The 113588-nt window shown below is 43.6% G+C and overlaps 1 protein-coding gene across 1 annotated transcript; it reads right to left on the bottom strand.

Annotated features, from left to right (window-relative positions):
- Positions 1-50590: 50590 nt before the first annotated feature.
- CHST13 (carbohydrate sulfotransferase 13) lies at positions 50591-109509 on the bottom strand. The gene is made up of 3 exons (XM_027863674.1): positions 109349-109509; positions 59251-59333; positions 50591-52033 (listed from the first exon to the last, which is right to left on the bottom strand). The coding sequence occupies exons 1-3, from the start codon at positions 109440-109442 to the stop codon at positions 51185-51187; spliced, it is 1026 nt and encodes a 341-aa protein (XP_027719475.1). The 5' UTR covers positions 109443-109509; the 3' UTR covers positions 50591-51184.
- Positions 109510-113588: the final 4079 nt, after the last annotated feature.

Here is a 113588-nt window from a genome sequence, read left to right as displayed (position 1 = left end):
AGGTGCTAGGTGGCGCCATAGTGCACAGAGTGCCAGCGCTGAAATCAAGAAGACCTGAGTTAAAATCTACTTCCTAGCTGTGTGACCCTGGGCAAGTCACTTACCTCCATTTGCCTCCCTTTCCTCACCTGTAAAATGAGCTGGAAAAGGAAATGGCAAATCGCTGCAGTATCTTTGCCAAGAAAACCCCAAATGGGGGTCATGAAGAGTTGGACATGACAACAACTGAACGACAACAAAGAGATTCTTGGTCAGGCATAGGTTGAACTGGACAGCTTCTGGGGCATTTTCTTGCTCTCAGATCCTATAAGTCTGTGCCCAAGGTGGGGAATTTGGGACTATAGGTAATAGTCAACTGTAATACCTGCAGTTATATTTGACTGGGAATATGAAATCAAAAACAAAATAGCCCTTCCTTCAAGGACACACATACCAGGCAGTGTGACCTTGGGGTAAGACAGAATGTGGCCAAGCTGTCCTCCAGTTCTTAACAATTTTATCTTAACTACGAGCTAAGCCCACACCCTGTTGGTTTTTCTGATTCCTACGATGACATCTACTGGTGGAACATGGGTTGTGAACAACATTCTGGAACAGAAGGTACAAACAAAAGAGTCTTAGATTTTCCTCTCTAAGCCATTCGACTCATGGGGATTGTAGCTGAAAATGTTTCTGTTAAATTCATGTCAAGGCAGTCCAAATCAAGGTAGAGGTCCCCAAACTGATAACTTTACAAAGACCACCCAGGGGTTGCCTTTCCTTCAAGGCATTAAGATAATCGATGCTAAATAGTCCATAAAAAATAAATAAGGAGAGTTCCCTAATGACCTACACAAGTCAGGGAAGCAGCAGAGAGGGCAAGGTGGTGAAAGAAGTGGTGGTCTGCTTTGACCATAGTGGGGGTTTGAAAGAGGAAGGTGTATAATAGTGGAAAGGAAGGAGGCTAGGGATCCAGCATCATTATCTGCTGGCCCCAGGCTGATGGACCCTGCTGCATTGAAGCTTTTTGCTTGATTCACAGTGGATCAATTCATTTTGATGTTTAGAAGCACCTATTACGAAGCAAAGGTTATCTATTGATTAAAAAGTCTTGGTGTGATCATTTTCGAGCATACTATTATTTTTTTAGTTCCTAAAATCAAAAGAAATTTTTTTAGAAGCAGCTAGGTGTTACAGTGGATAGAGCTCCAGGCCTGGAGTTAGGAAGTCTGATCTTTGTGAGTTCAAATCCAGCCTCAGACACTCATTAGCTGTGTGACTCTGGGCAAATCACTTAACCCTGATTGCCTCAGTTTCCTTATCCGTAAAATGAGCAGGAAAAAGAAATGTAAACCATTCCAGTATCTTTGCCAAGAAAACTTCAATGGGGTCATGGAGAGGCAGACACAACTGAAAGGACTGAACAACAATAACAACAAATTATTATTATTATCATCATTATTGTTCAGGACTTTTCTGGGCATTGTAGGGGTTAGAAAAAAGCTCATCATGATGATCTTTGAGGAGCTTATGTTGCTATTGCAGAGATAAAAAAGAAAGATACATAAAAAAACCGTTGGTGAACCACACAAAAGAGAATTTAATTGAGTAATGAAATGGGTTGTGAAAAAACTATTGTATAACTACTCTACCCGAAGGCAAACACCTGATTCCTTCAACAACCATTAAGTGCCTACTAAGCAGGAAGCCCCCTTCTAGGTGCTGTGGGAGCTAAATTGATAAATAAGCTTGCCCTCCTATCATAACTTCATAGTTTGGTGGGAGAATAATGCGTGCTAAATATGCAACGAACATGAAGTAGCTGCATAAAAGCTACAATAATTATTCAGAATGGAAGATAAGATGAAATGCAGAGATACAAATTATGTATTTGTGTATATGTATATATACACATATATATTTTGTATTATGTATAGAGGACTGGAAGTCCTCTATTTCTCTCCTGGGGTAACTAAGTGGTGCAGTGGATAGAGTGCCAGGCCTGAAGTCCAGAAGGACTCATCTACTTGAGTTCAAATCTGGCTTCAGACGCTTACTAGCTTTCGTGACCCTGGGCAAGTCAGCTAACCCTGTTTGCCTCAGTTTCCTCATCTGCAAAATGAACTGGAGAAGGAAATGGCAAACCACTCCAGTATCTCCGCCAAGAAAACCCCAAATGGGGTCACGAAGAGTCAGCCTCAACCAAACAACAACAAATTATTATTGAGTTAGAACTAGAACCCAGACCTCCAGACAACTTCATTTTCTTCCTCTCCCAAGATCTCCAGTGCTTAATAAATACTTGCTAATTTGAGATGGACCAGATTGAATTGAATTATCCCTGGTATGCTACCTTCCACATGGAATTTTCCAGTTAGTGTTGTTCATCCTTAGGTTAAGTTGAGAGCTTTCAGTAGACCCAGGCAAGGGATCTTCTTTCTGAGAGCAGTGTTCCGAGGTGAGGCTTCCTCAGAGAGTGTCTTTCGAAAGGACAAGAGCTAACCATTCATAATAGTTCCTGCCTCAGTTTGAATTCTGTACTATAACAAATACTAATGACATCCAGTGATATCTAGTGATATCCAAGTATGCTACGTTTTATTAAAACAGAAAATGGACATTTGCCGCATCCTAGAACTCTCCTCCTTTCCAACTTGCCTTCCTGTGCTGGAAGAACCTGGGTGAATCTGGACCCATCTCGAGCCGTCAGTCAGGACTCGGGACAGATATACTCATTTCCATCACCAGGGGGAGTGTCAAGTTCACAGGCAGCTCAAAATCAAGCTTAAGTCGACTTTTTCAATGGGTCTGATCCACAGAAGCGTCTCTTCTACAGGGTAATCTAACAAATTTAAGGGATTTGTGGTTTAGGTGGGGGAAGGATGCATCAGTCCCTCTTTATCCTAAGGTCTGCTTTCATTGTGTCTCCTAAGATTTGCCCCTCTAGTTTTCTGCCCACCAGAATCACAAGCTGGGCTTCTGCTCAGGGATAAGTGTTGTTCTACTTTTGAATAGTACCTGTGGTTTCATTGATATCTGGGCAACTCCCTCTATTAGGGCAGGTTGGCGCCTACTAGGTAACATACAGCCTCAGAGGCACTTAAGAGTGTTAAATGACTTGCCTAGGGTCATACAGCTTGTAAGCATCTGAGTATCTGAATTCAGATTTACTGGTCAAAGTGTAGCACTCTATCCACTATTCTGCCTACCTAGGCCTTTATCTCGGGCCCTTTGTGTTTGGCAGTCCCTGGACAGTCACACACACACACACACACACACCCCTATGCTCCTGGCTTTTATGATGACTGTTAAAAAATTTTTTTTAAAGTGGGTTCCTCAGCGTCTTGTGTGAGCTAAAAAGTAATGCAAGACATTGAGCCCTCATAAGCTCTTCTCTGCAGAGACATTTTCCAGACTGAGCTCTGCGGTTCCACAAACAGAACCAAGATAAAACACTGGCCAAGTCTCTCCTAATACTATATTCCTAGAACTGTGCTAGGTACCATGAGTCAAGTCAATAAGCATTTATTAAACACTTACTGTGTGCCAGGGCCTAAGCTAAGTGCTGGGAATATAAATATAATTAGAAAGAACAGTCCCTGCCCTCAGGAATAATAATGATAATAATAAAGTAGTAATAATATAATATAATAAAAATAATAACATTAGCATTTATACAGCACTTTAAGATTTGCAAAGCACTTCACAAATATTATCTCATTTTCTCCTTATAACAACTATAAGAGGTAGGGACTATTATTATCCTCATTTTACTGATGAGGAAACTAAGTCAGACAGAAGAAAAGTGACATCTTCAGGGTCATACTGCTCTACATGTTTAGGGCAGGATTTGAGCTCAGATTGTCCTGATTCCAGGGCCAGCTTTCTGTTTACTTTGCCTCCCATCGACCCCCTTCCCTTCTAATGGGAGCAGACATCACAAAAAAGGGAGATGAAAAGGTGGGGGACCCAGGCAGAGGCAATGTTGAGAATGTCTAGAGAGTCAGAGGGTGAGGACATGACTGGCCTGGGCATTTTCCTTAAAATCAAGATTCTGGAAACAACCAGCTAGGAGTGGAGGGATGGGGGTCCATACTCACCAAGAATAGACCAAAAAAGCAAGGTGGTCAGAGTAGGAGAGGAGAGAGAAAGTGAAAAGAGTAACTCAATGTTTGACACTAGTTATAAGGTGCTTTATGGGCAATTAGGTGGCCCAGAAGATAGAGTGCCAGGCCTGGAGTCAGGAAGACCTGAGTTCAAATCTGACTTCAGACATTTACTAGCTATGAGACCCTGGGCAAGTCACTTAACCCTCTTTGCCTCAGTTTCCTCATCTGTAAAATGAACTGGAGAAGAAAATGGCAAACTACTCCAGTATCTCTGCCAAGAAAACCTAGGAGAAGGGGCAGAGTCTGATGGCAAGAGCTGGCCAAGTGTTAAAAGGGTATCACAAAAATTTAGACACAACTGAAAAAGACTGAACAACAACAAAAATAAAGTGCTTTCCTTAACTATACATTATGTCATGCTGCTGTTCTCAATGTCCACAGCAGCACATGAAACATTTCCTTCACCGTCAGAGATAGCTGCCTGAACCAAAGCCCAACTAACCTATAAGTGAAAAATTCAGCCAGATGAATGATTCCAAAAGCATGCAAATGCCTAATTTCTACCCCATGAAGTTGGTCTTTAAAAATTGAATTAAACTTATTATTTATATAGTCAAACTGGTATGTGCAGGTAGATAAGTCACACAGAGAAACTCCCATCTGGCTAAAAGTGAATGAAAATGGAGAGTGGTGAGGGAAGATGGATTTTAATTGATGGAAAAAATAAAATTTAATTTAAAAACTTTTTAAAAGAAGATGAATGGAAGGAGGAAGGAAAGAGAAAAGGCATTCAAATGCTGATCCATTCAGTTGGCTTCTTTCTTCCTTTCCTTTTCTTTGTGGTATTAGTTTGAAATTGAGTCTTTGGGGTATGAACTAGAGGAGGGGGCAGAGTTTGATGGCTGGAATTGGCCAAATGATGAAAGGAATGTCTGATGAATTTTAAAGCATGTGGGTGGAAAGTATGGAGTGGGTTGGGATCCAGATATAGAGTAAGACCTCATTTGAATCAGATGCTGAGATCATGTTGACCCTTTGGGGAAAGGAGAGTTAAGGTGAGACATGTGAGCTGTGCTTCTAGGAGATAGGAAATCTGGTTTCTAGCCCCAGCCCTTCAAAGGTTTCTGTGACACTGGGCAAGTCACTTCTTCTTTTAATCTGTCTTTCCCTAACTCTATCTTTGCTTTCTGCAGCATCCAGGTAGCCCACACTATTGTTACAGGGCTTTATTTTAGAGCACTTGGTCAAGGAGATGTTACATTTGTAGACCAGGAGATTATAGATTTATAACCAGAAGCAAGGATGTGCTGATAAATATTTAACAAGTGGCTTTGCTGCCCACCTCTATCCCACAAATGTATGTAGGACACACTTTTAACTTTAATCTGTGATACCAGCATTGTCTCCATCACTTTCTGAACTTTAACCGATCAATAAAGCAACAATCAAAACTTATTTGTAGATTTCTGAGGTGCAAATGCTTCCACTGAAAATTTAATGCGGTAACTTCCAGCCCTTGGAAGTTCTTTTGCAGAATCCTCAAAATGTTCTTTTTAGCTAGACCATAGCTTTTCCAGTGAACTCATTTAGAGATACTTGAGTCTTCGTTCAGTCTGTCCTTAGATCTTTTGATGCAGACATTGCCATCAAATGATCTGGGGAGGCTGCTACAAAGGCAAAGAGAAGATGGGAAGTCCTCCAGATCTCCCCTCCTTCAGTTGAGGGGAGGAAATTGATAATTGATTATTTTTTTAAAATGCATTTTAATGGATACTTTTGTTTTGATCTTACCTACATTTTCCCAATGTATCTTTCCCCTCTCCTCATTCCAGAGAACCACCCCTTATAATGAAGAATAAAAAAGGGGGAAACAGTTCAGCACAATTAGCCAACACATTGAAAAAGTTTCACATTTTATGCACTGTTCCACAGCACCCACAGATCTCTCGCTTCTGTAAGAAAGTAGTTGTTCAGTCATTTCAGTCGCGTCTGACTTTTTATGGACCCATTTGGGGTTTTCTTGGCAAAGATACCAAAGTAGTTTGCCATTTCTTTCTCCAGCTCATTTGACTGATGAGGAAACTGAGGCCAACAGGGTTAAGTGATTTGCACAGGGTCACGCAGCTAGTGTCTGAGGTTGGATTTGAACTCAGGTTTTCCTGACTTCAGCCTCAGTGCTCCATCCACTGTATCACCTAGTTGCCCTTTGCTTTCTCATATCTCCTTTGTGGGGCCTGCCCTGGTCATTATAATTTCACCTCATTCACTTTTGATTATTTGGTTGTTGCTATATTTTTCCCATTTATCTTGTTGTAGTCATTATGTGTATTATTTTCCAGGCTCTTCTTACTTCACCTTTCATCAGCTCACATAAGTCTTCCAATGCCTCTCCAAATTCACCATATTTTTATGGTATATTCCATTATATTCATGAACCATCATTTGTTTACCTGTCCCTCAGTAGATGGGTATCTGTTTTTGTTTCCATTTCTTTGCTACCATAAAAATAAACACAATATTTTAAACAAAACCAAAATACCTTCCTTTCTTTGTTGTCTTTTTTGTTTGTTTTTGTTTTTTTGTTGTTGAAGCAATTGGGGTTAAGTGACTTGCCTAGGGTCAAGTCTAATCTGAGGCTGAATTTGAACTCAGGTGACCTTGCTTTCTTTGCAAGTGGCCAGCAAGGATGAGAGAATCCCAAGAGTATGAATGTGGCAGAAGAGAGGGGGACACAGGAGAGTTAAAACATTGAGTGTTTTATTCTTGGATCTAATTTCTTTTTCTTTTCTCACAGAGAAATATAGATACTGGAAGTCTCATAAAAAGGTATGTAGTTAGCCAACAACAAAAGTCATATACTCTCAGGAAGCACATCCTAGTGATTTTCAAAGTGAAATAGTATTGTTTAAAGATGGCTCACCTTTCCTGAGAGCAAGAACTGTTTGTTTTCACCTTTCTTTGCATCCTCAGCCCTTAGCTTACTCTCTGACACATAGTAGGTACTAAATAAAAAATGCTAATTGACTGATTAGCTGACCTTTGTATTTAATGTATGTCTATTTTTAGATTTTTCATTGATGCATTCATTGTGTCCCTCAGTGTTCAAGACCCTTTTGCTTTTTTTTTTTTAATATATGAAGCAATTGGGGTTAAGTGACCTGCCCAGAGTCACACAGCTAGTGAGTGTTATATTTCTGAGGCTAGACTTGAACTCAGGTCCTCCTGACTCTAGGGCTGACACTCTATCCACTGCACCACCTAGTTGCCCCCAACCCCTTTGCTTTTGACCCGAAAATGCTTTTTTATTTTAAAAATCTACTGATATATTTTGTTTGAACACAACAATCACCTCCCAACAAACGTTGAAACAACAGACTTTTACAAAGCACACAGCTTATGGATTGTTAATAGCATAAAAGATTGGTCCTTTAACATTGATCTTGTGATACTAACATTGGTCATTGCATTTAGCCAGAGTTCTACCACATCTCCAAATCAACTTTGTTTATATCACTGTAGTATTTCTTCTAAGATTTTTTTTAAAAGTAAATTAAGTAAATGACAAAGACATATCTGGCCTTCCAAATTGTTGACCAGCTACTGCATAAGCGATATGGGGGTAGTGGAGCGAACACTGAATAAAGAAGCAGAGAATCTATATTGTAGGTCTAGCTCTGCCACTAATCAGACGACCCTGGGCAAGATCCTTAAACTGAGCTGAGCCTCCGTTCTCTGTAAAATGATCACAGGATGTCTGCCCAGACTGTTTAATGGGATAGTGGTGAGAATCAACCTTAGTAAAGAGGGATGCAAGCATCTTGCAAACTCTGAAGCTGGTGTAAGATATAAAGTATTTTTACTCTCGAATTCAATTTAATAAGGATTTATTGAGTCCCAACTATATGCGACTTATTTCCTTCTTATTGAGGGAGAATTAGCATTTATTAATCACTTGCTATGTACCAGGCACTGTGCTAAGCACTTTGCAAAAATTACCTCTTTTCAATCCTAACAATAGTCCTGGGAAGTAGGAGCTATTATGATCCCCATTTTACGGTTGAGGAAACTGAGGCAGACAGAGGTTAAGTGACTTGTCCAGGATCACACAGCTAGTAAGTGTTTGAAGTTGGATTTTAACTCAGGTCTTCCTGACTCCAGGCTTGGCATTCTATCTGCTGCACCTTGTCAATAAGTAAAACCAACATGCATTTATTAAGCACCTTCTGTGTGCCAGGCACTGTGCTGGGCACTGGGGATACAAAGAAAAGGAAAAAAAGTTATAATGCTACTTTATAAAATTTCTTTAGTTATGTGGCTATAGCCTCTGTGTATCAATTGTCTTTTTGTTTTCAAATTTTGGATTGGATCTGCAATTTTATCAGCATGGGGAGCTTTTGGTGAGGAAATGTATTCAACCAATGCAGATTGGTACAACCTCTGCAAATTTTAGTCTTAGAGAGTTGTCTGGGTACGTTGAGAAGTGAAGTGACTTGCCCAGCAATATATCAAAAGTAGAATTTGAATTCAAGGCCAGAATGCCAGGCTGTTTCTCTGTAGATTATCTTTTAAATTAAGTTTTGCATTCTTATGGGTGACAGTCTGTAGCTAGAAATTCATTTTCCCCTCCTATGGCTCAAGATCAGAGTGTATGGTTTCTCTTGTAATCAGTGGGTTTTGTATTTTTTTTCTTCCCTGGCCCTTCATTTGTTCTCCTGAATTCTTTAGTTCACTGGGCTTGTGAGTCACCCCTAAAAGCATACTGGCCTGTACTTTCAGCTGCTCCCTACTCAGTGGTGGTTGGGGAAAGAGTGTCTTCCCAGTAAAGACTGGTCATGACACTGGTATAGACAACGAACTTTAGAAAGCCAACCCTCAAACCTGGGGGAAACCAGGACAATTTGAGACGTTCTTGGACTGATTCAGGGCAGCCCCAGGGGATTTAATTTAGATATTCTGCATGTGCTTGAAAATAACAGCAGGGGCAGCTAGGTGGCACAGCGGATAGAGCACCAGCCCTGGATTCAGGAGGACTTGAGTTCAAATCTGACCTCAGACACATAACACTAGCTGTGTGACCCTAGGCAAGTCATTTAACCCCATTGCCTGGTCAAAAAAAAGAAGGAAAAAAGAGTAATAGCAACAAACTCCATTACCCAGTCTCCTAAGAGTCAGGCTGAGTTGACAGGGCCCATCTTTAAACTGGATCTTCATCATACAGTGGATAGAATGCTGGACTTGGCATCAGTCTGTATTAAAATCCCACCTCTGATACAGACTAGGTGTGTGACCACTGACAAATCATGTGACATTCCTGAGCCTTAGTATTCTCTGTAAAATTAGGGGTTTGGATTAGATAGCCTCTAAAGTTTCTCCGAGCTCTCAATTTATAATCCTATATTCCCATTACGTCCAGTGATGGCCACATAGCTACTACAGTGTCCAGTCAACTGTTGGGGATGTTTGCTTCCAGATTCTCTTTCCCACGGCCAGCCTTACGCGAAGACAACTTAGGCAGCTATCTACATTCTCTGTTTTGTTCCTGTAGTGAGATTCAATTTTCCATATAGTAGAGAACATAATAAATTATTGTTAAATTAAATTTTCTAAAGCCTGAAATCCCCATCCCAGAGAAGAGACCCTTTCCTACCACAGTGACAGACAGAAGAAGCTGACAATGTGCCAAACCCACCCTCACCCCAAAGAAGGAACCCCCAAATATTTGATATTTGCCCTGAGGGATAAATTATGGACAGCAGAACCTTTCCTGAGAGCAGATTTGAATGGGGTAAGGATGCTGAACATCATGGCATAAGGCACAGAAAGAGGAGGTGGAGCTCTCAGACCTACTTATGCTTAGACCTTGACCTAGCTCCATGAGAGATGACTTCAGGGGGGCTATTAGGAAATGTTATGGGCTCGATCTATACCTATTGATGTTTATGCAGCCAAAATTCACTCCAATTAGTTTGTGGCCCCACCTAGTTTTATTGAAGGCTAAATGTATATGGTATTTATTGCCATGGAAAGATGGGGGGTCAAGTGTTCAAACTTCTTAGGGATAATTGTGGTTTCTTAGAAAAAACTCAACAAACTCATCCCAGGGACACTAGCAAAGATATGGATGGTGTTCTAGAAGCCTGTGATGTTTTGCACACAGATTAGACCAGGCTTACTCAATGCCTAGAGAGGCTTTTAGGAGTTTATCCTTTGACACTCTGGGGGCTTCAGGATGTTCCTGAATGGGTCACTTGGATTTCTGCCCAAATTCTTCCCTGCCTTGCCTCTTTAAATGGAAATGGGGGCTCAGCATCCTTAGTGACTCGGAAGGCAGGGGTCTGAGTGTCTAAGCACCCCACCCTACCCCTAGTATGCTGGATTGGAACAGCTCTATGCTCATTGTCTTTAGAGAGGCTGCGTGATGCAATGAATAGGACTTACTAGCTATTTAATTCTAGGGAATGAATTTACCTTCTCAGTGCCTCAGTTATCTCAGATGTAAAATGAGGGGGTGGGCTCAGTGACTTCTAAGGGGCCCCTTCAAGCTTTACATCATTGATCGTATGAACCCCTCCAAAAGCCCATGCCAAACTAGGGGCAGAGAAGAGAGCCAAGAAAGCCCTTACATGGCTCGGATCTAGTCCTCTCAGGGCAATCAGAGAGGGCTCATAGCCCTGTCTGTCACCCCAAAAATTAAGCTTGGCAGCTTCCAGAGAGGGAGTTGAGTCTTCTCAACAGTTCCATGCAAAGAGAGATTTGGGTTTGAAATGCCTGAAAGTCTTCATGCTTAGCCATTTAGCCAGGGGCTGCCGAAGGCCATGTTTGGACAGCACCACCCCTCCCCTTTTCCAGGTTGGAATTGTCTCTCCTTCGCCTTGGGGCTAGTCTCTCACCAAGGAGTCCGCTGTAAAACACTACAGTGTTATCTCATGCTCCAAAACTTCCCTCCCTGCTCATCCAAACTTACCTATCCCAGGTGTTATACTTTCAAGACCCTACTTCACTGGAGCCAATCTGATAAAAAGTCCTGCTAATGGATTGCTGAGTTAATATGTTATCCTAAATCCTAAGCTGCTGTTAGCATTTTTAACATAGATCTTGTGGAGAGTCAATGCCTCAAAGCATACTTTTACTTATGAGAATTTAATTGGTTGGGGGAAAGATTATTGGGCAGGCATGCTTTCCACTATCCTACAAGTCCCATGGAATGAGTAGCCACCTACTCTGTCTCTGCATTGAGACACCCTGCCTAGAATACCTGGTCTTGACACTCTTAGCTTAATGCAAAGCAACAAGGTACCACTACACATTAAGTGCCCACTATGTGCCAGGTACTGTCCTCAGCACTAGAGATACAAGACAGTTCCTGCCCTCAAGTAGCTTACATTCTAATGGGGGAAGACAATACAAAAGGGACCTTAGAAAGGGGAGAGGATATGAGAAGGTACCTTCCCAAGGGGGCATGGTATTGATGGATACCAACAGTGTCCCTTCCTCCTTTCTTTTTTCTTTACTGGGATAGGGAGGGGGGCAGGGAGGCTTGTTTTCAGTGGGTGAAAAGATTGGGTGAAGGGGATAACTTACAGCACCCCACCCCACCCCAATTCCCATAACCTTGGACATGTCCAAGGGAAGACTTCCCTCTTGTATTCAGAAGCAGCATTGAACCAGACTTCCAATCACTCACATGTTGGGGAATGGCACCTGTGTATTGTGCATATTTATGAAATGTGTGCGCATGGTGGATTATATGATTATATATGGTTCTGGATTATCTGTGCCAAGTCTTTCCTCACTGACCTACATAAATAAGAGATGGCTATGATATGAAGCAGGTGATCTTGGATCTCTGCAGATGACCGAAGCTTATGATAATCTGAAAGCATCAACAGAGAAGGGAAAATACTTCCCCATCCTTAGCCCCCTTCCCCAGCAAGTAGCATTTATCTGGGCTCTGGAGTAATGATGAGTGTAGTTCCCTAAGCAAAAAGACAGAGTTGGAAAGGTTATTTATTTATTCTTAGATCCCAAATAATTTCTTTTCTAGAATAAATGAAAAAAAAAAACTAACTGCTTCCTCATCTTTTGTTTCTATTTTAGAAGATGGAAGCTGAACACCAGAGGTATGAAAATCTTCACAAGGCTTTTGGATAGCAGATTTAATGTCTGGTTTTCCCTTTCAAAAAAGGCAAGGGGGGGGGAACCACCTTTCCCATAATCCCTTGTATTAGCTAACTCCATGCTGAAATCCATCTATTATAGAATATGCATTTTTATCGCACTGAAGCCTTGTATAATTGGGTCCCTGGGGACTGGACTTTTTAGGTAACACTTAATGAGCAAACTTTTTCAGAAGGCTTGCTCTATTCAAGACCCTTTCCTTACAGTGATGTTCCTTTGGTACTCATAGTACCAAATAGTAGGAAAATCCTGAACTCCAAGCCAGAAGAATTGTGCTTTTGAACCCTAGTTCAACCTACTGGTTCCATGACATCGGCTGTCATTATTTCTGAAACTCAGTTTTCCTCACCTGTAAAATTGAAATGACAACATCTACCTCTTGAGATTGAGGCAAGGATCAGGTGAGGAAATATATATTGAAAGCATTTCATAACTGTGAAGAGAGAGCTATGATATTGTTACTGCCACAACTAACCCCGCTAGAATCAATCACGGGATAAAAATGTGCCTCACTTAGACTGATTTTTGCCCTCTGGTGATGTGTTATTATGAGTTTCTGGAGCACAGTGCCAATGATGGCTGGTTGGCCAGTTGTCACTGGGGCAGGCCACTCACTCTGCTGGTTGTCACTCATATAGGCTAATAGCCACCGGCCATTGGAAATTGACATGCTCTCCTGCTGCTTGTCAGCATGAGGAGTCAGCTCATGGTAGACACCCTCCCTGCTCAGCAGCACTGCAGAAGAAGAAGGGACCAATATGTACTATTTTAGAATGATTTCTGACACTGTTTTTATTATATGTCTGTTTCTCTTATCTATATTTGCTCTATCTTCCCCTTCAGCAAAGCTTTCAGCTCATGGCTTTGGTTTTGCCAATTTAGCTATCTAGGCATTTACTCATTTCTAAAAGCTGCCCCTAAAATTGAGGTTAAGCTGCAGCCGTTTGCTCTGGGCACACAAAGCACTGCGTGAGATTCATGGCAGTGGATGCCTATTTGAGCCCCCACTGACTGATAACCATGAATTTTCAATACCATTTTATAGTCAAAGTAGATGTCTTTAAAAAAGCAGCTACATTTTAGTGATATTGTGTGTACATCCAAGCAGATCCCATTTTCAAAGCTAACAGACTCTTTAGATACAATTAGCTTCCTTTCTTCACTGTCTTGTAATAGCTGCCATCCTAACTTTTTTTTTTCTTTTATCCCAGTTCTCAGTTTTAAATAAAGACAGCCTTGGTGATTTTCATTTACTCAAACTTCACTTTGGTCAAAACCTTCCCAAGGCTTTTATTGGAATCTCTAGGTTTCTAGCTTAGCACTCCCTTTTTCTGTTTCTCTGTTCTCAGATTTTCTTTTTGCTGTTAAGAGAGTTTACCAGAAAAAAAGTGTGTTAGTGCCAAGTTGTGGATGGCAGAATGGGCACTATCATAGGGTGACTTGAGGCACCAAATTTAGAAGGTCCTGACAGTAGTATAGGAACAAAGAACTTAACACCTACTTAACAGGAATAATTAGTTATCATAGAGGGCCAAGGTGAGCCCTCCTTCCTAAATCCCTCCATAGAGACCTTGCCACAAATGACCTTATGCCAGTGTCTCAGGGCCTCTGTTTCCTCTCCTCCGCCTCCTCCAAACTAGATGTTTGTAACACTTGCCCCAGGTACAAAAATTTCCATTAATGGTTCTGGTGGGAAGCAATAGGACGCACACACAACAGTGGAAAAGAGGCCAGGGCTGGGGTAGGTAAAAATGTTTGACAGATGTGAATGGCTAAGTAAGGGACCATAGTTAAGGGACCCGTCAGTATAGGAAAGAACGTATGAGAATGACCCTGTAGTAACCAGAGGGTAAAACTGAAGTTGTAAGGAGACAGATAAAGTGATAAATTTTGGGAGGCAGCCTAGTACAGTGGATTGAGTGCTGGATTCAGAGTCAGGAAGCCCTGGGTGCAAATCCTGTCTTACCAGCCTTACCTCCCTTAGCCTCAGTCTTCTCATTTGTAAAATGAAGACATTGAACTTGATGATATCTAAGGTCCCTTTAGGCTCTTGATTCTGTCATCCTAGGATCCTACCAAAAGGCAGCTTGGAAGAGTGGGCCTAGGGAGAGGGAAGGGAGGCAGCATCAGTGTATGGAGATTCCAGGAAAGACACAAGGAAAGTAAAATTCAGTCCAGGAGACTGTAGACAAAGTCTTGAGAATGAGGCATGCATTTTTGTACATTTCCAATGTGTTATTTGTTCTGCTGAACTCTACTTATTTGCTAAAAGAGAGGATTTTTTAAAGTTATCCTACATATTTCATTTTATGCACTTGAAATATTAATTCAGAGGAGGGGTCCCTAGGTTTCACCAGATGGCCAAAGGGGTCCATGTCACAAACAAGGTAAAGAATCCCTAATGCATACCATCTAATTTATCACTTCATTATATATATAGGTCTTTCTGTTGTTCTTAGATGTTTAATGCGTATAAATCTTGTTTTTCAATTTAATTGTAATTCCCTTGATTTCAGCACTCTTTAATCTCTTATTTTAGTTTGTTAATTAAATACTATTGCCTTGATTAACACCACCACCACCCCTCCTGTCCAGGATAAACTGATCTCAATATTTCTTTGTCTTTCTCCCTACTAGGTCAGAGTTGAGTGTGAGAAGCATTTTTGAACAGATAAATGTCCTCAAGGAGAGAGCGATGGGCTCTGAATTGAGGGGAGACCAGATCAAAGAGGTCGTGAACCAACATGAAAGCTGTGGCCGGCATATTACTGTGCCCCTTTGTAAGACCTTTGAAGATAGTAACTTAGTGAATTTATGTAGATGAGAAGGACCATAGAATTCCTTAAGCTCTAGGCAACCTAGCCTCCAAAGAGATGCACTTGTTACCATCAAAGTGAAGGTGGCAGAAAGGTGAATGAAATGTCCTTGTTATATAGCATATGTGGGAATGAGGACTCAAACTGAGGGTTTTTAAAAATCAGAATCCCCAAATCCTAGAATTTCAGAGCTAGGAGAGAACTCAGAGGCTATTCCAACACATTCCTGAACAAGCATCTCATCTACAAACCATCTGATAAGTGACATCACAGCCTTTGCTTAAAGACTTCCAATGAGAAGGAACTCACTCCTTTCCATTCTACTCTTGGCCAGCTTTAGGGGCTAGAAAATCTTTCATTTCATCAAGCCTTCAATACACACATTTTTCCTGTTTTAGACTTGCTTTTTTATTCTACTATCCAAGAAGATGCCAGCACTCTCTCTCTCTGCCTACCTCCCCCCTCTCCTTTTCTTCTTTCCTCCTCTTTCTTCTTTTTCTTTCTCTTCCTCTGCTCTCTCTCTCATTTGGCATAGACATATAATGTCATCTTTGTAGGAAACTCATGGTTTCTAGTTTGAAGGGTTACTCCACCTGTGAAAATCAGCAGCTCCTCTGTAATTATGGTCTCAGGTAGTTGTATGGGGGAATGAAAAGTGAATTGCCGAAAGTACCACCTAGCCACACAATCACTCTGGGTCTGCCAGGTCTTCCTGACTCTAAGGCTAGCCTTCTACCTCTATGCCAGTTGCTACTACATCATCTTTATTTAGTACCCAAGAAAATCAAAATAAGCAGTTCTCCACATTTACATCTTCTACTCAGGGGTGATAGGTCTCCACACTCATCTTGCTTGTAGGGTTAGAAAATTAAAAACTCAAGCTTTTAAAAGCTTAAAAAGTCACCTAGTTTATCCCTTTGCCTGTGGGAAGTGGCAAACTTAACAATTTGCCTTAAAAAATTTCTAGGTAAAGAGATTCTAAACACATCTGAATAACTATTTCTCACTCTCTTTTTCTAGCTTCTATTTGTCTTAATATCATCAGTCAATATTATGTGTCAATATGTAGAATGGAATAGAATGTTGAATGTTGGAGCTGGAAGGGACCTTAGGGGTTATCTAGTTACCCAGTACAGGAATCCCCTGGCAGTACCCCTGCCAATTGGACTTCCACCTTGGGCATTTATAACAACTACCATCACTACCACCACCTTTATGGCAGCCAGATGGTGCGGTGTATAGATTCCTGGCCTTGGAATCAGGAAGAACTGAGTTGCACACTTAGTAGCTGTGTGACGATCCTGAACAAGTCACTTGATCTCTCTCAGCCTCAGTTTCCTCATCTGTAAAAGGGGGTGATAATAGTAGCACCCACTTCATAGGATTGTTGTGAAGATTAAATGAAATAACATATGTAGGGGGCTGTATAAAATGCTAGCTATGTGACTTGCCCAGGATCACACAGCTGCTAAGTTTCTGAGCCTAGATTCAAATGCAGGGCTTACTGACTCCAGGTCCAGTGCTCCATCCACTAGATACAGAAAATTCCTCTACTCCCTGAGATATCCTATTCAACTGTTGGATGGATCTGGTAGGAAGTCCTTCACATTACATTCATATTGATATTAAGAAATGAACTAAAAAAGGTATCAGTTTTTTTAAAAAGGAAAATTCTTTATATTGAACCAGAATATGACTCTCTAAAATGTCCCTGTAATCCTGCCTAGAGGCAGCTATGTGGTGCAGTCTATTGAGCACTGGACCTGCAGTAAGGAAGACATGACTTCAAATCCTGCCACAGACACTGGCTAGCTGGGTGACCCTAGGTAGGTTAACCTCTCTTAGCCTCAACTTCCTCATCTTTAAAATGGGGAGAATAACAGCACCTACCACAGGGTTGTTGTGAGGATCAAATGAGATAACATGAAAAGTGCTTTGCAGACCTTAAAATATATAAATGCTAGCTATTATGAAATTAACTTCCCCTCATTGATTCTAATTTTGCCCTCTAGACTCATGAAGAATGAATCTATTTCCTCTTCCCCAAGAGAGGTTTTCAGATGTTTGAATGTGATCTTGTCATACCACACCTGAGACATCTTCACCCCCCCCATCCCTAGCACTTTCAACCTTTCCTATCATGATAATAAGGATGTTCCAGAGGGAGGGTGATAGAGTGTGGAAAGGGCCACTGGATTTGGGGTCAGAGGACCTGGATTCAGAGCCCACCTCTCTCACTTATTACCTGCGTGACCTTAGGCAAGTCACTTAAACTGTGTGCCTCAGTTTTCTCATCTGCAAAATGAAGGCCTCCAAGGTCCCTCCTAGCTCTAAATTTATGATCATTCCATTTCATATCTTCTGATTAGTCGCAATGGCAAAATTTCAGGAATGGAGGGCAATATTTATACCACCAATACATTTTGTCCACCAGTAGCCTGGTAATGACTTCAGGAAAAATAACAAACAGCATCAATTGTGATTTCAGCTGCTCCTCCCTTGATGTCATCATGGGCACCTGGATTGAGGCCCAGGGCTAAATCTTTAGCATATGGCCAAAGTTGTCCTTAACATGGTTACTAGAAACTTCTCTATCATGGTATAAGTCATCATGTAAGTTGGTTTGTATTTCTTATTAGATCTGATTTACAATTAGATTGATTTTTTTTCTGCTTTGTTGTCTTGTGGGCATCCAATAAGTTGGCCCATGATGATGAGTTTATTAAAGTTGGTTATTTATCAGGCAATTCCCATGACTTGCACTCAGCGCGATTCTCGAAACAGCAGCTTCAGCCCGAGACTCATCTTTGAATCAAAGAATCCTGAGGTGGTAAGCTTTTTGGAAGGCATTTGGGTCAATTCCCACCAGGCAGAGTGACTCGTCTGAAGTGTTTTTGACAGCAGATGGCTGGTGGTGGCCAGGGGACAGGAGTAGACTGGGAAAGTTGGAGTCAAGGAAACTTCCTTAGCCTCAAATGTTTGCAAATGCAAAGCAGTCTGGAGACCAGGTTGCCTGTTCCCAAGTTAGCTCCATATTACAAGAAAGGAGGCCGGACAGTAGACCAACTGTCAGAAGAAACTGAATGATCTTGTGAACTAACTACCAGATCACTTGCTTGGGAATTGAAAAGAGCAAGATGAAGCACTTTACAGTTTGTCTGTCCACACCTGAAGGGATTCAAAACCAAGGTCAGCAAAGAAGAGTTTCAGGGATATTTGTTCACTTAAAGAGCAGATCATGAAAAATTGAGGATGTTCTATCAAAATTATAAAAGTTTAGTCACTTTATGTATAGAGAGCTGCCTCCTCGCACATTAAATGTTGCTTCTCAGTACTATTGATGGTGCCACAAAGTGATTTCTGGGGGAAATCAAGGCATGTAAAAACTAGAGTTATATCTGTGGATGACAAGAGGTTGGATTGAGTGCCTGGAAAAGAAGGGATATTCTCCTATAATGATGGGAATGGGTGAGAAGAGAGTGGTAAGAAACAAGGTGGTGAGGTGACCAAGGTAATGGAGTTGAGATTGTGAGCTATAGATGGTAAATTGAAATGGAGAATGAAACTGAGCAATGGTTGGGATGCAAAGAAGAGGTGTGTGAAAATCCTGTAATGACAGTCTCCTATTGCTAACATGGCTAACATTAATGTAATTAGCCTTACTATGTACCAGGCATTGTGCTAAGCACTCTGCAATTATAATCTCATCTGGTCCTTACAACTTTAGTAGGTAGGGGCCATTATCCCCATTTTATAGATGAGGAAACTGAGGTGAACAGAGGTAAAATGACTTGATCAGGGTCACACAGCTAGTAAGGGCCTGAGGCTGGATCTGGAGTCTTCCTGACTTCAAGCTTAGGGCTCTCTCGCCTGGTGCTACCTAACTACATTCCCTTACTCTTCATATACCTTGGGGTATAGATTGAATGATATTATCATCTACAAATGGGCAAAGCAACCGTGAGATATAGCAGTGTGCCTTGGTCTAGCATCCAGGTCTCCTGCCTTCTTCCTCCCTTGGTACAATCAATGCCTTTTCTCCCTCTAGTCTTTGGGCCCCTAACCTTTGAATCTTATTTTCCAGATCCTGGTGTTCAAGGACAAGAAAATGATAGCTCTTGTCCTCAGGGACCTTGCAGTGAGAGTCTTGCACACGACAAAAGTAGGAAGAAGGGGATTGTAGAGGAATTGCCCATCATTTTTCATCCAGGTAAAGCAAAACTCAAAAGTCCAAACTCCCCTTCCTCATCTGTGTCTTTTCCTGGGTAATCCTTGGTCTGATGATCTGCCAGCAGACCTAGTGGTGCTCACTGATCCTCACACTTGGACAAATTAGCTTACAAAGGGAAGCTTAGAGGTGTGGCCAGGCACACTTGCTGTAGTAAGTGGTGGTCACCAGCCCCTGAACTGGAGTTGATCTGGGAATTTATTTGTGGGAAGTCATAGAGAGCTGAGGTTTCATTTTAGAGCCCTAACACACTTCTATACCAGGAGATAATACATGGAGAGAGCTAGGGAAGCATTCCAATGACTTGCCACGATTGTGTTATATCTATCTTACTGTCAGAGGCAATCACAGGATGTCTCTGAAACGCAAACTTCGTCTCCTTTGCTTGAGGAGGATGGTTTGACTTAGTAAGGAGGATGAAAGGCTCCTAGGTGGGATGGAAGAAGTCAAGTCAACGAGCACTTATTAAATGCCCACTGTGTATCAGGCCCTGTGTTTGCTTTCTGCTGGGAATTGCATACAAAGAAAGATCCCAAACCTGAGAATTCCTATTCTCAAGTAGCTCACAGTATAATAAGGAGAAAATGTTGGAACAACTATTTACAAACAAGATACAGGATTAATTAACTTAATTAAGAAATAATCCGGGGGCAGCTAGGTGGCGCAGTGGATAGAGCTCTGGCCTTGGAGTCAGGAGGACCTGAGTTCAAATCCGGCCTCAGACACTTGACACTTACTAGCTGTGTGACTCTGGGTAAGTCACTTAACCCCAATTGCCTAAAAAAAAAAAAAAAGAAAAAGAAATAATCCAAGAAGGATGTCAGTCAGGAAGTAAAAAAAAAACATAGAAAGGAAAAGTAATCAAGAAGTTGATGAGTGAGAGAATGTGACACTTACTTAGTAAAAGGGAAGGGAAAGGGAATTCTTAATTTCTGGGGCCGTACAACAGGTATAGAGGTCTCGCCATACATTTAAAATCTCAACAAGGTACCTCGAGAGTATTCATAGGTTTCAGCAGATACAAGGAAGCTATGTTTTGTTTCAGAGGGGAAAGAGGTATCATGGCAGCTGATAGCTCCATTCTGAGTGGTATGGAAGTGGTTGCCTGTAGGCATAATATGACCCATTGGGAGTTGCACTGACTTCCTGGGGTATGTATCCAGGCCTTCACGGAGAGCCAGATGAGACTTATCAAACCCAGAGGCTGCAACTCACTAATAGTGTCATGATAACCATCAGAAGAAACTTGAAAAGTATCTATGGGGACTAGGAAGTCCTGGTCAGATATCTGAAGCCCTTAGGGGAGTCGGTGGTTCCCTCTCCTTCCATTGATAGCTTGGGAACTTAATGGAGAAAAGAAAATGTGAGCAGTGCTTAGATGGCTACATAGATGACGTCAAAGAACAAGATTTGGTTTTCCCAACCATGGTTAAGGATATCAGAATGAGAGGCTGTTGGGTAAGGTTGAAGAGAGGACTGGGAAGAAAGTGTTTGTCTAACCAAGAGGTCCATGAGCTAGAAATGGAAGAAAATGGGAATTGCTCAGCTAAAAGTATAAATTGAGTTACTCTTTAAGATATCAGGTACGATAATGGAATAAAAGTAGAAAAGGCATTGAGAAATTTGTGGGAGAAAATAGGGAATGTCAGAAGACCAAAGATGTAGACATCTGTATAACAATGTACAGAATATAAGAAGGGGGTAATCAATAAAGCTTGATAATTTAATATGAAGAAATAAATGTGACCTCCTAGGCATCACTAGGATAAAATAACTTTCCTGCCTGGAATATAGCTATGGTAGGATATTATTTGTTCAAAAGTTGTTGTAGAGATTCTTAACCTACAGGTCTATGGATATTTAAAAAATTTATTTTAATAATTGTATTCCAGTATAATTGGTTTCCTTCATAATCTGATAGATGGTATATGATGCATTTAGAAACATGATTTTGAAAAAGGGGTCCATGGCACAAAAAAATTCATGGATTTGAGGGAAGGGATGACAGAGAAGCACTCTACCAAGAAAATACCCTTGAGTGGAAAGCCATGAACCTGAGAGAGGAGGCCCAGTAGAAAGTATTTGGGTAAATATAAAAGGAAAGAAAGTAATATAATCGTAGGACTATGCCATTGACCATGGGAGCAAATGGGAAACAAAAACAATGATGTGTTTCTAATTCAGATACCCAAACTTACCCAGTTATAGAAGTTAAGGCCTAGAGGCATTTACTAGTTTAATTCTCAAAATCTGGGTAGGGCTTGATTTAGGGTCTAGAATCTCTGTCAATGAAGGCGAAGGTAATTCATAGAGAAGAGTGAAGTTTTCAAACCAGCATGTGAACAAATTAAAAAAGGAAAGCTTGGATCCAAAGCCAACATGAATTGGGATTGTCAAGTCAAAGTCTCAACAGACTCGTCTCACAATAGGTAGGCATAGCTGAGGGAAATGGAGTAAGGGAGAATACAATGAGGGTATGCTATGGGCTTGCCACACTTGGTTGATGGGTTGACTTGTGAGGCTGAAAGTAAGGTGTTGTTTTTTTTTATCAACTCTCTGCCTCTTGAATGGAATCTATACTTGCATTGGACAAGGTACTAACATTATCCCTTACCTTATGTGGTCTGTTGGACTATAAGGGTAAGATTTGTGGGGGATTGCATATAGAAACCTCAATCTAGGTTACCAGGTTTGTTCTTCTAGCTCGCATCCCTTCCAGTCCACAAGCTAATCCATGGTTTCACATCTCCAGTAAGAATGCAGGCTCTCACAGATCACAGACTCTCCTTGGTCACCTATTGTATTAAAGAGAACCAAAGTTATGGTGTTTATTGCTTAGAGTTTTCCTAAGCCTTTTGGAGAAAGGACGGGTGGACCTTCACTGATGTTCCAGTTGAAAGACGAAAGACCCTACTACTTGTGTAAGGCCTCAGTGGAGCTCTTCTCTGGTTTGGTGAGTTGGTTGGATGGGCACAGCAATGCCTTTGGATAATGGACACAGATTGTCTAAGGGTTTGAGGGTAATTTCCTCTCTATTTATAGGCAGCTTTGAGCGCATCAAGGTTGAGTTCTAAGATAGCCCATATGGATTCCAATTCTTATAGGTTAACCTTGGATATGGTAGTGTGAATCCACAATTCAGAAAAAAAGGGACCTGTATCACATTGAAGAAAATGGAGTACGGGGAGATAGTGGTAACCAGCTGTTCTGCTGGTAGAAATTATAACCCTTGTGCTACTGCTTCAAAGTTCAATTAGTTCATTCCATCTGCTCATTGGCTAGGGAATGGTGTGGTGACCCCAAGTATATTTTAATGTTAGTAAAAAAAAAGTGGTTAAAAAATGGGAGACAAAAATGTGGTCTAAAATTATGTAGTCAGCTAACTTGTGGAGGTAAAAACTTGCCTGCACCAACAGGTGGGTGTGCTTTGTGACTGTGGTGGGGGTGGGAACAGGAAGGTGAAGAACAAGGAAGAAAATGTACCATGTCTATGGGCATGTCCATAACTATCAGAATGTCATCTTGATACTGGATCAAGTATCCAATCCCATGGTCCTACTGGCAAAGCTAAGTGAGGAAGAGGTCTCTGGCTGATCCAATTGATTACCATATTAGCAAATCAATCACCAATACATTGCTGAGAAAGAACATCACCCCCAGAGGCTTGGGGAGGTATTGTGCCAGAGGACTAGAACACGGTTATTTCTTGCAGATTGCCTACTGATTCTTACTGAAGGGCTTGAGATCTTTGTTCCTGAAATCAGTTTTCTACCTTTGTTTCAACACTCCAGAGACACCTCAGTTTCTGCCTCAGCCTGGCGTTTAATTTATGCCCAATTAGAGCCTAATTTGGACCCTGCCTTTCTTTCCCCAGTAGAGGAGTACTCTTCACCTTCCCTGCCCTGGGGATTATCCTTATCACCAGCACATGGTGGGCCCACTCCCCTCCCACCAAGGGATATGACAGTATTGTCTTACTGCCCACTAAACAGACAACCTGGGACTGGAAAACAGTAACTACCTGCTGTATTACAAGCAGGAGCTTTCCTCCTCTTCAATCTTAGATCTGGAGCAATCTGTTGAAGCAGACCCCTGAGGAATCATCACTACAAAGGTGTGAATGGAAAGCTGGGACAAGAGACTGAGCTATTTAAGCCCCTTGGGCCAATTTTTCAGTAACAGCCTCCATGCCTTTTAGGGGAAAAAATCCTAGCCTACATGGTAGGCACCCTGGTAGATACTGCTTGGCTATATGCATATGTTATTGAAAAAGCAGTTGCTAAAATTTCCTACTCTCAGGACAACTCTGTAATCCTACTGTGCACTGGAGTATTTTACTGGACTAAGACTCATAAAGCCTCCATGAACTGTGGCTTCTACCCTCATCTCATGGCCTACAGTTCTTGTAATCTACGTTCAGAGGAGATAGGGCCACCCAGGAAGACTTCTGGCATACTCTATGAACAGCCTAAGTGACAAATAAATAAGGACTCCTACTTCTGGGAAGCCCTTGAGCATAGAGGACCAGGTCTAGCCTCCTTCTTGTAAGCTCTGCACTCATCAAATCTTTAAAAAATTCACAGTAAAGTTGATAGGCCTCTTCTCTTATTAGCAGGAGATGATTTCCTCACTGTCCACTCCATGCTTGGTCTGCCAGTCTTTGTTATTTGGATTTACCTGAAGCTCAGATTAATCTACTTGAATTCTTGCCCACCATGGTTGATTGTGGAAGAGTAAGAAGACTGATGTGTCTGTCTCCAGTGTTTCTTCAACAGAGTTGTCCACAATACATGATGGAGTGGTAGGGATATATGAGCTCACTAAGAGGATGTGGGAACCACCATGCAATATGTATGCTTTGGAATTAGTGGGAACTTTTCACCTCAACACACTCTGGTCTTGAGAATGGTAAGCCCATGGGCTTACTGATGTGGCTGAGTGAGGAGGGGATATGTTGGACCACCATGCTGATGGTGAAGGGTAGGAGTGGGGAACGCATACTATGCCCATAAAAGGACAAGGCCTTGAGGAGTCTTGCATCAGAGAAACAAATGCCTCTTAATCCTGACCTCTCTTGGCTTGGACTTTCTACTGCAGCTGGCTTCCTGATTCTATCTCAGTACGTTGGATTTTGTCCTTACAGAGACTCTCAGGTCAGTCAGGCAGCAAGCGTTTATTGAGGGGCTTACTATGTGCTAGCCAGCGTGCTAAATTCTAGAGATAAGAAGGGGGCAAATACAGTCCCTGCCTTTGAGGAGCTCACATCTAATAGAGAAGAAATTGTCCAAATAACTATTTACATACAAGATATAATACAATGAAAATGGAAAGTACTTTCAGAGAGAAAGACTCTTCTAGTTGGGAGGACCAGGAAAGTCATCCTTCAGAAAAAAAGTCAGATTTGAATTGAGTCTTATAGGAAGCCGGAGAATCCAACAAGCGGAGGTGAGGAGGGAGACCTTTCCAGGCAACATAGGACAACGAAAGCAAATGCATGGAGATGAGAGAAGGAGGGTTATGCATAAGGAACAGCACGCAGGACCTTATGACTGAAACTTATGAAGAGATAATTGACTAAAATGTAAAAAGACTGGAAAGGCAGGAAGGGTCCTAGCCTTGGGTTTACACTCGATTGGATCCTGGCGCAGACAATGTTCATCTTTTCCCAGGAAGAGATTTCATCCCCATACCTCTGCCTCAGCCCCAGGATTCGATGTAATCATTGGCATTTGGGATTATGGCAGAGGGCAGGTCAATGACATAATAAACGGTAACTGTCATTGGGGACGGGGATTTGGTGGCAGGTAATCTTCCGTCTTTCCCAACTGGTTCCTCAGTTCAGGAATATAGGTTTTATGGGTGGGCATTATGCTGGACTCATAGCCGCCACAACTCCAGAGTTACCAGCTGGAGGGGTATAGGATGATAGAATCAGATCTAGAACTTGAAAGGGTTACCACAGGACATCTAGTCCAACCCCTTCATTTTATAGATGGGAGACTGAGACCCAAGAAGGCTAAGTGACTTGTCTGAGGTCACAGAGGGGTTATCATCAAAGGGGAAATTGGAATCCAGGCCCTCTGGTTTGCTCTTCCCATTGTACTATTCTCTCTCTCTCTCTCTCTCTCTCTCTCTCTCTCTCTCTCTTTGTGAGGTGATCGGGGTTAAGTGACTTGCCCAGGGTCACACATCTAGTAAATGTTAAGTGTCTGAGATTGGATTTGAACTCAGGTCCTCTGTACTACTCTCTTATTGGGGTTGAGATCAGAGCACTTTAATTCACTCTTCTCTAGGGAGCCAAATACATAAAATTGTATATATGTAGTATCCCTGCAGCCCTAATTATGGCATTCACATGTAGGGTAGTCATGCAATCTTTGGTGAAGGGATCATTCTTCTACTTCCAATGAAGGCTTGCGGTACTTGCCAAGTATGGCAGGATGATCATAGAATTTTCAGGTCCCAGGATTGTTAAAGAGGGGTGACCCTTGCTTAGAGGCCCTCCAAACTGAAGCCTTTATGCATTCGCTTACATTCTCTGTCACTCTGGGAGGTAATGGATTGGGAAATTGGGTAGAGAAATGGGCCAACCCATCCTTACTGTGGATGCACACCAGATTAAATCTATCAGTGATAATTTTGCTTTGGTGCTCAGACCTTACACTGTGCAACAGACATGTAGTGGTGGTACCAGCTCTTAAAGGCTGTGCTTATCATTAGGTACTCCATCTTTCAGGCTATTCTGCCACTGAAAGCTTTTGGGAGAAGACAAGGGGTGAAACACATCAGATTGCTCTTCCATTGGAAATACAATTAACCCAGTGGCCACACTGAATGTATCCATCCCAGCCATGCAGACATGATATGATCAGGGAAGACAGAGTATATCAGAAGTCTTCCTAGGTGGCCCCACCTCCTCTAAACATTGATTACAAGAACTGTAGGCCATGAGATGAGGGTAGAAGCCACAATTCATAGACACTCTATGAGTCTGAGTTAGTGTAACTAAATTCTCCAGCGGGCGGTGGGGTTGCAAAGTTGTCCTGAGAGTGAGAAATTTTAGCACCGGCTTTTTCAATAATGCATGTTTATATGTAGCAAGAGCAGTATCTACCAGGGTGCCTACCATGTAACCTAGGATGGTTTTTTTTCCCTAAAAGGCATGGAAGTTGTTCCTGAGACCCAATTGGTCTAAGGGGCTCAGTAGTTCAATCCCTTGTCCTGCTTCCCATTCACATGAGAGACCAGTGGTCCTCAACAGGTCAGAGCTGGCAGATGTTCCCTTTCTTTGCTATACAGGCTATCTCACTCTGCAGCCTCCTACCTATAGTCTTAAGTAAACTGGACCTATGCTCTGAAGCCCTCCAGCTCACCCAAGTTAGCTTGGATAAATCTCTTAAGAGGGTTAAATGGGCTGGAGAGGCAGGGAGGAGGGAAAGGGAAGGGAGCTCTTGGCCTATCTTCTCCCATAGCTCCTATTTTCCCTCCCTCTCAAAATCACCACCTGGCCCCAGAGAATCTCATTTTCCAGCCAGATTGCTCCATCTGCCTCACTGAATTCCCACAGGGTGGCAGCTTCTACCTGCAAGTGAAAGTTTGGCAGTGAGAGCCTCCTTGGGGGAAGGGTTTTGAAATGTGCAAGATGCTACTGGCTTAGTTCTCAAAGACAGCAGAAGGTAATCCAGAATCAAGGTCAAGACAAGAGAAGGGCATTCTCAGAGAAATGCTAGAGAGACAGAACAAGGGGTGGGGAGGGGAGGGAAGAAGAAGCAGATTTTTTTATGTGAAAAGCTAGCAGAAGAACTAACGTCATCACTATTGAGTGGGGGTTCTTAACCTGGGGGCCAGATGCCTCCTAGCAGTCTGGGGATGGATTTCAGGGGGTCTGTGGACTTGGATGGAGAAACAATTCCATCTTAATTTTTTAACTGAAATTTAACATGTTATTTAAAAACATTATTCTGAGAAGGGTGTAGGTTTCAGGTGGTGAGAGAAGAATCTATGAAATAGAGTTGTCAGGTCAATATCAACAAACCTCTTGCCAGTATTCAAGAGAGATAAACAGAGGTTCCTGATAATGAGACACCACGAGTTTAGCCAATCTGCTGGCCACCATATATCAGTCTCAGTCAACAAGTATTTATTAAGTGTTTGCTGTGTTCCTGCACACACTGTGCTAAACATTAGGATACAAAGAAAGGTTTTTTGTTTATTGGGGGGTGGGGCAATCAGGGTTAAGTGATTTACCCAAGGTCATACAACTAGTGTCAAGTGTCTGAGGCCAGATTTGAACTCAGGTCCGTCTTACTCCAGGGCCAGTGACCTATCCACTGCTCCACCTAGCTGCCCTTGGGATACAAAGAACTGGAAAAACAGTCCCTGCCTTCAAGGAGTTTACATTCTAATGGAAGCAATAACATGCGCAATCACTAAGTCTATGCAAGATAAATAATATGAAAATGGAAGGAAATCTCAAAGGGAAAGACTGCAGCTGTGGGGACCTGGAAAGGCCCTTTTGCAGGAAGGGAAGACAGCCAATGCAAATGCATAGTGATCAACCATGCAGTGTGAGAGGGCATGGAGTTTTGTGGGGTGGAACAGTAAATAGCCCAATGTAACTGGGCTGTAGAGTTTGTGGAGAGAGGAGGGAAAAGGAGTTAGGGGCCAGGTGTTCAAGGGTTTTAAATACCAAACGGATCATTTCATATCTGATCCTGGAAGTAAGCAGGAGCCACTGGACTCTATGAGTAGGGAGGAACATCACTTTGTTCAGAAACTGGAAGTGGATCCCAAGGCTTAGAACTTTAAAAGGGAAGAAGATTGCTCAAAGGGAGATGGAGAGGCCCTCAAAATGAAATTCTGACAATGTAATAACGAATGATAGAGTAGCTAAGGGGTGCCATAGTGCACAGAGAGTCAGGCCTGGAGGCAGGAAGACTCATCTTCCTCAGTTCAGATCTGGCCTCAGACACTTCCTAGCTGTGTGACCCTGGGCAAGTCACTTATCCCTGTTTGCCTCAGTTTCCTCATCTGTAAAATGAGCCGGAGAAGGAGATGATAAACCACTCCAGTATCTTTGCCAAGAAAACCCCAAATGGGGGCACAAAGCGTTGGATATAACAGAGAAACAACTGAACTAAAAAATGAATGATTCTAAAGAAGAGGAAAAACTAGTAGGAGCATCTAAGGAAAACAATGTTGCTTCACAGGGAGCTCTTTGTGCTCAGATTTTAAAAGAATATATAAAAAGTATGGAAGAGTAGAATGAGTATGTAAAAAGAGTCAGGAAGGCTGCTGCCCATAACAAACCAAGGCTTACAAAAGTACTAGGATAGCAAAAAGGGCTTTTAAGGATATGGCTGATTCAAGGACAGCAACGTAGGAATAGGTATAATAGAGGCAGATAGGGTGGTGTTAACCACACAAAGCAGGACTATTCAGCAATTTTGTATACATCAATAAGAATGATCTTAAACCTGTGAGCATGATTAAAGGGGATCTGAACCCCAGAGACATGAGAAAAGATTATAAGAGACTACATACTGACTCTAAATGAATTAAATTAGTCTTCCAGCCTGGGCGAATTATACCCAAGGAACTAAAGTAGTTTGGCAGATAGAAGCCATAGACGGCTGTCAGTAATCTTTGAGGATTTCTGGAGAGCTAAAAAGGTGACAGAAGATGGGAAATGTTCCAATTTCAAAAAAGAGAGAGAGAGAGAAAAACTAGATACTAGAAACTATGGACTGGTAACCTTGATATTGATTCCTGGAAAAATTCCAGAATGGATTCACAGATTAGCAATTACAGAAGGGAAGTAATAATCACTTAGAAGCCAGTAAAGGTTCACTGAAAGCAAATTGTGATAGTCTGGTTTAGTCATCTTTTTTAAAAAATGGTGTTCAACACAGAGTTCAAGGGAATGTTATTGACATGGTATTCCTGGATTGTAAGATGTTGAATCAAGTCTTTTATGATATCTTTGTGGACAAGAAGAAAAGAATAGGAATTGTTGCTAATCCAGTTAGGTAGATTCATAATTTAATACAAGAGTGTTTTCTATGCAAAAATGAGTGTAGTGGTATAGTTTGGAGGAGGGATGTCACTCAACATGTGATAATGGACACTTGGTCCTATGCTAGTCAACGTTTTTGTCAATGACTTCAATTAAGACATAGATGGCATTTTTATAAAATCGAATATGACATGAAGTTGAGTGGGACAGCAAATACACTGGATGGTGGAATCAGAGTCCTAAAAAGTGTTGAAGTATCAGAATGATATGGTGAATCTACTATGGCAAAATTAAACTAAATGAGGATAAATGTAAAATCCTACCCTTGGGCTTAAAAAAAAATCATACGTGTAAGTATAGGATGGGGGGTGGTGGGGAGGAAGAACATGGCTAAACAGAATCTGTTTATGTAAAAAACGTGGAGAGTTTTGTTGACTACCAGTATGATATGAGTCAACATTTGTGATTTGGCTGCCGGAACTAGCTAGCTGTATGACCTTGAGTGGATCACTTCATCTTTCTAGACTTCAGCTTCCTCTTCTGTCAGACATTTAATACCATTTATAATGATATTTAATAATAATTTAATAAAAACAAATATTTAATAAAGACCTACTATGTGTCAGATCTTTATATTGCCTTGCTGGGGATACAAAGACCAAACCCTCCCCCTGATCCCTGAAAAGCCCAATTCCTACTCTCAAGCTTATATTCTATGGGAGAGAGACAAGAAGTGTATAAATACATACACACAGAATAAATGCAAGGTGATTAAGGAGAGTAGAAGGAAGGAAACAAACATTTATTAAGCACCTACTAATGTGCCAGGCACTATATGCTTAAGTGCTTTACAAATGTTACCTCACTAATATTGAGGGGCTCAGGAAAGACTTTGTGTAGAAGTTGATGTTTGAGTCTGCTCTTGAAAGAAGAGTGGAATTCTCTGAGGTTGATGTGAAGAGTGAGTTCATTCCAGGCATGGAGTATACAGCCAATGCAAAGGTACACAGACGGGAGATGGAGTGTGATGTTCAGAGACCAGAGAAGAAGCCAGTTCAACTGGACCATAGAATTCTGAGAGTAATCTATAATGACACTATAAAAATAGGTTGGAGGGGCAGCTAGGTGGTGAAGTGGATAGAGTGTGAGCCCTGAAGTCATGAGGACCTGAGTTCAAATCCGGCCTCAGGCCAAACATTTGACACTTACTAGCTGTGTGACCCTGGGCAAATCACTTAACTCCAATTGCCTAAAAAGAAAAAAAACAACTAAAAATAGGTTGGGGTAGGTTACCAAATGCTTTAAAAATCAATCTGAGGAATTTGTATTTTATCTGAAGCAATAGAAGCCACTAGGGTTTATTGAGTAAGAGAATAACATGATCAGTGCTTAAGTAATTTGGTAACTGTGGAGGATGGGTTGGATTGAGGAGAGACTTGAGGCAGGGATCTCAATTAGGGGGTGATGGTAATAGTTGGAGAGGGGATTAGAGTCTGAACTAAGGTGGTGATGATGACTGTGAAGAGAGAGAGGGGGTACATACGAGAGATATAGTAAAGGTAGAAATGTCAAGATTGAACCAAACTGATAGGATGTGTGGGGTGAGGAAGAGTGATGTCTTGAGGACAACATTGAGGCTGTGAACCTGGGACACTGAGAGAAACCTTGGACAGAAGGACAAGGGCAATGAGGGTCCAGCTTCATTGTCAGGGACTGGACTTCGGAATTCTCCAAATTTGACTGGTCTCCTCTATGCCTGGAACGCTTTCCATCCGCACTTGCATCTCTTGGAAACCTTACTCTCTTTAAGGCCCAGCTCAAGTACCACTTCTGATTCTTTCAGTTAGTGCCCTGGCTGCCAGCAATTACTCTGCCACATATACTTAGAATTTTCTTATCTGAGTATGGTGATATTCTCCTAGTAGAATGTAAGTCCCTGGAGTGTAGGGATTCTTTCATTTTTGTCTTCGGATCCACAGGCTTGACACAGCGCTTAACACAGAGCAGGTGCTTAATAAACAATTTATTTAAATTATTTTTAAATTATTTATTAAATTAAATCATTAAATGATTTATTAAGCACATTGTGTTATTATTATATTATGTTATTAATTATGTTATTAAGCACAAAGTAGTTGCTTAATAAATGTTTGTTGAATTAATTGAATTAAATGTAGCAACCTTTCCCTTCCTTTGTATCCGTACTGTGTCTCAGATGGAATTAATGATGGCCCCTCGGACGTTCTCTTGGCTGGACAGTCTCTGTGCTTAGATTTGGCTTTCATTAAACCAGTTCATGAACTCATAGGCTCACAGAATGCAGAGCTGGATTGGACCTTCAAGATCTTGTTGTTCAATCCTTTACTTTATGGAGTGGCAGACTGAGGGCCAACCAAGGCTTAGTGATGTGGCTCTTTAGTCATTGGGAGGGCTTGAATTGGAACCTAGGACTCCCAGCCCCCAACCCAGTGCTGCTTCTACTGCACCGAAGATTCTGCCATTGAGTCAGACCAGTGACTGGTGTCAGAGTCAGCAAGTCTGACTCACCATCCTTTCTGGGTTGACACGCGTTCTTGACTGTGGGCCAGCAGAGTCAGCATGGCGGCTGAGGAGGAAGTGGGGGGTGGAGGTGAGGCTGGCATTTAATCGTTCCATCTGCTGGCTACTGAAACTGAAAATTTTTTTCTCCAAATCCCTGGAGGACATGAATGCAACGAGCAATGGGCAACCTTCTTGGTTTCTAGACTTTGCTTATTGTATTTGGTTAAAATAGCCGTGCGTAGAAATAGGGGCAGCATTATGTAGTAGTGCAGGTGTGTCAAACATCTCCCTCCCCCACATACACGTGGCCTGCAACACTCCCATCTTGACCCAGATTAAAATATTGTTGGGAATTATTTAACAAAAATAAATAAAAATACAGAAAAAAAAACAGAACATTGGTAATACTAACATGTGGTTTTCTCAATCAACATGTGGCTTCAGGAATCCTTATGTAAATTTGAGTGACCCCATTTCTATCTGAATTTGATACCACAGCTGTTTAGGCAGTTTTCTGAGACTCTGGTTTCAGAGAAGGTAGCAATCTGGATTGGTAGAGGGGGTCCCAACAGCGATGAATCACAGAGCTAAGCCCTTTCCTACCCCTGCTGAGGCAGCCCGAGGCAAAGGGTGGAGGGCTGGGTATGGAGACAACCTTCCACCTCTCAACTTTGTGGGGCTGGGAAATCTTTCCTCTAGGTCTCTGGAAACTAAATGTACTGTATTCTAGATTAGCTTGGCTAACAAACTCTGAGATTTCTCAGAAGATACTGGGGCACCTTCGAGAGAAACTGCCGCTTCAGAAAGGCCTGCAGCCCACCTCGTCAATTCCAAGCAAAGGGTATGTGCACTTCAAATTCTTTTTGTTTTCCCGTGTCTTATTTCCCCCTGTGCCTCATTCATGCCAAACTTACTCCCATTGTCTTTTCCAGTCTCTGGGCCTTTATTCCTTCCCCCTGGGCTTAGAAGGCATCTCCTTGCCCCTTTACCCTCCATTTCTTTGGTCTGGTTTTTTTTTTTAGGCAATTGGAGTTAAGTGACTTGCCTCGGGTCACACAGCTAGTAAGTATCAAGTATTTGGTCTGAGGGTGGATTTGAACTCAGGTCCTCCTGACTTCAGGGCTGGCGCTCTATCCACTGCGCCACCCAGCTGCCCCTACCTTCCATTTCCTCAAGGCCCAACTCTGGCACCACCTTCTCCTAGAAGCCTTCCCTGATATCCTCTTCCTTCTCCTCTCCTCCATGCCTATTCCTTCTCCTTCTAATATCTCAGAGGACTTTGTTTAAGAACCTCTCCCCTCTACTTTAAACTCATCATATTCTAATTTGTGTTATAGGTCTTTGTGTCCACATCTTCTCTTAGAGTATATTAGATTTAGAGCTGGAAGAGGTCGTCTATCTTACAGGTGAGGAATTGGGGGTAAAGTGACTTCTTCAAAGTCACATAGCTAATAAGTAGCACAACCAGGATTTGAACCCAGCTCCTCTGACTCCAAAGCCAGAGCTCATTCTTGGCTATAAGCTGCTTTGGAAGCAAGGGTATGTTTTATCTTTTTGTCTCCATTACCTAGCATAGGGCCTTGCTGGTTAATGTTTGTTGAATTGTATTAGATGCGTTTATTATGCACCTGATGTGTGTCTAGACCTGTTCAGTGCTGGATCTCATGGGGGAATACAAGGAATATTGAGGACACAGTCTCAGCTGCTTTGCCTCAATTCAAGCTAACAAGCGTCAGCTCCGTACAGGCCATTGTGGGCGGCCAAGAAGTATCCTGCAGGGTCCCTGTCCTCATTAGAACTGATCATCTAGTTGGAAAGAAAGGGCTCACCTACATCAAAGAGCAAGAGCAAACTGATGGCAAGCTGTCTTTGATAGGGTTATTGTTGTTTGTCCTTTGTTCTCAAAAAGGACCGTAGGATTGGAGAATTTCAAAGTGGGAAATCAACATGACTTAGAATTGTTCTAGGATACCTCCTGAAGGAAAGGAGATCGGCTTCAGAATTCTGTTTGAAGAATGGGCTGATCGTGGATTTGGAGTAAAGGAAAATTGATGGTGGTGTGAGGTGTGTAGGGCCACTGAAGACATTAGTATGGTTGGAGCAGCAGGTGTGTGTTGGGGAAGAAAGGAAAGAGGTAAACGAATATGGAACTGGATGGTAGCGATTTTTACTACTAGGGTGAGAGATTTGTTGCAGAGCCTGTACTATTTTTATAGGCTGTGTTTCAGTTTAAAAATCCCCCTCAAAGCTCTGTTCAGTTTCTCATTAGTTAATTAGGCAAAATATAATGGCAGCCCAGTACATCTTCCCTCTAAAGCTCCCTTATAAATGGATTCAAACTAAACTGCTGAGGAGTTGAGAGTCTTTCTTCACTGCCAGACACTCCTCCTCCCCAAGTATTTGCTTTACAAGAAGTTTGTAAGGAGAGGGCAATACTTAACTAAATGAGATTAATCTATGGAAGAAGGTTGGTGGCAGCCAGTGGGGGAATGTTCACAGCTGGAGTGGAGTCCAGAGTCCCCCAGATCAGTCCCTTCGGGCGATGCTTACTCAACCTACATGAAACTATCTTTTGCTTCAAAAATTTGTAGAAGGTAAGACTCCACGGCCTGAAATTTTAAGAGAAGATTACTCAAAAGGGATGAAAATGACATTCTGACAGTGCGGTTATGAATGGACCTGAAGGTACAGGCATCTAAGGAGATACTAAGTACCTTCCCAGGGAGCTCTCTGATGAGCTCAGATTTTAAATCTGGCACATTCTTCTCTCTGGGAGGCTGAATTAGGAATCTGTCCTGGGGAAAGTTATGAGTGGAACAGCTCAGGAGCATTTCTTCTGCCCTTCTGTCCCTGGAGGAAGGCAGCTGCAGCTTCCTGAGGAAGCCTCAAGTAGCTGGAGAAAAGGGTTTCCTTCACTCTTCATACTTCATGGAGAGATGGTGCTGATAGGGTAGCGATGAGCAGTGTGGTTATGAAGGGAGGGTCCCTGTTTGCCTCAGTTTCTTCATCTGTAAAATGGGCTGGAGAACAAAACCACTCCAGTATTTTTGCCAAGAAAACCAAATGAAGTCACAAAGAGTCTGAGATGATTAAATAACAAAGAGTTTTATGATGGCCAAAAGTGCCAGAGGTTGCTTTGTATTAAAATGTATTAATTTTTTCAGGGGAAGTATATGTGAAGGTTATAAATCCAGAAAGTCCTTCAGAGGTCATCTAGTCCATGCCCCTCACTTTACAGATGAAGAAACTGAGTCTCAGAGGTGGTATTTCTACAGGGGATCAATAGACAAGGAAATAAATATTATGGAAGACACAGGACTGAATGAAAGTCAAGAGACTTGAAATTTACTCTGTTATGCTTTTAACTAACTCTCACCTCTCTGGGACTTAGTTTACTTATCTTGTAGATGGGAGGGTTTGACTAGACAATTGTGAGGCATTATTCCAGCTCTGACATTCTATGGTTTTATAATACCATTTGTATGTCTAGGACCAGTAGATCAGCACGAAATCAAAGGAGGCAAAGTTTGTTTTCCCTGTTTCAAACTTCATTTCTCCTGCAGCCTATATTCACCTGCTACCCTAGTCTCCAGTTGGGGATGAAAGCTGTCTCATAGAACCTATTCACACTAAGGCACTGGGGACTTAATGGGTTGCCTTCTCCAGAAGCACTGCTGGAAAAAGTCACGATAGACTTCCCCCCAAAACACTATCAAATGTCAGAGCTGGAAAGAACCATCTATTCTGGTGTTCTTTTTACAAAGGAGGAAACTGAGTCCAAGAGAGGGGGAAATAATTTGCCAATATGACTCAGCTATTTGGTAACAGTACTCAGAATAGAAACCAGGTCTTCTGACTCTTAGTCCAATGCTCTCTTTACTATGCCCCTCTACTTCTTTAACAAATGTCCTAAAGGAATTCTAGAACATTGGCAGGCTATTTAAGAGTAGGTGGGTATTTCTGGGACCCTAAGTTCACAGTTCCTCCTCTGCTTGTGCATAAAAAATAGATGAGCCCCCCCCACTCCATACATAGATGACAACCTCCCATTCAGAGGGACACTCAGGGACCAAAAGGAACCACAGGTCCTTTAGCAAGGGGCCAGATTACATCCCTCATGGTGTCGTAGGAAGTCCAACTCCCCTAACACTGTTGAAGTTGGCCTCACTTTTACAGATTGCCTCTAGAAATATGATACCCTACATCCCTACATAGGCTTTGGAGGCTCATTGGCTCCAGTCCCATTCTTTTTTTTTTCCGTTAGGCAATGGGGTTAAATGACTTGCCCAGGGTCACATAGCTAGTAAATGTTATGTGTCTGAGGTCAGATTTGAACTCATGTCCTCCTGAATCTAGGGCAGGTACTCTATTCACTGCACCACCTGGCTGCCTCTCCAGTCCCATTCTTCACCTTTGTCTGTCTTACCATTTATCAATGCCTGCTTTTTACTCTGCCCTTTCTCTAGACCTTACCTTCACTCTATATCATGGACTCCACCCCTCTTATGGCTGGCCTGTGTTTCACTCATTCTCGATTCCTCACATAGAGCTTTGTTGGTCAGGCCGTGGTAAAAAGGGTCTGTTCTCCTCCTTCCCCTCCCCCCCGCCATGGAACATGGGTCATGCCAAGTTTGGAACACAGAGGTTGGAGACTGGGCAAAGTAGGGGTTGGAGCAGTGTTATGTGGTGGGGACAGCACTCAGCTGGGCTCCAGGCTCTGGCAAATCATTTAACCTGTCTGGGCTTCAAGACTAGCTCCCTACCCCACCCCTTCCAGATCCAAATCTATAACGCTACCTGTCTAACAGAATTGCATTTTATGTCTCTCCTAAGGGAAGAGCTAGGGCTGAGGAGGTGGGCAGAGATTTTGGCTCAACGTAAGGAAGAACTTTCTGTCCTAGGCTGCCTCCCAAGATAGTAAGCTCCCCCTTCCCTTGGAGACTTCAAGCAGAGGGATCATAGTAACATAGCCTTGAGCTGGAAGGGACCTTAGAAATCATTTAGTCTCAGTCTAATCTCCTCATTTCACAGATGAGGAAACCAAGGCACAGAGAAATTAAGTGACTTGCCTAACTAACTACACAAGTGATGAAGTGGGAGAGCCAGGATTTGAACCTTTGATTCCAAATCCAGTACTCTTCCCGCGTCACCAGGATGCTGTAGCCCTGGTACCTACTGAATGGCCTTCTAATCAATTGGGCCTCTTGAGTCCAATTGCCATCCTCCCCACTCCCCTCCCCCACCCTTACTGGCTCCCCAGTTGGTAAGGAGGGTCAAGGTAAGTGAATTTCCCCTGCTTGCTGTCTTGTCCAGGAGTCACGTTCTGGTGACCTTGGTGATGCCTCCTCCAAGAACCACCGACATTCCTCCTCTGAGAAACCCCTTAGAGGACAGGTTACTTAGCAGGCATTTTCCAAAGCAAAAAGCCTGGCTGCAGGAAACACTGGGCTACCGCATGTATGGGTGGCTCACGGGGAGAACAGAGGCATCAAGCAATCAGGGGTCAACCTTGGTGGTGGAATTTAACAGCATCAACTTCCCAACCTCAAACGCTGTTCACTCCTCATGATGTCTGATTCTGCTAGCTCTTAATCACGGTCACTGGGCAGTCAACAGTGGAGCTCTCCAGCCAGGGAAGAGACCTCCCTTCTCTATTATAGATCCCTTCCAGTGGAGCTCAGTGGACTGATGGTCTGAGGCCCTCAGGGTGTATTAGTAGCAATCTGTTAGGTCAGTCTTTAGAAGAACTACCAACTCAACCCAGAAGTTGTTACAGTCGCTGGAAATTATGTGATTCCAATAAACGTTGGTGACTCAAAATAATTACTTATCTTACCCAGGATTAGTCTTCCACGGGGAAAAAAAATCAACCTCGTAGAAGAATGACCAGTTGTAAGTATCAGTTCATGCCTTCAGTTTAATTTATTATGCTGGTAAGGGAGAAAATTTGCCATGTGACATTGGACCAGTTATTTAGGCTCTCTGAGCCTCAGTTTACTCATCCTTAAAATGAGGGTTATAATACTCACATGACATATTCCTCCTAAAGTTTGTGTGAGCCAAGTGCTCTTGTAAATTGTGAGGCATTATGCAAATGTAACCTATGACCCTGGATTCAAATCAACGTCATCTCCAAAAGACAGCTACAGATTTCCTGGACTGGGGCTTTCTCCTCCATGTTCTACTTTATTAACATTCTTCTTCCATCCATTCAAGTATTTACTGAGCACCTACTATGTTTGAGGCCCTGTGATAGGCATTATGGGAGATATAGAAATGAATAAAATGGCATATCTGCCCTCCAAATTCTTATGGTATTGGGGACTTGGGGATAGGGGTAAGGAGGAATTAAGACAGTCACATAAATAATGAAAAACCAGGAGGAATCACCTCCTGGCTGAGGTTATCAGGAAAAGCTTAATGGGGGAAGTTGGAACTTGAGCTGGGCTTTGAAGTTGGGAGGGATCTCAACAGGTAGAGATAGCTCTAAGGGAGGGTATTCTTATTCAAAGACCACCAAAACTAGGAGCCAGGAGACCTTGGACAAGTCACTGCACTTCTTCAGGCCTCCTTACCTATCACAGGACATAAGAGTCAAATGAAAAAAAAAATGGATCTCAGAGCACTTCGGGAAGTATTTTTTTTTAACTGTACCAATCTAAAGGATTTCATCACCAATATGCCTGAGAACTAGACCAAAGAGGAGCATTTGATTGGAGAATGCTTACAGAAGTTTGAGAAGATGATGTACTAACTTGGCTTCACAAGCCACTTCCTTCTTCATCATTCATGAGAAGACCCAGATCTTGAGAAGTTGGTGGGACTTCCCTAATGCACCCCAAACCAACGAGGCAACCCCAAGTCCCAAACCAGCGTTTGTGCTAATTCAGTCACTGCAGTTTTGTAGGGAAGTGAAACAGCAAAAGGGGATGGCTGCAAGCCGGTGGGGAATTATCAAGTTCACTGACTGATTTGCTAATAAACACCATAAATTTTCAGTTTCCAAATGAGTGCACTCCCCTTTGAGAAGGTACATGCTTCCTTCTTCCAGCATGGGGACCCTTGCTAAAAGCATTGTGGGAAATACACTTTGCAAGTGCTTTTGGAATCCAGGGACGGCTCTCAGATGGTGCCTTTATAGTAGCTTCATTCTCTCTCTGGTTAGACCTTCGACATGCCTCTAATGATTAATAATGGTGTGCTGTGGTTTTTCTTGCCCAGGTAGTCATCATTCTTACTGCAATCTCCCAGTCCATTGGTCCTCCCAATTCTGTTCTGGCATCATTTTCCTGCCTTCCCAATCTTTACCTGTAATTAACCAGTCCCATACCTTCACCCTCAAAGCCCTTGCCCCACCACCATTCACTGCCAGTTTGCATTCTGGATCATCCGCCCATTTACCTTCTCTATGCCTATTCCCATGGAGCTGAACACAGCTGGAGGAAGCCATGCACACATGCCAATAGGGACCACAAGATTAGGCTATCTACTTTTTAACTGAGACCTCATTGTGGTATAGCTCACCCCATTTCCCCCTTATTTTCATACACCCCACCGCCAAATGGTTTTTCCAGACTTTTACTTCTCTCTCTAAGGCTCTACCCAAACATCACTCTCTCAGCTGCTACTTTGCTGAGAAAATCCTAGCCACGCTTTGAGCTCTCCCTCATCTCCACTGATCTACACTCTCCAAATCCTGCCTAATTTTCCCTTTCTCTTTTCTTTGAGGGAGAGGTGGCCATTTTTGCCTAGGCTAACCTTTCTTGTGTTCTTGATCCCTCCTCCCATCTCTTCCAGGAGCTTAGTCTACCCATCATTCCCTCTTTTTCCTCATCATCTTATCTACCAGCTCCTCCTCTACTGCCTATAAACATACTTAGGTCCCTTCCACCACCACTTAAACAAACAAACAAACCTCAAAACCTTTTGTTTGACCACACTATTTCCTCAAATTATCATTCTATCTCTTTCCTTTTCACTGTCAAAGATAGATCTGTATTTACTTCCTCCCCACTCAGTCACTTCCCAGCCTCATGCAGTCTGGTTACCAACTCTAGCTCCCCACTGAAATTGCACTCTTCAAGGTCACCAGCCCTTTCTTACTCGAGTCCAGAAGCTCTTCCTCAGCCATCTTTGCTGTATGAGGCTCTGTTGACAAACCCATTGCTTCTTCAATGACATTGTTCTTAGTTCTCCTCTCAGAATGACCCTTCAAAGTCATCCTTGCTAGCTCATCAATCAACTTTCACTACCATCCCAAACCTCTACCCTCTCCTTTTTTGTCTCTACGTTCTTTGGTCATCTCCTTCACTCTCATGGGTTCATGCAGATGACTTCATATCCATATATCTGGTCCTTATCTACCAACTACCTGCTGGATGCCTCTACCTGGATGTTGTAACAGCATCTCAAATGTGACATGTTCAAGACTGAACTCATCTTCCCCACCAAACCTTCTCCTCTTCCCAATTTCACTATTCCTGTGGAGGCTACCACCATCTTTTCTGTCAACCAGCTTTGTAACCTCAGTCATTCACAGACTCTTTCCTCTCCCTCCCTCTAAAGAGTTCCTAAATTCTGTTTCACTCCCAGTACAGCTCACACCCATCCCTTGATCTCTATGCATGGGGCCACCCCTCTGGTTCATGTCCCTACTTCCTCTTGACTGGACTATCATAAGAGCCTCTGAATTTGTTTTCCTGCTTCTAGTCTCTCCCCTCTTCAATCCATCCCCACAAGTCTGCCACTGTCATCCCCCTCCTTAAAAACCTTTAATGGCTCCTTACTGCCTTTAGAAAAAAACCCATAAACCCCGGAACCTGGCATTTACGTACCACAATATGATTCCAATCTACATTTCTGGCCTTATTTCACCTTGCCCACTTTTACGCACTCTGTGTTCTAACCAAACTGAAACGCAAGTCTCCCAGGACCTAACCATGCACCACCTTCGTTCATGCATTCCCTTTTCACCTCTGTTTCTCAGCATCCTTCCCTTCCTTCAGGGCTCAGCTCAGGGTGCCATCATTAGTGTTCTCTCCCTCCTTAGAGGGACAGATCCATCTCTTGGATCCTGCTAGGAGAATGCAAGCTCCTTGAGGACTCTTTGGTGTTGGTCTCTGTATCTCCCTGCATTGACCAAACCAGTTTGCACATAGTAGGTGTTTAGGAAATACACCTTGAGTTGAATCCCTTCTGCTCCCCATGATTGATTGCAGAACATTCTCATCTCTTTATGGAAAGCAAGTCCCGTAAGGATCTCTGCTAGGGGACACTTTGATAACCAGATTTGAATTACAGAGTGAAGGGAGTGACTAAAAGGACAATGTGACTGGCTTTGTTTTTTCCTTTTCTTTTTTGTTTAAACAGACGTCATACATCCAAATGATTTCTGACCCCTTCAGAGCAGTCCCTGAGGGAGGTAATGAACTTATTTCAGTGAGGCTGGAATTATTCTTTGGGAACTGCCTTCAGAGCCAATTTAGAAATGGCTCAAGACAATCAAATAGTGAATGCGGTGGTGGATTTGGAGTTGAAAACCTGGATTCAAATCTTGCCTAAAACACTTCCTACTCACGTAACCTTGGGCAACTCACTTAATCTCTCTGTCAGTTTCCTCATCTACAAAATGAGAAATTTGATTCAGTGAGGCCAATTCTGCTCCATATCCACAATGCTATGAAAGAATGATTCTATGAAAATCAAGCTCTTTCCTTTGTAATCATGCATTGTTTTTAACCAAAGCAGCTTTAATAAAGAAGGGAATAAATAAAGGGACACAGTTTGTCACTCCATCATGAGATGCAGAAGTTTAGGTTGTAGTGGTCCTTCCCTTCAGGACAAGGTATGTGCGTGGGGTGACTCAGAGTGAGTCCATGGAGATCCTCCTGCCCCTCTCAGGATGCTTCTTAGTCCTGTGACCCAGAGGACACACACACAACCCCAGCCCTGACCATGCTTTTTCCCTTCCCAATGACCATGTTGTTGGCTGGGAAAGTGACCTTCCCAGGGGGATGACCTCTTCTAAAACATCACCATTTCTGTCCCTGCCACCATCTTGGAACAGAATCCCCTGCGCCCCGCATCAGTTCTCAACTTGGCCAATTTCACTAGAAAACAATTTCATTTGTTCTTAGAGGACATACCAGTTGGAGTATAGTCCCTAGCTTGACAAGAGGCATCCAGGTAGAACGTTGGACTTAAAATCAGGCAGAACTACATTCAAATCTTGTTTGATTTGCTGTGGGACCATAGGCAAGCCACTAACCTTCTCTGAAACTTTGAGCCTCTGTTTCCTCATCAGTAAAGTTGAGATAATAACTCACGTTCCTTATAGCTTTGAGGTTTACGTTATTCCATTGGAGCCTCATGGCAGCCCTGTGGAGTGAGATGGAGTAACTTGCCTAGAGTCAAACAGTGAATATCTGGGGTAGCATCTGAATCCAGGTCTTCTGACTGCAAGGCTAGTGTTCTATCTATTATGCCATACTACCTGCAGCAGCTACCTCACTGGGTTATTCTGAAGCCCACATAGACAGAACATATCATCACATGGCTTAAGGTGATATGTTGGCTATTTACTAGAATTCGTAGGGTGGCATAGTGAATAGGGAGTTGGCCTCAGAGTCAGGAAGACCTGAGTTCAAGTCTAACTATGGCTGTGTGACCCTGGGCAAGTCAATTAACCTTTTTGTGCTCTAGGACTCTCTAGGTTCTAAATTGCAAAGAAAGTGCTAACCGGTACTGAGGGAAATTAGGAAATTTCCTCATCTGAAGTTCCCTTAATAAATGAAATCACAGACCCAGCACCTTTCACTGCTCTTAATAATGACATCCATCTTACTAGCCAGATTTGGCCCTGAATTACCTGGAATTATTCTGAAAATTAAATCCATCCTCAGAGGATGAAGATCAGTTACTGCTGAAGATATTCTCAAGAGCACGTGGCTGGGCATAAACGTTATCCCAGTAAGGAGCTCCCTCAGTCTCATTAGGATGGACATGAGTTAAGGTGCCTCTCCAGGTGACCAGAGCATCATGGAACCTCAGAATTGGAAGGGAACCTCAGAGCTTGAGTCCACCTTCCCAGCCCATGAAATCCTGTTGACAGCATTTCTGACAGGCGGTCCACAAATAAGTGAATTAAAATAAGATGACTTTGAAGGTAACATCTACCATTTGGATGTGTGAGTTATTGTATTTGTTTAAAAAAAAAACAGTATCCTCCTTTGTGGTCACATCTCCCACATTCTCAGGTCTGTCCAACATTCGCCTTGTGGTGGATGACCTAAAAATAATCCCAAAAGAGTCCAAGGATGTAATTGATTAACTGTCAGATGGTGAAGAAAGTTGGGTGTTCATGTGTCTCCTGCCCCCATTAGACATATAAGCAATTAAAGGCTTAAGTAAAATGACTGGGTTGGAAGACCAGGTTGGATGCCATGCCCAAGAACCATGTTGTTTGAGTGAGTGTTTCCTGTTTGCTTGCTTTTCTGTTGGTAGGATTTCCATGTGTCAGGGAGCGACAACCTCTCCAATCTTCAAGTACCAGGGGCCCCCAAGACTCCTCTCTTCGATCTCCATTTCCCATTCCTTCTCCCTCCCCTCGTTCACTCCTCTCCCATGACACACTTACCTTACTGGTTTTAGTTCTATTCACTACATTCCCCACCCCAGGCTTAGAGCTGGATGGTCTCCACCAAATAGACCAGATAAAGCCAATGATGTTTGAAACTTTTTGTTGGAAATGCAGACTTCCAGGAAGCCTAGAATTTTATGAACAATGTATGTAAATTAAAGAGGAAAGAAAACTTCCATTTTCTGGGAAAGTCTCAATTACCCAGAGCAGAACCTGTAAAGAGATCATGGGATGAAACAATGATCTAGATTAAACATCATCCTTTCTATGTAGGATCTGGAGCCAGCAAGACTCAGGTGGGGGAGGGTCTTTTCTTCCCTTAGAGCTCTGGTGAGACCCTCTTGTTAGCTCCTCCTTGGCATCTATTCCAATCTGGCTTGAATTAGCTCTGCCGAGTTCTAACTAAAGGAAGGAATCTGGAGGTATGACTCACTTCATTCATCAAATATTTATTGAATGCTCTTTTGTTGAATGCTGCATTAGGTATGTTGGGGTGATACAGAGATATAAGACAGTGGCTCTGACACTCTGGGAGCTTGCACTCTAGTAGGAGAGAAAAGACAAGTATACAGATAAATCCCATTTTCTATAAAGGGTGGGAAAGCACAATAAAAGAGATTTTTAAATGCTACAGGGAGTCAAAAGAGGGAGAAGTTAACATTTAACTGGAAGGAGGATAAGGGAGGTGAAATTTGAATAAGGTCTTGAGGAATGGGTAGGAATTAGATAGTTGGAGGGGTGGGGTGGGGAGGGAGTCAGGTAGAGGGAACAAGTCAGAAAAGGTGGAGAGTTGGGAAAAGCATGGTATATATTCATGGAACAGTGTGGTAGTCCAGTTTGGCTAGATTACAAGGTACATAGAAAGGAATAATAAGAGATAAGGATGGAAAGGTATCATGGAGAATGCTGTGACAGATTAAATAGCTGAGAATTTGATTTAGTCATCAGCAGTGGGGAACTATTGAAGGTAAATTGTTAATTACAGCTTGTTTCTTTTGCCTTCATTCAGATGGACCTCCTGTGGAACCTCTAGAAACTAGAATTCTTGATATTTTCCTCAACACTGATGCTCCTGGGTGGGGGGGTAGATTCACCTATGTCTAATCAATGTGCTGGGGGGCACAGGGAATATTTTTGTCTTTTTGAACTGGGTATCAGTAATTTCGTCTAATTCCCAATATGGAGACTTCTTCTATGAATCTGGTTAGAGAGAGGCTTGGGTCACTGAGAGATTCAGTGACTTGCCTAGGGTCCTGAACTCGATTTGTGTGACTTGAACTCAGAAACTCCCTATTCTCAGGCTGGCTTTCTGTCCATTACATCACACTGTCTTTCATCAGCAGGGAAAAACAGAAACCAAAAGTGAGCTATGGGGAGGGGTATAGATATAGTCGTTAGGGTCTATCTTGAGAAGATGGGGTCAGAGTTCAAATCCTGCTAGTCTCCTGAGTAGGTGCCTTCGTTTGTCAGAAGTTGGTAAAAAAATAAACTGCCATTGTGGTGGTTTGGAAAGCACATTAGTTCTGACTCTGTTGTATGACCCTGGGTGAGTCATTTCCGTTTCTCTAGGTCTCAGTTTCCCATTGTGAAATGGGATTGAATTGTGTAATCTCTAAAAATCCATCTGGTACTAATTATTCTAATTAATCATAAGACAATAAAGCAGACCTGTCCATGGTGGTGATGGGTGGGGTGAGTGCGCAGTGTAACACACACAGAGTTAGTAAGCTCTGTCAGGATCTGGGGATAGGGCAAGACTCCTGCTTGAGCTCAGAAAACACAAGGATGGGGCCAGGAAGATTTTAAAAGTTGAAAAGGAGGGCAGGCAACATGACCAAGTGGAATGAGCTCGAGCTTTACAATCAGACGGTTCAAATCTAGCTTCTGATCATAATAGCAGCTAGCATTTCATGGTTTGCTTAACTTATCTCAACTGATCCTCACAACAATCCTTTGGGGTAGGTGCTATTATTATCCCCATTTTACAGATGAGGTGACTGAGGCTAAAAGAGGTCAAGTGACTGACTCAGGGTCACACAGCTAGTGACAGAAGCAGAATTTGAATTCAAGTCTTCCTGAGTCCATGGTGACACCTAGCTGCCTTCTTACTATCTATATAATCTTGGTCGAGTCATTTTGCCTCCCCCTGACTCAGTTTCCTTCTCTGTAAATGGAGGGAAGTTGGTCTAGGTGGCCCCCAAGGTCCCTTCCAGCTGTACACTCATAATGCTAAGAGAGGATAATCCAGTAATACTGTAGGGTTATGACAGATGTCACCAGCTAGGGCTAGAGAGGAGTAAAAGCTCACCAGCTCTTAGGGCTAAGGACCATATCATTCCTTGGCATGCCAATGGCCGCTGCTGCTTCCAGGAAAGGCAGTGTCAGATTCCCCGTGTTTCAATAGTTTGCTAACAAGCCCAGTCCTATCCTTGAAAACCAAATTTGATCCATCAATATGGGGACCTTTACTTTGGACTCTGGACCCAGCTACAGCTAATTGCGAAATCCACTGACTTTCACCGATATTGCCTAGGAAATGAATGTAGGACTGGATCTCCATATTGCCTTATGTAACAGATGAGCCAGGGTCCCTGGCCAACCTGCCTTTTGTTTGATCCCCATAGCAAGCAGTAATCTCCTCTTTGCTATCCACTATGATTTATCAGCCTGCCATCTGCCTTAAATGTAAATGGACTGGAACCCTGCCCTGATCCTAGGATCCTTAATCAGTAGGCCTGTATGTCTTGATGTTCTGGAGCAGGCCCTGGTTAGAGTCATGAGATGGCAGAGTTGGGTCAGACCTGAGGGCTCTATCTTCCAGTCCAGCTTCCACCTGAACCTTGGATTTTTTCATTTTCTGACCTTCTATGATGGGGAGCTCATTACCATTAAAGGCCATCCCTCTTTGTACAATCCTAATTGTTAGGAAGTTCTTCCTTACAATAAATAAAAAATGGCCTTCCTATAGCTTCTAAAGCAGGCTCTCTATTCACCGTCACACTGCCTTTACGTGTAGTCGAACATTTAATCAACTGACCCTGACCACTAGTCAGAATCCTCAACTTATTGGTATTGGGAAGAGAAAGAATTATAGCTGATATCAGGAACTCAGCCATCTTCCACAAGACCATAGTTGGTGGGAAGAGACCTCAAAGGCCATTTACTCCAAACCTCTCATTTTACAGATGAGGAAACTGAGGGCAAGAAGGGTTAAGTCTTGTCCAAGGGCACACAGGTTAGCGCTAGTTTTGGGGATCTGGAGATGTAAGGGATCTCAGAGGTTATGTAGCCCACCCTCCACATTACAAATGAGGAAACTGAGGTTGAGGGAGACTAAGTGATTTGACTAAGGTCATGCAGGGCGTATGAATCAGAGATGGGATTCAGACACCAGGTCTTGACTCCAGAGCCAATTTTCTTTGCACCGTAGCTATATAACCAAGGAAAACTCGTCTGATTGCTCTTCCTTCATGATGGCCCTTCTTGGTCTTCTGTGATTCTCCCCTGCCTTTTAAACTAAGCTTCAGAATTTCCAAAGAAAGTTTCATTTCACTTTTTAATTTTGAATGTTGTAAAATGTCTAAAATAAAATAATTTTCACTAATTTGTTCAGAGTATTTTTAAATTGAGTTTTAAACAATTAAACTAATAAAAAATAAACTGAACAACATTTGGATATGCTTGTAGCATTTTGCTACAGAAAAACATTTTTCTTCAGTTAGCTGAGCTGGTAACTTTTGGCTGCCATCATGAAACACGAATGGAGATGGGGAGTTACTCCCTTTCATGATAAGAGAGAAGAGCAGAAAAGGTAGGTGATGGGGGTGACCCTGTGTTGAAAATGGATTCTAAATGGCAGTAGAACTAAGCATAGGGAATTCAAGGAAGGCAGTCTATGAACATACAATCCAGCTGGTCCATTGTATGATCAAGACTTATAAAGGAGGGGAAATGAGGCCAGAATATGGGTTATAGACTAGAAGAACAGGACTGGAGGGACTAGAAGTCAGTGGGGATTAACAATAATCATAAAAGCTAGCACTATATACATACATACATATATATGTGTATATATATGTGTGTGTGTATATATATATATATATATATGTAGTGTTTTAAGGTATCCAAAGTGCATTATAAATAGTTTATCCTCATTACAACACTTTGCCCTCATCATGAGTAGGAATAATACATGCTTAGAATGAGATCCTCAAGTCCATTCACAATCCTCTAGCCAAGTATTATTCCATTCTGCTCACTGAACTGTCAAATAAAGCATCTTCTCCACTTTCTTTTTTTAATCATACATTCTTCTTTTCTTCAATACTTACTTTATGTATTCTGTCCATCTCTCTTTCTCTCTCTTTCTCCTATTAGCAGTATGAGATCTCAAACTAAACTGTAAAGGAATAATCATTAAAACAACTTGGTGCTGGTTAAAAAGAGGTCAATCAGTGGATCACAACATACAGAAACAAAGCACAGTAGCATAGTCTTTGATAAACCCAAAGAACCTAGTCTTAGGAGGACTCACTATTTGGGAAAAAAAAACCAAAAACCTGGGAAAACTGGATGGCAATCTGGCAGAAAATCGGTTTAGACCAGGTCTGTACAACTTGTGGCCCATGCCGCTTATGGCCATTGGGCCGCTTGCCGCACACAGGCCAAAGGATTTCCTCTACAAACAAAGGATGTTTTCCTTTGGTGTGGACCAAGCCCAGGCCACGAGTTGTGTGGGCTTGGTTTAGACAAACATTTCACGCCATATATCAAGATAAGCTCCAGATGGATCTATGACTTAGATATAAAAGGTTACATCATAACTTAGAGGAACAAGGAAATGACCTGCCAGGTCTATAGATAGAAGAGGTCATGATTAAACAAGTGATAAAGATTTCTTTCATAAACACACACATATACACAAGTCTTAGTCACAGACCTACATTTGAGGGAAGGGCTCAAAGCTTCCAGGCCCAGGGCGGTGTTTCAGTCCCTAAGAAACTTCAGCTCCCCTAGAAGAACTGAACAGGAATCCTGATACCTCATTCACTACTTGGGTATCTGGAGGCATTAAGGGAGCACATCTGCTTTTCGTCATTTTTGCTCAGGGATCCCTAAAGGAGGAAAAAAAACCCATTCAGCTCTCAGATCAGAGGAGGATACTCCTCTCCGGCAGCTGATTAGGACAACAATAGGAGACTTGACTCTGCTGTGTGACACTGGACAAGTCATTTGGCAGACCTGCCAAGGATGCAGTTTCCTTATCTAATAGGGATGCTACTATGTGCCACATATACCTCAGAGCGCTTAGAGATAAATTGAGGTCATGGATGTAGGAACACATTGAACAAAGACTTTAAAAACATTAAACAAATGCAAGCGATTATTATGCATGGATGAACTCAGATGTGAGGTCACCGAGAAGGACATTTTGCCAGCTGGATCTTGCTGAGTCCAAGCAGAACTGAGTGATTTCCTCCATTTGTGCCCCTGAGAGCCCCCAGTCATTGCCATGAGTCTAGAAACTACATAAGCAAATAATCCATTACATTTGTGCTGCATTTACAATTTTTTTCCAAGGTCCTTTCACATTCTTTGTCTCATTGGAGTCTCCCCACCACCCTTGAAGTCAAATAGAGCTGGGATTATCACTGTTTCATAGAAGAGGAAACTGAGGTATAGAAAAAGGCCATTGACTAGTCACACCACTGGGCAACTCAGTGGAGCAGTGGAAAGGAGGAGAGAAGGACCGCCTTCCTTTTCACACCCAAAGGCTCATAGACTTAGCTCTAAAAGGGACCCCAGTGATCGTCTAATCCAGTGGGGCCAAACTCAAATAGAAAGGTATTCTTGGTGGGAGGCGGGCACATATTGACTTAGAAAACCACAAATTAACATTATGTTGTATTGCATTTTTACTTATTTTGTCAAACATTTCCCAATTAAATTTTAATCACACACGTGTGCACGGGTGTGTGTGTGTGTGGGGGGGGTGGCATTCATGGCCAGCAGGCAATGAGTTTGATACTTCTGGTCTAATCCAATGTCATTTTACAGATGAGGAGACTAAGGCATATAAAAGTAAAGTGACTTGTCTAAGGTCATACACAGTTAATGGCAGATTTGGGATTTAAACCTGGATCCACATCTCCACGCTGGGCAATATCCTATGTCTCACTCTTCAGAACCTCCATTCTCCCCATCCCCCCACCCCCACCCTTAACATTGCTGTTTAGGGATGGGAGATGATGAGATGAAGTTTTATCCTCCACTCAGCTATTAAATTGATCTTAATAAAGCACAGGACTGACCATGTCACCTTCCCCCACCCCACTCAGTGAACTCCAGTGGCTCTTCAGAATGTCCAGGATGAAGCAGAAAGTACTCCATTTGGCATTTAAAGTCCTTAATAACCTGTCTTCTTCTGACCTTGCCAGTCTTCTTACACCTTACTTCCCTCCACATATTTTATTATCCAGCTTTAATAGCCTACTTACTGTTCCTGGAATAGACATTTCATCTCTCCAGACTCCACGCCTTTGAACTGGCTGTTCCTCATGCCTGAAATTCTCTTCCTCCTTCCCTCTACCTCCTTACTTTCTTCAAGTTCATATCCAGACTTCTGCAGGAGCCTTTCTCAGACCCCTTCTCTCCCTCTGCCCCTCCCCAGTACCTTTCCTCTGGGATTAAATCTATATTATTATATATTGTGTGTTTTTTTGTATTACATATTATCATATATACCTTCCATCAAATATATATACACATATACATTAGACACACATGTTATATTTATATTATATGTATGTGATATATACACATATGCATGTTGTGTATATATATATATATACACATTAAACACACACATATATAAATAAACACACACATATATAAATATACACATACACACATATCTTGTATGGACACTGTTGTTTGCATATTTCTTCCCATTACCATGTGAGCTCCTTCAGGGCAGGGACTATGTTTTGACCTCGTTTACCCCAGTGCTAAGCACAATGCCTGGCATATAGCAAGCGCTTAATAAATGCTTGTTGACTGACTGAAGAAATGCCACAAAGACAAATGGTAAAGAAATAAATTTACTTTTGTTTAAAAGAGTTACTCCAGCACCTTAGGGCATCTTAGAAAGAAAAAAACCTGTCCCAGTATTGCAATCTTCAGTTCCATCACCTATAACCCAACCAGCAGAAAGAAGGCCAGAAAATCATCAGATTGACTAGAGTTGGGGGGCAGAGATGGCAAGGGAGGGGTGGCAGTGTAGACGGAAGGGGGGTACCTTCCAAGCAAACCCCAACCATGAACCCTCTGCACTCATGATGGGGGCTCCAGGATTAAGGTCTGCAGCCAGGCCACTGAGTGGCTACAGGAGACGTGGCCATACTTAACCCCTAATGCTCAGTTTGGAAGAAGGGATGCTGGTGGGTGGGTGATCTATGCCCTAGTGATTTCCTCCCTCTCATCATTCAATAGGAACTCTGTGTCTTGGTCTCCCTTGGTCACTGGGGAGACAGTTCATGGCACGAGCATGGAAAGGAGTGGAAAACAGCAGCAGGTAAGAGGGGAGACGTGGCCGAACCAACAAGACCTGGCAGTCTATAAGTGATGACTGAGAGGCAAACACCAGACCTCCCACCCGAGCCCCAGCCACCTCCCTGGCTGTTACCGGAGCTGCAAATAGGAAGGGATGGAGTAGTTGAACAGGAGGTAGTCCATCTTGTATAAATTAAAGAGTCTTCTTTGGTAGAAGGGACTGATTCCCTTGAAGAAGCGGGCTGTCTCACCGTCTGTGGTGCGAGTGATCTTGGACGAGGATGGGAAGTGTAAGCCAGCTTGGTCAGCACCGATGAGGCCCAGCACGTAGGCGGCATCCTCTTCCAGGGTCTCATACTTGCCTACAACATCATAGTGGACCAGGCAAGGGTGGCAGAGGGAGTGTGCCCGCTCCCAGTGCTCGTTGAATGGTTCTTCCTTCCGGGTGTGGGGGTCTATCAGGTAATAGAGGAATTCCTCAAAGCGGACATCATTCCCCCGAGCCAGAGCCTCAGGGCTGGGATGCTGCCGATGGCGCTGGATGATTTTGGTGCCATATCGCCTGTGGAAGGCTGTGTTGTAGCTGCGGGTAAACTTGTTACGATAAGCTGAGACCAACCGTTCAAAGGGTTCCCGAACAAACAGGAACTTGAGGTAGGCCCGCAGCCGCCGGTTAATCTCAGCGGGGCTGTAGTCCGCTAGTGTCTTAAGGTTGGTCGGCACATGGGCCTCATGTGCTGGGATTTCCAGTGGGTCTCGGTACTTACTGCCTCCCGTGAGTACCATCATCACTCGCTTCCAATTGGTACAGGCTACTTTGGGGACATAGCAGTACAGCAAGCCATGCTCATCGTCCACTACCAGGTGGCGCAAGTCCTCAGGGCTCAGCAGGCGTCGCTTACGGGTATAGAGGTTGCACATTTGACTCAGGAGCTCCCTCCGTCTTTGGTGGACCAGGTGGAGGGGGGAGTGTTGGAGCTAAGAGAGGGAAGAGAGACCATTAGAAGTGGCCATGACTCAAATGTAGTATATGTGTTACCCCCATCTCTGAGAATCCATCTTTTAAGATGGAGGACAATTTCAACTCTCTCAGGGAGATAGAATGTAACCTCCTCGAGGGCAAAGACTGTTTAATTTGAGTCTTTGTAACTCTAGTGCTTAGCACAGTGCCTGGAACATAATAAGACCTAAAAAATAGTTTTCATTGATTTAGTACAACCCTTTAGTTTTAAAGACAAAGAAACAGAGGCTCAGGGAAGCCCCCCCAAATCATACATGGAGCCTTGCCCAAGGTTAACACGTTAAGTCAGTAAGTGATTTGGGGCTGGAACTTCTGCCTTCCTTTTCTGTGCCTTAACAATGATGCATGTTGTTTCTTGGTGGAGTTGGGTCCAACACCTATTTCTAGGCCTAATTTTCCTCCGGGGGGGAAGAGGATGAGGGGTTGGGATCAAAGTCTGCCCTTGGAAAAATAAAGCAAAACAGTGAAATCAGGCTTCCTCCCACCTTGCGTCACCAAGGATCTTTACGGTACCCCCAGACTTCCCAGGGCTTGCTACTTTGGTGCCTCTGCTCAGAACTATACTCTCTGTTGTTTTTCGGTCACATCCAACTCTTCATGACCTCATTTAGGGTTTTCTTGGCAAAGATGCTGGAGTAGTTTGCCATTTCCTTCTCCAATTCAAGACACAGTATTCCCTTGGGGAAAACATAGAACCCTACCCCATGATCCCTGTATCACTTTATTTGACATATATAATCGTCTGCCCCCCAAAGAGTTGCCTCTGGAAAATCTCCAAAGATGGCTTATTTCTAGCTCATATCCTAGTTTCTACATTTTTGTTGTTGTTCAGTCATGTCTGACTCTCTGTGACCCCATTTTGAGGTTTTCTTGGCAGAGATACTATAGTGGCTTTGCCATTTCCTTCTCCATTTTAGAGATGAGGAACTGAAACAAAGAGGGTTAAGTGACTTGCCTAGGGTCACACAGCTGTTAAGCGTCAGAGGCCAGATTTGAATTCAGGAAGATGAGTCTGACTCCAGGCCCAGTACTCTATCCGCTGTGCCACCTAGCTGCCCCTAGGAGGCATACTCCCTCCTAAGCTCCAAACCTATTAGCCCTATCTACCCCAATCAAAATTTCCAGGTCTTCAGGTTAGATAATTTCATGGAAAAGTCACTTTCTCTCTCTGGTCCTCAGTTTTCTTCTCTGTAAAATAAGATGGTGGTTGTTTCAAATATCAATGTGGAATTATACAAGAAAAGTGATTGAATTGTTTATGCCCTTTGGCTCAGTGATCCCACTTCTAAGTATGTAGATGTCAAAAGGGGCAAAGTCAAAAGCAAAGGTCCATTATGTACCGAAATACTCATCACATACATACCACTCTTAATGGTGGCAAAGATCTAGAAATGAAGCAAGTACCCATGGATTGAAGAATGACTGAAAAATTATGGTTTTTTATGTAATTGAATATTATCAGACAGCAAGCAATATATTTGTATAAACTGTTGCAGAACTACTTTGAATTTACTTAGCTGTGTGAATGTTATTTCTCCAAGAAAAATGTAAGTTTCTTAAGGGCAGGGAGTCTCCATACATGTATAAAGTAATGAGAAGGAACATCACATCCTGGATAGAGAGAGCTTGCCTTGGAGTCAAGATGTGGGTTCAAATCTCATCTAAGCCACGTACCGACTGTGTGATTCTGAGAAAAACAGCGAACCTCTCAGAACCAGGCAAGTCTTTTTTTTTTTTTTTTTGCTTAGGCAGTTGGGGTTAAGTGACATGCTCAGGGTCACACAGATAGTAAGTGTCAAGTGTTTGGTCTGAGGCTGAATTTGAACTCAGGTCCTCCTGACTTCAGGGCTGGTGCTCTATCAGGCAAGTCTTTAAGATGAGAAGTTGTAGATAAGGTATTGGACTGTATTGGCAGATGGACTTTCTTACTGGAAGTTCCTTACATCAACGAAACCATAGGGGGAGAGAAGGGGGGAGAGGGAGAGTGTGTGTTTAAACATAAGATAATTTAAAATAATTTCAAGAGGAAGCAAGTAGTGACAGCTGCTCCTCAATAAGGTTGACCTGGCAGGGATCATTCTCTTCACTGAATGTTGAGAAAATGAGTTAGGTTCAGGGGAGTAAAGTGGAAAGAGCCCCCAGTTGGGAGCCTGGAGATATGGTTTTAGTCCCAGCTCTGCTGGGAAATGTTTCCTCTTGGACAAATCATTTAGTTTCTTTGGATTTCATTTTTCTCATATATAAAGTAAGGGGTTGGGCCTAGCTGATTGCCAAAGTTTAGGGTTGGCAAAATCAAAATTAAAATGCGGCACATCAGTTAGAAACAACTAAGATAAAATACCAGCCAAATATCACTTGGTTATGGAGTTCTCTTCCAGTTTAAAAATTGCATGATTCTATGATTTGCCCAAGGTCACAGGGCTCATCTTTGACAGAGCTGAGATTAGAACCAAAGGTTATAAACTCCTAGTCTATGGGTCTTACCCTTGCCTTGCCCTGTGGGGATCCCCTTTCCTTGGAAATATGACTGAAAACTCAGAAAAACAGTTTTATCTCCTGCATATCAGATCGGCCAAGTTGGTGGAAGAAGAAAATGGTAAATGTTGGAAAAATTGTGAGAAGTCAGGCATACTAATGCATTGTTGGTGGAACTGGGGATGATTCAACTGTCCTAGAAAAGTTTTAAATTATACTCAATGAATTACTAAATTGCCTTTGTCAAGCCCTCTTAATTCCGGTGCCTTCCCTCTCTCAATTATTTCCTATTTGTCCTACATATAACTTGCTGGTATATATTTGTTTCTTCACTGTCTCCCCCATCAGATTGGGAGTTCCTTGAGAGTAGGGACTATCTTTGGCAACTCTTTTGTATCTCCGGTGCTTAGCACAGCACCTGGCATATAATAGGTGCTTAATAAATGTTTGTTGACTGACCTATCACCATTGGACATATATAGCACTAGGAGGTCAAAGACAGAGGGAAGGATCCCATAAATACAAAAAAAATCCAGACATAAGTGAACATCCGTCAGCTACGGAATGGTTGAATAAATTATGGCATATGGATGTAATGAATATTATGGTGCCATAAGAAATGATAATTACGAGGAACTCTGAGAAACCTGGGAAGACTTGCATGAATTGATGATGCAAATGGAACCAGTAGAACAATTTCTACACCACGACCAAAAATGTCAAAAAAAACAACACCAAGAGATATCAGATCTCCAGTTGATGCAAAGACCAATCTTTACTCTGCGTGGCTGATGGGGAAACATGCCTTCCTCCTTTTGGCAGAGCAATGATGGTGGGCTACAGAGGAAGAACATGGCAGACATAGCCAATGCATTGGTTTGCTTTTGCCTGGCTATACTCCTTTGTTACGAGAGAGGGCTCCGATGAGATGATGTAAATATTGGAAAGTTACAATTATGCATGGAAAGCATCCATAAAATGTTTATTCTATTTTTAAAACTTTATTTAACTTCCCTTTCCCCCTCAACTTGCCCCTCTCAACTGAACAATAAATAAAACCTTTGTAACAAATATTCATAATCAAGCAAAGCCAATTCCCACATTGCTCATGTCCAAAACTATAAGTCCCTTTCTGCGTTTTATATGCATTGTTCTCTAGCATGCTTTATGTTTCATTCTCTGGAATCATGGTTTTTTATTGATCAGAATTCTCGAGTCTTTCAAGGTTGTTTTTCTTAACAATGTTGTTATTATTGTATAAACTGTTCTCCCGGTTCTGCTCACTTCATTCTGCATCCATTCACAGAGATCTTCCCAGTTTCCTCTGAAACAGCTCCTTTCATCATTTTGAGGGTACAATAATATTCCATTACATTCAGATATTATGATTTGTTCAGCCATTTCCCAACAGAGGTATACCTCTTGGTTCAACACACTTATTCCAAAAACTACATTTGCAGACTAATAAATCTTTTTCTGAATTTCCTATTTGATCAGATTTGTCCAGACCTGTGTCTGAAATTGCAAACTCTAGCTCAGTGGGGTCCCATTAATGAGGTTCTGCTGCTGACTTTAAGGGGCCTTTCCCGGCCAGAGAAGGGAGCCACCTGCCTACAGATCATAAGCCTTAGACACAGGAGAGGGATTTCAGGACTAGAGAGCCATTTTCTTCTCGCCTAGGAGGTTGACAAAAACAGGTCACAGCGTCTGTGGCCGAGGGTCCTAACTTTTAAGAGAAAAAAGCAGCCCAGCAGGGCACTGTGCACCTCCTCAAGGGACAGCTTCCTGCCTGGCTCCCTGCCCAGCTCAGTGTGACCTCACCTCGCCACATGGGCCAGGAGCTGTCTGTGGAATGCTGACTTGGCAGGCTCAGGCCTTGGAGCCTGGCTGTCCCGTGCTGTGAAATCCTCTCCTCCTCCTTGGGTAGCTCTCTCTATATGTCTCTGGATTCACTCAGGGGCCAGGTTCAAGCTATAATGGGAACTATAAGTTCAGAGTTTTCTGAATCTCAGGCAAAAAAGATTCTCCACCATAGCAATTGCCCGGGTCTGGTTTTCTGAGTTAGGGACTTTAAAAAAAAATCTTTAAAAAGAAGTAAAGAAACATAGTGGCTGGGTGTGTGCCTGTGGGGAGGATGTAGGTACCCACTCTTGGTGGTCAGGGAACATCCTCTCTCCCTCCAGTCCTGCCAATCAACCAAAAATCAACAAGCAATTATGAAGTGCCTACTATGTGCTAGACATCATACTAGGCTCCCGCAATTCAAAAAAGAAAAATGAGGCAGCTCCTGCCCTGAGGGTGACTTCTGTTCTGTACTCTTACACATTCTCGGGGCTGTCAACTGAAATGAGGAGGGGTTGCCCTGAATTATCCATACTGTCATGTCTGGTTTCCCTTGCCATCACCCCTTTCTCTCCCCTCCTTTCCTCTGGTGTCTGATAACAAGGTGATCCTTCTCCTTGCCCAGGCCAGTGCCTCTCCCTATGCCCTGATCCCATCCCCACCCCACCCCCACCACTGGCTTCTGCAGCAGATTGTCCCTTCCAATTTTTAATCTCTTCCTTTTCTAATAGTTCCTTCTCTGCTACCTTCAAACATACCTATGTCTTCTCTCTCCTTTAAAAACCAAGCTTTAAAACCAAAAAAACCCTTCTCTAGCTGCCACCATCCCCTGAAGCTGCTATCCCCCACCTCACTTTCATTTATCGGCCAAACTCCTGGAACAAGTTGCCTCCAGCTGTGGCCTCTCCTTCCTTCTTGTTATTCAACTACTCTTGGCAGTCTGACTTCCACCCTCATCACTCTCCAAAATGGCCAACTATCTCTCAATTGTCAAGACAGAAGGTCTCGTCTCATCCCTCGTCCTTCTTGAACTCTCAGCTACATTTGAACCTTCGCCCACCTTCTTCTCCAGGATACCATCTCTCCTTTGTGAGCTTTTGTCACTCCGTTCTTTCTTGGTTCTCCTCCCTTGGGCCTGCTTCCTCTACTATCTTCTTTGCTGGTTCATTGTCCGCTTCATGCCTCCCAGCTCTCGATGTTCCCCAAAGCTGTCTTCTCCCTTTACGTTCTATCTTAGCGTCCTCATCAGCTTCCATGGGTCTAATGATCACCTCTATACCAATGACTCACCCATCTTCCTCCTGAACTTTGCTCTCAGATCACAGCCTACCCAATTCGATTTTCGAAACAGGGTATCCCAGAGACAACTTAAACTCAACATGTTTAAAACAGAATTAATTCGAGTTCTCCTCAAACCCAGTCCACTTCCAAACTTCCCAATTTCTGCCAGAGGTACCATTGCTCATTTGGTTTCCCAGGTTCATAACCTTGGCATTATTCTCCATTCCTCACTTTCCATCACCCCACTTATCCAATCAGTTTCTAAATCTCGTCATTTCTACTTCCATATCTCCCACATCTGACTCCTTCTCTCTACTGATACAGCTCCATCTTAGTTCAGATCCTCATTACCTCTCACCTCAACTACCATAATGGCTTTCTAATTGGCCCCCTGCCCCTCACTCCAATCCATCTTCCACCCAGTTGTCAAAGGGATTTTCCTCCAATGAGGCTCTGACTATGTCACTCCCTACTTAATAAATTCTTGTGGCTCCCTATTGTCACTGTCATATATCAGACACAAAATTCTCTATTTTAAAGCCCTTCACCACCTGGCTCCAAGCTTGCCCATCTCAAACTGCCCTTCTTGCTGTTTGTCCATCTTCCATCTCTCTGCCTTTGCACTGGCCATCCCTTATACCTGGAATGCACTCCCTCCTCACTTTAGCTTCTGTGAATCCTTCTCTTCCTTGAAGACACAGTTCAAGCACCAACTTCTACCTGAGATCTTTCCTGATCCCCCCCTTCCAATGTAGCATCTTCTTCCCTAACTAGTTTGTATTTATAAAGTAGGTGTTGATTGTGTATTACGTATGTGTGGACTTGTCTCCTTCTAAATAGAACCTAAGGTCCTGGACAGTAGGACTTGTTTATTTCAATCTGGTATTCATATCCCTAGTGCTCAGCACAGTGCCTGGTACATGGCAGATACTTACTAAAACCTTCCTGATTGATCGATTGATCGATTGCCCTTGTGTTCAAGGCATGATCAGGCTTCCTCTTAGGCCTGACACCACCTAAGTAGCACCTGAATGGAAAGTACCAGCTGAAAGGACCTCTTGGCAGAATGATGGGAGAGGAAGTTTGTTTGGATTCACCTTCCAATCCCCTCTCCCACTCCTGGAGAGGCTTAGTTTCAGCCTGGTGGTCAGCTAATCCATGCTAAAGTGTTGCTTGATGAAGCTTTATGGTACCTTCCTTTCCCAGGGATATGTACAAAGTATCATTGGAGACCTATAAAGGTCAAATGTTCAAAATTTTCCAATGGTGGAATTTCTGGCAGTGAGAGAATTTGTTTTGAGTAGAAGGATGAAGGCTGATTAATGCCCTTCCAATCATGCCTTGTAGGCAGCTATTTCAACTTTTTATAAAGCCTTCCTGGTGGTGACCTTAATCACTCTCAAATCTATCGTCTACTCTGCAGTCTCCCAACTAGGTCTAGGGAGGACCCCATGGCAGAGAAGGCTACTAGAAGACAAATGGACAATGCAAAAACCTAGAATGTTGCTTTCCCTATCATCCCTCTCCCTCACCTTCCCAAGTGAACTCTGTTTGTCAGGCCCCAGACCTCACTCACCTGGTCATTGTCATAAAGTGCCTGAAGTGGACTTCTCCCTGTCTTGCCAAGCCAGCTGGAGCTCAAGATCCTGTCCTCAGCAACTGGGTGAGTAAATGAGGAGAAACAACAAGTTATCCTCTGGAAGGTCAATCTGGTATAGCTGGGGGTGGGGATAGGGAGGAGAGGCAGAAAGGAGGAGTGAAGAAGGAGGGAGAGAAGAAGGGAAAGGGAGAGGAGGAGGGGGAAACAGAGGAAGGGAGGGAAAGGGAAAAGAATGGGAGAGAAAGGGGGCAGGGAGGGGGAGAAGGGAGAAAGAGAGAGAGAGTGAAGGGAGAGAAGGGAAGGGAGGAGGGAGAAAGAGGGAAAGAGACAGGGAGGATGGAGAAAGAGAGGGACAGGAGGGAGAAAGAAGAGAGGGGGAAGAGGAGGAGGGAGAAGGAGAGAGGGAAAGAGGGAGAAAGAGAGGAAGAGGAGGGAGAAAAAAGAGAGGGAGGAAAAGGGGAGGGAGAGGAGGACAGAGAGAGACAGAGACAGAAAGAGAAACAGAGACACACAGAGATAAGAGAGATGCCCTGGGGGAAGTGGAGCTATAGAGTGAAAATTGTGTAGGATGGGGAATTAGGCAATTTGGACTTTTGTCTCAATATGCTACTGATTTGCTGTGGGACCTTAGACAAGTCCCTTTCCCTCTCTGAGACTACTTCCTCATCTTAGTGTTACAGGGGACAGGGCTCAGCTCACAGCTCTTGCATGGAGATGACCCTCCAGGGTCATCAGTGAAGCAAATGCAGAATCTCACTGGTCACGTGCTCAGTGCTGATGGAGACAGTAAGGGCCTTCCCTGTCTGTCTCCCTCGTGAACAGCAAATGAAACACCAAATGGGAAAACCTTCTGTCATCTTACCTGTGTGAAAGAGCGAGATGCACTAGGGTGGGGCTCAGAAATGCTTACGGTAGTGTAGATCTATGACATACAATTCTTTAAATGTAGTTAACATTCCCTCCCCACTTCAAGCGTCCCCCTGACCAGGAGAAGCTCTAGGGTGGGGCTGCTGCTGGGAGTGGAGACCACCTGGAGGAACCGAGAGGCTCCGGGAGGAAGAGGTCAGAGGAAGGGAACAGAATCTATCTTTGCGGCTTCCACCCAAGGGTGTCACAGGGGTTGTAAAGGCAAACCAAATGAGTTTTTTAAGAAATGATTTTTAAATCTTCAAGCTTAGCACATTTTGCAGGACTGCCCAGAAATCATGAACTAGACATGGGCCAGCACTCCCTAAAGCTACAGACAGACAGAGAGAAAGATAGCCAGATTCCTTCGTCAACCTCAAAGGGTTAGATAAATGTTAACTATTAACATTTAATTAATTAACGTTAACAGCTCTAATGGGGCTATTGTGAGTCAAGGGCTTTGAAGTCCTTAAAGTGATTCATAAATGTGAGTTATTATTATTATTACTTCAAAGGATTAGCTCTGCTTTATGTATGTGACCGTTTTGAAATATACAAAGTACTAAAAAAAACCATTTAAGGATGTTATAATTTTCTTTATTCATTTCAAATGAATCTCAGGACTTGAAAAAGCAGCCGACTGGGGGTTATTTGGAGTCATTGTGTTGCAGTGAAAAGACTGAAGTAGGAATCAGAAAAGCTGGTTTCAACTCCCGGCTCTATTATTAGCTCACTGGGTGACTTCCACTCTCTGACACTCAGTTTCCCTCTCTGTAAAATGAGAGGACTGGACTCACTGCTCTTTAAGGGTCCCTTCCAGCCCCAACATTCAATGAGTGGGGAGGAGTCCTGTCCAGGACAAGCACCACCCAGCTGCAGAGCTGTCCGGCATGTGGTATTTCTTGGCTAGAATACTGGCTTTCCAGGGAAAGGGTGATTTTTCCAGACTTACTTTGTTGGCCATCTCTACCTCGTGAGGTGGAAATCTACCAAAGGAAGGCTATCAAGGAAGAAACGCAGACCCACTTTCAGCCATGGACTAGAGAGGAAGAAAGCAGCAGACATGCGCCAGCCCTGGCCTCACTCTCCTCTGTGGCGTGTGTGCCTGACCAATCACCAGCCAGCCAACCCCTGGGCAGTAAATCATTTTCCCTTGGCTCGAGAGAAGGGACCCAGCCTGATGCCAAACACAGACCTGCGCTCTGGAGGACCCAATGTCCAGACACTATAGTGAGCTGATTCCCTCCTAGGACAAAGGGGTTGGAGGGCCAAATGTGGGGTTGCTTGACTTTGCTTTCCCCACCTACCTCCTGGATTTTCCCCCTTCCCCTGTAGCACCTCAAAACTCAGAGGTTTCAAACTTCAGCCTATGACACAGATGGCTCTTTTTCTGAGTCATCTTGTGTAGTGGCAAGGTCCTGGAATCAGAGGACCCAAGTTCAAAGCCCCTCTCTGATACTTACTATCTGCATGACCTTGTCCAAGTCATTTCATCTTTTTTAAAAATTTATGAAACAAAACAAGCATTTCCATAACATAGTATAATAAAAAAGATGATTGTACATGAAACTGAAAATCTATTACGTACAACTTGCTATTCCTTTTAAATATATAATTAAATTATCATATAAATTTCTTTTTTTCTCCCCTCCATCTTAGAGATGGCTATCATTAGACACAAATAAGTGTTTATACATACATATATATGCATGTACATAAAATTATTCTATATATACTTCTATTTATCAGTTCTTTCTATGGATGCTATAGGAAATAATGAGCTCAATGATCTTAGAAAAACATGGAAAGACTTGCATGAAAAAATGAAGAGTGAAATGAGTAGAACCAAGAGAACACTGTATATGGTATCAACAATATTGTTTTAAGAACGACATTGGGGAGCAGCTAGGTGGTGCAGTGGATAAAGCTCTGGCCTTGGAGTCAAGAGGACCTGAGATCAAACCCAGCCTCAGATACTTAACACTTACTAGCTATGTGACCCTGGGCGAGTCACTTAACCCCAATTGCCACACACCAAAAAAAAGAAAAAAAAAAGAAGAAAAAGAATGACTTTGCGCAACTAAGTCGTTTTGACTATTGTAAATACCTAAATTGATTATTAAGGACATATGAAGAAAGACATTATCTGCATCAAGTCATTTAATCTTGGCCCAAATCTATGATCCTATACAAGTCAAGAAGCAGGCTGGGTATAGGACAGGGCAGTGACTCAAGTAGCTTTGATGCGCACAGCTTGAAGTGTCCATTTCTGGTGGAGAACACTTGAAATGTGAAAAGAGAAAGGGGAGAGAAAAAAGGTAAGAGGGTTGGGAAAGGTCAGAGGGAGAGATGGAAAAGAAGAGAGGATTTTGTAGGGTTTCTGAAGAAGCAGAGAACACTGAATCATGACTTCCTCGATAATGATAGGCCTGGGACTTCAGAGCACATGGGCAACTGAGAAGAGTGGGAGTGAACAGCGTGGTGAAGCCTGTGCAATGGAGACATCATCTGACCCCAAGTCTCCATGGATTAAGAGCAGGAAGAACCTCTCGAGATTAGCTATTCCAATCTGCTCATTTTCCAGATGAGGAAAGAGGAGACCCAGAGAGATGAGAGGACATGGACCATATTTTCCACTGCCTTCCTCCACCATTCCTTCCATGTGTGATTGTTTACCATCATATCTCTCCTGTCATCTCTCTGTGGAATAATGTGAAGAATCCTAGTTGGGAGGTGTGAGTTCTAGTTCTCATTTGCTGAGAGACTTGGTTAAGTCATTCTATGAGTCTGTTGTCCATATTCAATTCAATGCAACAAGAATTTATTATTTATAATATTTATTTATATTTATATACATATAATATATTATATATAATATATTATATATAATATATTAATTTTTATATTTATAATTATTTTTATATTTATATTTTATATTTATATATAATATATTATATGATATATAATATAATATATAATAATATAATTTTATATATAATATATAATAAATATATAAGTATATACATTTATAATATAAATATTTACATATTTATAAGGGCAGCCAGGTAGTACAATGGATATAGTGCTGGGTCTGGGGTCAGAAAAACCTGAGTTCAAATCCAGCCTCAGACACTTACTAACTGTGTAACCCTGAGTAAATCATTTTTTGTTTGTCTCAGTTTTCTCACCTATAAATTGAGTTGGAGAAGGAAAGGCAAACACTCCAGCATCTCTGAAGCAAGAAAACCCCAAATGGGGTAGCTAAGAGTCGAACACGACTGAAATGAATGAACAACAACATTTATAGGATTATAGATCTACCACTATCAAGGACTTCAGATGCTATCTCCAGCCCTGTTATTTTTACAGATGAGTGAAGGGAGATCCAGGAAAGTCTCGTAGTTATTAATTGCAGGATTTGAACCTAAGTCTTCTGTCTCCAGAGACAATGCTAAGCACTAGATAGATCCAAGTCTACCCTCTCCTTCCTTCCCCTCTCCTGTCCCTGTCTGTGTCTCTATCATTTTCTGTACCCCTATCTCTATCTCTGTCTCCATCTTTCTCCATTGTTCTGAGCCATCAAGGATAGCGCTAGGTGGTAAAAATTACATGGTTCCTACCCTCAAGTTGCTTATGTTCTACTTGGGGGAGAGGAGAATTCATAAAACAAGTGGTTAGATTAAATGATCTCTTGGTGTCCTTTCAGCCCTAAAGTCCTATGATATCCCCAGAAGTCTCCCCAAATCAAAGGGCATTCGGTTTATATCCAGGTTTCCTCCCTCTCAGCTCCAGGCCCTGCTCCTCTGACCACACCACTCACTTCTACTGCCTCTGCCTTCCATCTGGGGCCAGGCTGGCAGAGTGTGGTTTTTTGGCAGAGGAAGCAGCCATCCAAACAGAGGCTGAGGAGACAAGTGTCTATGTGTTTCTCCTAAAACAAACACAATATCCAGGCTGGAACAGAGAATTGGATCCTTAGCAGGGCTGTGGTTGAGCCTAAGGAGGAGTAGGGGTGGACTGAGCCCTTTAAAAAAAAAAAACACCAGTGACAGGAAATGTTTACTGACACATGCAGATTTTCCTGAGGTTGGGGCGGATAAGAAGAGGAGACACCAGCTTGGTCAGGGTGAGGTGAGAGGCAGTGGGATGTGGTGGGATGAGAACCAGCCTGGAAGTTAAGCCCTAAGGCATAGTACTTGACTCTGCCACTGACCTGCTCTGTGACTTTGGACATGTCCTCACCAAACTGGGTGTCAGGTTTTTTATGTATAAAATGGGTTTAATAGTCTCTGTCCTGCCTATTTCATGGGGGTTGTAAGGATCAAGTGAAGTGAGGGTATGTCAAATGCTTTAGAGATGTGAGGCATAGTATGGAAAAGAATATTTCATGGATCTGGGGCCAGAGATCCTGGGTTTGAATGTCAGCTTTGCCACTAACTGTTACCTGTGGGACCTTCGACTACCAGTAATGTGAGGGGGATGGCCTCTGAAGTTGCTTCCTGCTCTAAATCAATGAGCCTATGTTGTGAGCCATTATTATTGCTTTTCTCCTTTACTCTGTGGTTGAATTTCTTAGTCATTCATGATAACTTGCATGTGTATCTGAGCATGAGAAGGCTGGGTGTGGGGCAGAGTAGGGAGCCTCTGAGGGGAAGTCATGGGTTGAAGGAAGGAAAAGAAGAAGAGGAAGAGGGTAGGGTAAAGAAGGAAGATGTGTTCCTTCTACTCTTGTCATTTCAAGAGTCATCATGGTGAAGTGGAAAGAGCACAAGACCTACAATCAGAGAAGGGCTGGCTTTGAAACCCCCCCTGCCATTTGCCACCTGTCAGGCTTTGGGAAGTTACTTCTCATCTCTGGGTCTCAGTTTCCTCACCTGGAAAATGACAAGGTTGTATGAGATGTGATCTCTAAGCTTCTATCCAGCTCTAAATCCTGTTTTTCCTCCTGACATTCAAGGCTTTCCTCCATCCAGAAAATCATCAAACTTTACAGTCAGATAGGCCCCTCGTACACAAAGGGGAGAACCAGGTTTATCGTTACCATTAGCTGACTTCCTGGCCATGTCCAAGCCAGGCCACCTGAATTCCAGCCTTTTCCTCCCAGAACTGGAGCTACCTAGTCTGGCCCCACCCCCTACATCCCTTCCCAGACATTCCCAAGCCAAGCCTGGAGCTGGTACCTTTCCATCTCCTCACTCTGTTTTTCACCTCTAGCTCCCTTTATTTGGAGCCTTCCTTTACTGGAATGTAAGTAAGCTCCTTGAGGGCAAGATCTTTCTTGCCTGCTTAACACATGCTTGGCACATAGTAAGTATTTGGTAATTGCTTTTTCAATCATTCATTAATTCAAGCATTTCTACAATTTTCACCCTCCCCCACAAGCTTCCATTCAATAAGCATTTATTAAACTACTCAGCCTTATACTAGATGGCCCAGGGAGATCAAAAAACCCCTGCTGTCCCTGCTTTTGAGGACTGATTAATCTCATTGGGGAAAGGAGATCCACACCAACGAAATGGTTAGGCAATGATTTGAGGCCAAGGGTTATTTAGAACCAAAATGAGAAAATAAAGGTTTTTAGATTCCTAAGGAGTAAGAAATCATGGTGGGACAAAGGTGTTCAGGCAGGGCTTTCTAGGAAGGTAGTCCTGGAACTGAAGGATGAGGCAGGGGCAAAAGGAGAGTCGGAGATGAAGGGCACAGCTCAGGCAAAAGTGTGGAAGCAGGAAACAGCATGGTACAGTAGGTGAAGATGGCAAAGGATTCTGTCTGGATTGAGCCAAGAGTCCTCCTTATGAGGCAGCATGGGGACCAGAGGTTGACTAGGGACCACAATGGCTTTCCAAGTTGTGAAATCATTGCTCAAAAACACTCGGTCTACTAATTAATTAGCAGGAGCTTGATTTAAACAGCAATTCTAACACCTCAGTTGTCAAAGTGAATAGTCTGAAAGTAAGCAAGGAGAAGGGCCAGCTTATGGCAAAAGAAGAGAGGAAGTTTTGTAGGGAGAGTGCTGGTACTAGCTTGGAATTCAGAGGATCTGCGTTCTACTCCCCACTCAGCCATTAAAGGGCGGGCCATTCTAATCTCTCCCGGCCTGAGTTTCTTCATCTGCAAAATGAAGGAGTTGGACTCGTTGTTCCGTGAGGGCCGTACCACCTCTGATGTTCTAAGAGCTAAGAGGCTCCTTCCGGCTCTGATGGGCCTCGAATGCCAGGTGGAGGCATTCCACAGAAGAGACAAAAGGCCCAGAGAAGTCACTAGACTCCTATGTCAGAGATGTTGGCTGCTCACCAGGGGGTTGGGCCCGGGCCATGCTGCTCTGCTGCCTGGCCTTCGTGGAGCTTCCTGAGGTGTGTGGCAGCTGCAATGGTTTGCAGAGGCAGGTCGGAAGGACCTGGCTATCCTCTGACAGCAAAGCCCAATTCTGATTCTCCTGCCAGGAATTTCCAGACAACAGAACGTTACTGTCTCCTGTAGGGGAGAAGGAGGTTCCTTTGTGAACATAAAGGCTCATCTGAACCAGTGTGGATCTGTCTGCGGCACTGCTTCTTCTGCCAAAACAGAAAACATCTGGTGTGTCTTCAACACTCTCTCCTTCTCCCTACTGAATGAGCACTGGATTTGTTACTAGAGGGTATGGATATGAATCTCTATTTTGCAGTCCACTTCATTTCTCTGGGCCTCAGTTTCCCTATCTGTAAAATGAGAGGGTTGGACTAGATGATCTCTTCCAGTTCCAAAAATCGACGATTTCTTTGTAGTCAGATTATGGTGGGGTTTGTGTGGGGGCAGGTGGATGTAGAAGACGGGGAAGGAAAGGGGAAACTGATGCCACCATAACTCTGGGTACATCTGAAAACATTCCCCAAAAAACTCTCTGAGATGGTTATTGAATGTGCTCTTGAGATGAACATTCCAAATACCATCAAGGGACTTGGGGAGAGGCTCCTAGGCCCCTGTCCAGGAGACTACAATATAACCAATGTATATTGAAATCTGGGCTCTCATTCACTGTAGGAAAGCCAAGGTGAGGTTGCCATAACAGAAATGGGAGGGGTGACCTGGTATCTGCCCAGAGTCTAGGAAAAGAAGAACCAAAGATGAACAACATTAGCTTTTCTCCAGCACTTTCAGGGAAGAAAGCACCCTGGCTAGCTACCTCAAATATTCCTGGCTGCTTGGTGGGTCTAAACCTACAGTGGAAATGGACACATCTGGCTATTATGCCTCAATACCATCCCATTGAAAATCCATTACTCATAAAGAAATCTTCTGATCTTCCTTTGGCTTCCCAAAACACAGAAACCTAGAATTTTAGGGCTGAAAGGAGTCTTATAACCTAGATTGTTAGAACTGGGAGGGATCTGAGCACCTAGGAGGATGTTAGAAGTAGAAAAAGTCTTATCACTTCAAATATAAGAGCTGGGAGAGATTGGTGCATTTGTACTATTAGAGCTATGAGGGATGTTAGAATATTAGATTTAGGACAGGGCTTCTCCCTAGGCTCGTAAAACTAGGAGGGATTTTAGAACCTAGACCATAGGAGCTAGGAGGGCTTTAGAACATAGGATGTCAGAGGTTAGAGGTGTTAGAAGGGACCTCAGTGATATTCTTGTTCAAATCTTTTGTTTTACATAAGAGGAAACAGATCCAGAATCAGGATCAGGACATGACTTGTCCAAGGGCACACAGGAATTAACCTAGTAGAACTTTGATTAGAACCCAGGTCTGAACTCTAGCTAGACCCACTTTCCATTCTGGAGTATACATAGCACAACACTGATCTTAGAGTGTGGCTAATAACGAAGTTGTACCACAGGACCCAGAGGGAAAGGGTCCTAAGACATACACCATCTTTCTCCACCTTAATGTCCTAGAGACCCTCCCTTCTACCTGGATAGAAGAAAGGCAGAGCAGTTTCATCCAGTACCATGTATAATTCCTTCATTCCACACCCTTCTAATGAGCACCTATGAGTATCTAACCTTATGCTATGGGACATACAGGGAAGGAGGACTAGTCCCAGGCCATGAGGGGCTCACAATACAGTTTGTTACAAGGGAGGGTTCTGGAATTATGGTGAGGTGACTCATGAAAAATAAAGGACGACAAGAACAACCTTAAAAGGAAAAAGATGCATGGAAAAATAAAGTGTGAAAGGCCAGAAGCAGCCCCAGAACTCTGGGTGTGTGTGGCCTGTCTGGAGCAGAGTAGAGTGGGACTATCACCTCCCTCCTGCACTTAGGCTAGTGTTCTTTCTACCCTACTGGGCCTCCTTGATAGGGCAGGCTGGGCACATGGGGAGGTTTCTGAAGACCTGGGGTTTAAACTAGAATCAGTATAGTAAAGAGACTCACTCATGGTGATTCCAAAAGAGATCAGAACTGGTGGACCATGAGCTCAACAGGGGTCAAAATCATGACGTGGCAGCCCCCAAAGCTATGAGCATTTAGGTTAAATTAATAGAAGCCTGAGATCCAAGGGAGATCAGCTCTGCTTAGCCTTCTCTTATCTGTTGTTCTGAGGTACAAATGAAATACTGGGTGAGGAGATGCCTTGGAAAGTCTGAGTAGGTAAGTGGAGAAAGAATATTGGTTCTCCAGGCAGAGGACGTGGGTTAAAATCTTGTCTCCGACACTACCTGTGTGACCTTGGATAAGTCCTTAGCTTCCTTGTCTGTAAATAAGGGGGTTGGATTAGATGGCCTCTCAGGTCTCTCCTACCTCTACAGCTATGATCCAAGGGGGTGAGAGATAGGGAACAGTCCCTATAAAATATAAGTAGCACAGATGAATTTGAACTCTGTTATGGCCTGCAACTGTGTTTATGTGGACTGTTACAAAGATGCACTGCGCCTTGCTTTCCAAAGAAGAGTTTCCAGGATGAGGAGAACAGGGTTGAATGGCTTCTTCAGCAGTCTCTTCTCAGGGCCCTGAGAAGCCTTGTAATTCCAAATTAGCATCTGACTTTGAAGGGCAATAAGGAGCACTTTACCCATTCTCAACCTCTGACTCTCCAAGGCTCAGCCCAAGTTCCATTTCCTCTGCAAAGTTTTCCCTGACTGGCTCAACCCACTGTCATCTCTCTTTTCTCTGAACTCATCGCATTTACTGTCCACCGTTCCAGGGGCTTCTACTACCAAGAGATATTTTATTTTATTTTATTCTTCATTATGTCTATAGCATCCCATGTCCCTAGAGAGGAGGGAGGTATGCTGTTCCTCTTGGGCCCCACTTTTCAGGACAAGCTGGAGGGCATGCAGAGGAGGTCAGGGGACTCAAAACCATGTCACATAGGGAATGTCTGTCTTGATGTTCTTCTCAATCAATAGACTCTCCAAATTGTGGCAACTCTCTATGGAATGACTTTAGGGGATCTTTACTAGAGGCCACGTTTGGCTGCCCTGCTCTGAATGATATTCTATGGCTGGATTTTATGTTCCAGATTCCACTTCTCTTTACCGCGGTAAACTAGGTCCAACTAGGTGCAAGAAGATTATTGCAATAGCCCCCTGATTTGTCTCCCTGTCTCATCTTTCCCACTCCAGTCCATCCTCCAGTCAGATGTCAAGCTGATCTTCCTAAAGTACAAATCAGAACATGGCACCTCTATATTCAGTCAACTCCAGTAATTCCCTATCGCCTCCAGGATCAAATACAAAATTCTCTCTCTGCGGGTATAAAGTCATTCATACTCTGTCCCCTTTTCCTCCTCACACACATTCTAGGTCCTGCGCCCATCTCCTGACTCAAGAGCTTTTTCACTGGCTGTCCACCACGCTTGGAACACTCCCTCCTCAAGGACAACACCTGGCTTCCTTGTTGTTTTTGTGTCCGACTTTTTGTGACCCTATTTGGGGTTTTCTTGGCAAAAATACTGGAGCAACTTACCACTTCCTTCCCCAGCTCATTTCACACGTGAGGAACTGAGGCAAAGAGGGTTAAGTGACTTGCCCAGGATCATAGAGCTAGTGTCTGAGGCCAGATTTGAACTCAGGAAGATGAGCCCAGCACTTTATCCACTGTACCACCTAGCTGCCACTGACTTCCTTCGAATATCATCTAAGGTCCCATCTTCTGCAAGAAGACTTTCTCAGATCCCGTTAATGTTAGTGCCTTTCTTCTGTTGAGTATCTCCAGTTTATCCTGTATGTAGTTTGTTTGTTAATAGTTGTTTACATATTATGTCAGCCAAGCATTTGAACTCTATTGCAGAAAGCGCAACTCCGATGGGCTGGCCACATTGTTCGAATGCCAAACGTAAGCTTGCCAGAAAGACAATTTTATGAAGAACTCACACAGGGCAAGCACTCATATGGTGGTCAGGAGAATTGACATGAGGACACTCTCAAGAACTCTCTTAAGAACTTTGGTGTTGATTGTGTGACATGGGAGACACTGGCACAGGACAACCCAGCATGGTGTGCCCTCACCAGAGAAGGTGCTGTGCTCTACAAGCAAAGTAGAATTGAAGTAGCTCGAGGGAAACACGAGATGTGAAAATTTAGAGAATCCACCCCAAATGTTCACATGGACTATTTGTGCTGAACTGTGGTAGAACATTCTGAGCTTATTTTGGTCTGATCAGCTGCAGTCGGACACACTGTAACTTGACTCTAATATAGTGATGTCAATTTGGTCCTCTTTGAGAACAAGGCCAACAACCAACCTCTGTATACCTTGTGAGATCCTTGAGCAGGGACTCTCTTTGTATTCCCAGTGCTTAGCACAGTGCCTAGCACATAGTAGGTGCTTAATAAATGCCAGGTGACTGACAGAGAAGAGACTCAGGGCAGGGATGACAACTGCTATCTAATATCTGAAGACTGTCATGTGGAAAGGGAGGCCAACCTGTTCAGTGTTTCTCCAGGGCGGCAGAACTGGTCACTTTGCATGAAAGCTCACAGGAAGGTAACTTTCTGCCCAAGAAGAGAAGGGACAACTTTCTAATGATCAGAACTGTTCAGCAGCGGATTGGGCTGGCAGACCGTTCACCAGGGAGACAAAAAGAGATCTGGTCGTATGTCAGACAGAGGTGTGTGCCACATGACCACTGAGGTCTCTTTCAATTCTCATATACTCTGTATGCTTCTATAGCACAGTAATGAGGTTTGGTGGAAGATGGAGAATTAAAAGTTCACAGATGAACTTCTAGACACCACAAAAGAAAACCAGGAAGAAGGATGAATGTTCTCACCAGCAAAAAAAAAAAAATAAGACATCATCTGAATGTGGCTGGGAGTAATCAGAGGCATCTTAGTGGCATGGAATAAGCCCAGGACTTGAAATCAAAGTATGAGGGTCTGAATCCTATTGTTTTCTTCTCTACATACAACCTATGTGGCCTTGGGCAAAGCACTTCCCCATCTAGTTTGCATATCTGTAACATGAGGGGATTGGAATAGGAGACCTCCAAGGGCCCTCTGGCTCTAAGGTTATAATCATATCCCTGTGCAACAGCCTCTTACCCCACTGGTCCCCACCCTTGCAGAGGTGGGCATCAATATGTGCCACTTAAATGACCCAGTTGGTCACTCTTCCTTGATATTTAAACTGAAACATCAGGCCTAAAATACAGTTAGTATGTAATTTACCGGGTGACAAGACAGCAAAAAGAAAAAAAAAAAGGGTCCCCACAGCAAGACCACAGACTAGAACGCATACGTGAACAGGGTGAAATGTGAGCCTTCATGAAAGTGAGGGCTGCAATAGGAAACCAGCGAGCACAGAATCCAACTGGGAAGGCTTACTCAATACAAAAACATTCATCAAGCAAGGGGGTTAAACTAGTGGTTCTATGAACTGCAGGCTTTGCTCTGGGCAATTACAGAACAGAGGAACATTTGGAAACACTTAGCAGCCATTGCTTTGCTTCAAGATGGCAGAGGGAGCCATCTTTTCTCCAAGGCTGAGGAACACCCAGAAGAAAAGTCTCATACAAAGTTGGATGGAAGCTGAGGACAGAGAATTGTCAAAGTTCGAAAGGATCTTAGAACATAGAAAGTCAGAGCAGGAAGGGGCCTTAGGACAGAGACTGTCAGAGCAGGAAGGGGCCTTAGAACACAGAATGTCAGAACTGGAACAGCCCTTGGAGATCATCTAATTCAATTCCCTCATTTTACAGAGTAGGAAACTTATACCCAGGGATGGGTAGTGACATGTTCAAGGTTATACAGCAAGCCAGTAAGATCTGGGGCTAGAAACCAGGCTTTCTGACTAGTAGGGCAGTGTCCTTTCCACCAGAATCTCACTGCCAACTCATGGCATGGTGCTCACTGTCATATATGAATAGGAAGGCCCTCTTTAGTTCTAACATTCTAAGACTCTATAATCCCAGGTAGTCAGGTGGCCTAGGGGACAGAGAGCTAGCATAGGAGTCAGGAAAACCTGAGCTCAAATTCTGCCTCAGAAGCTTATAGCTGTGTGACCCTGGGCAAGTCACTTAACCCTTTTCAGCCTCAGCCATCTGTAAAATGAAGGAGGTTGGATTCAAAGGCCTTTAAGATCCCTTTCCAGCTCTAAATCTCTGAACCTACGATTTTCTTCAATTATTATAATACACTTAGCAAATAAGGTCCAAAAAAGGGGGTGCTTAACCAAAGCACAGGGTTGATTGTGATATTACTCAGACAAAACTTTAGGTGGGTATAAGAAAGGTTTTATGGGTGGGTAGAGATTGGTTAGGGAGTCACTTTAGTCATTCTCACACCCGGGACACACTTGGCAAACATTTAGGACCACCACTGAGCTGGTCCAGGAGGAGGTGGCTTTTTGACAAGATGCTACAGCAGGAAGGGAGAGCCTAACCCATGGGGGAGGGCTATGTACTGGAAGCAGGGAGGACTAATGGAGCCTGCAGAAGGCTTGGCCAGTTCCGAGGTGTCTCTTTGCATGCATTCCAGCTAAGCCGGACGAGAAGCTATTCCTGGATCTCTTCCTGTTGTCTCCTCCTCAGGCCACTCTCTCCTCTCTCCCTGTCCATGTCTGAAATCAGTTCCAGAAGTAGAAGGGACCGTGAGGCCAACCAGTCCAGGCTCACATTCCCCAAAACAATGCTTGCTATAACATACTTTACAAATACTCACCCAGGGAGAGAGAACCCACATTCGCCACAGCAGGGAGAGCTCAAATGGTTAGCAAATTTTTCATTGTATCAAGTTGAAATGTGCCTAAAACTCAGTGCCAAAGATGTAGAGCTGAAGGAACCTAAGAGGTCATCTTTGTAAAAACCCTACCCCATTTTACAGATGAAAAACCTGAGGCCCAGGCAGTTAATTCACTTGCCTAAGAACACACAGGCAGTATCATCAGAGATAAGATTTGAACCCAGGTGTTCTGACCCCAGAGTTCATGCTCCTTTTGCCATTTATTTCCTTTGCTCTGGTTCTGCCTTCTGGGACCAGGGAAAGACAGATATTTTTCCTAGATATGATTCCTTCTCTTTAGGCTAAACATCCTCAGTTTCTTCAGCTGAAACTCTCTTTCCTCATTCTTGTTAGAAAGCACTTCTTTGAAGGCTCAGATCAGTTACAACCTCTTCCATGAAGCTTCTCTGAGCCCACCATCTCAAAGGGATATCTCCACTTTCAGATTCTCCCTGGAGGACTTTGGACCGAATACCATACCCTGCATCTATCCATTTTTGTATCCCCAGTACCTATGGCTCTTGCCATAAGAGGCCCTTAACCAATGGGTATGAAATTAATTGACGAGATCAGGACGAAGTTCTGAGCTGGCTTGACCTTCAAAACCCTACGGCCTGACTGAGAATTTTTTCTGAGGTCCCTCCCAGGTAGAGAGTTAAAGGAAGAGAGATAGAGGAGTAGACAGGTAACAGGGCATCTGGAAAAACACACATCTCCCTCTACTTTTGCCTAACCATGAGAAGCAAAGTTATAATTTACTTACTAACGTTTATGCCTTATTCAAAGAAAATTGGCCATTTTAATATTTTTTGATGGGGAGGCATTGACAAAAATGTATTTTAAAATGGTGTTTAAATTCCTACCTAAAATTTGGAAGCCTTCGTGAAAGTCTTTTTCATGGAGAAAACCTTAACTTTCTCCTTTACAACAGGGGATTAGGAGAATGTATCTCTCCCAGTCCCCCTCTGCCATGCTTTCCCTCCTCCCCCTATCAAATCCACCTCTTCTACAAAGCTCTGTCACCTTGGACAGGTCACCTTCACTTCTCTGAACCCCAGTTTCCTCATCTAAAACATATTTCTATCACATCTAATTTCTACGATCCTACAAATCTGGCCTAATCTTTACTTCTAATGTGCATTTCTGGAATTTGCTAGCCCTTGCTCTGTGACCTTCTATGTAAATTGAGTCAAGTCTCAGGGGCAAGTAGGAGCATTGCATGTTTTGGGGTAGAGGGAAGGAAAGAGCCTAGATGGGACAAAGGGCTCCCACAACCCAGAGTTGTGGGAGATAAGACTGGAGATGTAATATGTTGCCAGACCAGGGAGTTTGGACATTATCTCATAAGTCCACAATCCCAGAGGAGACTAGAGGCCTGAGCTCTAGGCAAAGGAATCACTGGGAATAAGAAAAGGTCTGGATAAGAATCATAGACTGAGGGCTGGAAACCACTGAGAACAACACCCTCATTTTACTGATTTGGAAACTCTGACCCAGGGAGGTGAAATGCCCCAGGTCAAGCAGGTGGAAAGTAGCAGCTCTGGGTCCTCTGACTCCAAATTCCAAATTTTATCAAAGAGGCTTGGAACCACAAAGCAGGTGCTGCAGTTTCTTTAGGATCATAGCATTTGCAAAGCATTGCTTATCTGATAACCCTCATGACTTTCACATTATGACTGGAGGTAAAGGATGAAAATAGTCCTACTTTATAGAAGAGTGTTAGAGAGGTCAAGTGACTTGTCAAGGGATTTTAGAAAATAGGAATAAAACCCAAGTCTCCCATCTCAAAGTCTCCAGGACTCTTCCCCCAGAAGCGGGGTTTGGGGTTCCCCAGTTCTACACTCTTGCCCCTCCAAAACTTCCTTCACACGCTGTTAGACAAACCTTCTTCCTGTGTAGATCTAGTCATTCTTCCCTGCTCAAAGATCTTCAGAGCCTCCCTACTACCTATTAAGTAAAATTCAAACATCTTAGCCTGACACTTAGGGCCTCTCAATATATGACACTACTCTACTTTTCCAGCCTCATCTCATGCCACTTTCTGCCTCATACCTATGCAAACAGTCAAACAGGATTACTCTGTCCCGTAAGCATTCTCTTCATCTCCTGCCCCCTTGCCTTTAACCACACAGTCCCCATTGCTTTGAATGTCCTCACTCTTTTCTTCATCTGTTAGGTTCTTATTTATCCTTGAGAGCCCAACTCAAAGGCTACCTCCTTCAAAAAGCCTTTCTGGATCTCTTGACTCAGTAACAACCTGCCTCCTCACAGGATACTTTGTCTTCCATTTATCTAATAAACTAATTTGTTTTCAACTGACCTATAGGGAGTTCCTAGAAGTTAAGGCTATCTCTCCATAGAAGCAGGGGCACTGAGGCGCTAAGTGATTGTCCCAGGGTCACACAGCCAGAATGTGTCAGAGGTTAGACTTGAACCCAGATCTTGATTCAGAGGTTAATTCTCTATCCAGCTACTACAACCCCCTGCCTCTCTCTAGTGCACCACTTGAAATAGTCTCCTCCAGTTCTGTGTTTGTGTCTTATCTCCCCTACCACACCATGAGCTCCAGAAAGGCAGAGTGTCTTAAACTTTGTATTTTCCCTTTCAGCACTTAGCATGAGGCTCAGTGCACAGCAGACTTTTAATAAATGTTTGAGAATATGCCACTGGATTGGATTGAATTGTACTGAAGTGAATCAGGGCCAGCTGGTTTCTCCCTTTTTGGAGAAGCTGGTAAGCTCATCTGTGTGCTGGTGTCCAGCCAGACCAAGGATCAGGGCTGCAGCCAAGAGACGCCGTGGAGCTGGTGTGAGATGATGAGGAAAAAATGATGCTCCCAAGTCATTTTCAATTCTAGGTCTCACTCCCAAAGCTGAGCTCAAGGCTGCCACAACTGAAATCGTTTGTTAGCAACAGCTGGGATGGCAGATATAAAAGATCAGGCCCGTGCCTCAAATTCACCAAATCCTTTAGAAAGCCTCAATCAAACACCCTCATTTTACAAAGTGACTTGTCCAAGGTCACACAGGGAGTAAAAGAGTCAGGATTTAAGAGGAGATCTTTTAATTATTTGCAAACCTGTCCAGGCTAATAAAGTGATCGAGGACAGGGATTGTGTTCTACTATCCCCAGTGCCTCACACACAGAGTCTTGCACATAACAGATGATTAATGAATACCTGTTGAATTGTTGAACAGATGGCACTGATCCTACACAGAGGCAGAATTAGCAGTTGCTATTGAGTTTGAAAGGCATATGTGACCCCCAAAACATTTCCTGGCTCCTCCTCCACTGTCTCAGTACCTGAAATGAACACCACCTGCATCATGATTAAAGAGCTTTCTGGGGACAGGTGCAGAAGTAATGGCCATTAGGGGGCATCATAGAATGAGGCAGTTGGGCTATATTTTCTTAACGTCTTCTTCTAGGTCTGATATGCCATGGTTGTACATTCTCCTGGGGGAGACGGCTGTGCATTGTAGTTCTACTCCATGAACAGGGAGAAGAGAGAAAGGATGTGGATGTTCTGAAGGGAAGGTTCCTAGCATAGGACCTAGCCTGGGGAAGAGATACACAAGAGACACCCATAACCACTGGGGAGCAGTGGGCAGCTCCAGGAAGGGGAGAGAGCTCTGAGCTCCCGCTGGAGAGAAGTTTGGAACAAAGGAAGGGGAGTTCACTGGAGTTCAAGTCCAGTGACTGAGGAAGAAACAGAGAGGGGCAATTAACCAAAGCACCAATTAGTGTCTATTTATACTTTAGTCCCTCCAAACTCAGCCTTGGAGGACTCTGTCTGTATTGTGAAATCCAAAGGCAGCTTCACTTATAATTGAGGATCAAAGGACCTTTTTCTAAATAGGAACCTGTAGACAGAGGCATGGAGTGTATGGCAGTGTTAAGTCAGGAGATCTGGGTTCTATCGCCATTTTGGTTTTTTGGGGTTGTTTTTTTTGTTTTGGTTTGTTTGTTTGGCTACACAATGGGGTTAAGTGACTTGCCCAGGGTCACACAGCTGGTCAGAGACCAGATTTGAACTCAGGTCCTCCTGACTCTAGCACCAGTGCTCTATCCACTGTGCTACCTAGCTGCCCCTTCTATCGTCATTTTGACCACTAACTTGGTATGTGACTTTGGGCAAGTAGTTGTATTTTCGTAAGCCTCAGTTATTTCCTCTGTAAAATGAAGGAGTTGGATTATAATTTTGGGTATTAACCTGGGGTCCGCGGATAAATTTCAGGGCATCTAGGAATTTGGAAGGAAAAAAAAATACATCATTATTTCAGTAAAATTGGTTTCCTTTGTAATCTCAGGTATTCATTTAGAAATATCAATCTGAGAAGAGGTCCAAAGGTTTCATCAGATTGCCCAAATAGCCCATAACACCCCCCCCACACACACACAACAGGTTAAGAACCCCTGGTTTGGAAGAGCTCTAAAGTCCCACCCACACCAGGCATTTTATATTTTAATATCCTTCAAGTTTTGACATTCTAGGTGCTAAGGTCCCTTTGAGCTTTGCTCTTCTGTATTCTACAGTCCCTTCTGCCTCTGACCAGCAATGTCACATCTGGCACATAGTAGGTGCCTAATATACGTCAAAACACTTGGGAGTGAAGAAAAGACATAGGTAGCTGGCTGACTTTCTTTAAACTGAAAACAAGACTATTGAATTTTAATTGGCTCCAATTTTAAGGCAAGGACTGAAGATTGTATCTATATCTATTTATGTGTGTGTGTGTGTGTGTGTGTGATATACTGAGAAACAAGTTTTTTTTTTTACTGTAAGTATAATCTGACACATTTGGCCACCAGATACTTAAATATTAAAAATCATTCTTTTTTCTAAAAAAACAAAATTCATTGACTGATTGACATGCTATAAGATTGAAAAGTCTGTGCCAAGTGATAAGAACATAACCTTCCGATCCCTCCCCTGCCCCCCTGACAAAGTGCACACATGCTACAACTAGAAATGCCAGACTAATTCCACTTAAGCTGTAGGTTATAGGGGGGCTGGTGACGCAGGAAGGCCCATGGCCATCTTTCATTTCCTCTTTCCCAAAACAAGTCAGGCAGGAGAAGTCCTGTCAAACTCATGGCAGGCTTTGCCTTTGGAGGGTTTCAGGCTCCCCTCCCCCTTGCATGCTCCGCTGGAATGGAGCTGGGGTGTCCTGGTAAATGATTAACAATCGGCCTTCCCAAATGACACCCTAGACCTTACTCTTTACCATTAACATTTTCTCCAAGACTTTCTTAAATCCAGACAATCAGCAAAACAATAAATCCAGCCCTGATTTGGAGCATTTGTTGATTGCCAAGGTGTGAATAATGCTCTCCTAGAAAACTTAACGAGCCAGTAGTGTTGGTCCAGCAGGCTCTAACACAGCCCTGAGGGCAGGGCTGCTCTAGGGGAGGCTTTGGGGAAAGGAAGGGAGAGTTAACTCCCACAGTTCAGAATTGCTACATCAGAGATTTGTTATTAGCCACACCTGGTTCTTCAGTCTTTTTTCTCCCACTACTCTTGACTGATCTCACAATCCCACCCAATACTGCCAGGCCCAGCTGCAATGCCACCATCTCCACAAGGCCTTCTCCCAGAACTGACAGGGCTTAATAGCCCTTACAGAGCACCCATATATGATCCCAGACCTAGAGCTGGAAGGGTCCAGCCCCCTCCTTTTTACAGGTGATGAAACTGAGGAGGGGGGTCACACAGGTGTATCAGAGGTAGGTTTTGAACCCATCCCCTCTGACTACAAAGCCAATGTATTTTCTGATGCTACATTGTATGTGAGTAATAATAATACTTGGGACAGCTAGGTGGCACAGTGGATAGAGTGCTGGGTCTGAAGTCAGGAAGGCTCGTCTTCCTAAGTTCAAAACTGGCCTCAGACACTTCCTAGCTGTATGACCCTGGGCAAGTCACTTAACCCTGTTTGTCTCAGTTTCCTCATCTGTAAAATGAACTGGAGAAGGAAATGGCAAACCACTCCAGTAACTCTGCCAAGAAAACCCTAAATGGGATCACGAAGAGTCAGGCATGACAGAAATGACTAAACAACAACAATGATGTGAGCACTGAATTTGGAAGATTACTCCAGCACTTGTGTGGATGATGGGTTGGAAGGGGTCAGAGGATAGACTGGAGACAGCAATGAGGATCCACTTCAGAATCTTTGCCAAAAAAAACTCCCAACAGGATCACGGAGAGTGCAACATGACTGAAAAGTGACCGAACGATAACAAAACAATAATACTAACAACAACAACAGATGACATTTCTAGACATCAAGGTTTACAAAATGCTTTTCCCATGCCTCAAGGTAGGGAGTACAAGTGTTATAATGCCCTCTTTATGGATGGAAAAACTGAGGCTTAATGAGATTGTGGGAAAGAACCCCATTAAAATGTTACTGGGAAGTGTTTAACAAAATCAATAAAAATGCGATATAACATAGAAAAGCACAAATGAACATAATCTATGTTTTTTTATTGATTTTTTTTTGTTAAACACTTCCCAGTAACATTTAAATGGGGTGCTTTCCCACCACTGCCTTGTGACCTGCAAGCCCAAGTTTGACCCCTGTGGTTCAAGATGCTCTCTAAAGTCCTGACCACCTTCTATATTCTAACATCCTTTCAGTTTTGACATTCTAGATGCTTAGTTCTCTTTGAGCTCTGCTGTTCTGTGTTCTAGGATCCCTTCCACCTCTGACACTCTCTGACTCTGTACTGCTGTGTCCGTGCACAGTAATAGGAATTTTTGACTTCCTTTATTACTTTATTTAATCCATTGGCACTGGCCACCGATCAAGAGAGTGAGGGTGTGCTGGCACGCTTCAAACTCATCCTTACAGTGGGAGGAATAATTCAAAGGCCATCCCTACTGAGGCTGAGGTGAGAGCATTGTCTTCCTAGGTGAAAACTGGCATAACTAAGATGATTTCCCCCACCATATTCACATAAGACTCAGACAGACAGGCAGAGAAATGAGACACGCTGGTGATCTGAGGGACGTGGCAAGGACGGGTCGCAGGACTCAGAGCTGGAAGAGATCTTAGACAATGCCCCAAACCCCTCATTTTTACAAAAGAGGAAACTGAGGCTCAGACTTACTCAACGGACGGCCACATGGGTCCAAAGTATCACCGCCCCAGTCCGAACTAGGTCCATTGACTCTAAAACCAATCCACTTTCCACTGAACCACAGTGGAAGTGAGGCCTGAGCCATGACTTCATCTTTTGCTGGTCTATGCCTGCCTGCCTGGTGTCTGCCATCAGTTAATTAGTCCTAATAGATCTTTCATTTTAACGCATCCTAACTACATATTGGCAGGAAGGGAAAAAGCAATGAACACAGTGGTTGTTCCTGGTCCCTGATCCTGGAGGCACAGACAGGAAGGCCTGGTGGCATGTGGGAAACAGCCCAGCCAACAGGACCAATGTTTCTGCCAACCCCACATCTGGAGCTGATGAAATCCTGACCCTCAGCCCAGCAATCCTTTCACTAGGAGGCAGGGAGCCAGAGAGAGGGGTGGGGAGCTAGGCCTGTATCCAGCCAAGTTGGGCTCCTCTCTGATTGGCTGGGAGGACTGAGTCATGGTGGTGAGGCTGGGATTGTGGAACGACAGGGGGCCTCTCTATGGCTATGGGGTGGGGGTACTTCCAGCTTCTTGGGATCAGTGTCATCTGTGCTCCAACCCCTCTACCCACCCTGGCCCAGGATTGTCTCTACATGAGAAAAGGAGAGAGGTTTCCCTGAAACACCTATTGGCTCCCCAATATATCTCCCATTCCTCAATGGACAATGAGGGAGAACAATCCTAAATCAAGATGGTACTGTCACCACCTCAACCTTTCTTCTATATTGTCTTTCCTTCCATAGATTTGCTTAGGGCTTTCTACTCAATACCTCTGTAAGGTAGGTGAGGCAAGTATATTGTATTATTATTTTACAGAAGAGGAGACTGAGGCTTTAATAGGCAGCACAGGTGGTAAAGAACACAGCCAGGATTCAAACCAAAGTTCTCTGGCTTCCAATCTAGTGTGTTTTCTCCTACCTATACCGTTCTACCTGTTCTACTTCCTTAAACTACACCCTAAGGGGAATGTAGATTATGGCTGCTGGGAAAGAGAGAGTTAAGGTTTGGGTTAGGTGCAGGAAGGGATCCAATATGGCTCCTGGCCAAGATTTCAGATCCAGCCTTCAGGATAATCTAGCATCAATATGTGGGCAAGAGGGGAGTGAGAAGTATCTTATGTCTAAGATCAGGCAATAGATCCAAAACTCTAAGAGTTCAGGAAGATCAGAACTGCCTCACCAATTCAATTCAACAAATACTTATTAAGTATTTATTAATACTTAATTTAACTAAATTAATTATACTCGACAAGTACTTATTAAGGTCAAGTTAGGGGCAGCTAGGAGGTACAGTGGATAGAGCTATGGGTACTGGAGTTAGGAAGACCTGAGTTCAAATCCAATCTCAGACACTAGCTGTGTGACCCTGGGCAAGTCGCTACTTAACTCTGTTGGTCTAATTTCCTCATCTGTAAAATGAGCTGGAAAAGGAAATGGTAAACCACTCCAGTATCTTTGCCAACAAAGCCCCAAATGGAATCACAACTGAAAATGCCTGAACAGCAACAGCACTAGTCAACTTCTGTGCTAGGTCCTGGGGATACAGAAGTAAAAAGCCATTCCCTATATCCTCAACGGAGACATTCCATAGGGGACTGATGGGTGGGGGGGGGGGGGAACAGTAAACAGACTACATGTACATAGAGATGGATAAAATCTGAGGACAGAGAGAATACTTTGGGCCAGGTTGGGTGTAGGAAGCAATTATGAAGGGGACAGATCACAAAGTGATTAGAGTACTGGACTCTCAATCAGGAAGACCTGGGGTCAAATCATCACCTCAGATACTCATTAACTGTATGGTCCTAGGCAAATCACTTAACCTCTCTGGGCCTCAGTTTTTTGATCTGTAAAAGCAAGAAGCTGGACTTGACATCTTCTAAGGTCTCTTTAGCTCTCAATTGATAATTCTATCATGGAGCACCTGAGCTGGGTCTTGGAGAAAGAGAAGATTTCAACAGAAAGAAAAGTAGGTTGGATCTTAATTATGGGCACTAAATGTCAGGGTAAGGCACTTATATTTTCTCCAACAGGCAACCGGTGCAGTTTTTGAGTAAGGAATGACAATGGTAGGGTTTTTATATGAGGCAGGTTGTTTTGGTAGGCAACGGAAGGATGGATAGGAGATGGGAAGGCTGGGACACAATGGGGCCAGTTAGGACGCCAGTTAGGCCCCAAACCAGAGTGGTGGTCAAATGAATAAAGAAGACAGAGACAGGAAATGTCATGGAGGTAGAATGGCTAGACTTGGCAGTGGATTGGATATAGGGGGTGAGGGTGAGGAAAGACATGGTATGGTACAGTGGTGAAAATGCTGGATGAGGAGGGCTGAACTTCAGACCTCAGTGAGTTCAGATCCTACTTTATCCCTCTCTGTGGGATCTTGGGCAAGGAAGTCACTTTGATTCTTCAGGCCCCTGTTTCCTCATAAGTGCAGTGAGGGAATTGGACTAGATGACCCCTAAGCTCCCTTCCCACGCACAAAGGTGTGTAATCCTTTGATTCCATGACTGCCAAATTTTCCAGCATGAGCAGACTGGGAAGATGATGCCATCAACAGAAGTGGGGAGTTAACAAGACAGGACAGTTGGGAGGAGGAAGACTTAGTGGAGAGATGAGTTCAGTTCTGAACATGCTGAATTTGAGGTGCTGGGGAACATTCAGGTTGCAAATGGACTTCAGAGCTTAGGAGAGATGTCGGGACTGGATCTATAGATTTAGGAGTGATCTGCAGAGAAGTAGGTGATAAATCCATGAAAGTGAATGAGATCACCAAGGAAGAAAGAAGAGAGGGCCCAGGAGAGAGCTCTGAGGGATACCCACCGTCATGGAACAGGATAAGAAGGGGAAACCTGAGGAGCAATTGTCTAACAGGGAGGAGAACCAGGAGAGAGCAGTGTCACACAGGCCAAAGACTTCCAGGAATATCAGGGAAAAGGGTGAGTGGTCAGCAATGGTGAATGCTTTGGAAAGGTCAAAGTCAATGGAGACCAAGAAAAAGCTATTGTATTTAGGAACAGAGGGTCTCTAGTGACCTTTGGAGGGAAAGATAGTTTCAGTAAAGTGAGAGGGTTGGAAGCCAGATTGCTGAGGGATGGATGAAGGGGGGTGGCGTGAGGAAGGAGAGGCAGTAAATGTAAAGGAACTTTTTAGAAGTTTAAGAGAGAAAATAAGCAGAAATACTAGACATTAGCTGCAGGGGATGGCAGAGTAAAAGGAAAGTGGTTTTTCTAAAATTATAGGACGTTAGGATCATAGATTTAAAACTAGAGTGGACCTTAGAGGACATCTACTCCAGCCTCTTCATTTTACAGACGAGGAACTTGAGGTCCAGTGAAGTTAAGTGACTTGCCCAAGGTCACATAGCTAGTAAGTGATAGAGTTGGAATTTTGAGCCCTAAGAGTGTTTATAGGTCAGGAGGAGCCAGTAGGTAGGGAGAAAGTGAAGAGGAGAGAGACGGGGGAAATAATCCATGGGACAGACTCCTGAGGAAGATGGGAGGTTAAGACAAGAAGTCTTCCTAGGAATTAACCTAGTATTTACCAAGTACCTACTATGTGCCCGCATTGTGCTGGGTTTCCTAGAGGAGACAGGAAGACAATAATGATGGCTCATATTTGTGGATTGCTTTAAGTTTTGCAAGGCAGTTTCCTAACGGCAATCCTGTGAGACTGGTAGTATAAACATTACCTTTTCACTCAACATGAGAAGAGTCATTTTAGAGAGGTGAAGTTCCCACAGCTAGTAAGGGTTACAAAAGGAGGCATATGACACAGGAAAACAATTAAATGCAGTTATGGTAACTCCCCAACATAGTCTAGAGGTTCAGAGGAAATCCCTGGGGAGATTCAGTTCAACTCAATTCAATGGAATTGAATTAAGCTAATTAATTGAATTAAGCCAATTAAGCACCTATTATATTATATATGTACATTACATATATTGTGTATATATATAACGTGCATTATATATTGTGTGTATATATATATATATATAATGGACATTATATATTTTATATACGTACACACAACGCATTGTGTGTACACCAGGCAGCTCTCAAGAACTCTCACTCTAATGAGGAAAAGGAAAACACAATTAAAGATGATACAAGGAAGAATGACCTAAGTACATAGGAACTATTTCAGCATTTAAAGAATTGAAGCCGTGACAAAGAACACCAGTTGTAGTCTCTTGAATCTGTTTTGCTCATTCCTTCCAGGGATGTAGTATAAGGAGTGCTAACTTGGAGTTGAAGGGATTGCACTCTAGTCTCAGCAATGCCAGTTACTAGCTAGTTCATCATGGTGGGGTCTCTGAGCCTCAACTACAAAATAGAGACCCTAACACTTGAATGGATACCTCACAGGATTTCGGGGAGAAACTTGCTTTGTAAACTATAAAATGGTATCTAAAAACAAGCTATTACTATCTGACAGTGGCAAGAATAGTGGATTCTGGATTCTGAGGATATGATTTCAAATATAGGTTCTGTCACCTGTGACCTGTGACCTTGGGTGACTTCCCCTCTGGGCCTCAACTTATCTGTAAAATAAAGGGGTTGAATCAGACAACTTCTGAGGTTCCTTCTAGCTCTAAATCTATGATCCTAATAAATGTAAAAGAGGACCAGAGAAAGAGCTATGAGAAATTTGTTGAGATAGAGAAGAGGTACAAGGAAAGACTTCATGGAGGTGGTGGTGCATAATTTAGACCTAGAAAGAAGGGACTTTAACTAAGACAGGAGCAAAAGGATGAGTCTATTCCAGGCAGAGAGGACAGTTTGAGCAAAGGGGCAGGGACAGGATCAAGCACGGTGACAAGGGAGAGCATAGAAAGTCTAGTTAGGCTAACACATAGTTTGTGAGGAATAGGAGTAAATTGACCAAAAAGGTAATCTGGAACCAGAGATGGAGGGGCTTGAATGATAGGATTAGGAACTTATACTTTACTCTGTAGGCAATGGGGAGTCACTGAAGTTTTTTGAGTAAAGGAATGACATGACCCAGCAATAGCACTTCTAGGTCTGTATCCCAAAGAGATCATAAAAACAGGAAAAGGACCCACATGTACAAAAATATTTATAGCAGCTCTTTTTGTGGTGGCAAAGAATTGGAAATTGAGGGAATGCCCATCAATTGGGGAATGGCTGAATAAGTTGTGGTATAGGAATGTAATAGGATACTATTGTGCTATAAGAAATTATGAGTAGGCAGAATTCAAAAAAAACCTTGGAAAGAGTTGCATGAACTGATGCAGAGTGAAATGAGCAGAACCAGGAGGACATTGTATATAGTTAACAGCCACATTATGAGACAACTGACTTTGATAGACCTGGCTTTTCACAGCAACACAAAAATCTAAGACAACCACAAAAGATTCATGATGGAAATTGCTATCTACACCCAGAGAAAGAAATATGGCGTCTGAATGCAGATGGAAGCATACTATTTGCTCTCCTTTTCCTTTGTTGTTTTGTTTTATCGCTTCATTCTCATGGTTCCTCCCATTAGTTCTAATTGTTCTTTATATCATGACTAATGGGAAAATATGCTTAACATGAATGTATATGTAGAGCCTATATCAGATTGTACACCATCTTGGGAGAGGGGAAGAAATGGGAGGGGGAGAAAATTTAAAACTCAAAATCTTATGGAAGTGAATGTTAAAAACTAAAAATAAATAAACTAAAAATTTAAAAAAAAAAGGAATGACATGATGAGAGTAAGGGCAGCTAGGTGGTACAGTGGATGAAGTGCAAGGCCTAAAGTGAGGAAGATTCATCTTTCTGAGTTCAAATCTGGCCTCAGATACTTAGTAGCTGCGTGACCCTGGGCAAGCCATTTATCGCTGTTTGCCTCAGTTTTCTCATCCATAAAATGAGCTGGAGAAGGAAATGGCAAACCACTCCAGTAACTCTGCCAGGAAAACCCTAAATGGGGTCACATAGAGTCAAACATGACTGAAATGACTAAACAACAACGATGAGAGCACTGAATTTGGAAGATTACTCCAGCACTTGTGTGGAGGATGGGTTGGAAGGGGTCAGAGGATAGATTGGAGACAGCAATGAGACAAGAAAAGAGTGATCAGGGAAGGCTTTTTAGGATTCGGAAATTGGAAGGACCTTAAGAATTATCTATGCTAACTTCATTTTACAGATGAGGAAGAGTAGGAGCCTAGCACCAGAGACAGAATTCAAGTCTGGGTTCTCTGGCTTCTAAACCGATATTTGTCGCTTTTTCTTTTAACCATGATACCCGTATTGGGTGTTGGGAATTAAGCTGTATCTTAAAGAGTAGAACCCGGGGGAGGAAAAGGAGATGAAAGAAGCTATTCTAGGGGTGCAAGGAAGAAAGATGGTTCAGGGCACGTGCGGAGGGAGGGTGGCGGGGGAAGGGAGGAGACTAGCCCGGCTGGATCTGCAGAAGCAATTGCTCTAATGTAGCCGTTGATGCCTCGTTCGCATGGCAACTCCCCCAGAAACCACCAATCATGGGCTCATTTCCTGCCACAGTCTAAGTCTGGCCACCACATTTCAGTTGTGGAGAGGTGTGGCAAGAAGGAGAAGTCTGGTATTATGTGTGTTTCACCCAGATAAGGCAGCTGTAATTTGGGACAAAATGGACCGTTCTTCTCAAGAGTCTACTTAGAATAATTAGACCCACAACAGGTCACATTTATTTAGGCTTTGAGCCTCTTTAAGGTTCTACGGGATCTTGGGTAAGTGTGTTCCTTGTCTGGGCCTCTGTTTACCCCACTGTAAAAGGAAGTGGTCATACTAGATAGCCCCTATGGTCCCTTCAAGTGCTAATCTTTGGTATTATGTTGGAATCGGACAGATCCCTAGAAAACAGAATAGGAGGATGGGAAGGGACCTTGGAATGCAGAGGGTTACAGGGGGAGGGGCAGTGCCCTACAGTGTCAAGACAGCGTTGGATCTCTAGTCAAAGGGCCTGGTTTCAAATCCTGCCTCTGATTCTTAATACTTGTGTGACCTTGGGCAGATCATAAGACCTCCGTGGGCCTCAGTTTCCTCATCTCTAAAATTAGAGGGCTGCCCTAGATGACCTCTGAGGTCTTTCCAGCTCTGAATCTATGATCTTCTCTATAAAGGACCTTAGATCATAGAATATCAGGGCAGGAAGGGACTATGGTTCAGTTAAACTGACCTTCTTACAATTCCTCACACATGACATACCAGTCTACGAACTCTATGCCTTTGTAGTAGCTGTTTCCCCATGCCTGGAATGAGGGGGAAGGAAGAAGGAACAAGAGTTTATTAAGCTCCTACTATGTACCAAGAATTGTGCTAAGCACTTAACCCAAGGTTCCACGCCTGGAGTGAGGGGCGAGGGGGAGAAATCCTCTGGCTTCTCAGAATCCCTTGTTTCCTTTAAGGATCAGCTCAGACACCACTCAGACACTCAGAGGGCTGAAGCCTCTCTTGACGCTTCCAAATGCTAGTGCCTTCCCTCTAAATTACCTTATATCTATTTGGCATTTACCTATATATGGACATGTTGTTTTCCCCTGCTGAATCCTAAGTTCCGTAAGGACAGGGATTGCTCATTTACGTCTCTGTATCCTCAGGAACAGTGCCTGGCTCATCATAGGCTCTTAATAAATGCTGGTTGGTTGATAGCATCATTTTATAATAGAATAAACAGAGGGAGGGAGAGAGAGAGGGAGAGAGAGAGAGGGAGAGGGGGGGGGAGAAGGGGGGGTCATAGTAAGCATTTACTCTTTATCCTCAAGGGGTATAATATTCCAATCGCTGCATTTCCTAAGCCCTTCTAAGCGTCTAGCTGAGGGCCTAGGAGACCAAGCGGAGAAGCTCCGGTTGCTTGTTCTCAGGGAGCAGCACTGGCTTAGTGAGGCTGGCACTCCATTATAAAAGGAATGGACAATTGCATTCCAGACTGGGCCCTGAATCCTAAGTTGCAATGAGGCTCCTGTAGCTGTATTGTTTGATTGTGACCAGTGATACTTCCCTTCCAAAGGTTTCCCTGGCTGTTTGCTCTTCCCAGGAGGGGTTCCCTGCTCAGGGATCAGCTGCCCTCCAGCCCTGATATTGGACAGCACCTACAAGCCAGGCATTGTTCCATTCAGGCTGGAATGTGATCACAGAGGGCCTGCTTTGGACTTGCTCCAGAGCTGATCTGGCAAAAGCAGACATTCTACATCTGTTTAGGAGGAAAAAAAGAGCCAACAAAACCTCAACCCTTCCTGGGCCATAGTGAGCCTAGTTTTCCTCTGTTTGGTTCTGAAGACCATCAGCTGTGATCCAAGATCAGACTGGAGACCCATTGGTCATGGTGCTTTGCCCCACTGGCAAAGGCATTTGGAAGGAAGCAAGGAAATAAGGCTCTACCCAAGGGGTAGAAAATAAAGAGTATTATTGGGACCTTGTACCTCCTGAAGAAAGACAGGAGTAGCTGAGGCAGGGCAGTATGGTAGAAGGAGCACACATTCCTGCCTTTTAGGTTTCAGGCAGCATTTATCAGGAGGGGACAGGGGAAATGCACCATGTAGAAGGTGGTGCCTGAGTTGTGTCTTGAAGGAAGGGAGGGACTCTGAGATGCAGGTGAAGAGGGAGTGCATTCCAGGCAAAAAGTATGACCAATATAAAGGTTCAGAGATGGGAGATGGAGAAATAGGTAAGGTAGAAAGAGGGAAGTTCAGCAGATGGGTGGGTTTTGGTGGAAAGATAACGAGTTCTGTTTTGGACGTGTTGAGTTGGAGACATCCATGGCACATTCAATTTAAAAAGGTCTCATATACAGGTCTGAGAATCATGCTCTTCGACATGATAATTGAACCCATGAGAGCTGATGAGGTCATCAAATAAAGAGCAGAGGGTCCAGGACAGAGCCTCAGTGGACACCCACAGGTAGGTGATAGGATATAGACAATGACCTAGCAAAGGACTGTAGATTTTGAGTGGGACCGTACCTTATATTCCAAGCCACTGAGTGAGGACAGGTAAGAAGAGAACCAGGCCAGAGGAGAGTTGTATTGTATTCAGGAAGAGAAGGAGGCAGTTAACCATTTCAAACGCTTTTTCAATGACCCAAAAAAAAAAAAAATTTAAAGCCTGGAGAAAACACCACCAGATTTGGTAATTAAAAGAGCAACCTCTGGAGATAACAATTTCAGCTGGTTGACAAGATCAGAAGCCAGATTACAAAGAGCTGAGAAGTGAGTGAGGGAAGAAATGTGGGCAATGAATGTAAATAGCTTTGTCTAGGAGAAAGAACAAAGATAATTAAGCGAAACTCACTAATAACACAACAGCGTATACAACATTCTGCTCCCGTAGCCCTCCACCTCTACTGAGAGGAAGGAAATATTCTATCACTTGTTCTGAAGGGACCAAGATTGTCATTAGCATACTTCTGCACCATATCAGGCCCTTACTAAATGGCTGATATTTAAATTAATGACACAGAGTCTGGGTCTGGGATGACAGTTTTGACTCTGCCATTAATAGCTAGGGTGCCTTTCAATGAATCATTTCACTTTTGAGCATCTCACAGTTTCCTGGGGGTTAATACTAGTTGTAGTTCATAGCAGATGCTAAAAGGATCAGATGACATGAAGTATGTGCTAAACACATTGGCACCATAAAATGCTGCAGAGATGTCTCTTATTGTTGTTATGAGGCTTGTTGTCTTTAAGGTCAGGGAGACCTGGGTTCAAATTCTGCCTTTGACATACAGTGGCCACGGGACCATGGACAAGTCATTTAATTCCTCAATGCTCTAAGCAACTCTTTAAGATTATAAATACATAAACACATATATACATACATATAAATTGCAGAGATGGTCCCTGCCAGCACACATTGGTAGAGGGAGTTTTCACATCCACAGCCATTTTATGTCCAGTCCCTATCCCAATGAATATTATTAATTTTGCTCTCATCTTTTTTGATGCTGTTCAAATAGAAATGGTCATGGGACAAGTTTCTACGTTGTGGGTATATTTTATATTTTATGTCAGTCAATAAACATTATTAAACACCTATTGTGTGCCAAGCACTGTGCTCAGTGCTGGGAATACAAAGAAAGGCAAAAGACAGTTGCAGTTCTTAAGAAGCTCTGCTGCTCTTTGGATGACTAGACAAGTGGATAAAAATAACCCTGTTTTAAAATGAATAAAAGTATTGGGATTGAAGCTCATCTTCTTCCAGCTCAATGAAAGTATTTTTAGGACAATTCCAGTAGCAGACAGGATGGAGGGAATGACACGTGTTTCACCCTCTTTCCATGTGGTTTTGGTTTCTTCTGCTACGTCTCCATAGCTTCTTCTAGCTCTCCATAATCACTATTATTAAAGCAGAATTTAGTGATCTATAGCTTGTATGCCAAAGATGGCCCAAAGGACAATTTTGGAAGAGACTGAGAGGCTAAATGATTTGCCGGGGGTCCCACAGTCCACATATGTCAGAGGCAGGACTGGAACCCAACTCTTCCTGACCACAAGGCAATCCACTACTACCAGCAATCCACTAGTATGAGCCACTGCCCATCATCACCCTTGTAAGAAGTGGGCAGCTTGTTCTTAGGCACACAAACCAGCTCTCTGAATATCAGAAAAGATGTCAGCACTGGAGCTAAGATGCCAAGCCCTGAAACAGATGGGGCACCAAGCCCCTGAACAGGAATTGTTCCTCTCTCTTCCCCCAAAACTCCAATGATCTTAGTAGTTATGATACTCAGGCATGCACTCCAAGGCAGACAGAGAGGAAAGAAGAGGAACTGGAGGAAGAGAAAGAGGAAGGCTGCTTTCCCCAGTGTTCAAGGCAGCTCTAGTGCAGTGTCAGAAGACTCGAATCCTAGGCTCACTACCACCACTCATTCACTGTGTGACCTTGAACAAGTCACCTACTCTCTCAGGGCCTAACGTTTCCCCATCTGTAAAATGGGGCAGGGAGACAGTTAGATGTCACATGCTAAAAATTCTGATATACCTCTCATGAGTTTTTATTTAAAATCTTTTTCTGAATGGCTGGAATATAAATGGCCTGAGAGGTATGTAGATGTTTAGGGCTGGAAGACATCAATCAATCAATAAACATTTATTAAGTGCCAGGCACTGTGCTAAGCACCCGGGGATGGGAAACGAGGCAAAAGGCAGTCCCTGACCTCAAGGAGTTTACAGTCTAATGGGGAAGACAAGATGTAAACAAAGATATACAAAGTGAGCCATATACAGGATAAATAAATAATTAACACAGGGAAGACACTAAAATTAAGTGTGATTGGGAATATTAAAAGGAATATTAAGTTGTACATAACAGATTTGCAGTTTCATGTGCAATCATCTTTTTTTATTGTGTTATGGAAATACTTGTTTCATTTCATAAATTAAAAATAAAATACAAAAGAGGGGTTGGAGAAGGCTTTCTTTAGAAGGTGGGATTTTAGTTGGGACTTAAAGGAAGCCAGGGAGGTCAGTATCGGGAGCAGAGGAGGAGGGAGTGCATTCCCGGCACCGGGGCAGCCAGAGAGAATGCCCAGAGACTAGATATGGAGTGTTCTGTCCGGGAGGCCAGTGTCACTGGACTGAAGAGCACCTGTTGAGGAGTAAGGTGAAAGAAGATTGGAAAGGTAGGTGGGGGCTAGGTCATAAAGAGCTTTGAATGCCAAACACAGCATTTTGTATTTGCTCCTGGAGGGCAATAGGCAGCCACTGGAGGGGGGGAGATGGAGGGGGAGGTGGATGGGGAGAGGGGAAAAGGGAGGGCGGAGGGCGAGGGTGGGTGTGTGTGTGTGTGTGTGTGTGTGTGTGTGTGTGTGTGTGAGAGAGAGAGAGAGAGAGAGAGAGAGAGAGAGAGACACATCACTGGACCTGTATTTTAGGAAAATCACTTTAGTGGTTGAATCAAGGATGAATTAGTGGGGGAAAGATCATCTAACACCATTCCTTCATTTCAGACCTAAGTACGCTGGGACCCAGAGAGAAATTACTTATTGTGATTGCAAGTGCAGCTAGTAACAGAGCGAGAACCAGAGCCCAGTTCCCCTGCCCGAGTCTGGTGCTTTCCCCGCTGCCCAGGGCCGCTGGCTGGGCCAGAATGAAGGACCCACTGAATGCCACTTCTTCTAATGTGTTACAGACCCACCTACTGCTTTCCCTTGCAATCTGATTCTATTCACTGCTCCACATTCCTGTTCAGCCCCTGGGGAACAGCAGCTCTCACTATTTCTTCAGCCCTCCCCAGACACAGAATGCTTTTTTTCCTGTTTTCTTACCAGGGTCCCATGGGACTGAAACCACTTCCTTTCACCTTCCTTTCAGGCTCAGTCAGCGCATATCCTAGGCTCACGGGGCTGGAAGGGAAGAGGTTCCAGTTCAACCCCCTCATTCCACAAGGGAAGAAAAGGACGGAGTGCCAGGCTTGTGCCTGCCTGGCCCTTGGAGCAGCAGCAGCTGGACCAGCTCCCTCCCCCCTTTAACCTTGGCCTAGCTAGACCAGGTTGGAAGGCGGGAAGCTGAGGCTTTTGTCTTGGTACCCATGGGGACCGAGCACTCTTTGGCAGGATTGCAGAGCTCCAGTCAACTGGTTCATATGCATTAATTAGGTGCCTCTTGTGAGTTAGGCACTGTGCTAAATGCAAAGGAAGTTATCAAGAAGGCCACTTCAGTCCAGCACAGGTTCTGCCCTCAAGTAGCTTTCAGACTATTAATGAAGATGATATAGAGACACAGTGATTGACAGTGCACAGAAGAAAGAGATAAGGACCATAAAAGAGGTGCAAGGTGGAGGGAGAAGATAGCCTGGAAGGCTTATGGTGGAAGTGGCTATTCATGCAACAAGCATTTATTAATCACCTACTGTATGCCAGGTACTATGCTAAGTTCGGGAGGGGGCGGGGGGAATACAAAGACAAAAATGAAAACAAATAAAACGGAACTTTCATTCCAAGGAAGACCACACAGAATCCTAATAGCTCAATAGGAAGGACCTAGGGGGCCATCTGGCTATCCCTTTATGCCTGGAATGTTCTTCTTCCTCCTTTGGTCCCACTACTGACCTCCCTCATTTTACAAAAGATGAAAATGAGGCAAACAGAGGTTAAATGAACTGCCCGAGGTCACACGTTTATAACTAAATAAGCTATATAATTATATAGCTAACATTTATACAGTTCATTTTGAAGTTTGTGAACACTTTACATATATAGCATTGGATTTGGAGTCAGGAAGATCTGAGTTTGAATCCAGCCTATGTTGATTATAAGCTGTGCTACCTTGGGCAAGTCATTTAACCTTTATTTACCTCAGCTTCCTTATCTGTAAAAAGGGGATCTACCTCCCAGGGTTGCCGTGAGGATCAAATGAGATAATATTTGTAAAGTGCTTTGACAGCACCTGGCACATAGTAGGTGCCACATAAATGCTAGCTATAATAATAACCTTAGTTTACTCATCTGTGACATGAGGCGATTTAAGTAGATGCCCTCTAGAGTCCCTTCTACCTTTAATGCCTTGTGAAGACCTGGATTTCAGTTGCACCTCTACCGATAACTCACCCAAATAACTCACTTTCCCTCACTGGGCCTCAATTTCCCCATCTGGAAAGAGGGAAAAATGATTTCTACTTTTACAAGCATGTCGTAAGGATCAGAAGAGATAAGGGATGTGAAAGGGCTGCACAAAATTTTAAATACCAGACAGTTATATTATATTAATAATATCATATTATTACTATATTATATTATTATGTCAGCTTTTATTTGTATCTCATGAGCTTTTATTTTAGATTTTTTTTCTGAGTGGTATCTATAAAATGACAACCTGAAAGACTTAAGACAGAAGAAAGAGATAAGGACCATAAGAGAGGTGCAAGGTGGAGGGAGAAGATAGCATGGAAGGTTTATGCAGAAAGTGGCTATGCATTCAACAAGCATTTATTAATCACCTACTGTATGCCAGGTATTATGCTAAGTGCTGGGGGGGGGGTTACAAAGACAAAAATGAAAACAAACAAATAAAAGGGAACTTTCATTCCAAGGAAGACCATTACAGGAAAACATTATAGACTTCTAGGGATGAGAGAGATGTTCATCTAATCCAGTATCTCCATTTTACAGATGAAGAAACTGAGGCCCAGAAGGAAGCAATTTGCCCATGGTCATGTAAGGACCAGCGCAAAGCCTAGAATCTAGTCTCCTGACTCCCAGGCCAGATGTTCTATGCAGTGCCCTACAGGGGCTCCTCGCTTTGGTAAGTCTTGGATTGCCCTTGGAGAGAACAGAAGGTCAGGAGGAGACTGTTGCCGTGAGTTTCTTTCTATTATCTTCCATGTGGTACAATGGAAAGAATCCTGGCTCTGGAACTCAAGGGCTTGGGTTCAAATTTAGTTTGTGAAGCTTATTGCTGCCATAAGCCAGGACTACACCCTGTCTGGTTCGAAAGGTAAGATCCTATGTCGTTAAAAATATAGGGAGATCAGGGGCAGCTAGGTGGCACAGTGGATTTGGAGTCAGGAGGACCCGAGTTCAAATCTGGCCTTAGACCCATTATACTTACTAGCTGTGTGACGCTGGGCAAGTCACTTAACCCCAATTGCCTCACCAAAAAAACAAAACAAAACAGGGAGATCTCTGAAGTCTTAGTGTGGGAATCTTGGGATGCCACCCTATATCCAAGCCATCACATCTCTGCACTGGAAGTAGCCTAGTTGCTGTCCAGTTGTTTCGGTCATGTCTGACTCTTCATGATCCCATTTGGAATTTTCTTGGCAAAGATACTAGACTTGCTATTTCCTTCTCCAGCTCATTTTACAAAGGAGGAAACTGAGGCTAACTGGGGTAAGTGACTTGCCCAGGGTCACCCAGCCATTAATGTCTGAGGCTGGATTTGAACTGAGGTCTTCCTGTCTCCAGGTCTGGCGATGTTCTATTCACCTGGCTGCCCTAGCTGAATTACCCTCGGAAACCAGCTAATCCAACTCCCTCTTTACAGATGAGTAAAGCAAAGCCAAGAGAGGGAAAGTGATTTACTCAAGGTTGTCATAAGTTTTATTAAGTTTGCCCAAAGTTGTAATAAGACCAGGGACTCAAACTTGACCTCTAGACTCCAGGTCAAGGGCTTTATCCATGGACCAAGTTAGCTGTCTCCCTTTAGAAATGCAAATGCCCCAGACCCCCACCCCCAGGAGGGGGTCACATTTGAAACCCAAGTGATCACTTTGCGAGGATTAGCTAACAGCCAACTAAGAGAAGCAGAGGGACACAGGATAGACGTCTGGGATTGGTGGGGAGGGACACAATGAAATTCCCAAAGGAAGATACCCGTGCCAAAGAGGGAGGTAAAAAGGCATTGATATGGGTGAGGGAACAATGCCAAAGACAAACCTTGCCAACAAAAATGTAAATTTTTTTCCCAGGGCTGGTCCTAACCATGTCACTCAAAAATCATTCTGTGCGCCTCCTTTGGGACCCATGCAAGAGGCTGCCAACCCCTCACAGGCAACATAGACTTGCATAGATCCAGGGATCTTAACCTTTTCGGTGTCATGGACCCCGTGTGCTATCTAGTGAGGTCCATGGATTCGAATACATAAAATAATACGCGTGACAAAGGAAGCCAATGACATTGAAATATCACTGTCAAAGTATTCTTTTGTTGTCACAAATGTTCAAAGCTTGTGACTAGATTTTATTTTATTTCCACTGAATACTATTTTATTTTTTCCAATTGCATGTAAAGATAGTTTTCAACATTCACTTCTATAAGATTTTATCAAAGTATTTTTTTTAAACCAACCAACCAAAAGAACTCAATAACAGCAAATCAAAACACCAAGTTCACTACAGATCCTAGGCTAAGAACTCCTATTCTAGAAAATAATTGAATCCCTTACCAGATCCCATGGTGCCTTGTGGGCCAGGTCTGCACAACTGCAACGACCTACATAATTTATGGAACACTAATTTTGTTGTCTGACATTATTTCTGATGTAATGTGTGCACCGTTACTGATGTGACTATGCAGTCACCACTAAAATCCTGATGGGGGCTGTTTCTCCCTATTTTCTCGGGGGAAAAGTTCTTTGCAAGGCAAGAGACTAGTAGGAGAGATTGGAAGGGGGATGTGGATCCACTCAGAAGGGTAAACTCTTTTTTAGTACTTGAAAAATCTTAATTTACAAAAGAACAAGAAAGCAGGGCGTGGTTGAGACTGCAGCCTGAAGCAGCTGTGGTATAGTGGAAAGAACCTTGGACCTGCAATCAGCAGGCTTGCCATCTCACTTTTAAAATGAAAATGCCCACTCACCATCTCCCCCCCCCCAAAAGGGAGTAGTATTTTAAATTCAAGAGCTCACTTTGCAAGGATTAGCTAACATCCAGCAGAAGTGGGACACTGGATAAATTACTTTAATTTTCCCAATCTGTAAAATGGGGTGCTGGGGAAGGGAAGAAGAAGAAGCAGTATAATACAAATGAATGCTTAGGTCAGCCTTTGAGTCAGAAGCACCTGGATTTGAATCCCGCCTCTGACAGATCCAGGGCAGGTGATCTTGGATTCATGTGCTCCAAACAACTCTATGACTAAAAGTTACAGGGAAGCTATGAAATTATTGGAGGGTGTTTCCTACACTAGCAGTTCCCCACACTAATGAAATCACAGGACGCCCATCCCTATCCCCAAAAGGGAATGTTTTGGTCTGCAAAATATAAAGCATTATATAAATGTGACTTACTGTCCAATATCCTAAAAATAAAAATAAAAATAAAAATAAAATGACCAAACCCGAATCCGGTCAAATCCCCCTCCTCTTGGGCTTCACTGTGGCATGAAGGTGGCTATGAGTTCTTGGAGGCTATGCAGAAATTCTAGAAGGTAGGAAACCAAGCTGAAAAGGCTTCAAGTATAGACCAACAATGGACCCATATGTCTGCCACAGATCCTCACCGATCACCCTGCTGGCTACAGGATGGTCACTTGTTGGCCACAGCAACTCTTGAAAGCCCTTATATGCAGTTGGGGGTGAGAGCTGGGGGAGGGGGGATTGTGATCTACACTGGTGGACCACTCACATTCTCACAAATCACAGATCCTTAAGCAATGGGGGAAAAGATGTTTAAAAAAACCCAACACATTTTTAATTTATTCATTAAAGTAGGACCTTTAGAGCCAACATGGAAAGCCTTGCCTCACTCTCCTTGGAAACTCCTTGAGGGCTGCCGCCATTTTATTATTTCATCTTTGGGGCCCCAGTGCCTAGTACAATGTCTTGTAGTACTTGTTTTTTGTCTACATCTGAGATTTCACTGGGGTAGGGAGCTCTCTTCCCCACCTCCACTCTCATGTCCATGGGCAGCTCTTTGTGACTTTGCACATAGTGATACTTAATGAATGTCCATGAAATTGAGTCACAATCTTCTGTTTTCTTCTATGTTTTCATTTGGAATATTCATGATATTTGGGACAATTTAAAAGCTAGGTTCTTCAGTGACTTGATTGGGGGAGAGGAAAGGGGAGGAATGGAGAAGATATTTCTGGATACCTGTTCCATCCCCACCAAGAGTCAGAATGGTATAATACAAAGAAGACTGAATTTGGAGTTAGAAGAGTTAGCTTTTAATCCTGAATAGCTCCACTACTTACTACTATGTGACCTACCTGAATAAGACACATTTCTGCCTTAGGTTACTTATCTGTAACCTAAGTGCCTTAGGTTACTTATCTGTAAAACTGAGGGGGTTGCACTGGAGGTAGAAGGGTGAGGTGGAAAGAACACTGGGTTTGGAATCAGAGGATCTGGGTTCAAATTCTGCTGCCTTAACTTAGTACCTATATCTTAGGCAAGTCATTTAAACTTTGCACAAAAATTTCCCTATCTGTAAAATAAAGGGGTTGAACTAAATGACCTCTAACATCTTTTCCAGCTCTCTATGATGGTGGATAGTTTATCTTTGAGAGTAGATGAGTAGATAGATAGTATCTATGACAATAGACAGCATATGGACTAGTATCTATGACAATATATAGAGTAGTACTTATGACAGTAGATAGTATAGATTAGAGAAATGCAAATTAAAACAACTCTGAGGCATCACCTCACACTGATCAGATTGGCTAATATGACAAAAAAAGGAAAATGATAAATGTTGGAGAAGATGGGGGAAAATTGGAACACTAATGCATTGTTGGTGGAGCTGTGAACTGATCCAACCATTCTGGAGAGCAATCTGGAACTATGCCCAAAGGCCTATAAAACTATGTATACACTTTGATCCAGCAATACCACTACTAGGTCTGCATCCCAAAGAGATCATAAAAAAGGGAAAAGGACCCAAATGTACAAAAAATATTTATAGCAGCTCTTTCTATGGTAGCGAAAAATTAGAAATCGAGAAGATACCCATCAACTGCGGAATGGCTGGACAAATTGTGGCATATGAATGTAATGGAATACTATTGTGCAATAAGAAGTGATGAGCAGGCTGACTTCAGAAAAACCTGGAAAGACTTGGAGTGACGCTGAGTGAAATGAGCAGAACCAGGGGAACATTTTAACAGCAACATTGTGTGATGACCAACTTTGACAGACTTAGCTCTTCTCAGCAATGCAAAGATCTAAGATAATCCCAAAAGACTCATGGTTGAAAATGCTATCCACATTCAGAGGAAGATATGGGGTCTGAATGCAGATCAAAGCATACTATTTGCTCTCCTTTTTTTTTTTGTTTCTTCTTTCTTGTGGTTTTTCCCTTTGGTTCTAATTCTGCTTTCACAACATGACTAATGTGGAAATATGTTTAATATGATTGTACATGCATAGTCTATATTAGATTGCTTGCCATCTTGGGGAGGGGAGAAGGGAGGAAGAAAGTGAGAAAAAAATTTGGAACTCAAAATCTTATAAAAGTGAATGTTGAAAACTATCTTTACATGTAATTGGAAAAAATAAAATACTATTAAGTAGGGGGGGAGAAACAGAAAAAAGAAAGTAGACAGTATCTATGAGAATAGATAGTATATAGATAGTATCTATGGTAGTAGACAGCTTATAGACTAGTATCTATGAGAGCAGATAGTACTTATGAGATTAGATACTACATAGATTGATAAACAGGTGGCTCAGTGGCTAGAGCACTGAGCATGAAATCAGGAACACTCATCTTCCTGAGTTCAAATCTGACCTCAAACACTTACTAGCTGTGTGACCCTAGGCAAGTCACTTAACCCTGTTTGCCTCAGTTTCCTCACGTATAAATTGACCTGGAGAAGGAAATGGCAAACCACTCTTTGCCAAGAAAACCCCAATTGGGGTCACAAGGAGTCGCAACTGAAACAAAGCAGCAACAGTAACAACAATGATCTGCTTTCAAATTCAAACTCTGCTACTTACTACTTATAAGTAGTAGGTAGACAAGTCACTTAAGTTCTATGAGCCTCAGTTTCCTTATCTGTAAAATAAGGGGGCTAGAGTAGATGGCCTCCAAGGTCCTTTCCAGCACTAAATCCCATAATGATCCAACAAGGCCATCATGAACTTTATGGGGAGCCTTTGATTTATGTACCCCGAACCTGTGCACATGAGTGCTTATCCTAGGGACCTGAGGCTGCAGCCTATGCCTCTACTCATCCAGCCTTGGACATAATTGCCTCTTTTCCCCCATCCAGAAAACCTGAAGATTGAATGAGTGGCCTAGAAGAGGTGCAGCTGATAGGAGAAGTGGAGGGAATCAGAGGTGCCCAGAAGTAACTATCCAGGCCCAAAGGGGCACAGTTCTAACATTTTAGGGCCCTATGAGTCTTTTAAAAATCATATGTTTATCTGTTTTTTCCTTTTAAGGAAGAATGAATAATTTCTACTTTGTAGAACAGGAAATGTTAGCGCCAGCTCAGGGTAGCATGGTGAAAAGAATGCTGGATTTGAATCTGAGATCCTGGGTGAAATCCTTGCTTTGTCCTTTGGCCTTGGGAAAATCATTTTCCTTCCTTCTCTTGGCCTCAGTTTACTCATATGTAAAATGAGGGGGTTGACTACATGGACTCTAAGAGATTTTCACTTCTAATCTATGTTCCTAAGCCCAATGGGGCACCGCCTCACAGCAGCAGAAACAATGGAAGTGGGAGTGAGGAGACCTAGTGGGATCCTCTCTCTCCTCATGTGACCTGGGCAAATCACTTCAATCCTCTGGGGCTCCTCTATAAAATGAGGGACTTCTGAGAATTTTTACTAGTCAGCACAAGTTTCCACAGTACCTTCCTTTTTTGAAAGCTAGTTAGCCCAGGAGAATCCAAAGGAGCAATTCTCCCATTTTCTCTTCTGACTCCAGGCCCCTAAGCTAGGTATGCTGTCTCTCTGGTCCTGCAGGTTTTGAAAGGTGGCATATTAATGCCACAGCATGGAAATGATAATAAATGCCAACAGCTGAGACTTACGTAGTTCTTAAAGGTTTGTAAACTGTTTCACATATATGAATATATCTACAAATATATTTATGTTCATAATATAATTATAAATATACATATATTTATAAATATATTTATACATAAATATATGTTTATATATATATATATATATATATATATATATACACATACATATGAGAATATATTCATCTCATTTGAGTATTCCGGGAGCTAGAAAGCCCGGCTTCTGGTCTTGGTTCTGAGTACTAGCTATACATCCTCTGAACACATCACTTCTTGCCGGGGTTTAGCTTCCCCTACTGTAAAATTCAGGGGGATGGACCAGATAATAACTAAGGTTCCTTCTAGCTCTTGATCTCTGATCCCTCTTTGGGCCTCAGTTTCTCCATCTATAAGATGAGGGAATTGAATTATGTGATCTCGAAGCTCCCTTTCAGCTCTAAATCCTAAGGTGTAGAAATGCTCCTCTCCATATCTGAGGCCAGCATGGTGGTCAGCTTCTCTGCAGTATCTGCTCTCTGCTCTCTGGTGCAGGATCTGGAGAAAGAGATTTGTTCCTCCTTCCCCAAGGCCACCTTGTTCTTATCTTCCTATCTCCCCCTTCTCTACTCCATAAATTTCCCAGGGCCCTATTTCTCCGCCACCCCCCATCCCCACTCCACAAATTTTCCAGCATATCTCTAATCTTGCTACATCTAGCAACCACTGATCTTACAGATGGGACGGAGAAGGTTTAAAGCCTTGGCTCAGAGCTTTATCCAAGGTATTCAAGCTTTCCCCCCTTTCAGGGAGCTCTTCCAAAATGTGCCATGCTCAGCCCTGCCATGACACGTCTGTTCATCCTTCAAGCCTGAGTCACCATGGGAATGTCTTGGGACGTCATCTCCGTAAGCTGAGCTTGCACACAATAGGAGCTCTGTGTGGGGACTTGCCTACAGCCCCCAAGGCTATCAAAAGACACTCGGAATGCTTTAATTTTTCTCTCAGAAAGAATCCTTTAAAAGTCAGTCACAGCAAAATTATGTGTGATTCTCTGAGGAGCAACGCTTCCATGCAAGTCCTCCATTAACATCTTAGGGTAGCCCTCAGCTGTTGAGGCAGAACACAAGCCCTAGCAGGCCCTACCAAGCTGGAAAGGCTTCAATATGGCCCCAGTGATGGGCCCTGTCTACTATCTGGCTGGGGTCCAACCTGGCTAAATGGAGAAAGGGGTGTCACCAGAAGGATGTCCCCTAATAAGAAACCCATATGGGATCATGACCCACAGTTTAAGAAATGCTGAAGGGGTCATGAAGGGAAAGTTTAAGAAGCCCTGTCCTAGATAATGAATTATTGTAGAGTTGAAAGGGCTCTTGGTGGTCAGCCAATGTAACCTAAACACACACACACACACACACACACACACACACACACATATTTGTGTATGTATAAATATGATATATGTATGTATAGATAGAATATATGTATATGTATAGATAATATACACATACACACATATTGTTTCTCCCAGTAGAATGTAAGCTCCTTGAGGACAGAAACGGTTTCATTTTTTACCTCGTCTCCCTAGTGCCTGGCACATAGTAGGCACTTAATAAACGCTTGCTCATTGATTGACATTGACATTGATTGACACCTGCTAAGTGGTCATCTAGCTTCTGCTTGGAAAACTTCAACGAGAGGGAACCCATGTTGTCCATTGCACTTTGGGTTAGTTCTGATTATTTGGAAGATTTCCCTGAAGCCGAGCCTAAATTTGTTTCTTTGCATTTCATACCCATTCCTGCTGGTTCTTCCCTCTGGGACCAAACAGAATGAGCCTCATGCCTCATTCACGGTCCTCCAGATCCTAGAAGACAGCTCTCATGTCCCACCTGAACTTTCCCTTCTGCATGCTGAGCCTCCCCATTTGACTCATCTAATCCTCAAATGGCACAGACTCTATGCTTTTCTCTACCTGGCCCCCTTGCTCTGGACTCCCCTCACCTAAAACGTGGTACCCGGAACTGAACACTGTGCTCCAGATGTGATCTGACTTTGCTCACACCACCCCTCCCCCCACATACCTTTGTCCTGTAGTCACCAAATAGTGTGCATGTTGACTTGGTTTGGAGGGGATTCATTGGATTTCTCCAGCTCCCTGTCCTCCAACACATGTTAGTGTATAAGCAACAGTAATTTTCCCAGGGAGGCCTTTTTGATTATGTTAATAATCCTGCCGTCCCTGGTCCCTCAATCCTGTTTGACTGCCTTCAGCTGCTGCTGGGACAGAGCCAGAGTGGTGAGAAAGAGGCAGGGGGTGGTAAGAATCACATCATTTTTAGACTATAAACATTTATTCCATTGTTGGTTAAATTGATTAAATGTGTGATTCTAGTCTAATGACCAGTAAGGTGACATACTACTGGAAGAAATCAGCTATTTCAATATTAACGGTCTTGCTCTAAATGAAACCAAAAGGCCCATGGAAGTCTAAATGACTTCGTAAGCTCTCCTTGGAGAAGTAAATGTTATCATGGGCCCAAAGGGAAGTATCATTTTAAGGCATCTCGCTTTGTAGTTGGTGCTCAAGAGCAACACTAAAAAGACCACTAGGAAGATAACTTCAGCTTATATATGCACCAATGAGGAGGGGCAGAATTACCGTGAAGGACTTGACATAACCCTTCCATCCACGTCAACGTATACAAGTGAATATTTGGTAACTACAAAGCAATGGTGGAGAAGACAGAGAAAAACAGGCTGGGAAATACAGTTCAGGATTAAGACCTAAAAGAAGCCAAAGGCTTAAAGACTAAAACACCTCACCACCTATCTAGATATGTCTATGTCCATATCCATGTCCATGTCCATGTCCATATCTATCTCCTTAATTGCTTAAGACTATTGGAATACCTTGTATATCATGAATACCATGTTCAAGAAAAGAATTGGAATGTGAGGTATGTGGCAAGTACTTAAGGATATCACATACACAATAGAATTGTTGAAATCAGAGATTCTGAATTTCTAAGAGCCAGGGTCAAGTCAAGTCAAATCTACAAGCATTTGTTAAGCACCTACTACATGCTAAGTCCCAAAGAGTCAAAGAACGGGGGAAAAACTGGTCCCTGCTCTCAAGGAGCTCAGTCTAATGGGGAAGGCAACATGCAAGCAATTATGCACACACAAGGTTTATACAGGACAAACTGGGGATAATCACAGAGCGAAGGCATTAGCATTCAGGGAGATGGGGAAATGCTTCTTGAAAAGGTGATATTTTTAGCTGAGATATGAAAGAAGTCAGGAGATGAGATGAGGAGAGAATGTATTTCAGGCATGAGGGATAGCCAGAGAAAACATCCTAAGCCAGGTGATGGAGTATCATGTGTGAAGTCCCCTAAGGAGTTAACCGAGGTACAAGGCCCTCCTGGCCAAGCCAATTGCATGTGTCCCCACCTCCTTTTCTGAGCCTCCTTTTCTGAGCCTGAAATTGGCCCTGATTCTCTTACTTAGTACTAGAACTAGGAGGAACCTTATCAATCAGCTAATCTAATCCTCTCAATTTACAAAAGAGGAAGCCAAAGCCAAAGCCAAATCTAGAAAAGTGAAATGACTTGTCTAAGGTCACTACTGCTACTATTAAGTAGCAGAGCTGGAGTCCAAATCCAATTCTTTTCTCCCCAATTTACCCTGTGTCCTCCTGACATCCTCTCACAGGCATAAGCACAAGACCATTTGCATGTAGCGGAGGATAATGATAACTGGCCCTGAGCTGTGCTGACTAACTCTGAAGGGTCCTTTAGGAATCACTACCTGTTTGTACTGGAGATAACCAAGGTTCAGGAAACCAGGCTGGACCAAATGTTCTGTGTCACATGTACAGAAAAGAATGAGCCAGCCTGGTGAGGACAGTTGTGTACACACACACACACACACACACACACACACACACACACACACACATGCTAAGAAGGACGTTTGGAATAATGAGGACTACGTAGACAATCTGCCCACCCTCCACGTTGGACAAGGTCCAGCCTGCCTATGTGGATGAGTCTGTTGTATTAAAGAATACTCCACTCATTCATTACCCCGTGGATCCAACTGCCAAAAGAGAAAGGACAGGTGAAATCGGGCTTCTGGGAAACCACACTAAAAATGCTCCTGACTCAATCTGAAGGTCCAGACTCTCGCCTTCTGCTGTCTCTTCAGTGGTGACTGATATCCATCCTCTGGGGACAGATCTGACTTTTAGAAACAGCCCCCAGTCATTCAGGGCTGAGTCTTGTCACTAACAGAAGGAAATGAGTTGGGGAATCCCCTTTAGGTCAATAATGAGGTTTACTGTTAATAAACTGCTTTTCCTCTTCGCCCTTGGAGCCCATTCTCAAAAGAAGAATTCCAGCAACGACAAGACCATTCAATCAATTATTCACCAAGCATTTATTAAGTACCTACTATATTTCAAGCACTATGTCAGGCACTACGTACAAGTCCAAAAGACTAAAACAATCCCTAATCTCAAAGAGTTTACATTCAATCATGAGAGACATCATGACTAATAATAATAACTAAAATGCATATAGTGCTTACTACGTGCCAGGCATTGTGCTATGCATTTTTTATAATTATTATCTCTTTTGATCTTTACAACAACCCTCGGAGGTATTTTTAAGTTTTTATTTTTATTATACCCATTTTACAGTTGAAGAAACTGAAACAAACAGGGGTTAAGTGATTTGCCCAAGGTCACACAGCTAATTGATCTCTAAAAGGAAACTGAACTTGGGTCTTCTTGACTTCAGGTTCAGAGCTCTATCCACTTACTCTTACTTAGTGCTAGAACTAGGAGGAACCTTATCAATCAGCTAATCTAATCCTCTCAATTTACAAAAGAGGAAGCCAAAGCGAAAGCCAAATCTAGAAAAGTGAAATGACTTGTCTAAGGTCACTTCTGCCACTATTAAGTAGCAGAGCTGGAGTCCAAATCCAATTCTTTTCTCCCCAATTTACCCTGTGTCTAGCTGACTACATGATGTATAAATATATACAGAATAAATTTAAAATAAAAGCAAAGTAATTTGGGGCAGGGAGAGCGACAGCAGTTGCAGGGGGATCAGGAAAGGCTTCTTGTAGAAGGTGATGACTGAACTGCATCTTGAAGGAAAAGAGGGATCCTATGAGACAGAGGTAAGGAGGGAGGGCATTCCAGGCATGGGGGACAGCAAGTACAAAGGCATGGAGGTAGGAAATGGAGGATCATGTGTGAGGAGCAGAAAGAAGGCCAATTTGGCAGGACTATAGAGTTTAGAAAGAGGAACAGTAGAAAATGATGCTGAAAAGACAAGATGGGGCCAAGTCATGAAAGACTGAAAAACAAACAGGGTATATATTTTGTCCTTGAGGCAATAGGGGGCCACTGGAGTACCATGGTCATACTTGTACTAAAGGAAAATCACTTTGCCATGGGAATGTTGTTAGACTAAGTTTAGCTTCCCAAGTGCCAAGGGGAGTACCTTCATTTCACATCAGTCTCGTCAAAGGGACATTATCCTCATTTTACGGATGAAGAAACTGAGGCTCAGAGAGGTTAACTGGTGTTCCAGAGTGATGCAGTTAGTAGCTACAACTCAGGCCAATCTAACTCTCATGGTAGTTAGTGCTCTTTCTACCACCCCACAAAGCCTCTCATAAAAAGTACCACAGAATCCAGAAATAGAAAAGAACATCTGAAATCATCTACCTCTTGACATATAGATGAGGAAATAAATGGACAGATTATCAAGCAAAGGGATCAAATGAGATAATATATGTAAAATAGTTGGCAAACCTAAAGCATGACATCAACATTAGCTCTTTTTCTCAAGTAACTAGTTCAGGGTCACACAACGATCAGTAGGGACAATACTAACCCCCACACAGACCGGAATCTGTCCATCCAGATGCCGATCCTCCAAAGGTGGGGCAGTGTGGTAGAAAGGAACCAGTAACTGATGGGGTACCAGGGGAGCTTGGTTCTAATGCCTGGCTCTGCTGCTAATTCACAGTGTGATCAGAGGTATGTCTACTGTCTTGGCTTCAGCTTCTAATCAGCAAAAATGTGTGTGTATGACACTGTGTATGTGTATATGTGTGTGGGGGGGAGGATATAGCCTCTTCCAGCTCTCAAATCTATGCTACTTTCATGATAATTTGGTTCCTGTGACTAAAGGTGTTTTTTTCCAAAGCTAATTTGGGTATGGAACACTCTGGGCCTTGCTTCTGATGCCAAGTGCAGAGCACTTCTCCCAATACCACACTGCCCAGCGGAGGTCCCCGCAGGCTCCCACATTCTCGAGTTGTTAGAGACTGTCCCACACACTGGATTTCAGAAAAGGGGAAGGAGGAGAGTCACTTTTCTTTTCATATCCAGGGCAAGAAATGATCCAGCCCTAAGTGTCTTATCCTATAAACCACCCCAGCCTTAAATGGAAGAATAGGCCAGAACACACATAGGGCAAAGCACCCCCACTGAGGGGAATGTGAAACCCTCTCGGCTCCTGCCAATGGGACTCCTGAAATAACAGGGTTCCTCCTCCTCTTTGGACTCTGCTTTCTTCAAGATGCAGCTCAAGTACCTCGCTCTGTACTAGACTTTTCTCACCCCCTACCCACCTCTCCCCAGCTGCCAATGCCTCCTCCCCCAAGGCTGCTTGCATGTTCTCTCTGTGTGTTTTTCATATACCTATATAGGTGTTTATTGTCTCTCTTGACCTCTTCCTCAAAGGCCTAGACTTTGCTTTTTGTATCTCCAGCAACTAACAAGCTACCTGGCACATAGTTTTTGTTTTGTTGAGTCCTGTCTGACTCTTTATGACCCTAATTGGGGTTTTGTTGGCAAAGATACTGGAGTAGTTTGCCATTTCCTTCTCCAGCTCATTCTACAGATGAGGAAACTGAGGAAAACAGGGTGAAGTGACTTGCCCAGGGTCTCTCGGCTAGTAAGTGTCTGAGGCCAGACTGGAACTCAGGAAGATGAGTATGCCTGACTGCAGGCCCCATACTCTATCCATTTCCACACCTAGCTGACCCTGGCACATAGGCGTTAATCAGTACTTGTTTGCTTGAATATATAGACTTTGTGCAGGTCACTTTCCCTCTCTGGGTTTCCTCATCTGCAGGATAAGGAGGTTGGCCTAGATGGTCTCCAAGGTCCCAGTCATCTCTGAACCCAAGCCAAGCTCGTATTCCCTTTCTTTCCCTCTCCCGGAACTATTGCCTCAAGCTCCAAAGTTAGAAACCTGCCTTGTGATTATGGAATCTAGCAGAGGCTAGAAGAGACCCAAAGAGGTTATTTAGTCCAATCCACTAATTTTACATAGAAACTAAGACAAGAAGAAGGAAGTGACCTGCACAAGGTCACACAACTAGTTAGCTGCAGAACTCAGATCCCCTCAGAGTACCCTCTCTCCTACTCTGCTCCTGGCTGTGAGGTGATTTCCAACTTCCCCACCTGTATATCATACCCACTGGCCCCAAAACATCCACTGTGGTCAATGCTAAGAGCTCCCTGGTCTCAATAGCCTACTAAGATAAAGTTTCAGGCTGGAGAATGAAGTATCTTTGTACCAGTCCTCCAGGTTCTGAAACACGCAAGAACGCGGCTCAACTTCTTTCCTCCACCCCTAGTCAGCTGGGCGCCCCCCAAAGCCATTATTTCGCCAAAGTAAGGATTCTGCCTGGGGCTTCAGCCGCAGCTCTCGGTCAATACAGGAGCCAGCTCGGCAACCACCGGCCTCCAACTTTCTCTCTAGCCTCTCCTGGATGTCCCTGGGATCCTCTTAGGATGCGCAAAGAATCCTTGATTGTTGAAACCGCATTGCGCTCACTGGCCGGCACCAACACCCTCCCTCCATCATTTTATACCTCCCCAAAGCCCTGAGAAGTGAAGGGACTCGCCCACGGTCATAAAGGTAGGTAGAGAAGTGAGTCTTCTGACTCACAATTTAACGCTCTTTCCACTCAACTAAGTTAGTTCCCGTGGCACCCTCTGCCTGGAAAGGAAGGTGGCGGACCTGGAGAGGAGAGGAGGGGAAGGAGCTCCTAAGGGAGAGGGACCGAAGAGATCAGAATCTGCCTGAGACGCACCGGCGCACCCAAGCTTTGCCTGCCCCAAAGCCCGCGTGTGCGCCCGGTCCGGACCTGTCCCGTCCCCCGCCTCGAACTTGGGGCTGTCCAGGCGCGGGTGTAACTGGGCGCAACTGAAAGGGGATAGCCCTGCGCGAGGTAGCAGCGGGAGTGGAGTGGCCCAGCTGCCGGGGCCCTGGGGCAGAGCCGCCAGCTCCGGGGCGGGAGGTGGGGAGGGTGTCACAGGTTAGCTGCACGGGTACTCCTCACCCCCGAGTCATCTGGACTGCAGCCTCCCGGGGCTGGCCTCAGGGCGCTCCCCCAGGCCCCACCGGGACCGGCCCCGGGAGCCCTGCCGCCCCCTCCCCACGGGAGCCCGCTCGCTTTCACTTACCCGGGCTGGGGCCGCTCTGGAAGTAGAAAATGACTAGGAGCAGGGAGCCCAGACATGTGGCCAGCACCATCCGTTGCACCCGGCTTTTCCTCATCCTGGCTCCCCAGGCTAGGCACCTCCGGGTGAGGCTCGCCGGCCGCGGCTGCTGCCCCAGCCCCTCGCAGCCCCGCTGCCTCGGGCTCCCAGGCGCAGCCGCCTCTGCCGCCACCGCCCCCAGAGCAGGAGCCGACGAGCGCAGTCCGAGCGCCCAGCTCCCGGCTCGGGCGCCACTGCTGCCGCGGCTCCCCTCCTACCCCCGGCCCAGCCCGTACCAAGCCGACCTCCCCGGAGAGGGGAGAGAGATAATAGGCACCCCGGGGGCGGAGCTGCGGGAGGCGGGGCGGGGCACCCCGGTCTCCCGGATTCCTTCCCCGCTCTGCTTTGCGCTCCAGCCGGCTGCGCCCGGAGGCGGAGGGTCGCAGGGCGGAGCCAGGCACTGTCTCCCCGCCCCTAGTACTCTTCTCCCCTTGCCCCCCTCCAGCTGAGTGGAGCCGTCCTGCTTTGCCGACGTTTGCCGAGTTTGCATTCGGGTGTACCAGGGTGCAAGGGAAGTGCAGACCTGGCAGTGACCCCCGGAAGCGTGGCAGAGTGGCGCAGGCACTCAGGATAGCGGGGTACCGTGTGGCTGACTGGAACCCCACCCGGACTGCTAACGGGTCTTCAGGACACCTTTGCAGCCTGCTCTGGCGCCGGGACTGACTCCTGTGCCACCAAGTCTAGTTCGTGCTTTTGGAGAGGGAGGTTCGCCTGGGTCATCCCTCACCAACCCCAGCCCAGACCCCAAAGGCACTCCACAGAAAGCGATGGGGGCGATTGTTTCTGCACACCCGAACCCCTTTCCAGACGGTTAGCACCTGACCGCAGGTGGCTTCACAACCCCTCTGTTCTCCACGTGATTTCTTGGCAGAGCGACCCCGGGGTTATGGCAATGAGGCATTCAGCAGGGCCAGTGTTTGAGGGCCTTGGAAGCCTAGCAATCACTCACGGAGACAGCATCGGAGTAGTGATACCTAGTATTTGTGGTTTGCAAAATGCTTTACAAATATCTCAGTCCTCACAATGCTGGGAGGTAGGCTCTATCCTATTTTACAGATGAGGAAAAGGTGAGACAGAAATTAAGTGACTTGACCAGGGTCACACAGCTTAATGTCTGAGGTTAGATTTGAACGTAGGTCTTACTGACTCCGGGTCCTGCTCTCTATCCACGGCCACCAAAGAAGGAGCTGTGATTAAAGAGAAGACAGGTCTGGAAGGGACCTCAGGGTCATTTATCTCACCCTCTCTCATTTAACAAGTGAGGAGACTGGTCCAGAGACCTTAAGTGGCTTGAACCCAAGTGGTCTGGTTTCACAGGTAACAAAAGATCTTTTCTCTGTTCCATAGTCTTCTTGTTATAATCAGTCCTGAAATTCACCCTTTTGATCCAATCTCTAAGACAAAGAGTGCAGTAGAAAGAGTCCTAGATGTGGGGATGGGAAATTTTAATCCCAACTGTTCCCATTAAACTCAGTGTGAGTGGGGGTAAGTCACTTCTTTTCCCCCCAGGCTCAGTTATAAAATAAGGGGGCTGGACTAGGTTACAGGCTGGACCTCTAAGGTCCCTTTTAGCTTAGACATTCTTTGGTTTTATGATTGACCTACTCAGGCTTCCTTTTTGTGACTTTTTTTTTTTTGTCTTTAAGGCTTGCCTTAGATCTTCACTTCAAGGCCCAGCATAGGGCCATGGCTTATAGTAGATTAATGTTTAATCTACTTTAATTAATCTAGATGAATATTTGCTTAAATGAACAAAAAAGAAATGGTTGAGCCAGATTTCTGAGGAATAAAGAAGGGGTGGAAACCAAGGGTGTAGGTAGACTGGATAGGCTGGAAGAGGGTTAGCTTGATGAGTTTTTCTTTTAATTACCTCAGGGCTTAGGATAGGGCTAGGCACCTAGCAGATGCAAACACTTGCTGAATAGAATTCTAGGTGATAGGTATAAGGTGGATCCTAATAGGAGGTGTCAGTAGGTGGAGATAGCACTGAATTTGGAATCATATTCCTTCCCGTCACAAGAGGGGTTTGGGAGAAGCATGGTTAAATAGGATGAAAATTATCTGACGGGTTCAGTGGATTGCTAACTTAATGAGAGATGACAGTGTGTTGGGACAGTTTTTTTTTTTTTTGCTTTTGTTTTATTTTTTGCTTTTTGCTAGGCAATTGGGGTTAAGTGACTTGCCCAGGGTCCCACAGCTAATACCTGTTGTGTGTTGTGTGTGTGTCTGAGACCAGATTTGAACTCGGGTCCTCCTGACTTCAAGGCCTGAACTCTATCCACTTTGACACCTAGCTGCCCCTAGGACAGTTTTAAAAACCCCTAATGCAATCTTGGATTGCAGCACTTCCAGGAATAAGGAAGTGAGAGTCTTGTTGGTCAGAGTACATCTGGAGAATGACGTTCATTCTTCAGGATATTTTGGGAAGGACAATGCTTAAAGCTGCTGAATGTTCACAGGAAGGCTAGAAGAACTTAGACTCTACCGCTAATATGAAGAGTGGTCCAAGGAACTAGGGACATTTGGCGTGGAGGAGAGAGGATCCAAGGGGGCCTAGCTAACAGTTCCCGACTCCAGGTACTTGAAAAGCTGTCTTGTGGGAAGAGGGATTGGACTCCCCTAGAGGGGAGAATGGCAGTAAGAAGAAGTGAATTTAGGCTTGCTTGAAGTCAGGAAAAAGCTCCTGACCATTAGAACTATCCAGAAGTAGGATGAGAGGTCCTGAAAGGTGGTGGACCTCCCCTTCAGTGGTGGCCTTCAGCAATGTGAGTTCGGATTCTGCCATGTAATAGACAGGCTTGTCTACTAATAAATGACTGTTGAATTAATTAATTAACTAATTAATTAAGCACTATTCTTTACAACAACCCTATGAAGCCTCATTTCCCTCTAGTTCCTAGGCACTTAATGAGCTCAAACATTCAGCTCTGGGCCGTAAGCCTCACTGATTCACTGTCTTCACTGTTAGCTTCCCAGGGCATCAGCTCCTCCCCCTGAACTGGGGCCAGGAGACTTTGTCTTTGGTCCTGGATACTTTCACCTTGGAGTGTTCACTAAACTTTTCTGAATCCTGAACCTAGACTTGAGATTCTATGCCTGACCATCTTTTGGGATCACTGAGCCAGCTTTAGTAACTTGGGTTCCCAAGGAAATCTGTTGTACTTAAGCCCTAATTACCTGTCCCTGTCTTTGGCCCTTGTCACCACAACTATCTCTGGGTAATCATTCCTGGCAGCCACTTTCCTTTTCCCATCTATGTTGCCACACCATCCACGCCTCAGGGCTTATTTACATTATTACACTTTAAGACTCTGTGGTACTGAGCAGGCGACCACATGCACTGGTAGAGGGTGATTTTTTTTTTTTTTTTCTCATTGGTATAGGCACAGTGGATAGAGGCTGGGCCTGGAGTCAGGAAGACTCATCTTCCTGAGGTCAAGTCCAGCCTCAGACACTTACTAGCTACATGACCCTGGGCAAGTCACTTCACCCTGTTTGCCTCAGTTTCTCATCTGTAAAATGAGCTGGAGAAGGAAATGACAAATCACTCCAATATTTCTCCAAGAAAACCTCAAACAGGGTCACAGAGTCAGACACGAATGAACAACAAAAGCCCCAAATTATAAGGATAAAGAGATTATATAGACTCAGAAATGATAATAGAGAGTGAGGCAATTAGAGGAGGCAGAATAGGACAGTGGGAAAGTATATTTGCTGTGAAGTCAGAGGACCTGGATTCAAATCCTGCTTCTGATGCTTACTACGCATGTGACCTTCATTTGCTTATATGTAAAATGAGGGGATTGGGCCACCTAGCTTTTGAGGCCCCTTCCAGCTCCAGATCTAGGATCCTAAGTGTTTCTAAGATGCTGTGTGGTGTATTAGATAGAGAACCAGCCTTGGACTTGACAAGACCTTGGTTCAACAGCTAGTTGGCTCAACGGATAAAGCACTGGACCTGGAGTCAGGAAGATAATAAAAATGGTTAATCTTTATATAGCACTTACTTTGTGTCAGGCACTGTACTAAGTGCTTTACGATTATCTCATTTGATCCTCACAACCATTCTGGGAGGAAGGCGCTATTAGACTTGAGTTCAAATCCAGCCTCAGTCACTGTGTGACCCTGGGTAAGTCACTTAACCTCTTTGTGCCTCAGTTTCCTT

The sequence above is a fragment of the Vombatus ursinus genome, unplaced genomic scaffold, assembly GCF_900497805.2.
Source record: "Vombatus ursinus unplaced genomic scaffold, bare-nosed wombat genome assembly UNPS02014773.1, whole genome shotgun sequence".
Classification (NCBI taxonomy): Eukaryota; Metazoa; Chordata; class Mammalia; order Diprotodontia; family Vombatidae; genus Vombatus; species Vombatus ursinus.
Note: the sequence above shows the minus strand (reverse complement) of the source record. Positions and strands in the feature narration are given on the sequence as shown.

What these genes read in the sequence shown, in the direction of transcription:
- CHST13 (XM_027863674.1), bottom strand. Translation starts at nt 109,442, where the DNA reads ATGAGGAAAAGCCGGGTGCAACGGATGGTGCTGGCCACATGTCTGGGC. An exon ending in CCAGAGCGGCCCCAGCCCGG is followed by an intron (nt 59,334 to 109,348) that starts GTAAGTGAAAGC and finishes TTACTCACCCAG; the next exon opens with TTGCTGAGGACAGGATCTTG. An exon ending in CACTTTATGACAATGACCAG is followed by an intron (nt 52,034 to 59,250) that starts GTGAGTGAGGTC and finishes TCCCTCTCTTAG; the next exon opens with CTCCAACACTCCCCCCTCCA.